This window comes from Herpailurus yagouaroundi, unplaced genomic scaffold, assembly GCF_014898765.1.
Source record: "Herpailurus yagouaroundi ecotype Mexico unplaced genomic scaffold, PumYag 28, whole genome shotgun sequence".
Classification (NCBI taxonomy): Eukaryota; Metazoa; Chordata; class Mammalia; order Carnivora; family Felidae; genus Herpailurus; species Herpailurus yagouaroundi.
In genome coordinates, this window is record NW_024412376.1 from 45,134,914 (window position 1) to 45,273,599 (window position 138,686).

General features: G+C 40.2%; 1 protein-coding gene, 2 non-coding genes and 1 pseudogene across 3 annotated transcripts; 1 reads left to right on the top strand and 3 right to left on the bottom strand.

Moving 5' to 3' along the window:
- The first annotated feature begins 34,951 nt into the window (after positions 1 to 34,951).
- Positions 34,952 to 121,562, top strand: FREM3 (FRAS1 related extracellular matrix 3). Its single transcript, XM_040473095.1, has 8 exons — positions 34,952 to 40,854; positions 42,921 to 43,010; positions 87,610 to 87,756; positions 91,182 to 91,412; positions 94,381 to 94,506; positions 106,143 to 106,394; positions 117,868 to 118,017; positions 121,186 to 121,562. Exons 1-8 carry the CDS (start codon positions 35,673 to 35,675, stop codon positions 121,425 to 121,427), a joined length of 6,420 nt encoding a protein of 2,139 aa, XP_040329029.1. The 5' UTR covers positions 34,952 to 35,672; the 3' UTR covers positions 121,428 to 121,562.
- Positions 65,824 to 66,129, bottom strand: LOC121039866 (60S ribosomal protein L37a-like; annotated as a pseudogene).
- On the bottom strand, positions 75,916 to 76,035 carry LOC121040476 (small nucleolar RNA SNORA15). The gene has a single exon (XR_005795321.1). It is a non-coding gene; the product is annotated as a small nucleolar RNA SNORA15 (small nucleolar RNA).
- On the bottom strand, positions 79,378 to 79,483 carry LOC121040302 (U6 spliceosomal RNA). Its single transcript, XR_005795230.1, has one exon. It is a non-coding gene; the product is annotated as a U6 spliceosomal RNA (small nuclear RNA).
- Positions 121,563 to 138,686: the final 17,124 nt, after the last annotated feature.

Sequence of the window (138,686 nt, forward strand, 5' to 3'; positions counted from 1 at the left end):
TACTGCTATGGAGACTGTCCACTACAACCCTCATGGTACCCCCCATGGGAAATTTCCTTTGGCTTTTCCATCCAGGAAGAGCTCTACTTCTTCTGAGGAGCTGCTGTGTATCATTCTTTATACATAAGAATCATCAATTATGTGTCACTTTTTCTTTTGGTTAACCTTGAAACTCTCAGTTAATTTTGAAGCCCAACTCAGCAATACTGTCTTATGATTAAGGTCCTTACTATTTTTGTCTTTGTTCCAATTTTCTATTTTCTGTCTGTTTCCAATTTTCTCCAGCCTCTGAGCTGTCAGCACAGAGCCCGTCGCAGGGATTGACCCCACAAACCATGGGATCATGACCTGAGCCGAAGTCAGACGCTCAACCCCCAAAAAATTTTTAATAGTCATGTTTGCTTGAATTAACTTATTTATGACATTTGTATGTGCCTTTTCATAAACTTTCTTCTCAAAATGAGCTTCCTCTTCCCTCCTCTCCAGGCAAATTTCTACTTATGCTTGAAAACCTTTCCTCAAACCCCCAGGCAGAACGAGAGGTCTTTTTATGGGTCCCTGTGGTTCAGTGGTCACCGGTCAGTCACAGAACTCATTCCTCTAGGTTAAGTTGTACCTTTTACAGGGATGCATCAATGACAGATCAATAAGATCTTAAGAGTTACAACACAAAAAATTTTTCATATAATATGTTTGATTTTTATCCATACTGTTTTTCCTTCCAATAAGAGCTAGACTCAATTATTACGTGTTCCCAAACTTACTGTTGAACTCTACCTTCCATGATGTGAGGATATGACTGTTAATTAGTATTTAAAAACAAATGACCCCAATTTTAACATTAAAAAATAATAAAACAGTGTTTACTGTAAGTATAATATGTGAGCAGGATCTATGCTTTACTTGGTACTGTTTTCACTTTCTCCTTACTCACTAATGTATCTCAAACACCTAGAACCACTGAATAAGCAGTCAATAACTATTTGTTGAATTAATAAGTGTTGATGTGGAAGTAGGTTAATATTTCTTAATTCATTGAATTGATACTATTTCCACAGATTTAAATACTTTCTAACTGATGACAAATTTAAAAACCTACTGCCCTTTATACACAAAATGCATAATTAGATTTACGCCTTGATGTTGAATAGTCTAATTGTGATTTACATACTTGGGTGTTTAGAAGTTAAATTCTTGGTCTAAATAACTTGGTTAAATGCTACTTGATTATTTTCATATGTGTTATCAGTATCAGTTTATTCAACCAACAAAAATTGATTGAGGCTTCATCTGAGTCTAGGGGTTGCACACCTACTAGTAAGCATCAGAGTTTAGACAGACTCTAGAATGAGCAGTTCTGGTTGTAATGCTGGCTCTGCCATTAACTCCCTCTCTAACTTTGGACAAGTTCATTAAGTTCTCTATACCTTAGATCTCTCATCTGAAAAGTGGAGATAGAAATAGAATTGATGTCTTAGAATTGTTAAAAGTTTAAATGAATGAGTTCATCTTTACAGAATCCTTAGAACAAAACCTGGCAAATAGTAGATCCTGTATAAGTGCTTGTTAAATACAACTTTGAAAATCAAAATCTCTGCCATGCGTCTAGCTTGTATCGTACGGGAGAACGAAACAGTGGGGGAAGATAATAAATGAATAAGCAAATAAATATACTTTTTTTTTTCAGGTAATGATAAACGTTACATAACAAGAAAGTAGAGAAAGGAGAGTAATAGAGCAGGACTGCAAACTGCTTTTTTAGGCTCAGTGGACAGCAATGGCCTCTGCTAAGATGGGGGGTGAATAAAGTGAAGGAGTGAGCCATGTCAGGGTTTAGGACTGTCACTCTTAAACACTGATAATATCCATTCTTTCAATGGCATTATTAGTCATGTTCTCGGTCTTACTTTTGCATAATAGAGTCTATCATTACAGAAGAAGTATTCATTATGGGCTTTATCCAAAATCTAAATATAAACATTAATTTGAAAACTCTAAAAATAATCACCCTCCTCTCAGATTTGTATTGTCTTAAAAGTCGGGTGTAAATACTGCCAATACTTCTGTTCCATAAATGCCAGAGATGTCACATTACCATAATTACATCCTGGCTGTCAGGGAACCAACCACATGGCTTCATTTTGAGGAAGTTATTTTCTTTTGAGCTTTTGAAAAAAATATATAGACCACTTTTTCCATCATTGTAGATATTTTTTTGTTTGTTTCAGAATAAATACTAGAAATAGACTTCTTCCTAAATGATAACACCCAGGAATAGTCTCATGTTTTCAACAAAAGCTTACAGATACAATACGTCTCTCGCTGGAAATGGGCAGGTGCTGTCACCATCACGTTGATTCAGTGAGGATGCTAGGGCTCCCTAGTGGTTGAAAGAATCATTTTTTAAAAGATTGCATTTTCCACCTAATTTCCAACCAGATGATTTAGCCTAAAGCAGAACAACTCCCATTCTCTCCCATTTTATTTTTCCATTTTGATAATTAATATTTAAGGGTTTTAGTAATAGGATTATAGAGTGTGGCAGAATTAGAAAGAAAAAACAGAGGGGCGCCTGGGTGGCTTAGTGGGTCAGTTGAGCATCTGACTTCTGCTCAGGTCATGATCTCATGGTTCGTGAGTTTGAGCCCTGCATTGGGCTCTGTGCTGATGGCTCAGAGCCTGGAGCTGCTTCTGATTCTATGTCTCCCTCTCTCTGTGCCCCTCCCCCGCTCATGCTCTCTCTCTCTCTCTCTCTCTCTCTCTCTCTCTCTCCCACTCTCTCTCAAAAATAGACATTAAAATTCTTTTTAAAAAAAGAAAAGAAAAAAGGGAATTTTGAGAAATAGAAAACTTTTTTATGTCCACTAAATGTTTATCCTCTAAACTAGGGCTTCTCACCCTTAGGACTACTGACATTTTGAGCTCAGCAACCCTCTGTTGTAGGAGCTGTCCTGTTCACTGTAGGATGTTTAGCAGCATCTGGGCCTTTCCACCAGATGACAGTAAGCATCCCTCCCTTCCCCTCTCTTCCCCACCCCTATGACAACCAAAAATGTCTCCACACATTGCCAAACGTCCCACTGGAGAAAGATTGTCTCTGCTTGAGAACCACTTCTCTAAACTCACCCTTGTAGCACTTTTAAATAAATTATAAGTAATTTTATTCTTTTTTTATTTTTTTTGAGAGAGAGAGGAGAGAAAGAGAGCGTGTGTGCACATGAGCAGGGAAGGAGCAGCAGGGGAGGTGGGAGAAAGAGAATCCCAAGCAGACTCCACACTGTCAGTGGGGCTGATCTCATGAACCATGAGATCATAACCTGAGTTGAAATCAGGAGTCTGACGCTCAACTGACTGAGCCTCATAGGGGCCCCATCAGTAATTTTAATTGTATATATGTTCACATGCACGCATGCACGTATCAGAATTTTGTCAGAGAATATTAGGCCAGCAGATCTGAATGAACTAAACCAGTACATCTCAAACTTTTTTCTCAAATCATAATTCCCATCTCTCCCTTCAGTAACTATATCCCCAAATTCCTGTATCCCATAGTAAATCATGAAAAGATGAGTCCAGTACAACCAATTAATAGCTGAACTCTCACCATGACTATTATTTTGATTGATTCCAATATGAAAATAAGAGAAATTATGCATGAAAGAAGCACACAAAATATTTTCGCTGGTTTTACTCTCATCAATAGCATTAACTTCTACCAGTGCCTTTAAAAAAAATGTTTTCTAAATTACTAGGTTGAAAGATTTTCATGTCATGTTCTAGGAAACTTTGATTGTGATTTGTTTATAGTGATAGTGAATCGAAAGCTAAACTATATGGGAGCTGGGAAGTAGGGAGACAAGGGCATGGACAGTCAGCCACTGAATTATACATACAAATGTGTCTTTCCAGGGAAAAGTAATAAACAAGAGCTAGAGAAGCACAATGATATATCCATAAATATTGTGTATGTTCTCTGTATTTTGTTCTCTTCTTTCCTGTGGATCATAAAATTTGTGTTGAGGAAGCCAGGTTGTGTGGTCATAATCACACTCTATAAACTAAGAGAAGTAAGTATAAGGATATGGAAAAGCATTTCAGCAGCTCTGGAGAAAAAGTCCAAAAATTTAGGGCTCTGTCCCCACCCCAAGAGGCTGGCAGACCTTATGCAAAAGAGAGGCAGCAAATTAGAATTCTACTTTTATAAAATTTGTTACTGAGTTGACCTTCTCCCCAAAGTCTCCCCCATAACTTTGCCCACTCTGTGTCTAGCCCCAGCTTGTGATTGGATCCTGCTGTTTATTTTAGCTTAAAACTTTCCAGCTTCAATTTCTTTGTTGACCTGCTTCTCTAGTCTTCAGCCTACAGTGTTGCTTCTCAGATAATAGTCCTTCTTTGAACAAGTGCTCTATTATCTCAAACAATGAGGATCCAATGAAAAAGGAAAGAATGGTCTATCTGGGAAGGCAAACATGGAATACTTACCATATAGGGTGATTAATATTGTGAAAAGGAACTTATGGGGGTGTGCTAGCTTGAACTCTTCCCCCAAAAAAGATATATTAATGTTCTAACCCCCTACATATAGGTATATGCCCATATGAATCACCTTATGGAGAAATAGTCTTTGCAGATGTAATCAAGTTGAGGTCATTAAGGTAGGCCCTAATCCAATATGACTGCTATCCTTTGGAAATAGAAAACATCATATGATGACAGAGACACAGAAAGAATGCCATGCCATGAGATGACAGAGACAAAGAGCTGGCTTTCCATAAAAGGGGAGAATTCCAAAGCTCAGGGTTCTTCCAAGGAGAAGAAGGGATATGATGTCTTCAGTGTGGCTACACTGAGTTTGAGGTGTCTATAGGATTTTCAGGTGAAAACATGTATCAAACATGTTACATGGTAACATGATACATGTACCAGTGAAACATGTATCACAAGGGTATAAAACTTAGCAAAAACATGATAAGAAATTTAGTTAACTGATAAAATTATAGCACAGCCACTTGAGAGAATGGAATAAAAAGCTAACTGGGACCTTAAAAATGATTTCCAAGCAGATTGACAGTCTAACCAAGACTAAATAACATAAGTGACTCAAGTTGTAAATCTGTTTTAATGTTTGATGATCCCTGTATCACCCCAGAGTCCAGAGCCTGTGAGAAGGCAGATGATCAAAACTGCCAACATTGGCAGTTTCCTGAGCAAATGTGGTAAGAAGGCAAGGGACTAAAGAAGCTAAAAGTGCTAACACAACATGAATGATGAGTGTGAAATGTCAAGGGGTCTCCGCAGGGGAAGGGACTAGTCAGGCAAAGGTTGGTGGCTTTGAAAAAAATTAAAGGAATCAAAGGTCTAAGGTGACATTGAAATCAGACCCTAGGGAAGGAGATGAGATAACGGGGAGTTATAAAACACTGTGGTTGCTATGGTCTGAGTGTGTCCCTTAAGGTTTGGATGTTGAAATCCTTGCCCCTAAGGTGATGATATTAGGAGATGAGGTCTTTCAGAGGTGATTAGGTCATGAGGAGAGATCCCTCCTGAGTGCGATTAGTGCCCTCATGAAAGAGACCCCAGAGAGTTAGCTCACTCCTCTCACCAACTGGGGGCCCCGGGAGAAGGCGGCATGCAAGAACCAGGAAGTGGGCTCTCACTAGACATAGAACTTGCTGGTTCTTTGATCTCCCACTTTTTGCCTCCAGAACTGTGAGAAATAAATGTCTGTTGTTTATAAGTCACCCAGGCTGTGGTAATTTGTTAGAGCAGCCCGAACAAATTAAACCAGTGATCAAAGAGAAGAGTATTAGATTTTCTCTGAATTCCTTTACTGAGAGAAAAAATGTGCATAAAGATTAAAATTTTTGAAACAATTATGAAATTAACCACTATATCAAAAAAAAAAAAAGTTTGCAGCATCCTAGAAGCCCTTTGATCCAATACCCCTTTCTTTCTTCAGGAGATGATCACATTTACTTTTGTGAAAATCATTTCTGGGTTTTCTGTAGTTTTGCCATAAAACTGTATTTCCGTAACAGTATTTTCTGTATTTTCCGTAAACAGTATAGTTTGGTTTGTCTATTTTAAACTATATTTAAATGGAGTCATCTTGAATGTATTATTTTTCAACTGATGTTCGTTTGCTCTTTCCTTATGTTTGTAATATACAACCATATTTTTGCAAATAGCTATAGTTCTTTAATTTTCAATGATGTCTAATGTAATATTGTATGAGCACACCACAGTTTATCCACTTGAGTGTCGATGAGCATTGGGTCATTTCCAGTTTGGGGTGTTATAACAGTACTGCAATGCACATATTTGTATAAGCATCCTGATTCATACATGCATGAATTTCTCCAGTACACATAAGTAGGAAGAGAATTAAAGGGTTTCAGGACATGTGAATTTTAGCAGGTTATCCCAAATGATTTTCCAAAGCAGTTTTGACAACTTATGCTCCACCTGCAACGTTTAAAAATTCCTATTGCTCTACACCTCATCAATATTTGATGTTGTCAGACTTTTTAATTGTTAATCCGGTAGATGTTTAATATATCAAAATACATGTGTAATTTCAATTTCCTTATTACTATTGAGACTGAACACCTTTTTATATGATTATTGCTTATTTGGAGTTAGGTTCTCATAAGAGGCTTACTCAAGTCCTTTGCCCACCTTTCTATTTGGATGTCTGTCTTTCTTGTCAACTTATGAGAGCATTCCTTATATATTCTGGATACTGGTTCTTGTTGGCTATATGTGTTGTGTGTATCTTCATCATTCCATGGCTCATCTTTTCTCTCTTGTTATGGAGATTTCTTAAATGTGAAGAAGTTCTTGATTTTACATCACTAGAATCAGTCCTTTCCTTTGTGGGTAGTGATTTTTGTATCTTGTCTGAGAAAATCTGACCTACAGCAAGGTCACCAAAATATATTTTTATAACTTTTTAAAAAGACTTATGTTTTTGCCATTTACATTTAGTACTTTAAACCACCTGGACTGTTTAAATATGGATGCTGTCTTAGGTTGAGTGCTTTGGAAGTAGTTCCTAAGATGAGGATCTTTGTGCAGGTGACTCATTAAGGACACATTTCTAGGGAAAGCTCTAAGGGATTTGGAAGCAAGGGAGAAAGCCAACCAAGAATGAATGTCAGGCAAGCCTTACAAAAAGTAGGTGCAGCCCATCCTGCAGAAACCTCTAAAGCAGTGGTTCTTAACAGGGGGTGATTTTTGACCCCAGGGGATATCTGGCAATGTCTGGAGATATTTTCTTGATGGTCACAATTATGGGTTGCTACCAGCATCTAGGGGGTAGAAGGCAGGGATGTAACTAACCATTCTTCAATATATAGGGCAGCCCCCACAACAAGGAACTATCACATCCAAAGTGTAAATAATGTCAAGCTTGAGAAACCCTGCTCTAGAGTGTGAGTTATGTCTTGGAGCTCTCAGACAAGAAAGTTGAGATTTCTTACTCTTGTGCTCATCAGTCATTCATGAAGAACTGCCAGTTAGAGGTAGGGGAGACATGTTTCTGGGCAGTTCTCGGTCTCTGAAGGATGTGGAGATAAATGGACTACATGTCTCAAGGTCAGGCTTCCAGGGCCAAAAAAAAAAAAAAAAAAAGTACACCAAAGGTGGGATGTTCACGGAAATGGTACAATGGCAATCAAATGCATCTGATTGGAGCAGAGCATCAACTCTGTCTACTACGGTCCACTCGTGAACTGCACACATGCACCCATATTTCAGTCCATACTGTTGTGTGCTCCAGAATGGTGCTTGGTTACAATGTCTAGTGAGAAAAATTACAAGACAAGCAGCACTGGTACAAACTACAATCTCCACTGCTACAACTGGTGTGGAGGCTGAAACTAATCATACCACCCACTTTATATTTTCTCACCCTTGCTTAACCCTTCTGTTGTCTACATTGCTCACCTGATGGGGTGATCTTTGTCCTGGCATTCATTCCTGGTGAGCTGCTGGTGACCATGAAGGTGGTGGTTGAATAATTGCCCATTCACAGTTAAATTTAGGCGTAAGAGTACCAAGAGATGCCCCGTGGATCCCACAAATTCCAAACACACTTCTCTCTATCCCCATTGTGTAACAGCAATTATACCTCCTCCTGACAAACTGAATCAATTGCCTACTGATCTAGTAGCAACCAAATAACCAGGCAACCTCTTTAGCTTTTATAAGATTCTTACTGAGTCCCCTCTCTAGGAAGCAGACCTCTCCACCCATAGAACCTAAAGCTATTGGAACCAGAATCAAAAAGTCCCCTAAGGGCTTACAATGAATGATGGTGAGTGGGGCCACTCACACTTTTATCATTTGGTGGTTTATTGTCTTAACTTGGCAGTTTCAGAGATCTGGGGGAAAGGGTCAGGAGCTTCCACTCAGTCTTTTCTTATAATATAGTTTTTATTTCATAAACCAATGAATCAAAATGAGAATAGAGTGTCCATCCCATGCCAGGAATGAATTTATCACCTGAACTCAGCATACCTCTACTCATGATAGGTAGATTGGGTCCCTTGCTATCAGTGTCAGCTCAAATCCTGTATCCAACTGCCCTCAAAACACCTAGTGTGCTGTCAGTGCCCAGTTAATGGATAAGTGGCCATTGATCTCTTTGGGGAAAGACAGAAAATTTCTATTATGTACATTTGTTGTGCTTTTCCAGTGTGCTTCTTCAAGAGGACGCAGCCATTTATTCCATGAACTTTGTGTCTAAGAACTGGCTCACTTATGAAAACCCACTTGCATGTCTAACATCTGACTTATGCTCATCCATTCTGATATCTTTTGATTATACAATCCCTCTTCAGAAGTCTTTATGAATATAGTAATCTGTTAGTCATGTGTTTCTATAGGCCAGAGCCCCCAGCTGCCATTCTGACAGCCCATTACTTAATGCTGGCCATTACTTAACTCCATTTTAACTCTGATTATCTGGTCTCAAATTCTATCATTTCCATTACACTAGCAAGTCACATTTCATAATAAAAAAAATCCTCTAACAGCCATTAGTGCAAGGACATTATTGGGTTTATAGATGATGCTAGTCACCTAAATAATACCAGCAGATTTCTTAATACGTTGGTGAAGGGAGTGTCCAGAGAAGACTAGAGTGTCCTAAAGGACGTAATAATCTGGAGATTCTCAGATGGGGTCTTATAGAATAAATCCATTCAGATACAGTAAAACCTTGGATTGCAAGTAACTTGTTCCATGAGTTGTTCTGCAAGATGAGAAAACATCTTTAATAAATTTTAACTTGATAAACAAGCGATGTCTTGCAATATGAGTAGTGTATGATGCCGAATGTCACATGATCACAACTGAGCTGATGGTTCTCTCTCTCTCTCTTTCTCTGTGGGATTCTGGGTGGTCAGCTCCCAAGCTCAGATGCTTGGTCTCAGGCTGCAGTGCTTGGCAGAAATTAGTGATTTTTCAGAACGTTGGAAGGTGTCCACAACTGGCACTAGTGTATTTTTTTGTTACCTCAAAACACCTATGGACAGTCCTTTGCTTTTTCCATACATGAGTAAGCTTAAGAATGCTTTGCTTCATTCTAGGTCAGGCTGCCTGAGGATATAGACCCTTTTTTCTGCTGCCTTATTGCCAATTACATTAAATACAGTATATGACAAGAGTTTATTAATACTGTACTACAGTCAACATCTGAGTGAGCATATACAATGGCCCCCATACAGAAAAAGGTTGAAAGAAAGGTGATAAGAAGGAGAAAGTTACAGTGGAATCAGTTAAGAAGGAAATCATTGAGAAGTATGAATAAGATATGCAAGTGGCCGAAATTGCAAGATTTTGTAAGAAGTCTACATCGGCATCTTGTCTGCAGAGGGGGAGGAGGAGAAGGCAGAGGAATCCCTTACTTCAAATGAGATTAGGGAGATGCGTAAACTGTGGGAAACAGTGCAAAATTTTACAGAAGAGCACCACCCAAATAAGGCTGTAGCAGTGCGAGCAATGAATCTAATGACAATGCAATGTCACATTTCCATGAAATCCTCAAAAGGAGGTAAGAGCAAGTGTCTTTAGATAGGTTCCTTGTTAAAGTTGCATGAAAAGAAAAAGATTCCATTGAGGCAATAGATAGCAGTGATTCTGTTAGTGATAGTGAAAGTCGTCCTACACAATAACCCTTCTCTCTTGTCTCCCTCACACCAATCATGAAGGTTTTCCAAGGTAAGTTAGGTTAATGTGTTTATTTTTTTTATATTTTGTATTTTCTTTATTATTATGTATTACATTACAGTATTGAAATAATTTTTATATCAATATTTTTGGGTTGTGGAACGAATCATCTGAGTTTCCATTATTTCTTAAGGGGAAATTCACTTTGGTGTACAAGTACTTTGGATTACAAGCATGTTTCCAGAACAAATTATGCCCACAAACCATTATTAAGGTTTTACTCTATCCTTATTTCTCTGCACTTTTTGAGCCCTTCCTCAACACTCTACCAAGGCAACTGTGACCTCTCCACCTCATTTAGTGTGTGTTCTTGCTTTTTCCAAACTTAAGAGCCATCCTAGCAGTATAAGAAAGGTTCCAGGAGCCCTTGCCAGAGCATTATATCCTAAATCATTGAAGAATGATGCATATCAATAAATTTAACCTTACTCAGACTTATCTTCTGCCTCCACACCCCAGTCCAGCCCCCTTGATATCCATTTCCAGATGTGTTCTCTGCACTTTTGCCTGGGGATTACTGTTCTCCAGCACATCCACCATGATGTTTTTGTCTCAAGTCTCGAAGTCCCATCTCTTGTCCATCAGGGTCTGACTTTGACTTAGGAGACTTGCTAAGGTTACAAACTCTACCTTCTCAGTTTTTCCTTTCCCAACATAGATATTCAGGTGCTAGACCAGGGTTTCTAAGAAACTTAAGATATATAGCAACCAAATGCAGGGAGTAGTTCTTGATTGGATTCTTAAGAAAACAGTTGTAAAGGATATTTTTGAAACATTAGAAAAACACAAATAAGGACTGCAGATAAATAATTTGTATTATGGTGTTGGGTGGCATTTGATGTGATGATAGCAGATTGGGTAAGAAGGAGTCCTTGTTTTTGGAAATGCAGACTGTGATATTTAGAGGTAGAGTGTGGTGATGTATATGGTTTTCTTTGAAATATTTCAGCAAAAAAGGATGATGAAGGAAATATGGCAGAACATTATAATTGTTATATCCAAGTGTGGTAGACATGGCTGTTCATTATCGTATTCTCTCTACTTTTTTACATGTTTGCAATTTTTCATAATAAAAAGTAAATAAAAGGCATTTATAGATGAAGGAAAAGTTTAGACTTAGATTTGATTGCTCAAGGTAAGGAAACAACCAGAATCTCCGAGGAGAAACCTTCAGAATGGAATGGTCCCAGAAGGATTCCAAGGAGGCTAAGTGATTCTAAAACTGTCCCTCAGGTCCTGCAGTAGTTGAAGAATGAAATCCTGGGCAGTCTACACAGAGAACCCCACCCACTTACATGCAAAGAGAGGAAAGAAAAGGAAATCAAGCAAAATAAAAAAATAATGTCTGCTCCTAAAATATGGCACTTGCCCTTTCCCCATAAAAAAAAAAATCTCACTTTAAATGACCCATTAACTCTACAAACTACCAAGATACCACACAAACTATTTCTATAATTGTTGCTCATATCTTAGAACCCCTTTAAACTTTGTGATGAAATCCAAAGGAGAATCATCTTATACTCAATTCAATTTTAGTACTGAGATTCTGCGGCACAGGAAAAAAAAAAACCAAAAAACAAAAAACTGCTATTAGGAAACAGAGTTTGTTCCAGCAATCCTGATTCTGGGTATATATCCAAATGAAATTATTATCTCCACGAGATAGCCACACTCCAATGTTCATTGTAGCATTATTTACAACAGCCAAGATATGGAAACAACTTACCTGTCTGTTGCTAAATGAGTAAGTGAAGAAAATGTGGTATGTATACACAAGGAAATATTATGCGGCTTAAAAAAAAAAAAAAAGGGAAGGAAACCCTGCCATTTGCAGCGGCATGGAAGGACATGGAGGACATGACGCTAAGTGAAATAAGCCAGACAGGAAAAGACAAATAAATGCTGCATGGTATCACTTACATGTAGAATCTAAAAAACAGAAAGAAAAAAGTTGAACTCATGGAAATAGAGAATGATGGGGTGCCTGGTGGCTCAGTCATTTGAGTGTCGGACTCTTGATTTCAGCTCATGTCATGATCTCATGGTTCGTGGGATAGAGCGCTGCATCAGACTCTGTGCTGTGTGGAGCCTGCTTGGGATTCTCTCTCTCCCTCTTTCCCTGCCCCTCCCCCCCTCCTCAAAATAAACAAGTAAACTTTAAAAACAAAATAAATAGAGAATGGTGATTGCCAGGGGCTTAGGAGGTGGGTGTGGAATAGGGAGAGGCTGGTGAAAGGGTACAAACTTTCAATTATAAGATGAAAAGATCTGAGAACCTAATGTGAAACATGGTGACTGTGGTTGATAATTCTGTATTGCAGAATTGAAATTTGCAGAGAGAACTTAAATATTCCCAATAATAATAATAAGATAAATATGTGAAGTGATGGATATGTTAATTAATTCAGTGGTGGGCAAATTTTCAAATTATATACATGTATCAAATCATCACTTTGTACCCTAAATATACTACAATTTTGTCAGTTGTATCTCAATAAAGCTGAAGAAACAAAAATGGTCGTTGATCAGATTGAATCTGTCGGCTAAGCTAACTTTCCTTCCACAAGTTACCTCTCTTTGAACTTGAGAATTTTTGAGATTCCGATTCTACTTATTACTGTACCTTAATTATCTTAAGTGGATGTCCAGGGGTTTAGACCAAGAATCACAGAGTTCCTAAAATATTGAGTGGTGTTCTGATTTGCTGTTTACGTACTATCCTCATCTTGTAATAATTGAAGCATCAATGTGACATTCTACATTCTCAATCAGTTTTCCTCTCATGGTGAATAAGCCTATTTAAAATGCATACTTGTCATATCTTTAAAAAGTGGGATTTATTCACTGGTTATATCAGTGAAGTATTAGAAACAGAGTTTTATCCACCATTTGCAGTCAGTGAATGCATTTCCGTTTCACACTCACCATGTGCTTAGACACAGTACTAGACAGCCCAAGTGCTGTGTGCACAAAGCACAGCAGGTTGCTGCCCTCAGAAAGCTTACAGTTGTAGAGAGAAAGTAAAGATTAAACAAGACCTGAAAATCATTAATTAAATCATTACCCAGTGTTGCAAAATGTTTTAAAAGAGAACAAGAAACAGGGGACCTCCTGGATTGTAAAATACAGAGATGATAATGTCTTTGTGGCATTTTCAAGGTAAGTAATACAAGAACGTCGAACATGGTTGGGAAGAAAAAGAAAATTGTGTGTTTTGGGCAAAATGTAGAGTATTAAAGCCAAGGAAAAATGCTTTAAGATATGAAACCTTTGTAGGATAATTTATTTAATAATAAAAAAAAAAGATATGAAACCTTAAAACCCCTTTCCACCAGTAGCCAAATAAAGTTGCACTAATATGCAAGCAAAGCTGCATACAATAGTGAAAGGTAGTTTTTTTTTTCTATAGTACATTTTGTTTATTGCCAAATTCACTGGTATAATCCTAGTGAAACTATTCCATTTTCTTCAATAAACATACATCGCATGAAATAATCCTTTGCAAATTCGTTGAAAATCACATTATTCTCAGGGCGCCTGAGTGGCTCAGTCGGTCAAGTCTCCGACTTCGGCTCAGGTCACGGTCTCGCAGTCGGTGAGTTCGAGCCCCGCGTCAGGCTCTGGGCTGATGGCTCAGAGCCTGGAGCCTGCTTCCGATTCTGTGTCTCCCTCTCTCTCTGCCCCTCCCCCGTTCATGCTCTGTCTCTCTCTGTCCCAAAAATAAATAAAATGTTAAAAAAAATTTTTTTTGTTAAAAAAATCACATTACCCTCAAATGTAACACATACTCAAATACCACATAAAAGATCTGCTCCCAACTACATGTATTTTAATATTACTTGATGGTCCCATGTCCTCTTGTAGAAAGATCAAAGGTGCTTTCTACATGTTCCTGAGGACTTAGATTATTTTGCCATAGGAGACTGGGGAGATAATTATGATAAAATTTCTTCTTCAGCAGACAATATATAATTTACCTTACTAGCTTCAGATTCTGGAAAATTAATTTTGTTCTTTTTAAGCAGGAAACACATGTCTCTCAACATACGATGAAAATTTTAACTAATTTCTGTTTTTTCAAACATAGAAACTGAGGCAAAGAGCATATTACCTTTTAATTACTATCCATTATTATTACCTTTGGATGAACTGAACTCCTGTAGCTCTGGACTTTGAATTGCTTTTTAAAAAAGTGTTTCTGGGGCGCCTGGGTGGCGCAGTCGGTTGAGCATCCGACTTCAGCCAGGTCACGATCTCGCGGTCCGTGAGTTCGAGCCCCGCGTCAGGCTCTGGGCTGATGGCTCAGACCCTGGAGCCTGTTTCGGATTCTGTGTCTCCCTCTCTCTCTGCTCCTCCCCCGTTCATGCTCTGTCTCTCTCTGTCCCAAAAATAAATAAACGTTGAAAAAAAAAATTTTAAAAAGTGTTTCTGAATTTAAAAATTAGAAAGGATAGAGCATTGCCAACAGACTTTCTGGAGCTGGGTAAAATTTCAGCCCCAGACATCGATGGCACAGAGATAAATAAGTTTTCCTTATATTCAACATTCACACATGAATCTGTAAACTGGAACTTTTGTTGTCTATGAAGGAGTGAGGAAGGCATATGGTGAGGGCAGCATCTAATTTAATAGCCCTTTACCAAACATCTCATTTCAGGAATATAACCCATCTCATGCCAAAAATCCACATTAAAAACATACCACAGATGTTATCCGTTAGGGGAGGGGTTGAGGTTGGAGGGAAGGCTGTAGAGAGAAGTCAGTTTAATAAGGGAAGTCAAGATCACCAAGAGTGACGGAGAAATTCCCAACAGCCAGAGGACAGAGGTCAGTGTGTGACAGGGAACAAGGGAAGGGCCTGGAGAAGCACTTCTAGGAAGGGATACAGAAAACCAGGCTCCAGCTCTGGTCATCATTTACATTACAGAGGATTTCACATATTACAAAGAGCTTTCTGTACATTACTTTCTTCAGACCTCATTGTGGGAAGGCAGGTTTTACTAGCTACATATTGCAGCCAGGGGAACAGAGACCCAGAAGGCGACCTGACTTGGGTTGTGGCACTTGCCTAAGGGAACATAACTAATAAGCAGAGTCCAGACCTTCTCCCAAACAGGCTCACTCCTCTTCCCAGTACCTCACATTTGGACTCCCCTGTTATTACCAGAAGCTCCAAACTTTACTGTTGGCAACAACTTCTCCTACCATGTAAATTTTAACATGTTTCATCAGCCTATGATCCAGTTTGTTTCTTTCTCCTGCTTTGATTGCACAGTATATAGGAAATCTTATTCAAATGGATACACAGTTGTAAATAGTAACAATTTTTTAATAGCTCCTCTTGTAATTTCAAGAAAATTTCAATTAAATAAAAATAACAGAAAAAGCATTTTTTCCAATAACTGCATAAAAATGAGTTAAGCTGCCAGCACAAATTATAGAGTTGTCTCCAATGTATAAAGGTACAGAATTCAATGTACCTGTTGTTTTTATAACATAGTTTCAACAGTGTCTGTGTGCATATAAAAGCACTATTCTATGTATATAATATGTATGTATACATATATATGATATCTATGACATACACATGTGTATATACATATACAGAGATACATATGGAGGCAGTGATATATATAAACACATACATATATATAATGACTTGAAATTAGAGTCAAGTATTTGAAAAACAAGGTATTACTCTATGTGTATGCCACCAAAGTTTGCTCTGAATCTTTGAAAAAACAATGAGGGTGATAACCAAATGACTTTATCAACAAGAATTAATTGGGTTGTATAAGAGGGCTATGAGAGAAGCTTACAGTGCTGAAGAATTGGTCTTAGATAATTATATTCCTGTGTCTGAGCTTTATGAATGAAAGAACAAACAAATGAGTTAATTCATCTTTATTTGAGGCAATCAATCCATAGATATTTACTGAGTGACTTCTGCTTGCTAAAACCACAATGTTATGAACTCTAGGGGATATAAAGACACAGTCTAAATAGAAGTTAATAATGAAGAACAAACAGGAACAGATAACCAACCTTACAGAGAAGTGAATAATGAGTACCATGAGAGTCTTACGAACAGTAAGTAGTCAAGTGGTTCAGAAGGGGAGAAATCGCTTCCATCCCGGGGATTCAGGATGTTGTAGAGGGGGTTCAGCTGGTGTCTGATAGGTGATTGAAACTGGACTCACAGAAAAATGGAGGAAGGGCATTCCAGGCAAAAGTAGATACCACAAGCTACTCTGTAGTTTAAAAAGGGGGGTGGGGGAAGCTGGTGCCTAGGTGTCTCAGTTGGTTAAGGATCTGACTCTTGATTTCGGCTCAGGTCATGATCCGAGTGTGGTGAGATTCAGCCCACATTGGGCTCTGTGCTGGGTATGGAACCTGCTCTATCTCTCTGTCCCTCTCCCCCTCTCTCTGTCTCCCTCTCTCTCTCTAAAATTGAAAAAAAAAAAAAAGGCAGGCTGTAGCCTTTTGGGGAGTCATTACCTGACAAACTATATAATTTGAACTCTGTCCAAGAAAGGCAACCACACAAAGCTTTGAGGGAAGGGAGAAGCATGATCAAGTGGTAGGGTGCAAGATGATTAGAGACTTGGGACATTGTCCAGGCATAAAGTAACAAAAGTCTGGAGGAGGGTAGTTGCAGTGGAAAAGGAAAGTGAAGATATGAAAACAATTAAGTCTTAACTAACCAAGGCTCTGACTAGACTCTACATCGCCTGGAGGACAGAGATTGCATTGTATTTACCACAGTGCCTGACCCTTAGCAGGCTGGTATTTAGAAATCTGGATTTTTGCAGAGAGAATGAATACAGAAGAGAAAAGAAGGAAGGCTTTTAATGATTACACTTTTTTAAAAAAAAAAGTTTATTTATTTATTTTGAGAGAGAGAGAGAGAGAGAGAGAGAGAGAAGAAAGAATCCCAAACAGGATCAATTCAGCACAGAGCCTGACGGCGGGGTCCAATCTCACAATCACGAGATCGTGACCTAAACTGAAATCAAGAGTCAGAGGCTTAACCAACTGAGCCACCCAGGAGCCCCACTGATTACACTTTTGAACCTAAGCAGCTAGAAGAAAGGTGGCATTGTTAACTAAAATGGGAAAATCAGTGGTGAGACCATTCTGGTATTAAAAATGACTATAAGCAAACCTCACCTTACTGTGCTTTGAAGATACTTGCGTTTTTGACAAACTGAAGGTCTGTGGCAACCCTGCGACATGCAAGTCTGTCAGCACCATTTTTCCAACAGCATTTGCTCACTTCGTGTCTCTGTCACATTTTGCTAATTCTCACAGTATTTCAAATTTTTCATTATTATTATTTTGAGTTGCTGTGATCTCATGATAAAATGTTAATGGATGAGGAGTTGGGCGAACACGAAAGTGGTTTCTTGAAACTGCTCCTGGTGAAGATGTGGTGAAGATTGTTAAAATGACAACACAGGAGTTAGAATCTTCCATAGACTTGGTTGATAAAGCAGAGGCAGGGTTTGAGAGGACTGACTCCAATTTTAAAAATTCTACCATGGGTGAAATGCTCTACAATATCATCACATGCTACAGAGAAATCATTTGTGAAAGGAAGTATCAATCGATGTGGCAGACTTCATTGTTGTCTTAATTTAAGAAACTGCCAAGGGCACACCAGCCTTCAGCAACCACCTGATCAGTCAGCAGCCATCAACACTGAGGCAACACCCTCCATCAGCACAAAGATTACAACTCACTGAAAGCTCAGCTGATAGCTAGCATTTTTTTTTTAAGCAATAAAGCATTTTTAAAATAAGGTATGTACATTTTTTAGACTTAATGCTATTGCACGCTTAATAGACTACAGTGTAGTGTAAACATAACTTTTATATGTACTGGGAAATCAGAAAATTTCATTTGACTCGCTTTATTGAGATATTTGCTTTAATGCAGTGGTTCGGAACTAAACCTGCACTATCTCCAAGGTATGTCTGTAGAATGAAATTCGATAACTGTGTTGAATTGGAATATCACCATTATCCCAGTCCCCGTTACCACACCTAATCTATTACTGACCCATAAAATTGTTTTTAGGTCAGGTCCTGCTGGCGTCTGTATAATAACATGAGTCATTCCTTTCCTCAGGATGACTGTCTTCTTTCCTAAGTTCCTAACGCCAAACTTCTGTAACTCTGGGAAGTAATTATGAGAGCAAAGAAAAAAAAAAAAAAGGACTGATTGTGCTCAGCCTGAAACCATAGCACCAAAAAGGCCCAGTCCATGGGAGCACCATCTAGCCCACACTGTATAGCCAAGGGGACAAAAGACAACCCCCTGACAATGGTTCCTCAGACCTCAGATCCCAAGAACCTGTAATGACACCAAACGTGAAATACATCTGGCATGACGTGGACTGTATCACAGGTACACAGAAGTGGGTGAACTGTTCACTAATGAGTAGTACTCACTAGCTATTTTAAGACCAGGAAAAAAAAAATTCAGTCCCAAACAGATTATTTAGTTGGACTTATTCTCTCACTTGTTCATCATTTTTTTAATCAGTGCTTCTGTGGGCCTTTTTATATAAAAGGACATTCTCTATTTCTGCCAAGTCTGAAAATATTATCCAATTCTTCCTCATAAAGACGGCAGTTTGCAAACTTAGCTCACAAATTCAAATCACTGTGTAATTACCCACCACATCTTTAATTTAGAGCATCTGACATTATAAGGCATAGAAGTAAAAGTAATGGTACTGAACACCATAAATGTCTCGATAACAAATAAACCCATAAAAATATTACTCAAGATAATGCATGCAGTAAGAAAACTCGTCGAGGATGTATATGTATGCTTAAGGCATCCATTCAAAATTTGCTTTTACAGTCACTTTAAATGAATAATAAACATGTTACATTACTAAAAATAAAATCATTCAACACAGTAACAGAAGCAAAGAGAGCAGCTGGTATGTGCACTCTCCTACTGCAGCTGTTTTGTATCATTAAAATTTTACATTTTACAACTGACACTAAAGCAATCTAGACTTTTCCAAATGCTATATGATTTGGACTACTCAAAAATGTTTCCCTCATAGCCCAAAAATACAACTTAAAAAATTTCTTTTTAATCTTTATTTATTTTTTAGAGAGACAGAGAGACAGAGCACGAGCTGGGGAGGGGCAGAGAGAGGAGGAGACACAGAATCCGAAGCAGGCTCCAGGCTCTGAGTGGTCAGCACAGAGCCCGACGCGGGGCTCGAACTCACAAACCGTGAGATCATGACCTGAGCAGAAGTTGGAACTTAACCGACTGAGCCACTTAGGCACCCCCCAAAATATAACTTTTTAAACTTAAAACCATAAATGTCAATCCCCATATTACAATGGGTCTACATGCTCAAATATATGAATGGATGGGGCCAACTCTTAATAAGCTTCATATGCTGCATATTTGCATCTGTTTATAAGATTTTTGTTTCAAGAAGACCTGTAAAGGAAAATAGACACAATCTTCAAAATACAGACTATGTATTCCCCTGAAAATTATGTAGGTATGAAGGCCAAATCTAAAGAGATCTATACATAATAGACCGTGTAATTATGTGAAATATGGCAACTGGACATAAACTTTGGAGTAATTCAATGAAAACATCTTACTGGACACCTACTATGTGTTGGGTCCTGGAGGCACAAATAAATGAAAACAATTCTTGGCCCCAAAGGGAAGGCATGAGCAAGGAAACCACAGATGCTGGGATGCCTGGATGCCTCCATGCCAGTTACTTCCTGGGTCATCTCATTTAAATCTCACTCTGAGAGGTTGTCCCATCGCCTCATTCTTTCTCTCCCTGTGAACCTTCTCTCCCCTTCTGTTGTGTCTTCCCCTACATTTATCCACCACTACTTCCCTTTCCTCTGTCTTTTCCTCCCTCTAAGACATCCTAATTACTCCCCCTCTGCCATAAATCCTCCAGAATAGAATAAGAGGCACTAGGAAGATATTGCTCCAAAAGATGGCCTGCATACGAAATTTAAGATCAGGTCAGTGTACGTCCACTATGAAACCCACTCTTGGCTTCAACCTCCCTGCTGCATCACAGCCCCCTAAGGCCAGTTGCTGTCTGCCCAGGAAGCTTTCGTGACATACAGCTTTCATCTCTACTATGGGGTCAAAGGACACAGCTCTATACCCATGGTCATTTCTTATGATCCCGATTTAAAATGAAACTAAATGTATGTGCAGGTCCTCTCTCCCTGGCCCATGCTACGCTATACACCCTGTATTGCTAAGTATTCCCATAGTGCCGAAAAGATGGACATCTTCCAAAAATTGCTAATTTCTTGGCAAACAAAAGAGACTTTGTGCAACAACATTGTGTCCTTTATAGATGACAACCATGCTTGAGTGTGAAGCATGCACTTTGTTCTCCCAGCAGAGACCAAGACATAGTCTTTCTCCTCTATTTTCTTTTTATGTCTTGATTAATTCATGTTATCTGTCTAATCGTTAAGTATTTGAGATCAGAGCTCTTTTACACTGTCCAAGCACAATATGATCACACATGTTAACATTGTCGACCCTCCAAAATAATAATGACATTTGGCATTAATGATTCAGAAGTTAGTTTTTCTCTCCTAAGCAAAATTTGTCCAGTGACACCAAGGTGCCCACCCCTATCCTATAATCAGGAGGGGAAGAATGACAGCTTGTGCTACTTGATGTGATCTCAGGAAGCCATATCTGCTGGTCTACAGGCTGCTTTCAGCAGGTCCAGTGTGTTTCTCTCATGCTAGGACACATGCAAATATAGTCTCGTTGGATCATCCTGCTACTTTCAGAATCTTCTTTTAAAATACTTTTGTATGCCAATTATAAATTAGCCTTCAGTAAATGATTAGGTCAATTTCCTTTGGCATCGCTAATAGTTTAATAAAACTTGTTCAAGTTTACTGAATATATTGAAAATGCCCTTGAAAGTCAAAATTAAATAAATTCACCACTTTAAAAATATTAAACATCATAATTAAAGCTTCCTTGCGATTATTCTGAATGATATTTCAAAATCATCAGGTCAATTAGTGAAGCAACATTTACATGACATCTTCTCTGTCTTCATTTTCGGATCACTTTAAATGGGAAAGTTGCAGGAGTTTTTAGTCCAAACTGATGGAAATACACACATTTATAGCCCGAGGATTTCTCATGTGTCAGTTGGTTTGCAAAAAATTGGCTCTAAAGAAATCATGGTAGGAATAAGTGTGGCTACATGATATATTGTTGGTATTCTTTATTGTCATTATTTCTGGGGGGAAAAAACTAGTACTAAAGTGATTTGCTCTTCTTCGTAAGAGGCTCCAGAATTGATTTCCTACCTAACCACCCACACATGAATTTACATGGAGCACTGCATTAACTCTAAGTATGAATAATCAGTCCCTTACTAATGAGGTAGAATTCAAATTAGACTTTCCCCCTTCAGTTTGCGTGGTAAATGTTTTTCTACCAAGTTAGCCATCTTTACAGGTTACAACTAGTTCATAATATTGTTACATACCCACCCTTGGCTGGGGTGGGGCTGCTACTCAGGTGGTTCTGAAGGACAGAGTGGTCAGAGCATCCAGCCAAAGAGGGTTATTCTCAAGACTTAAAATCTAATGTCATTAGCCCTGCCAGTGTCAGACTTGCTTGGGACCCATGACTCTTCCTTCTTCTTCTTCTTTTTTTTTTTTTTTTTAATTTTAGAGAGAATGAGAAAGAATGCAGGTACAGAAGAGGGACAGAGTGGGGGGAGGGGCGGGAGAGAGAGAGAGAGAGAGAGAGAGAGAGAGAGAGAGAATCTTAAGTAGGCTCCATACTGGGATTCTGAGCCGAAATCAAGAGTCAGCCACTGAACTAACTGAGCCACCCAGGTGTCCCTCTTCCTTTCTGATCTTACCCCTTTTGGAGTGGAAATGTGTATCCTACGCCTGCCCCACCAGTAACTTTGCTTTCTGGTTTCATAGGTTTGCAGATGGAGAGGACTTTTGCCCCAGGATGAATCATATCCCAAGAATTAACCATAACTGATTTAAATGGTATTTGGATATTTTGTACTTAGAGTTGATGCTGGAATTCGTTAAGACATTTGGAGATGTTGGGATGGGGTGAATGTGTTTTGTATGTGAAAATGGTAGGAATCCGGGGAAGGACAAAGCAAGAGTGCCATGGTTTAAACCATGTCTCCCCAAGATCCATACATTTCAGTCCTGACCCTATTACCTAACAGTGTGATCTTATTTGGAGATAGCGTCTTTACAAAGATAATAAAATTTAAATGAGGCCATTAGAGTGGGCCCTAATCCAATATAATTGGTTTCCTGAGAAAAGGGAAATTTGGGGGTGCCTCACTGGCTCAGTTTGTTGAGTGTCCAACTTTGGCTCAGATCATGATCTCACAGTTCGTGGGTTCAAGCCCCATGTTGGGCTCTGTGTTGACAGCTCAGAGCTTGGAGAGTGCCTCGGATTCTGTGTCTCCCTCTCTCTCTGCCCCTCCCCTGCTTGTGCTCTGTCTCTCCCTGTCTCTCAAAAATGAATAAACATAGAAAGAAAGAAAGAAAGAAAGAAAGAAAGAAAGAAAGAAAGAAAGGAAGGAAGGAAGGAAGGAAAGAAGGAAGGAAGGAAGGAAGGAAGGAAGGAAGGAAGGAAGGAAGGAAGGAAGGAAGGAAGGAAGGAAAGAAAGAAATTTGGGCACAGAGATCTGCATAAAGGGAAGATGATATGAAGACACAGAGGGAGGAGATGGCCATCTACAACCAAGGAGAGAGGCCTGGAACAGAGCTTCCCCTTAGAAGCCCTAGGAAGGAACTAAGCCTGCCGAACCTTGCTTTGAGATTTGTAGCCTTCAGAGCGGTGAGACCATAAATTTCTGTTGTTTAAGCCACACAGTGTGTGGTACTTTGTGATAGCAGCCCTAGCAAACTAACACAACACAATTTAATACTAATGAATTAACACAGAAAATATGCTGATCTTTAAATCATAAAGTTTATGTGATATTTGAACATTTATTCAATGCTATAAGTTATATTTTGCAGTAAGATATTGATAAAGCTTTAATTTCCTTATAAAACGTAATTAATAAACATAGAATTATATCTTAAAAGTCATGTATTTACTATGCATATTCTGCATTTGTGTAATTGATTTAAAGGAAAAAAGTCAAAATAGAACACTCTGACAGCATATGCCAAAGAAAAAATAGTTAAAAGTAATACTAATTATATATAATGGATAAATGTGCTACCGAGTCCTTTTCAGAATTTGGCTGAGCTTTACATTTCAGAGCTGAGACCATGATTGTACTATTCAACAAATCAATTCTGAAGAGAATGAAAAGTTGATTTATTAAAAATGCATAATTCCCCATGAGATAAAGCTTGTATACAAATAAATAGAACTATGTCTAAAAGTCAGACTTCCTCTTACTTGACTCATTCAAATTAGATTAAGGAAAAACTCAAATAACGAACAAAATAGCATCCTTTTTTTTTTAATTTTTTTTCAACGTTTATTTATTTTTGGGACAGAGAGAGACAGAGCATGAACAGGGGAGGGGCAGAGAGAGAGGGAGACACAGAATCGGAAACAGGCTCCAGGCTCTGAGCCATCAGCCCAGAGCCCGACGCGGGGCTCGAACTCACAGACCGCGAGATCGTGACCTGGCTGAAGACGGACGCTTAACCGACTGTGCCACCCAGGCGCCCCCAAAATAGCATCCTTAAGTCATTCTGACGTCAGATTCAACTGAGATTTCTCCAAAAAAACACTGCCAATTAAATAATATCACTCATGAGAGCTCTTGCTTCTAAAATTTGAAACTTCTCTAAAGCAAATCTCTGCTAAATAAACATTGTACCTATGTACACTACAAATGAATAAAGAATACCAAGTACATTAGAAAACATTCAATCTTTTAACTTTGATCCTTTTTTTATATGTGTTCTTCATGCATTCCTTTGAAATAAAAAAATAGTTACTTCTTTTATGTGTTGAATAGTTTAAAGGAACATGGTCAGGGGAGCCTGGGTGGCTCAGTCAGTTAAGCATCTGACTTCAGCTCAGGTCATGATCTCACAGTCTGTGGGTTCGAGCCCCATGTTGGTCTCTGTGCTGACAGCAGAGCCTGGAGCCTGCTTTGGATTCTGTGTCTCCCTCTCTCTCTGACCCTCCCCCACTCACCCTCTGTCTCTCTCTCTCTCTCTCTCTCTCTCTCTCTCAAAAATAAGTAAACATTAAAAATTTTTTAAAAATAAAAAGTAACATGATCACTTAACATGTCATAAATCACCCCTGAATATTGTCTTTTGTTCTTCCAGGGTCTTGTTTTCAACCAGGAATGAGGCCATTTGAACCAACTCTTTGTACTGGTGCAAAGAAGAGAGTTCTTCATCTACCTCCCACAGGCTCCCCTGCCCTTGAGTCCTTGCCACCCATCATCTTCTCTGAACAGCGACAGCCTGAACAGGAACCCTGGAAGTCAGGGGTCATGCACCCAACGGCCGGAAGGATGGCTTTTTCCGTCATGAGAGCTATAGGACCACCTGCTCTTTTCCAGACGTCAGGTGAAATCTCAGAAGAGCAGACAAACCATTCTGATTCCTCTCCTCCCTCTCCCGCCCCACACACCCTGGTTCCCAAAGGCTCCGACAATAACCGTGCACTTTACATTAATAGGATAACTAGAAGTCAGTGTTGGGAAAATTTTAGAAGGTAATGAATGCAGTGCCACATCTTTGATACAAACTGCATGGTTACATATAAGCGCATGATGATCTCTTTGCCCCATTGGGTGAAGCTTGCCTTTGACAACACCCTGTAGTGTGTGGGGGCACAGAGAACAGTGGTGCCCATCCCCGGGCACGGAGATCCCTGTCCAGATCCACGCCAAAGAAGATATGGTCCTGGATACAATCATTGAGATGCAGCGGCAACCACTGCCTTCTTCAGGATGGAGGGACCAATAAGAAATACAGACGCCCCGCTAACTCTGTGGGACAAAGCTGACTTGGCCACTGATGGGCTATGTTCTTAACTGACTTAACCTCTCTTAAAGTTGCTGTCCTGACAGATGACAAATGACCTACATGGCCAATGGATGCCATTTTCTTTTTTCTTTCTTTTGTTTTTGAGGGGGAGGCTTATTTGTTTTCTTGACCTATAGCCCTCCTAGAACATGTTCTTCGATGTCTAAGAGACCATTGCCGGCCCCAAGGCCAATTAGAGTAAAGCCTTCAGCTAGGTTTCGCTGCAGTTTATAACGTTAAACATTTGCAAGCAATCTGATTCAAGGCGTTCATCTTGTGATATTTAGAATTTAGGCCCTTTTATTCTCCAGCTGGTAGAGAAAAAAAAAAAAAAACAAACAGCTGCAGTGAAGACCAATTGAATAGCTTAGCCCTGACACAGGGAGCAGAGAGAGTGTGGTGGAACTTCTCAGTTCATGGGGCAGGAACCTGACCTACTTGTTCTCAGTCATTTCCCCTGAAAGCTAGATGTGACTTTTCTGAAAATGGACTGCCTCCCTGCCAAAGCATAGGCAGGATATTTGGATACATTGTCTCCTTTCTATGACCTATTAAATGTCATTTATGTACTCCAGAGCAGAGACCATTATTTATGGAGTGGGACTTGACAGAAAGTTCCCTGGAGTGACAGGGACATATGAGGAGTCCTTCCCTGTAGGACGCACTTTTAGTGAAAGTTGAATTAATTAGAAGGTAAAATGTGGCTCAGTTTAAACAATACATTTGGGATGATGAGAGATAAAAAGCATGCAATATGGATAAGTGAAATTGCTCTGTGTTGGGTGGGCGGGGGAGGCTTTCACAAAAAAAATATTTAGCTAGATGTCAAATTTGCATTCTCTAAGCAGAGCTGTCACCAGCCTCTAAGGAATGAACAAAGTCTGAGGATGGGAGCAAGCAAAGCTGGTAACAAAAGGGTTAATGGGACCAATAAGCACAGCTGCACCTTCTTACCCAGACCTTTTTCATTTGTCCTTAAATTTCGAGTCTCCTCCTTCTGGGAGGTGGATTGGAGGCTTGTCTTTGCATCGCCTCCATTTGGGTGCCTTTCAAATAAGCCCTTTCCTTGCTGCACCCTTGATGTCTCAGTGATCATCTTTGCTGCCTGTCAAGCACATGAATTTGGCAAGCTAGCCAGGAGCTTTTTGCCTGTGGTTCGTGGGCCCCCAGCGTGTACTGGGAGTCCAGTGAGGACTCCAAGCAGCTGCCTGGGCATTCTTTCCTAGGGACCTTCCCTAGGCAACCCCCCCACCTGGGTGCCGCTAACCTTTGGCACCCAATTTAACTCTTGCTGCAAGAAAAGGGTTTTGGGGTTTGGTTTGCACAGACAGACACAGCTCATGGTGAGTACTTCGTGGGGAACAGCACCTGAGCATATTTCTTCCTCCTCTCTGGCCGGGCTCTCCCTCTCTTAGATTTCCTCCTCCCATTCGGTTGTCTCCATATAGGCAGTGTGGGTTCTCGTCACCGTCTTTTCTAGCTTAAGAAGCTGATAAGGAAGCCATTTGGTTCAGTCAGTGATGCTCCGACCCTTAGGCAGGAAGTTGAAAGCCATCTGGTTCAGTTGGTGAAGCACTAACTTCTGGGGAGGAACCAACACTTGCAGAGGTACCCTAGGCTTCATTTGGTTTGTTTGTTGCTGCAGCTTTGGGTAGGTTTCCATAAAACTGACCATGTTCTAACTGGAAAATGGGAAGTGACAATTTGATTCCCAGATGCAGCCGTTGGGCCGTATTCTCCAAAACTGAGCAATCTTTTTTTTTCTTTTAAACATTGCTTGGCCACAATATTCAGAAAGGTGACCAAGTAATGGTTCCATGAATTATAATACTATCTTGCAATCAAACTTATTTTGTAAAAGAGAAAAACTTGTAAATTGGGCCTTTAAAATTTTGTTTGCATCTTTGCATTTGTATGTGTTCATGTATGTGGTATGTTGTGAGATCATTTTTCTACCTTCAAAGGTGTTGCTAAAATAAATTTGTAAAAGAGCCCTATTTAGTTGGTTTAAAGGCAAGCGCTTATAAGAATTTGGACATTCTAAAACTCAGAAAGATAGAAACTAACTCAAATGTATTTCAAATTCATGCAATCTTGGAAAATACTCAGTAGTAAAACTAACTTAGGGTTGTTGGTTTAATTAAAATGGACATGGTTTGGGGCGCCTGAGTGGCGCAGTCGGTTAAGCGTCCGACTTCAGCCAGGTCACGATCTCGCAGTCCGGGAGTTCGAGCCCCGCGTCAGGCTCTGGGCTGATGGCTCAGAGCCTGGAGCCTGCTTCCGATGCTGTGTCTCCCTCTCTCTCTGCCCCTCCCCCGTTCATGCTCTGTCTCTCTCTGTCCCAAAAATAAATAAACGTTGAAAAAAAATTAAAAAAAAAAAATAAAATGGACATGGTTTTAGAATTATCAGCATTAAATGTAAAACTCTTATTTCACTCATGTTTATTGAAAGTCAAATGAGTCAAATAAGTTCATAATGTCCATTCCATTTGTCAGGAAAAAAAAAAGACCTGAGAACTTTGTCAAATGCCTTAGAAAGTTTTATTTTTCAACGTTTTTTTTTTTTTTGGGGGGGGGGGGACAGAGAGAGACAGAGCATGAACGGGGGAGGGGCAGAGAGAGAGGGAGACACAGAATCAGAAACAGGCTCCAGGCTCTGAGCCATCAGCCCAGAGCCCGACGCGGGGCTCGAACTCACGGACCGTGAGATCGTGACCTGGCTCAAGTCGGACGCTTAACCGACTGCGCCACCCAGGCGCCCCAGAAAGTTTTATGGGCAATATAAGAACAAACAGATGTAAACAATTTAAATAAATGTAATTAAGACTACTTAAAATAAGGGAAACAACTCTGTATGCAAGGAAAGCAAGACTGGTTATTTAAAGAGGGAAAACTTAGGACAAAATCTGAATGAATGTAAAAGGAACGTTGGAGAAGGTTTGTGAGAAGGGAATCTTTGGAAAGGAATTTTGTGCACGGTCAGGACGAAGATTATGGAGATTAGTGTGTAAACAAGTGTGTTAGGGAGTGATCAGCACCTGGCAAGGAGAAGGGGAGGGTAAGAACAAGGTTAGGCAGGAGTTGAGTGGTAGCACACCAACAGAAACCTTAGCTGACTCTCTGGGGAGTTCCAAATGTTGGATTGCCCTTCAGAATCCTCCTACATTGGGACAAAAGGGTCGGACTTTTATACCCTCCTGTTGAACAGTCATTGGATGTCAGCACCTGGGGAGAGGGCTTGCCCTTGGCAAGGCAGCTGTCTTCAGTCAGGGCGACCCCCCAGTGGCATCAGAGAGTTGGGGACCGTCGGTGGTGTCCCTACAGCCCAGAGTCCGACATTTCTGATGGGGATTCTGGTCAGCACATCCCAGCACCTGCCACAGGAACTCGGATCCACACGGTTCCCTGGATGTCCTGGTCTCAACATTGACATGGGAAATAACAGGTAAGAAAAAAGGGAGAGATTGAATCATTTTTTAAAATTCATCTTCCTGGAAAGAATGAGTCTTAATATTATAAGTATACCAGTAAAAGATTAGAATTTGGTGTGTCTCTGTTAAAATGAGATTTTTCTTAGATTATTGGTCTAAATTATAAATAAAGGTTTTTTATCTTTAAACTGTCTAGAAAAATGAAGCTTCTATGTTTTGTCTTTATTAGGTATTTGATTACTTAATGCTGCATCTTCTCAATATTAAAAGTTACAACTATGTAACCCTCTGCATTTACCTTAGAATCTTATTGCCACCTTCACTGAATATATAATTTTGCAATGATCTCTAATTTTATTCAGGCATGTGCTTTAAAACCTTGATATTTCAGAAAAACTTCCCAAAATTAAGCTTCTAAATTAAATCTTTTTGACTAATTAGACTTGTAATGTCAAATCACATGGGAAGCATTATCAAACAAGTGATGATAAATCTCCTTAGGTTATGTTACATGGTTGAATGCTAGAACTGTTCAGAATTTGTATAAAATTCCTAAGGTGTTGATATGTCCTGGTATAATGCCATCACTTGCAATTCTAATTATTAAAGTGTTGTGTGTCACAGAATTTTCTTGCCAATTGCATTGTAATAACAAATACAGGTCTGTGATATCTTTAAGGTCATAAAACTAAATCTGGAACTAATGGGAAAACTGCAAACAGACTCTTGTTAAAAACATTGCTGGTTCTCTAATGTTTGCTATTCCAGATTTAAGGCTACCTATGATTTGTAGAAATTTCGTAAAATATTCCTTTGTAAACAAATATTTACATTTATCTTTATCTCCCTACCTGATCCCTCCAGAATTCAGACACTTCTATTTTCATGGCAATGTATTTATTTGCATAAGTTTAATAAGAATCTGTTTTACTGATGTCAGAACACAATGGAAAAAACATTGGTTATATTGCCAAGGCTTTGACTGGAATGTCCTAATTTAGGGAGATATGCATAGACTCAGCTATGACCAGACTGCTTTAAGGAGTTAAGTTGACTTCATGGAGCCAATGTAGTCTCTCTGAAAAATCAGCCTGATACCTTGCTTACAGGGTTCCAGCAGCCTTCCCAGGTGAGTAAAGAAGGTCACTTCCTGGCAGGTGCAAGAACCTCAGGATACTTGGGGGACCTTGAGAAGAGAGGAATTCAGCCAAACCTGTAGGTATTGCAGGTGAAATCTGATGGCAAGTATTTGGCTTGGCTTCTTAGCCTTGAGAGGCAATCAAAAGTTCAATCTGAAAATCAGATATGAAATTCAATATGAAAGTTTCCAGGAAAGCAGATTTAAAAAACAAGCAAACAAACAAAAACCTATATGGCCAATCACTGTTTTGCTGCACTTAGCGTAAATAATTAGGCCAAGTTTGTCATAACTGGACTTATTTTAGAAACAAATTAGCACTAATTTAATTATCTTTGGAAATGGGGGTGATTTTAGAGAAATTCTATTTCAGTAACACACCTTTGTTACTAGTTAGATTCTAGTTCTGATTAACTGTCTTTCGAGTGTTTGTTGTTTGCCTATAAAACTGAGCTGGGTTCTGAATTCTTCTGGTTTCCTCAAATATCTGGCTATGACTCTCCAAACTAATATTTCCTATTTTCTCCCATTCTCTTGACATGCAATCACTGAGAAATAAAACTATTCTTTTTACGGAAGCCCTGCAAACTGAAGCTGGACAAATTGAGGTAAATTTTGAGAAAAACTGCCGCGATGCCCCACGTTTAGACTGTCTTTATGCCTGTTGCTTCATAAACCACTCAAAGATCACCAGAGACATACAGATAATTGAGCAAGTTTATTCCAGACATCCTGATCTGATGGATTTGCTATTGGAAAATCCAGAGTTTGAGACGTTTATGGACAAGAACAGTTGTATGGATCCAAAACCATTTAGAGCTGATTGCAATGGTGACCCATCAGCTATTGTCCACTGCTGAGGACACCAGAAATTAGACTGATTGCCCAAGGGAACAACTGGGCAGATCAAGCTACCAGGCTGGCGGCCTATACTAAGGTCCAAAACCCTCTCTAATTATAGACTTTAGTGCCAGACATAGATTTAACTAAAGTATCGGCCCCAATATTCCTTGGAGGACAAAAAAAAAAAAAAAAAAAAAAAAAAAAAAAAAAAACCCTAAGGAATGGGGATTTAAACACCATGCTGACATTAAAGCCAGCTGGAAATATAATGAATCCTTATTTCAGAACTTCTTGTGGGAGAAATAATTAACTATATTCACCCAAGCACCTATTATGGGTGAGATGCTACTCTTCAGTGGATCCAGAAGTATATTGCAGATCCCAATATTTAGAGAACTATTAACAATGTGACAGCTGGACTAAAAAACAATCTTAAGACTGGGCGCGTCCCAGTGCTAAAAGGTATGCAATTTAGAAACACCAAACTTGGAGAAGATTGGCAGGTAGATTTCACCATGATACCAAAACAACAGGTAATTTTTGATATTTTCTATTTGCAGACAACTTTACAGACTGGGTTGAAGCTTTTCCATGCTGTTCAGAGAAGTCCTCAGAAATTGTCAAAACACTTTTAAGCAAAATCATTCCTAGGTTTGAATTGCTGCTAATAACTCAGAGTGACCGTAGAGCTTCATTTGTGGCAAACGTCATACAAGCAGTGTCCAAAGTCTTGGGAATTAACAGAAATTAAACTCTTTCCTGGAGACCCAAATAAACTGGAAAAACAGAATAAATGAACTTTAGCTAGGATACGCCAAGAAACCAACTTGGGAAAAAGCCTTGACAGGTGCCTTGCTTTGAGTTAGAGCAGCTCCTTAGAAGTAGGCTTGGTTTAAGCCCCTGATAAATGTCATATGGAGGACTCTACACTTTTTTCATGACTTAAGAGTTCCTGGGGCACCAGGAGTGCCTGGGTGGCTCAGGTGGTTGAGCGTCCAACTTTGGCTTAGGTCATGATCTCACGGTCGGTGGGTTTGAGCCCCACATCAGGCTCCATGCTGACAGCTCAGAGCCTGGAGCCTGCTTCGGATTCTGTGTCTCCCTCCCTCTCTACCCCTCCTCTGCTCTCTCTTTATCTCTCTCTTTATCTCTCAAAAATAAACATTAATTTTTTTAAAAAAGTTCCTGGGGCACCTGGATGGCTTAGTCGGTTAAGCATCTAGCTCTTGACTTTGGCTCAGGTCACGATCTCATGGTTCATGAGATTGAGCCCTGTGGACAGGGCAGAGCCTGATTGGGATTCTCTCTATCTCTTTCCCTCCCCTGCTCATGCTTTCTTTCTCAAAATAAATAAATAAACATTAAAAAAAAAAAAAGTATGAGTCCTGTCCTGTCAGGAACTCTATCAGGTATGTTCAGTATATATATTTGTTTCCAGCAGGTTGAAGCACTCCACAGATGTGCCCTTACAGCACCCTAATCCTGGACTTAGTGTTACTGAAGCTGGAAGACCAAACACCCAGAGCACCGACTCCAACTTCCTTGTACAAAACCTTGCAAGGTGCTGTTGACCACCCATCCCTCAGTGAAACTAAAGGGAATTAAGCCATGGATTCATGACACTCAAATTAGAAGAATCCACAGGTTCCTTACATCCTGTCAGCAAGGAGAACATCAAAAAGAACCTCGGTTGGACCAGGAAGCCTCTGAAGGACTTGTAACTGTTTAGGAAAGTTAGTTCAAAGAAATATATGGATAAGTACAATAAGCTACTTGGTTAAATTTTTTTTTTTCAACGTTTATTTATTTTTGGGACAGAGAGAGACAGAGCATGAACGGGGGAGGGGCAGAGAGAGAGGGAGACACAGAATCGGAAACAGGCTCCAGGCTCTGAGCCATCAGCCCAGAGCCCGACGCGGGGCTTAAACCCACGGACCGCGAGATCGTGACCTGGCTGAAGTCGGACGCTTAACCGACTGCGCCACCCAGGCGCCCCAACAAGCTACTTGGTTAAAACAAATCTCCCTGAAGGCTCTAGGTAAACTATAGTACAAGAACTACTATAAAAATATAAAAATCCAGGTAATGTAAAATGTTGAGTTTCAGCATAGAGCTAAAGATGGCTAAAAGAGCACAGAAAGCTCTCATTCCTCTCATCCTGATCTTTGCCCCATTTTAGCAGGAAGTGGCTAGAATGGTCATTGTCCCAATTTCCTCAAGAATGAGAAAGGATCAAAAGACTGGTAGCCTAAGGGTTAACAGGACTAATAAGCACAGCTGCAGCTTTTACCCAGACCCTTTTCATTTGCCTTTAAATCTCACGACCCTCCTCCTTCAGGGAGGTGGATTGGAGGCTTGCCCTCCTGTCTGTTCATCTCCTCCTTTGGCAGACTCCTGAATAAAGCCTTTCCTTGCTGCAAGCTCCATGTTCTAGTAATTGTCTTTGCATGTTCTAGTAATTGTCTTTGCTGTGCATCAGGCAGATGGACTTGGGTGCAGTTACAAAAAAGTTATCCTATCCTTGCACTATTTTTGTTTGTTTTGCCTGATACCTGGACTTCATAGTACATCGATTACTACTTCTTAATCTTTTATTCATTCAATCAACAAATAGCTCTTATGTACCTGCTGTGTGCCAGTCCTTGGCATAAGCACTGGCTATCAGGGTCAACATCGCATCCTCCCTACTCTCACGTTGCTTCATCAAGTTATCCACAAATGCATAATTACAAACTGATTTAAAGTGGCTTGGGGAGCATAGGAAAAAGGGTTCCTGAAGAAGATGGACATGAACTGAGAGGAAGGAGGAAAGCCAGAAGGATGTGGCCGATGGACAATATGAAAAATAGCCATGAGATTTGGCCACATGGAGTTTGCCAATGACCTCAGGTAGAATTTTGTTGATGTTTCTAACGTGGAAGCCAGACAGTAGTGTTCTAGGAGGGAGGGAGTGGGAGGATAAGTAATTTAGACAGCAGGAAAAACAAAAACCCAAACCCCACTTTCAAGAGGTTTGGTAGGAAAAAAACAGAACAGAGAGAATGTTAGCTGGAGGGTTTGAGGACAAAAATAAAAACTTGGTGGTTTAGCCTTCCGTCATCTCAGCTGCCTACACCCATCTCTGCCTATGATGAAAATAGCACGTGGACCAGATAGTTGCCCAGAGTGAGTGGTGCTTGGACAGGAACCAAAATTACACTCACACAGGAACGTTCATTTGGTAAAGTTTAATATATGCAAAAAAGTTCAATGATAGAAAAACCATCCTTTGGACAAGGCAGTAGCTGTATGAACTATAATTCCTCTTGCATTTACAATGGAATTTTACCTGTTTCAATTCAAAATATATATTTTTTTAAATTTCTGGGCACACTGGACTAGCATAATTAGGCTAAACATTTTGTTTTAAATTTGCTATCTCTTAATATTGTTATGTGAACAAATCTATACTAATGGGGTATACTAGCATTCTACCTTAGTGGATTATGTAGACCCCTGGCATTTCACTGGCTGATTAAAATATTTAGAAAATTAACTCTTTCAAGGCAACAGCAGATTATTTCTACTCTGGGAGTCAGTGCTGCTGCTGCTGCTGAAATGAATCAAACCGACATCTGCAACACAGTAAAACAAAATAATCTGAGGATAACATTCTACATGTTTAAATTCCCCTTGAAGTCATTTTTACCACTACAGTTTTGGATGCCTCTATTTTCATGGACATCAACAAGTCTCACATTTACATTAATTGCATAAGAAAGCGCATTGCCATTTTATTTACAGGAAAAGATCAGTCTTCCCTGTGCTAAAAGGACACCTCTAATATTTTTTTAAAAACAAGGATGGGAAGCTAAGTAACTAACACTACACCCACGGAAGGCAGGCATCCTTAACTAAAAGCCAGGAAGAAAGAGCCTGATGGCATTCCAAGTGTTAAATAGATTAATTCACAGAAATCGATCCAAGGGCCTGGGGTATTCTGCTACTGTTTCTCTTGACATTCTCGCCTCTGGCTACTATATATTTTTCTACAAAGAAAGTACTTTGGAAACAGCATGTCTAATAAACTCAGAGGGAGTCACTGTTGATCAGATTCAGAAACCACATTCTAAAAAAAACGAAGGCAGCCAACCTGCGCCCCCCGTTGTGGTATGTGAGACCCACTGACTAGAAACCAATTTTAAAAGCTATTCGAGTTCGTCTGCCTGGATGCGCATCTTGTTCCTCAAGAAGTGAGCAGAAGAAAAATGCCAGGGTTATTTTGGAAGCACCGAATTACAAGATCTGGAATAAGCAGCTTCATCAGACAGGCAGCTAGAAAATCCTGTTTGCAAAATAGCTCCCACTAGCTTCTTTTATGTCCGAAGTGAGACTCAATTTCGGCTAGAAAATGCACGCCTGTCAGCGGTAAGGAAGAGGTATGGTGGCGCCCCCCCCCCCCCCCATCAGAAACACGGTTGCCTGGGTGAACGGACCGCGGGAGCGCTGTGTCTTCCACGCGCAGAACTGGCCCGGTACAGTCGCTGTCACTCTCCCAGTCCTAAAGGACAATCTCTTTGAGGCGTCCGGGGAGAACATCCCGACCAGCTGGTTTGAAGCAGGCAGCCGGGGCTACGCGGTGGCCGACTACCCCTCCGGGCACGAAGGTCAGTAAGGTAGCCAGGTTAAAGGCACAAAGGAGAGGAGGGGCGAACTCCGGCACCCTCGCCTTAGGTGTCGGGGGCGTTGGGACAAATCCAGCGGTCCCGGGAACCAGCCGAGGAGAGACTTGGGACTCAAGAGGCAGAAGGTGGTCAGAGCCCCTTCTCCCCGCGGCTTTTACCTGCCACAGCCAAAACACGGCCACCGGCTCTTGCTGAGTCCGCGCCTCGGCTCCCGACTGGACAGCAGCCACTCCCTCCCCAGCCTGCACCTGCAGCTGAGCAGGCCCTCTTCGGACTGGGCAGTCTCCGGGACATTCCAGCGCCGAGGTCCCATGGCTGGGACTTCTCGGCGCCCCGCTGGGACGCCCCGGCAGCTTGTCGCGGCGCTCGCCTACGTGCTCCTGAGCTGCCCGGTGCTACATGGACAGGTGCCCTCGCCTGGGACTGAAGCCCACCCTGCGCTCTACTGGCCCACCTGGGGCGCACCGGGCCTCAGTAGCCCCGACGGCCCTAGCGTCCTGATCGCCAACCCCGGACTCCGGGTTCCTGTGGGCCGCTCGCTTTGGCTCGACCCGCTCCGGGACCTGGTGATTCGAGTGCAGCCGGGGGACTGGTGCGAGGTGACGGTGCTGGAAGCCCTGCCGCTGAGCCACGGCGCGCTCTCCCCCGGCCGCTTCCCCTGCGCCTTCGGACCCCGCCAGGTCCAGTACACCCACTTCGGCTCCCGAAGCCCCGGGCGCGCTCGGGTGCGGCTGCAGCTGCGCTACGACGCCCCGACTTACACGCTAGCACTGCCCTTCACGCTGGCTGTGGACGTGGTGTTTCCCCAGCCGGAGCTAGTGATGCGCAACAGGCCTTTGGCGGTGGAGAAGCTGCGGGGCTGGAGCCACGCCATCGACAAGAGAGTGCTGGACTTTGCGTCCCTGGCGTCCGCAGGCTCTGCCCCCAGCAGGTGCCGGCTCACCCTTCTTCCTCCCCAGGGCGGCCCACTGCCCAAGTATGGGCGTTTGGTGGACGCCATGGGGGCCCCTCTCCCCAGGGGCAAGGGCGTAGACTGTGAGGCTTTTGTCAGAGCTGGGGTGCGCTACCAGCATACCGCCACCACCCTGTCGCCCAGTCGGGACTATGTGCCCTTTATGGCGGAGCTGCTAGGGCCAGAAGACAGAGGCGCGGGGTCAGCCGAGGTGCTGCTCCGTGAGCATTTCCAGCTGCTGGTGAACATCCGCGACGGAGTAGACAACACCGCACCTCGGCCCAGTTTTGTGGCCCTGATGATGATGGAGGTCAATCAGTTCTTGCTGACAGCCCTGACCCCTGACGCACTGGCTGCGGAAGACACGGAGTCTGACCCTGATGACCTGGTCTTCAACATTCTCAATGCCCCCACAACCACACGAGGGAACGAGGGGTACGTGGTCAGCACTGACGACCCCCTGGGCCTTCCAGTCTCCTTCTTCACCCAGCGGGAGCTTCGGGAACTGAAAATTGCCTATCAGCCCCCTACAAAAAAATTGGATTCAGAGCAGCTCTTCCAGTTGGAGCTGGAGGTGGTGGATGGAGATGGTGCCACCTCAGACCCCTTTGCCTTCATGGTGATAATGAAGCCCGCGAACACTCTGGCCCCAGTGGCTAGATATAACAGGGGACTGCTGCTATTTGAAGGTCAGTCCAAGCCCCTGTCCAGCACCCACAGCCTTCAGATCAGTGATAACGATAACCTGGAAGAAGTGACAGTAACTGCAGTTAGGGGCTTAAGACATGGGCAGCTGATGGTGCTTGGGGCACCCGCTGGGTGCAAGCATTTCACACCGGTGGACCTGGCAGCAGGGCGAGTGGTTTACCAGCATGATGGCAGCAACACCTACAGTGACAACATCATCTTCCGGATGGAGGATGGACACCACCAGGTGGAATTCCTCTTCCCCGTCACCATCATACCTGTCGATGATGAACCACCAAAGGTCAAGGCCAACACCGGGCTCTCTGTTACAGAAGGACATGTGGTCCAGATTTCCCCCTTTGTCCTGAGTGCTACTGATATTGACTCTGAGGACTCAACCATCCACTTTGTGCTGGAGGACCAGCCTCTGGAAGGGAAAAAGGAAGAGGGAGGGCGGGATCTAGCCCCTGGTTCCTCCTCCTCCAGTCAGTACCAGGGGGAGATGCTGCTGCGGCAGACTGAACCACCTCAGTCTCCTGAAGATGAGGACTGGTCTTATGTGGAAAGAGAAGGACTTTATGAGAAGGTGGTGACTGAATGGCTTCAGCAAGACATAATGGGAGGGAAACTCTTCTACCGCTATCTTGGGCCCCATAGCCCTCAACCTGTAGTGGCCCGACTGACTTTCCGTGTACAGGATGACCATGAGCCACCCAATCTATCCAACCAACACTTCTTCACTGTCAGGGTCCAACCAGTGGATCTGAAGAGTCCGGAATTATTTCCAGGAACTACTCTAGAAATGACTGTGCAACAATACCAACTCACTCACTTCCAGAAGAAATTCCTCCAATATACTGATGAGGACTCAGATGACCAGAACCTGTGGTACACCCTGCTGACACCCCCAACTGACACAGATGACAACCACCAAGTCCTGGCTGGAGAAATTGTCCTCACTGATTCGCCAGACATGCCCATCATGCGCTTCACCCAGGCCCAGGTAAATCTGCACCAAGTTGCCTATCAGCCCCCACAGAAGATGCTGGGTGTCGCACGACGGGTTGTGCAGTTCACCTACCGAGTGGAGGATGCTGCAGGCAATAGTGTGCCTGGCACATTCACGTTATTCCTAAAGCCTGTGGACAATCAGCCTCCCAAAGTCACCAACAGAGGCTTTACTGTCTTAGAGGGAGAAAGTTTTATCCTCAGCAGGAATGAACTGGGTGTCATAGATCCTGACACAGATGTTGACCAGATTGTCTTCATATTAGTCTGGGGTCCCCAACATGGACACTTGGACTACTTAAACAAACATATGACCCCAGGAGAGCTTTTCATGCAAGCTGATGTAATTAATGGGAGTGTCTCTTACCAGCACAGCAGAGACCAGACTACCAATGACACCTTCCATCTGGAGGTAAGTGACGGGGTTCACCACATACCCATCACCATCCAGATTTCTGTGCATCCCACTACAGCTGACAAAACTCCCAGGATCTCTATTACAGGTGGTCCATTATTAGATGTTTCCATTGATGTACTAGAGAACAGAGCCGCTGAGATCACCATGGGCATCATACATGGCAAAAAGAAGGGCACAGATGACTTGATGTTGTCTTTCATTTTGGAAGATAGCCCAAAATTGGGTACTATTCTCGTGCATGGTTTACCTGCAGAACGATTCACCCAAGAGGACCTCATCAGTGGGGCAGTAGTCTATGCCCACACTGGGGGTGAAGTTGGTTTCCAGAAACAACATGATGCCTTCAGCCTCACCCTCTCCAAGGGTTCTTATCAGTGGTTGGTGGGGAACAGCATAGTGGAAAGAGTGCAGGTGCAAGTGGTTGTGCTGCCTGTGGACGATGTGGCACCCAAAGTCTCAGTGGCAGAGTCTTATATTGTTGATGAAGGTGGGAAGAGTCCCTTGACCTTACAACATCTCAGTATTGAAGATGTGGACACACCCCAAGATGAAATCCTATGCACAGTGACCAGTCAGCCAGCCTCTGGCTACCTGGAAAACATTGCACCAGCTCCTGGCTCAAAAGAATCACGGGCTGGTAGCCCCATCAGTGCTTTCTCCATCAGTGATATCCAAGTGAGGCATATCAATTATGTACAGAGTATTCACAAGGGGGTAGAGCCACAAAAAGATCAATTCACCTTTTATTGTTCTGATGGCATCAACTTCTCCCCAAATGTTGTCTTCCCCATAATCATTTTACCCACCAATGACGAGCAGCCTGAACTTTTTGCTGGTGAGTTTGTGGTATTAGAGGGGATGAGCCTGGTCATAGACACCCCACTGCTCAATGGAGCAGATGCTGACTTGCCACAGAATGAGCTTCACTTTCAGCTCACAGCCCTCCCTCAGCATGGACGAATCGTACAGCAGCTGGCCACAGGCAGCCAGCCCATCCACAGTTTTACCCTACAGGAGATCCAGGAGGCCTCCACCATTGTGTATGAGCATGATGACTCCGAGACCACAGAGGACAGTTTTGAGGTCTGGCTGAGTGACGGCAAGCACGTTACCCACAGGAAGGTACCCATTGTGGTGATCCTAGTGGATGATGAAACCCCTCAGCTGACCATTAATGATGGGCTGGAAGTAGAGACCAGACACACTAAGGTCATTACAAATTGGGTCCTCAAAGCCACAGATCTTGACTCCGATGAGAAGAGCCTCAGTTTTGTCCTCCGTTCAGGGCCTCATCAAGGGCTTCTACAGCGACTGAGAAAACCCAGAGGGGAGGTGAGGAACAACCTCACCCTTGGGATGAACTTTACCCAGGATGAGATTAACAGAGGCCTCATCTGTTACACTCACACAGGCCAAGAAGGAGTTCTTGACATTGTCAAATTTGATGTGACTGATGGGATTAACCCTTTGATAGACTGCTCCTTCTACATCACTGTTGGCAGTTTAGACAGAGTCTCACCTGAGGTGGTTAGCAAAGGGATTACCCTGACAGAAGGTGGCAGAGTGACCCTTACCACCAATCTGCTTAGCACCAGTGACATCAACAGCCCTAATGAACAGCTTCACTTCAGAGTCACACGGGCTCCTAGCCTCGGGCACTTGGAGAGCTCTGACCACTCTGGGAAGCCCATTGCCTCTTTCACTCAGCTACAGTTGGCTAGCAACAAAATATGCTATGTCCACACTTCAAATGATGAGATAAAGATGGACAGCTTTGAGTTTCAAGTGACTGATGGACACAACCCTGTGTTCCGAACCTTCAGGATCTACATCATAGATGTGGATGATAAGAAACCTATCTTGACCATCCACAAACTAATGCTGCAAGAAGGGGAAAGCAAACAGATCACTCCCTTTGAGTTAACAGCGGAAGATAAGGATACTCCAGATGATCTTCTCCTCTTTACTATCACCCAGCTCCCCATCCATGGCAGGATTTTGTATAATGGCCACCATCCTGTGACCACCTTCACCAAGCGAGACCTGAATGACAACCTGATTAGCTACTGGCATGATGGCAGTGAGGCGACTGAAGACTGTTTCTCTTTGACTGTGACAGATGGCACTCATGCTGACTTCTATGTCTTCCCAGACACTGTCCTAGAGACACACAAACCTCAGGTAATGCGGATCCACATAAGTTCCCTAGATAACAGACTCCCCCAGATTGCCATTAACAGAGGTGCATCAGCCTTGAAGCGCCTTCACACTGGACACATGAGCTTCTTGATTACCAGCAGGTCTCTGAGGACAGAGGATCAGAACAGTGTCCATGGGCTCCTGAAGTATAAAGTGACCAGAGGACCAGAGCATGGCTTCATTATCAACACTGGCGTTGGGAACAAGAGTACGCGAGTGTTTACACAAGGTTAGTAAACAATGTCCCCGATGCCTCTGTCCCTGTCCTTGAGCAGATTAGATCTCCCAGTTCTGTTTAAAATTGTCCCAAGCTCTGCATTTGCAGAAAAATTCTGATTCTGATGAAATACAATGGAATGCGAGATTATTCAGATAACAAAAAAAGGCAAGTAGTCTTTCTTCAGCTATTTCCTCAGGATGCCCATTTAACAGGAACCCTTGGACAGCTAGTAAGGCTTTTAGTTATGCCTTAAAATTACAGAATGCAGGTGGACAGCTTCTGAAAAATATCATCATAAGATATGATTACATTAATTTTGAAAATATCCATTGAATTTCAAATTTTAAGTAAAGAAGCATACCTAGGAATTGTTTTCATAGTTCACTAGTAAGTTTACTTTTCTGAAGATGATATTTTATATTTAGATTTTAGAGACAAATATTACACTGCACATTTTATTGTGTTCAAATAATTTTCAAGTAATTTCTGCATCTAAAAAAAAAAAGCATAGAATTAAATTTTCCTAAATGCAGAAGGATATGTTTGAAGGATTTTTTCTTTCTAAATATATTTGTTGTTACTACTAATGGTGAACTTGAGGCAGGTTCCTCTGTTTTCCCAGGCAATGTGACACCTGGTCTCTTTGGTAGCCCTTTACATTGTCTTAACACTTTATCGTGCAGCTCTGTGTGCATGAGATGTGAAGAGATTAAAGGAATTTTCTACATACAATACATTTAAACCTAAATGCGGTCTTAGAGTAAAACTTATGAAGGCTGTTTAAAAAATAATTTAATTATCAGAGTACCTGGGTGGCTCAGCCAAGCATCTGATTCTTGATACGGGCTCAGGTTGTGATCTCACAGTCGTGGGATTGAGCCCTGTGTTGGGCTCATGCTGAGGGTGAAGCCTGCCTGGGATTTTCCCTCTCTGTCCCTTAACTGCTCATTTTCTCCCTCTCTCTCTCTCTCTTTCTCTCCCTCTCCCTCTGTCCTTTCCTTCCTCTCAAATAAATAAAACTTTAAAATGAAAATAAAAAATAGTTTAGTTACATTTTCAGAATTGTCTCTAAAGCCAATGAAATCATATGTGGTTTTACAAGAGAGAGAAGAGAGAGAGAGAATCCCAAGCAGGCTCCGCACTACCAGCACGGAGCCTGATTAGGGGGCTCGAACTCAGGAACTGTGAGATCATGACCTGAGCCAAAACCAAGAGTCAGTTGCTTAACCGAGGGAGCCACCCAGGCACCCCATAAGAATTATCTTTATAAATAAATACCCCCAAAATGCAAATTGTCTTTAAAATACTAATAATTACCAATACAAAAACACGATAATAGACCCAAGGGACAAATTCTTAAAAATCCAAGAGAATAGGTAATAATAAAAAGTCATGATTTGATTCTCATTTTCTTTTTCCTTAGAATGCAGCCATTGTTCTTGTTTAAATTCATTTTGACAAATAGTTAATCAATAACTGCCATCAGGCCAAGCTCCATGCTTTTGCAGAAGACCTAAAACCACATGGACTCACCTCTCCATAGAGGGCCCAGTTGTTGTGAAACATGCACATCTAGAATGTCCTTTTTGGGGGGTATTATCCTAAAGTTCATACACATAGCCCAGTAACAAAATTTTAAACTAAGTTCTATTTTTGCTGGTATAACATTAAGAACAATTTAGATTCATGTTCACTTAATCGTTTTTTAAAAAGTTAGATTTGTGTTCGTTTCATCATTTTAAAATTTCTTTATTGTAGTATTTTCATGCCTTAAAATATTGACTTTTTTTTTTAAGTTTACTTATTCATTTTTGAGAGAGAGAGACAGACAGAGAGAAAGCAAGCAGGGGAGGAACAGAGTGAGAAAGAGAGAATCCCAGGCAGACGGTGCTCTGCCAGTGCAGAGCCCGTCACGGGGCTGGCTCTCATAAACCATGAAGTCATGACCTGAGCCCGAAATCAAGAGTCGTTCACTTAACCAACTGAGCCACTCAGGCGCCCCAAAATGTTGACGTTCTTAACATCCTCATTTTCTGTTGTGCCATTATGATGAGTGAAACTTGCTTTTTCATCAGCTGACATTGATGAGAGCAGGATCTGCTATGTGTTGAATGAAGGCAGCAAAGCAACAAAGGACCTCTTCTACTTCTCTGTTGAAGACAATGGTAAGTCAGTATTGAAACCTTAAAAGGGAGTCTTGGTTATTTAAAAGCAATATGAAATTGAAAAAAACTAAATCATTTGCATAGTAATCACAATCAGTATATGTCATAATACAAACAAATGAATTCTTTTTGCTTTATTTGTGATCCCATGTCAAATGGTCCTTGACAAATGTTTTTTGGAAGGCAAAGCAATGAGGAATTTCAATAACGAGATATGAAGTATTTTACCTGACCTAGATTACGTGTGACATCCCTTAAGCAGGTAAATCTTTTCTTCAGGAGGTTCTGAGAATCTGACTGGTGGCTTCTATCATTCTGGAACACATTAGAAAATCCACCCTTAGATTTTGTTAGGATTTTCAGCTCCAGAACTGAATCTTAGTGGTTCCTTCTCAGAATTGTAATCTTCCTGGATGCAGTGAAAAATATATTGACTGGCATAGAGGAAAACTTGCTTAAAAAATCGCCTGTGTGCTGCACCTATATTGGTTTACTCTGTCTTCAAAGTAGCGCAATGGGAAGCAACTAGCTAACAACAGGCACTCTCTTTACACAGCTAGGAATATGCTGACTATGTTGTCAGTGAAAAATTATTTTGCAGTATAACACGATAATTGCAAAAATTATGTCCGTGTGCTGCTTGCCACTCAATAACTTCTCTCAGTATAAATCATTACTCATTCCCAGTAAGTAACATGCATTTTCTTCCTCAGTCTTGTGTAACCATTCAAGACTGTTTGGAAAGCAGACCTACATGAAGGCCATATGGTATACGGAGCTTGAATCCCAACTGACCCCATGTGACCTTGAAGAAGTTACCTTGTCCTCTCTGTGGTTCATTTCACTCATCTGTAAAATGGCAGTCTTCATACAACTTCCAGAGGGCTGCCAAGAGGATTAAGTGAGATAATATATGTAAGCCTTTGGCACAGAGTAGATGCTCATTAATAATGAATTACCTTCTCCACTTCTAATGAGACTAACTATAGTGGAAACCACTAGCCCCTCCTCTCAATCTTCTCACTTAAAGTTTAAATGTTTATTTAATTTGGAGGGAGAGAGAGACAGAGTGTGTGTGTGAACAAATGGGGGGAGGCCAGAGAGGAGAAGGACAGAGGATCCAAAGCAGGCTCTGCCCTGACAGCAGGAAGCCCGATAGGGGGCTGAAACTCACAAACTGTGAGATCATAACCTGAGCAGAAGACAGATGCTCAATCAACTGAGCCACCGAGGAACCCTTCACATGAAGTTTAAAAACAGAGCTTTCCTTCATTCCCCAGGTTCCCAAGGATGAAAGTCCCTAAAAAGATGAAGATGAATTTAAGTCTTCTAAACTGATTCACTAATGTAAAGTGCATTTGAGACCCAAATGATTTATAGTGACTATTCTTCTGATTTTGAGTGGGATGATATTCTAAAAAGATATATATCTGACTTGGACACTATGCTTTCTGGGCAACATCAGAAACAGAGTCAGTCGGTGTTGATAAATGTGAATTTTATATTGCGACCATTTTGAATATGTACTTTCTATGGGCCAGACAATGCCTATATACATTACGACTTTGGGTTTTTACTATAAAATAAGAGGTAAATGTTACGATGCCCATTTGAAAATGAAGGCACCAAGGTTGACTAACTGGACTCATGCCATACAGGTAATAAGAAGGTGAACTAGAATCAAACTCAGGTGTTGCAGGTTTCAAAGCCAAGGTTCTTAACCACTATTGCTATACCACCTCTGTTCAGGAAGATAAAATCATGAACAGAAGTCAGAGAATAAGGCAAAGATAGCACTTCTTCACCTAACAAAGGAGCCTCTAGCAAATTAAAGTGATAAGAATAATCAAGACTCTAAAACATTTGCAGATACATTTACTCATAGTTGGATCTTAAAACACATATGTATGTCCATATGCTGATTAAATATTTATGCATTTATTTGGGGCACCTGGGTGGTTCAGTCAAATAAGTGTCCAACTCCTGATTTCAGTGCAGGTCACGATCTCACGGTTCATGAGATTGAGCCCCGCATAGGGCTCTGTGTGCTGAGAACGACACAGAGCCTGCTTGAGATTCTTTCTCTCTTCTCTCTTTCTGCCCCTCCTCCTCCCCTACTCCTTACCTCTTTTGCACATGCTTTCTCTCTCTCCCTCCCTCTCAAAATAAATAAGTGACCTTTTAAAAAAATTTATGCATTTATTTGTTCCCTGGATTTTTTTTTTATTGTGTTCTGAGTGCCATACACAGAGCTGAGATCCTTGTTGCCATTTTTAGAATTCTTGGAATCGTTTACAACCGCTAAAGGACGCACTTAAACATTTTTGTACCAGGTATTTTTAAATTGTATAAATTTATTTCTCTACAATAGCCAGCTTCATCTTTTCTTTTAAAATATCCCAATTTTTAAAATATTTCCCAAATAGAATGGGACAGCATATAGCTTGACAGTGTATAGCACTTCCAGTTATTTAAGCTTTTGGAATTGGACACACTTCTAGGGATACATTTTCTTACCAATGGGCTGAAATAGAATTTGTTGTTGGTGGTGGTGGTGGTGGTGGTACCGACTTTGGAGGCATTAAAAGAAGACTGTGCCCTACCTCTAGGACTGTGCATTAGGCACATCCTCAGGTGAGCTCAGGGTCTTAAAGGTGAAAGCATTGTCAGTATGACTCTAGAGCTGCAATTTATTAAAACCCCAAAGCTTGACAGCAGGAAGGCTTCCAGTTCATAGGCTCTGAAACCAGGCTCCCTGCACTCAAACCCCAGTCCCACCGTTTAGTGGTTGTGTATCTTTGAGGAACTGTGCTTTCATTTGCTCATCTGTGAATTGGAGACAATCATAATGTGTATCTCATAGGATTATTATGAGGATTTTATTGGTTTCCTATTGCTGCTATAGTGAATTACCACAAATTTAGTGGCTTAGAACAACACAGACTTGCAAGTCTGTCTGTCAGAAGTCCAAAATGGTTCTTACTGTGCTAAAATCAAGGTTTAGACAAGATTGCCTTTCTTTATGAACACCCTAGGGGAGAACCCATGTCCTTGCCTTTCCAGCTTTAGAAAATGTCCCATTCCATATTAAAAGCCATAAGTGTCCAAGTCTTTCTCATGTTGCTTTACTAAGGCACCAACTCTCCTCCCTCCCTCTTTCACTACAAGAACCCTCGTGACTACATTGGGCTTACCTGGATAATCCAGGATACTCTCCCCATCGCAGAATCTTTAATTACATCTGCAGAGTCCCTCTTGCCCTGTAATAAAACATACGTATGGGTTCTGGGAATTAAGAAGCGGACGTCTTTACAGGGTCATCATTGTAAGTACTACAAGTACTAAAGAAACAACCCACACAAGGCATTGAAGAGTGCCTGGCACAAAGCAAGCACACAGTAGATGTTATTACCTTTAGAACTTTTAGCCGAGATACCAAACTTTTATTTCCCATCTTTTAGATAAAAAGAAGTTTAACAATTTATTCCTGAAACTCTATAACTAAATCAGTTGATTATTTAAAAAGGTCAACTTTAAACTATTATGGTGAGTTATCTTATTGGGGTATTGCCTGGAACTCTTGGTTTCTCATCCTTTTCTCTGCCCACTCATAAACTGATTCCATATTTGTTAGAAGTCCGCTAAGGAGACAAAGGAAGAAGAGGTCGTAACTCAAATCCACTGTACAGGTTTTGCCCATGCTTGCTCAGCCTCTGCACAGAGGAATAGCTTGCCTATCCACATCCTGTTTCCTGTATCAATTGTGCCTTTTTCTTTTTGTTCTGCTGTAGTTAAATCCAGTCGCGCATGCCACAAACGTAATAGGATACGTTTCTTCTTTCCTCTCAAATAGTTATGAGCATACCTATACTTGTATACAGAGCTGAACTGGGAATTCACATGGAAATTTTTGTCGATGTACCTGGTTTGTGTGTTGCATCAGTTGCTGCCTCATCAATTTTCAGTAACCAAGACTAAGGCCATTGCTGTTTAAGATCTCAGTCTTTTTTATAACATTGGTGGTAAACTTCATTATGTTCAAGGTTCTCATGAAAGTCACTGGTGAAATAGAGAATACATTTTAGATTTATAAAGCTCTGAACTGTACCAGTTAAGCATACTGTCAAGTGCATTTGTATTCCTTCTTAAGTCATTATACTTCTAGATTTGTCTTGAAATTTTGCATATCTCTACTATATGTAACACTGAACAGATCTGTTCCCCTTACCATATAATAATATTAACTTAATATATATGGCACTTAACATTTCTCCAAAGTGTTTTACAGATGTTATTTCAATTGATCCTTACTATAACCTGTAAGATATAAGTTATCATCTCAAATTTTACAATGAAGAATGGATTTGAAGAATTAAAATGATGCAACCAAAGGAACCATCAGAAACATCAAGTCCATTCTTTCTAATAAGACACACTGAATGATTATATGGGTTTAGTTTGGCGATGTACTGTAGATATGTCCTTAAGACCACAAACAAATTGCTTTATTTTCTCTTAAATTATTCAGCATCTAAAACCAGTTTGACTAACACTATGCATTTTGATATTTACATTTGACCTAATACTTGCCTCATGGTCCGTATGAATACCAGTTTTCTGTTTAGGTGAACTGTCTTCTTCAAGTTATGAAAATAAAGTAGTGAACAATGATTTTTTTAGGACCAGTGATAGAACTAACCATAAGTCCAGGGAGTCTGCCCCTGTTTTTAAGGTAATATCATGCTTGTTTATTTAGAACTTTAAACTCCCTAGAACACATCTGTGAATTCAAGAGCAAGACAGAAAATGTCTCTGAGTAGTCCAATCAAAATCCATGGCCCAGTATTTTCACACTTGACTCGAAGAAGCCCTTTCCTGGAGTCTAATTACTCTTATTTCCCAAACAATTCTAATTTCATTTTTTTTTAATTTTTTTTTCAACGTTTATTTATTTTTGGGACAGAGAGAGACAGAGCATGAACGGGGGAGGGGCAGAGAGAGAGGGAGACACAGAATCGGAAACAGGCTCCAGGCTCTGAGCAATCAGCCCAGAGCCCAACGCGGGGCTCGAACTCCCGGACCGCGAGATCGTGACCTGGCTGAAGTCGGACACTCAACCGACTGCGCCACCCAGGCGCCCCTCTAATTTCATTTTAAATAAAAACAGTAATAAGAAGAGAGCGGGGGGGTAAAAAGCAAAGAGTTACAGAATGCAGAAGGGATAGATAAAAATGAGCAGCTACAGAATCCAAATTCAGGAGAAACCAAGAGACAATATAGAGAAGAGACAACACGTTCCATGTATTTCTATGACTATAATATGGCAGAGGCATAACTGCAGTAAAACTATAAAATATTTTGCCAGCCTTCAGGATGATGTCATAATAAACCTGTATTTAATATGGAAAGAGGTTCATAATGTACTCTTAAATAAAGAAAATCAAGTAGAAAACAGTATGTAAAGTTGTAAAGGATGATTACAAGGATGATTACATTTTCACGTATACATCCATATGTATATGCAGAACAAAAAGTCTAAAGTATATGTAGCAAGATGTTAAAAATGGTTTGTAATGGCTGTGATGGATTTGAAGTTGTTTTTATTTCTTTTGACTTTTCTTTACATTTTCTTGTGTAAATGCCTTACAGTGGCCACTATTATCAGGGAAAAAAAAAAAGCAATTTCCATTTAAGAAAAAAGAACACTTGAATACATCACAACCAACTTCGTTCAATAATATTGATTTAAATGGCTAACCGTGTTACTCTGGCTTATAAATAATTCAAAAATGTCTCCCTTAATAATGTAATGGATTCAAAAATCCAAACAAAGGAGAATCAGGGTGGATTCTTTTCAGGCGGGAAGGAATCAACAGTTTACACTTGTCACTGACTCTTTCCTTCATGAATCCTACCTGCTTATATCTTTTATTCCTTCCTACCGTGACCAGAAATGAACTGTTAGCTCTTGGACAAGCTATAATAAGCAAGGCAGGTCCAAAGGCTATAGAGCAGACGGCTAGAGGGACAGGAAAGGCTCACCACCAATGTCCCATGTTTAGTACCAATCTGTGGAAGAATTAGTTCAGAGCCACAAAGTGTAGGAAGTAGCTAGAGGGTTGGACGTGGTGATACTGTGCTAAGCAAAACTTTGTCATCCCCTTTCCTTTGTGAAATATGCTAGGTAACCTTCCCTTTGTGTCACTTGTGATTTGATTTGATTTTTTCACTTTTATACCGAAGCCATTGATTCTTTATAGAAAGAGAGAAGAGGTACTTCTGTTTAGGTCACCTTACATGCTGTCTAGACAGTCAACTCAGCCATATTTCCTTTCAGTTTGGAGGCCACACCTGTAGTTTAACTGTCCTGCAGCGATATTTTGCTACAAATTAATTCTTTTAGAAATGGCAACATCTTTCCACAACCCTCAGTATGGAGTCATTTTTAGGAAGAGCATTCAGTGAATGGGAGAATGGTAAGGAACAATATTGAAAACTAGCTTAAAGGCACCCTATTCAAGCCTTGTTTTTAGCATTGCTAATTATACTTCCTGCTGAAAGCTTTAAGTCTTCAATTCTGCATAAAAATACCTGACTGTATGGGTATTTTTAACATAGTCTAAAATGTTTAAATGGCCAATAATTCCTCCACCAGATAACTTGCTGTAAACATTTTTTTAAAAAATAAATGCACGTAAATGGTTAAAGAATAATAAACTGTACCTTGATACCTGATCCCTTTTCCCAAAGGAGGAATTGTTCTTTCTGTTTTCTTACAAAAAGAAAATTAATCACATAGCAGAAAATATATGTATATCCTTTTTAATTTACACAAAGGAGATTATTTATTTTTTATGCTTGGCTCTGAGCCTTGCCTTCCTGTGTTTAATGTATGTCTATATTATATCCAGACATATATTGAACTAGTAAAAACAGATCAACCTTATCTGCTTTATTCATTTTAGACAGCTATGTAATGTTTTACTTTTGACTGTATTGTAGCCTAATTAACTGGTTATGTAACCCAAAGTATTTTTTGCTCTCTCATTTTCAGTGCTACTATGAACTTACTCTTGACCTACATTTGTGAATGCATACGTTTTCTTGCCAAATGAAAGATGCTGATTTAACCCGGATATTTGCACGTCTAAAACATGTCTAAAACATTCTAGCTTTTCCCTAAATTCATAGTTGCTTCAGACATGCAAAACTTTTCCTCACAACAGTACCAAGACAGACATGTAGTTCAGACAGAAAATGTGAAAGCAGTTTATTCCAAAATTAACTATTAATCCTTAGAAGTTAAAAAGTGTCAGCAGGGGCGCCTGGGTGACTCAGTCAGTTGAACGTCCCACTTCAGGTCAGGTCATGATCTCTCGGTCTGTGAGTTTGAGCCCTGCGTCGGGCTCTGTGCTGACAGTTCAGAGCCTGGAGCCTGCTTCGGATTCTGTGTCTCTCTCTCTCTCTCTCTCTCTCTCTCTCTGCCCCTTCCCCGCTCATGCTCTGTCTCTCTCTCTCTGTCAAAAATAAATAAACATTAAAAAAATAATTTTTTTTAATTGTGAGCAAAGAAAAAAAAAAGGAAAGCCTTTGCTTCTGGGAAGTGCTCCCAGAAATCCCTGAAGTTTTATACCCAGTCAGTTATGGCTTCCTTGGCTCTGCTAGGGCTGACTTTGGAGGAGTATCTAGTTTTGGTATTTTTAAGGTCTGTCATGGCTGAACTTGCAAAGATTGAGTCTCCAATTTAGAATGAAGTCTGAAGTCTGCAGGTGCAGTGAACTGCCCAGGATGGACCGCTCTTCTGAGTAGAGGTCAAAACAAGTTTTGCTAATCTCTAGCTCACTGGTCAGTGGGGTCACGAGGACCACTATGCAGTGACAACGAGAGAGACAGGGCAACCTCATCCATTTACATGTCACACGCAGAGTGGAGTCTAAGTCACAGCATTTTATAAAATATTGTGTGCCAGTGTCGGGTGCTGGGCTACTACACCTTATTCACAGTGTGGGAATACTTTTAAACCTCATAATTCTAGATAATTCCCACATCCTATTTTGTGTGACACCAACTAGCCCATGCTTGATAAACATAGCAACTTTTTAAAATATACTTAATAACAACAAATAGAATTCTTTACTTGGTTTCCACATAGAAAATTAAGTGGGGATTTGAGATAAAAGTTCTTCAGATGTTGAGGTGAAAGGGAGATGATTTCCAGATGATTTTCTCAGTTCTCCATTTTATTCTGCTAGTGCTAATGTTTTCAGCCATATTGTTTTAAACTAAAAATAATATGTGTACAAACAAAATATATTCAAATAGTCCAAAAGAGTTAGCACACACACATACCTCTTGCTGTAATTATGTCTTCCATTAATTTTGAAGTCCTAGAGGTCTGGGAGATAGCAGGTAACTTAAATTTTATTTACTTATTGTCTGCTTTTTAATCTTTATGTAAAAAGGGAGTTGTTTAGGATTGTAGTTTGGGCTGTGTGTACCAGGTAAAGAAGAGGAGATAATCTGGCTGATTAAATTGATGTGTTCAATCGAATCATATAATCCTGATCATAATCTGTGTTAGAATTGAAATGACTTCCTGACAATACCTAGCATATAATAGGTGCTCCAATCATATTGGTTGAGCAAAAGTATAAATACAAACTCATGAAAAAGCTACCAAATCTCAAATACATTTTATGATTTGTAGAGACTGTATGCTTAGTCATAGTTGTGATTTAAAAAATAATATCGATCATAATTATGGATAATTTGGAAAGAGATTTTTGAAATTAAAAAATAAATGTATTTTAGAGTTTATGATCGACAGCAAATAATCTCAAAGAAAAATTGCTTTGGTCACTTTATCTTTGAGCATGAAAGCATTTTGTTCATCATTTTCTCCCCATAAAATAAAACACAGGCTTATTTTTTTTTTTTTACCATAATCTACTTTTTTAAACCATGCAATTCCATGTATAAAAGTTGAAAGCCAGGCTGAGCATGCAGTAACCTAGGAAAACTCTGGTATGAGAAAATAATCACTCTTCACAAGGATGATTAATGAAAGGAGAAAACATTTTTGAAAGCTAAGAAATCTTATGAATGATGCTCTTTTAGCATTCTCTACTAGTAAGTCAATACCTACTATATTCAGGGAGTGTCTCCTTTAGATCACATTATTGTGCATCGCTTGCTTTTCATTTTCCAGTTGCTAAATATCCTCATTACCACATACATCAATTTAAGAAACATTTTATTGCTTGAAAAGAGAGTTTATTGCTTAAAAAAAGGCAAAGCTGTTTTTGTCTTGTGTTTTATATAAACAGGCTCTTAAATAATCACTTCAGGGCTGAATTTAAAATAAAACTTGACAGGGGTGCCTGGGTGGCTCAGTTGGTTAAGTGTCCAGCTCTTGATTTCAGCTCTGGTCTTGATCTCCAGGGTCATGAGTTCAAGCCCTACATTAGGCTCTGTGCTGACAGCAAGGAGCCTCCTTGGGCTTCTCTCTCCCTCTCTCTCCCCGCCCCTGTCCCACTCATGTGCATGAGCGCGCTCTCTCTCTCTCTCTCTCTCTCTCTCTCTGTCTCTCTTTCTGTCTCAAAATGAATAAATAAACATTAAAAAGTAAAATAAAATAAAACTTGACAACTTCAGCATTAAATTCCATGGACATAACACATGTGCCTAGTAAATAGATAATTATAAATAAACAAATACACATATGTGTATATACACATATGTATATTAGTTTATGAGGTATATATGGACACATAGAGCTCTCTAAACTGAGAAGAACATTTTGACTTACTTGGAATGGCTAGTTAACATGTATCCATCTTCTTGATAATGAAGTAAAGTAGTTTGGTTTCAAATTCAGGTTCAACATTTATTGAACGTCTATCTTGTCCCGGGTATTGTGCTCGACATTTAAATTCCTTACCTCTCATTTAATCTCCACAGTATCATCATGAGATAGGTATTATCCCCCCATTTTATAGGAAAACTAACTCTTGGTGACATTGGGTAAAATGACTATTAGTATTAATGTTATTAGCACTTGAACATGTGGAAGGATAAGACAATCACAAAATCCTAGTTCTTATAAAATTAAGTCAGTATTAATATTATCCTTAAATGTATCAATCTGCTCTTTGTTCAGAAATTACATGTTGCTCTGGAATGCAGAAGACATTTAATTTAAAGTAGAAATTGTAGGCAAATACTCGGAAGCATATGCATAAAGGCAAGTCCTTCAGAGAGAGGAAGACGAGAAGCACAAATGAGCAAATGATGCCATTGCCACTTGCCACTTTTACAAATCAGAAGTCACTGATTCAACTTAGGGCAGATGACTCATCTGCAGTTTTGAATGACTGGAGTCAAGGAAGACAATATTTTTAATAGAAAAATTATCTACAGATTGCATTCTGACTGAGCTTCAAATAAGTTGGGCTGCTGGGCATTTTGTTCATCGTTCGCTATCAGGCCACAGACACACTGGCTTGGCTCCATGTACGATAATGATTCAGACTTTTCTAAAGTAATTTGCAAAAAGTGGGAATGAATATGCATATATCCATCTGTGCCCTTTCAGCCTAAATATATGAGAAGCTGTCAGAGAAACAAAACCTATGTAAGAGGCGCAGAATGAATATCAAACCCTGACCTCACTAGCAGGAGACCATGTAGTTAAGTATGCTAAACATCCCTCGTGTTAACCTGGTCAGGTTTCCAGAGGCTGTGTCCTAGCGGTAGCACAAAGCCAGGAAGCCAGTAGCAATGTGACGTCAGCCTCTTGAAATCTCAAGCTAACGTTAGGGTATGGGGTTAACTGATAAAATGATCAAGGATCACAGTGTTTTGTTCATTAGGTGTGTTATTAGAAATAGAGCCTGGGGGCACCTGGGTGGCTCAGTCGATTGGGCTTCCCACTTCGGCTCAGGTCATGATCTTGCGGTTTGTGGGTTCGAGCCCTGCGTTGGGCTCTGTGCCGACAACTCAGAGCCTGGAGCCTGCTTCAGATTCTGTGTCTCCCTCTCTCTCTGCCCCTCCCCTGCTTATGCTCTCTCTCTCTCTCTCAAAGGTAAATAAATAAACATAAAAAAAAAAAAAGAAATAGAGTGTGGAAGTAGAATGTTTGGCTTTTGCTACTCTTTTGTGACACGAGTTTAAGAAAGTGAACGTGGGAATGTACCCTTCTGCAGATATAAGCAGAGGGAGCCTTGGAGCTTCCAAATCATCGTTAAGTGACGCCTTCAGTATTCCGCTTTTTGGCTTTTACTTTCTTCTTCTTTCTACCTCTCCTTTCACCTTCTGTCCTCACTTTCCTTCTCGTTAGCTTTTAATTGCTTCTGCACAACTTAGAGAATTAGTTCTGGAGGCTCGTCATATTCCTCTTCTTCTCTGGTTCTTGGTTTTTTTCCAGCCCTGCAATATACTTCACCTATGACTTTATTCACATTTCTTAATCCTACTTATGCATTCTTTTCCATTCTCTAAGATAGTGTTCAGAAAACAGAACATACTTTGGTGTATGTATTAAAAAGTGTTTGACAAAGTGTTTGACAAAAATAAAATACCATTATTAAAGCAATCCCTCCATCTTATAATAAGCAACTTTCTTAATACCTGACCTTAGTTACATCGAACAAACGTGCTGAGGAAGGTATGCAAGTTGTTATTTTGGAAGTAAAAATTCTCTGAAACAGAATGAGGTGTGATGATGTTCATGCAAAAAGAGCGAAGAACATTAGAAACATCCACTAGAAAATAAAATCCTGCTGAAGGGAGAGAAATGGAATCCCTTTGAGCTCAGCCATGTAAAAGGTTTCCTTCACATGAAGAGCTTCAAGAAGCTAGACGTCCCATCTTTAATCATCAAGGCGGGCACTAAGCCATGCTCAGGACAGGCCCTTTGGTAAAGTTGGCTGTGTTACAGCTGGAAGCATCTTCGCTCTGGAGAGCCAACTGAGTTTCTCAGCTGAAATGATTATGATAGCCTGAAAATGGCTGTGGTCTCTGCTTCCTGTGATGAAAGAAAAATGGAATATGCATCAATTGGCACAGCATTGGGAGAAAAGAAAATGGGTTTCTTGAGACAATGACTTTCTGGTCTTTTTAAGCAACTGCATAGAGCTGCTGGAGTTAAATGATTATTTGGGGGAAGACCTGTAATGGATTTCCCATTTCCTTTTTTAAAAAGGCAGTTTGATCTTACATGCTCTGTTAAATTAATAAATGCTGCCTAGCTTCAGAGTCTCAGTGGCCAAAATTGTGTGCGTAGATGAATTAAAGACATTAAAGGCAAATCCACTTTTTCTCCTGCGTAGTTTATTTTCAGTAAAATAAATCTGTAGATCTTAACCCAAGAGATCTGTAGATACAATTCAGACGGTCAAGGAACTTGAATGAAAAAAAGTAAAAAGAATATCTTTATAATTACTAACCTCCACCTAAAATACAGCTTTCCCCCCAATTATACAGGTAGGTAACAAATGATAATACCACCAGCAAAACTTATGGCTTGGTGACCAACCAATAGGAATAACAGATATTTTAATATCAAATTATGGGAATTGTAGAGATGTCAAAGTATCCTTTATATTCATCACTACTTTGAAATTTTGGTAATAATTACTATTGGAAAATTTTTTAATAGTCTTAAGAGATAATTCACGTACCATAATAATTCATATTCATCCATTTAAAGTGTACAGTTCAGTGGGTTTGGATATACTACATTATTAATTTTTTTTAAATTGTAGTCATATATGTAGCATAAAATTTGCTGTTTTAGCCAGTTTACACATATAATTCAGTGGCACTAATTGCATTCACAGTGTCATACAACCATCACCACTATTTTCAAAATTTTTTATATACCCCAAACAGAAATGCTCCAAGCATTACACAGTAATTCCCCAACCCCCTCCCCCAGCCCTTGTAATTTCTAATCCACTTTCTGTCTCTATAAATTAGTCTTTCTGTATATTTCACATAAGTGGAATCATACAATATTTGTCCTTTTGTGTCTAGCTTATTTCACTGAACATGATGTCTTAAAGGTTCATTCATGTATCAGTATCAGATGTACCAGTACTTCATTTAAAAAAAAAAAAATGTTTATCTGAGAGAGAGAGAGAGGTGGGGAGGGGCAAAAAGAGAGAGAGAAACAGAGGATCTGAAGTGGGCTCTGTGCTGATAGCAGACAGCCCGATGCAGGGCTTGAACTCACAAACTGTGAGATCGTGACCTGAACTGAAATCAAGAGTCAGATGCCTAATGAACTGAGCCATCCAAGCGTCCCTCAGTACTTCATTTTTATCGCTGAATAATATTCCATTGTGTGCATATACTACATTTTGCTTATCCATTCACCTGTTGACAGATACTTGGGTCATATCCACCTTTTGGCTGTTGTGAATAATGCCATAATGGACACTAGCATAGGAGGGTCTGTTCTAGTCCCTGCTTTTCATTCCTTTGGGTATATATATCTAAGAATGGAATTGATAGGTCTCATGGGCTAATTCTATGCTTAGCTTTTTTGGTAACCACCCAACTGTTTTCCATAGCAGCTTCAGAACAAATGTTTACTATTCTGATAACTGTGTTTTAATATAATTGAGTTTTACATAATTATAACCATTTTCTTGTGTACATTCAGAAACATTGTCTGAGGAACGGTCCCCAGGCTGTCAAAGGGCTTCCATGACACACACAAAATGTCAGGAACCTCTGCACACTGGCTTCTCTTTTGTTAAGCAAACTGATTTAAATCTGTGAAATCCTGGCAAGTGTTTGATGTCTAGAACTGAAATTGTCCATCATTATAAAAATAGTGATTTTGCATTACCTTGGAAATTCAGTTCAGCTGAGCTAGACTAAGGACTGAACTTTAAAAATGCTTTCAGAATCAAATTTTCTTGGTTGATAACATAATAGGCATCTTTACTAACAAACATGTTAAGAAAACATAATATGCACTTCAATGGGTAAGTACAAGTTCCAGCTTTCAGTATTCTAGAGCATAAGGGCTGGTTGGATGAGTATACTTTGAAAAGCCAGATCATTCCTGAAATGTGGCTGATTTATCAATCAGTTACAGTGGAGTTCCGAAAAGAGAGAATAAAAAATATGAATGCTTCAACAATTTGCATCCCTCCCATAGAACTATAGTCGATTTAAAACATCACGAAATGCATTCATTCACAGTCTTGTGCAACCATCATCGCTATATATTTTCAAAACTCTTGTCACTTCAAACAGAAGCCACATAACCATTAAACAGTATCTGTTATCATTAATGTGTCATTTATGTAGAGGTTCACTTAAACTCTGTGTTTTTCAATGAGAAATATATTGTAGCCACTTACTCAGTCCAAGTGTTTAAGATTTGGAATATGATTGTCATCAACTATGAAAAGAAACACATAGGAAGAACTTGCCTCAAATTTCAGAAATGGCATAGTTCTGTTCTGACGTAAGTATCTCTTATTTAATTAGCAAATATTTTTTGGGTACCTGCTATATGCCAGGCTCATGATATATAACAGGAAAAAAGGCATAGTCCCAGCTGTGAAGCAACTTACAGTCTCATGGGGGATAAGTTAAAAGTCAGGGTAAATGCTATATTGAGAGTCAGTTTAGATTGTTATGAGAGCAAATGTGAAAGGCATCTTATCCAGAACTGAAACGAGGCTTCCCAAGATGTAGCCAGGTGAGGGAAAAAAGGAAAAGAAGAGTGGAAAGGCAAAACAGAAGAAAGAGCAGAGGAAATTTGGGGGCTGCCGTGAGCTCACTCTAACTGCATGGGTCAGAGAACAGAGGTTGTGGCAGGAGCTGAAGCAGTGAGCAGGCTCCAGACCAGGAAAGATGTTCTCAATGTGTCAGTGGACTTTATCCTGAAAGTGAAGAAGAAACAGTAAAGTTCAGACAGAGCGGTGACGTGATTACCGGGTGCTATGTGCACATAACTTTGCATTATAGAGACTAGATCACAGGCAGAGGCAAAAGTAGAAAGGGGGAGATTGCAGTAAGATAAGTGAGAAATAATGTTGGTATAAGCTTAAGTGGTAGCAATGAGTGTGGAGAGAAGTGGATAGATTTTTTTTTTAATTTGTAGGAGCTAGAATTGACAGTTCTTGAATTTGAGGGAGCAGAGAGAGGAACTCAAGAGTGATGCCTAGTGTCTTCTTTCTAACATTATTATTGTCTCCCTAATATACTGTGTTCTCCCAAAGTTTTAAATGCAAGTGAGCAGCCATTCGCCAGTCACTGATGGTCTGTGTCCTACTGGAACAACAAAAGAGAACAGAAAAATATAACCAGCTCGAAAAATACAAGCCTGATATTGCCTTTTGTACAAGGCATAGAGACTCGAAGAGGCATTGGTAACTGAGACTCATGCTAAGACTGATGTTTTGATCAAACCTCTTGATTGGGCAAGAGGATAATCAAAAAGGGGGACTGTTGAAATAAATTCCTAGGCCCAAGATGGAACTGTTTCTGCCTAGGGTGTCACATCAGGGAACTAAACTTAGATAACTTTCATGTCCCTGTAAAAGCTCCACTTGACCAGAACTGCAGTATACCCAGTCATCCAATCTCCAAATGCCAAGCCAACTCTGGGCCTTCTCACCCCAATCAAGGGTGACTGGGTGACCCCAGCCAATCAGATGTTCTCTATTTGTTTCTTCCTTGGTCTTTATTCTTTATCCTATAAAATCTTCTTGCCTTCCACCCATTTTGCAGTTCTCCAAAAGGAAACTGTTCATTTCATGAAGTGTTAAATGAAATTTGTTTATGTCACCTAAAACAAAACAAAGTGACGCCCAGGTTTTTAACGTGGGAACCTGGGGAACACGTTGGCAAGGAATAAGGAGTTCTGCTTGGAAAATGTTGAGTGTCAAGTTCTCATTCCAGAGCCAGTACTTACCAGCCCTATGGCTTTGGGCAAATCTTAGGACTTTTTGAACCTCTGTCTAAAATAGAGATGCTGATTTCTGTCTGGTTCACAGGATGTGATGAGGCTCTAATAACTTATGCTTGTGAAAGCCCTTTAGAAACTATATAACTGAAGAGTACTGTGATTGAGATGTGAGTACTTCAGTAACTGACTAAAACCTTATTCAGTGTCATCATTGCTATCCTGAATTACAATTTAGAGATAGGCTTAGTGGGAAAATATAAGCCAGGGAATCAGGAGACCTGAATGTCTGCTAGCTCCACAATGGAGGACTGGTCCTCCTCTGAAACATCAAGTTGTCGAACTCATCATCTCCAAGGGCCCTTATGGCCCTAAAATTATAAGAATGTTGTTAACTGTTGTCTTGAAATCTATTGGATATCCAGCATGATCTTAGTAGGTCTAAGGGGATTATTCTTGTGGACAGCAGTTCAAGAATTTTCAGTCACCATTAGCCTACTTTATGGAGGAAAGAAGGCTCAGGCTTTCTGAGAAAGTATTATTACACAAATAAGTACATATGTGGTTAATATGTTACTTGATCAATGTGAATGTGTTGCAGAAACAGTATAATTGAATATGACTAAGGGATGGTAAAATGTTATTCATTTGGTGCAATGAAGAGTCAAGAAGGGTATGAAGTAATTCTAGTATCTCCTATTGGATTTCGTTTTATGGATTGAATATATGAAGTTTGATTTCCCCTTGTGCCTTTAATTGCAAACAGCAGAAAATCTGTAAAGACCTAAACAATTCCCTGCTAGATTATTTTATGCTCTGCATTGCTGAACATAAGCAACCACTCCTGGGGCTTCCCCTGCCCCTTAGTTTTGTTTTGTTTTGTTGCAAAATCTATTTATTTACATGAAATTTATGTACATAAAAATACATGAAATGTAAATATAATATTTTAATACCTTTATGGAGATATAATTCGTGTATTATACAATTCACCCATTTAAAGTACACAATTTAATGGTGGGGCACCTGGATGGCTCATTCAGTTAAGCGTCTGACTCTTGATTTCAGCTCAGGTCATGATCCTGTGGTTGGTTTGTGGGTTCGAGCCCCAGGTCGGGCTCTGTGCTGACAGTGCAGAGCCTGCTAGGGATTCTCTGTCTCCCACTCTCTCTGCCCTCCCCCATTCTCTCTCTCTCTCTCTCACTCTCAAAATAAATAAAATGAACTTAAAAGAATAAAGTACACAATTCAAAGGTATTAATATATTCCCAGCATTGTGCAACCATCACCACAATCTAGTTTGCTAACATTTCGTTCCCCCAGAAAGAAACCCGTACCTGTTGGCAGTCACTCTAGTCATTTCCCCTAGCCTGCCCTAGGTCTTGCCAACCCCTAACCTACTTCCTGTCTCTATAGATTTGCCTATCGTGCACTTTTCATATAAATGGAATCATGGAATGTGTGGCCTGTTGTCTGGTTTCTCTCACTTAGCATAGTGTTTTCAAAGTTCATTCACATTGTAGCATATAGAAATACATCATTCCTTTTATGGATGAATAATATTCTATGGTGTGGATATACCATTTTTTATTTATCTGTCGTCAGCTGATGGGCATTCGGCTTGTTTCCACTTTTTGGATATTATGAATAATGTTTTCATTTCTCTCGGGTGTATACCTAGGATTGGAAGCCTTCCCCTAAGTTTTAATAACCCAGAGCTTAATATGTGTTTTCACTGATGCTATGGGGAACCCTTTATTACAGTTGGAAGACTAATAATGAATGTCAACTAATAGAAAATCGATTGAATTTCTTTTGAAAACACATTTTAGGGCTAGGCATTTTTTAAGTGTGCACAAGTCAGTTGTTTGCAAGTTTATCATCACAACAGGGTGAGAAATCTGTAGTGCAGTAAGTACGGTTCAGAGAGGCTCGGTAACCTAAGATTGTAGTCCGTTTTCTTTAGAGACTTCATGACTTCAATAATGCTTACTGCAAGTAATACCAGTCATTAATACAGGGTTTGTGTCCATGGGGAGAGGAGGGCAGTGAGAAGACTCAGTAAATTTGGCACAAATCCCTTGAGCAGAGTTTTACTTTCCTATTAACACAAGCTTTTCTATTATGAAGCTTCACGGGGAATTTTTAAGACATCTCTAAGACTTCACGGCTTATAGCCTATAGCTATATGCCCCAGGTCCCTGGTTCTTGCCCCTCCTCAGGACAAATTCACTTTTATATGTCCTTAGGATTATTTTGGTGTGAGGTTTAAGAAGCACTGATGGATGGAATTTTTTTTTCACATGGCTGTGATATGACTTGAAAATAATTTAACTGGTATTTCCTGAGTGGAGGGCCATGGAACTAGTTGTTAAAAGATGTTGCATTAAAAGAAAAAATAAAATCCTGTGTTTAAGTAAGTTTGAGAAGTAATGAGAGTAACAAATTTATAGTTCCTTTAATTTAAAACTTCTCAGAGGCCAGAGAGTTCTCTTATCTCTGCTCGAAATGAAAGATCTAGAACTACCTGCCACAACCTTCAAAATTAGACCTGTAAAGCATTTCACAGAAGTTAAACCTTTGCCTTTTATTTTAAAAGTTGAGTCGACCAAAACAATTACAGTAATTAGAAATCATCCCAAATGTTAATTTTAGAGCACTGAGGAGATATTCATGAAAAAGTACTCTCTAGATGTAAAACACTCCAATTTTATGAACCACTGAATACAGTTTTGTCTGCCTGCAATGCTTCTCTTCTCTTGTTTTCTCATGTGTGACAGTGTTGGGATTGGTAATGCCATTTCCTTAACTGTTTCACCTGGCCTGTTTTCTGATAAAATGGCTTCATGCTGGCAGACACATTTTCCATGATTAATTAAGCATGAAAGGGTGATTTTTTTCTACACAATTTCACCTTTCAAGCTTTAAATTGATTTTCCTCTGCAGCTCCAATTTTTCTCTCCTGTGAACTCACTTGTTAGGAAAAAGAGCCCTAAATAGGAACCTGCTGGTGTATGGTATAACGGATATTTGGAAGGGGTCTCTGACAGAGGTTTCTGCAGGGTCTTTTGGTCCTAGTGTCGCAGGATTTTTTTACCACAACACCCGGAAATCGTTGTCTTGCCTCTTTGGAGAATGAAGAGGTGGACACAAAATGAGCAGCAGGCAAAAGTCTATTAGAGTATAAGATCAGAGAGGAAGAATAGTATGAAAGCTCTCTTTACAGAGAGGGCACATTCAAAAGTGAATGCCCCAGGACTATAGGCAAGCGTCCTTGTTTTATAAGGTTCTGGTCGGCCGTCCCTTCCCTTCCCCCTCATGCCTTCTCAGGTTCTGCCTTCATTGGCTTGATAGCTCTAGGTGCTGCGTTGTTCATTCCTGATTGGCTCATTTCTATGGTATGAGGGATGGTTCCTTGTGGGTCACACGTTTTTATGGTCTACTGCTTATTTTTGGTTAGGTCTTTTGTCAAATTCCTGAGGGAAATTTGCGGGGGAGTAGGTGGTGTCTCTCACATTCTTAAGGGAAATCTTACGCATGAGATGGTTTGCTGTCGTCAGACACTCCCAGCCTTGTTCCAAAATATGTGTTTTTCCCACCCAGGGACCTCAGGTCCTATCCTTTCCCTGTCTGCCTATTTTATCCTATCTTTTCCTATCGTACTAGCTACAGCCTGTGCCATCAGAACTCAGTTCCCTGCTTGGACCACCTGACATAGAAATAATAGGAACAGCTCCCCTATGGCTATTCGTACCAGCCATTTCCTCTGCGCTTCTCCGATTCCTTCACTTACATATCTCTTTAACTCTGACCTGTGTCATTACTAAGCCGAGCATACTCTGCACAGCTCACTGCAAAGTAGTATAGCATAATGCAGTTTGGAAATCCTGTTTCAAGAGTTGTTGTATGGCAACAGGAAAGTTGACTCAGGAAAGTTGAGTCTTCTCTTCCTTCGGGCAGTAGTTCCAAATGCCAAGGAAAATGGGGTCACTCCAGATTAGTGGATGTCATTGCTTTACTCATAGTTGCTCTGGAAGAAGCTGGTTATAAATCATATGGCAAAACATATAAGCCGCATTTAATGGAAAACAAGTACAGCTAGAAGTTTGGAAATAATTGCATTCACTCTAATTTATCTCTTCTTTTTATTCTTACCAACAATCATGTTATTACTTATTCATTTCACTCAAAGTTACTAATGTTAATTTGTAGACAAAAGATTCTTTAATGTGTTGTTCTAAGTCTGAATTTAAATCAATATCTGGCTTGCTAGCACATACTAGAAAGATTCTCTGCTGGCCTTGAAGAAGAAAACAGCCATGTTGCAAACTACATGTTGAAAGATCCACATGGCAGTCATGGGGTATTGGAGTGTTGGTGGGGTTCATGGGGTTAAGAGCTGACAACCAAGAAAGAATTCTTGAAGATGTCTTTGGTGCAAAAAGGTGATTTTATTAAAGCATGGAGACAGGACCAGTGGGCAGAAAGAGCTGCACTGGGGTTGTGAAGAGTGGCTCCTTGTATACTATGGGACTGTGGGAGGTAAAGTCAAAAGGGAAGTTTCCAAAGTGATTTTCATATGCTAAAGATTCACAGATTACTGGAGGCCTAGCTAATGTCAAGCTAAGGTTGTTTTTCCCTCTAGCAAAGCATTAACGCTAGGACGTTAGGGAATTCCTGGCCTTTAGACTATCGATGGGATGTCTTTTTTCTTGTAAACTGGTGGTGACTCTTATTAATTTAACCTTTTTTTTTTTGTCTCTTCCTGTTTTGGGGTAGCCAGGAGTATACAAGGAACATCATACATATACCACCTGGGGGAGGGGGGGTGGTGTGCTAATTTGTACTTTGCCCTCAGCCTGTCTTATGGTCCCTCATCAGCAGGAAACTTCAAGGGACCTCTAGAAGCTGAGGGCAGCATCCAGCCAATAGCCAGTAAGAAACTGGGACTGTTAGTCACACAACAACAGGAAAATGAATTCTGTCAATAATCTGAATGAGCTTGGAAGCAGATCCTTCCTACTCAAGGCTTTGGATAAGGATGCAGTCCAGCTAACACTGTGGTTGCTGTCTTATGACCCTGAGCCAGGGACTCAGCTAAGCTATGTCTGTATTCCTGGTCCATTGAAGCTGTAGGATAATGTGTGTGTGCTTTATTCAGCTTCTAAGTTTGTGGCAATTTTTACATGACAGTAAAATACTAATACAGGAACCACTCTCTAATAATTATGTCAGAGCCACTTGTGTTTCAGTTTTACTATGTCTTATAATGTATGCCCAGAATATAAAAGAATAGAGGTAACCTTCAGATTTGCTGGATGCTAGGATCAATTATGCAGCTTTTTTCTCCAAGCTCTTCATGTCATTAAGAACAAGCAGGCAGGTAGATATTGTGATTTGTACTAAGAATACATAGGAGTGAGGCACCTGGGTGGCTCAGTCAGTTAAGTGTCCAACCTCTGCTCAGGTCATGATCTGATGGTTCATGGGTTCGAGCCCTGTGTTGGGCTCTGTGCTGACAACTTAGAGCCTGGAGTCTGCTTCATATTCTTTGTCTCCTTCTCTCTCTCTCTGCCCCTCCCCCACTTTGTGCATGTGCTCTCTCTCTCAAAAATAAATAAATAAACTTAAAAAAAAAAGGAATACATGGGACGACTGGGTGACTCAGTCAGTAAAGTGTCTGACTCTTGAATTTGGCTCAGGTCTAATCTCATGGTTCATGAGATAAAGCCCCATGCTGGGCTTTGTGCTGACAGCACAGAGCCTGCTCAGGAGTCTCTCTCTCTTTTCTCTCTCTGCCTCTCTTTCTCTCTCTTTCAAAATAAATAAACATTACACTAAGGAATCTACTCCTGAAATCATTGTTGCACTATATGCTAACTAATTTGGATGTAAATTTTAAAAAATAAAAGAGGAAATAAGTTAAATAAATAAATAAATAAATAAACGTTTAAGAAAAAAAGTATATATTTGATCTTCTCCCCATTTTGGAACCAAGCTTCTAAACCCCCTTGAATTCCTGTAAAGAGAATAGTCAAGGTATCGTTTGTTATGTTAATGAGGCGACTCTAGAAAGCACCTAAGGATAGGGGCTGATTAACTGGGGAGCCAACCTTGTGTTTAGAGGGTTAGAAATTTCAGTTCCACCCTTTCAACCCCCCACAACCTGTAAGGAGGGAAAAGGGGCTGAATCAATCATCAGTGACCAAAAACTAAATCAATCATGTCTATGTAATAAAGCCTCCATAAAAACCCAAAGGGCCTATTAATTAGGAGAGCTTCCAGGTTGGTGAACATGTAGAGGTACTGGGAGAGTGGCACCCTCAGAGAAGGCAAGGAAGCTCTGCACCCCCTACCCTGGCTGTTTGAGTCATACCCTTTTATAATAAGCCAGTAATCTAGTAAGTAAAATGTTTCTCTGAGTTCTGTGAGCCACTCTAGCAAATTAGTTGAACCCAAGAGGGAGTCATTGGAACCTCCCATCTATAGCCAGTTGGTCAGAAGCACAGGTGACAATCTAGACTTGCAATTGTCATCTAAAGTGAGGACAGTCTTGTGGGACAGGGCGCTTACCCTGTGGGATCTGATGCTCTCTTGGGATAGATAGTGTCAGAAATGACTTGAATTGTAGGATACCCAGCTGGTGTCAGAGAATTGCCTGGTAGTATTGGAAAAATTACACATTGGAACTGGTGTCAGCATCATAGCAAACATGCATGGTCTTTACCTCAATCCATCCAACTCACAACACCCAAAGGGACTGAATGTGATGTCTTTCTTTTTTCTTTCCTTTCTTTTCCTTTTCTTTCTTTTCTTCCTCCTTACTTTCTTTCCTTCTTTTTTTCTTTTTTTTTTGTCTGTTACATAAACTAACTCATTTATAGACTAGCAATGTTTCAAATGGTGGAGCTGCTCCTGGCCTCTCAAGTCCTTCAGTCTTCTGATGGCAGATGTTACTGTGATGGCAGAAGTAGTGATGTAGGTCTGGGTACTACCTGCTGCTGTTTTCATGCAGGAATCACAGTGCCAGATCCCTGAAGCTTGTCTTTTCATCTTGGTTTAGCCTAAGAAGGAGCAAGTGTACTTGGCTTGCTGACGAATTTCAATTTTCTTCACCATTTTCCTGAGGGAGGCACCATAATGAGTTCCATGTTTACTGATGATTCCAACCTTCTTGGTACATTTAGCCATGTCATCACAAACTAGGTCTGAGTCCAGAAACTGAATGGGATTGATTTCTACATCCCATTACTTTTGCTAGCTCTGTTTTCTATTGTTTGTTATGGCTTTTAAAACTCTTCATGTATTATTCTTTTCTTCTAAGGGCAGGAAAAAGTCCATTTGAATGAATAGTTTAGTTCTTTTTAAAATCACGTCTTTAGAGCACACCAGGAAAACCAAATAAACAGGGAGGAAACTGGCACTTTGCACTGGTTTAATATGAAGCACAAAATGGTGAGATGCTATACGCAGTTGGGGACTAATGCAAAAATACAAAAGATAGAAAAAATTTTAAACTGTTAGTCATTCAGAGACTAAAATAAATGTAGTGCTAACAACTGGTCCATTGAAATGAAAATATAATAATATTGACTTAAAGTCCACAATTCCATTAAGTGCTTAACTGATTCTCTTGCCCTGTAGGTCTGTCCCTTCCTCTCCTCCTTTATCTTCTTAGAGGTATAGAGAGAAATAGACTTGATTTTAGAGTGTTCTTTCTTTCTTTCTCACAGGTCAAATGACTTTCTAATGTCCTTATTGGGTTCTCACAATTCTAATTAATATAGAACCCGGGTCTTTCTAAGGTCCAATGAAGTCGTTAATAAAAGAAATAGATATATAACATTTAGTTGGCCACTTTACTAATCAGTACCCACTGAAATGAAAGCAGTTACTCTCTGTTAGTAAATGAATTCTAGAGCTCTCCAGACCCCAGCATCCTGTGCTGTGCCTCTGAATGTGCGCATCCCTATTATGGGCACCAGGGTGCTTACCAAGTGCAACTCTGAGCCATCTTATCTGAAGTATTTGGTTTTTGAGAATTGGGATGTTGATCTTTTGTAATGTGTTTTCACCCATCCTATGAGCTCCTATTGAATTCACAGGAAATCAAAAGATTCTACCTCGCTTGGTTTATGTACAGCAATCCAAATGCTTGAAGAAATTTAGTGGATGATAGAAAAACTGTCTAATGATGAACATAAGTCTTTGTTTCCAGAGTCTGTAACAATTAGAGGAAAACTAGCAACATTTTAAACAGGGGGGTGGGAGGGGGACATGTTTTAAAAACCATTTAAGAATTCTGTTGTTTTTTGTTTAACACTGTGGAGTTATATTGCTATCTGTGCTTCTGGAAACACACACACACACACACACACACAAACTAGATAGAGTTATCTCCTATTTAAATAGTGAGTAATATAGAGAATATGAATGTTTTTAAAAGAAATACTGAGACCACTGCAGTGGTCAAATAAAGGAGCACTGAGTTTAGTGACTTGCCAGGCAAGGAAATACACATCAGTGAGGAAATTCAGGGTGGTTCACTAAAGAGGAGAAGTCAGGGACCCATGTATCCCAGAAAGGGGAAGTTCACAAACTAGATAGGGTTATCTCCTATTTAAATAGTGAGTAATATAGGGAATATGAATGTTTTTAAAAGAAATACTGAGACCACTGCAGTGGTCAAATAAAGGAGCACTGAGTTTAGTGACTTGCCAGGCAAGGAAATACACATCAGTGAGGAAATCCAGGGTGGTTCACTAAAGAGGAGAAGTCAGGGTCCCATGTATCCCAGAAAGGGGAAGTTCACTGTGTTTGTGCTAATTAGGGACCAAAGCTTACATACAAGAGAGGGTGAAATGACTCCGTAGTACTGATATAACTGCTTAAAACAAGTCACATTTTTCATTGGTCACAGAAGACTCTTCATTTGGGTCTGGTGAGGATCTAACATACCAATCATTGTTCATCTTTAGCTGGTGGGTGCTTTAAATTCATAGCAGTTTCAGCTAAGGCTGTTTAGAACCAACTGTGGGAGATACAACATCCACTTTTGATACCTCCTAGGCAAGAGCTGTCGCAGGTACAAAGTTCATTTATAGTCCCTCCTATTAATTTTCATCTATCTAGACAAAACACAGTGATTACAGAAGGATAGGCAAATTATCTGATTTTCAGGTCTACACCACAATTTTGATGAGGGGGACTAATTTTATAAAATATCACTGTCTTTATCAGAGTCCCTTCAGATTCCTTTTGTTACAGAATCATCAGATGGTTGGAATAGTGATGGTGCAATGTTTATGATTCTGTTAACAATTGACATGACAAGAGCAATACTTAGGAACAAGGAGAGAAAGAGCATAACTAATGTATATAGAATACCCCCAACTAGCTTCCTGTTTTACCAAGCCCAAGCCATGAAAGTAGATGTCACAGATTGGTTTGTTCAATTTCAACAACCGGTTGTTTTCTTCTAAGTTTTATGCAAGTCCCATGAACTGGTCCTAGAACTTACACCAAGAAGCAACAAAAGATGCTAACCAGTGTGAAAACAGAATCTTGATTTGCCATTAAACAAACTGGAGCAATTCTGTTATCTATACTATCAAAGCAAGTACACGGAGGTTCATGTATTAACAATCATGTATTAACAATGTATTACATACATAGTTTCATATGCAATGACAAACAGGTGAGAGAAAGATTTGTATACAGCTTTCAATTTTTATTTTTATTTTTATTTTGAGAGAGAGAATGAGCATGTATGAGCAAGAGAGGGACGGGGGGGGGGGGGAGAGAGAGAGAGAGAGAGAGAGAGAGAGAGAGAGAGAATCTTAACTAGGTTCAAAGCCCAGCATGGAGCCCACTGTGGAGCTCAATCTCAACACCATAAGACCCATTACTGGACCCATACCTTAAACCACTTATAAAAGTTGACTCAAAATGGATCACAGGGGTTTAGTCAGTTAAGCAGTCAAGTGTGCAACTCTTGATTTGGGCTCTGGTCATGATCTCACAGTTTTGAAATGGAGCCCCATGACTGGCTCCACACTGACAGTGCAGAGCCTGCTTGGGATTCTCTCTCTCCCTCCCTCTGCCCCTTCCCTGCTTTTGTGCATACATGTGTGTGCACTCTCTCTTTCTCTCTCTCTCTCTCAAAATAAATAAATAAACTTTAAAAAAATGGATTATAGACTTAAATGTAATCCCTGAAACCATGAAACTCTAGAAGAAAACATAGGGATAAAGTTCTTAACATGAGCAGTGGTAATGATTTTTCAGATATGACATCTAAAGCGCAAGCCACAAAATCAAAAGAAACTATCAAGAAAGTGAAAAAGATAACCTATGAAATGGGGGGGGGGGGAATTTGCAAACCATAGATTTGGTAAGGAGTTAATATCCAAAATATATAAAGAACTCATACAACTCAATAGCAAGCAAGGAAGAAGGAAAGAAAGATAGAAAGAAAGAGTGGGCAAAGGACCCGTATGGACATTTTTCCAAAGAAGATATATGAAAGGTCAACAGGCACATGAAAAGATGCTCAACATCACTAGTCATTAGGGAAATGCAAATCAAAACCACAATGACATTACCTCATGCCCGTTAGAATGTCCATGATCAAAAACACCAGAGATAACAAATGCTGGCGTGGATATGGCAAAAGGGAACTCTTGTGCACTACTGGTGGGATTGTAAGACAGTCACTAAGGAAAACAGTATGGAGGTTCCTCAAAACTCCTAAAAATAACATATGATACAGCAATTCCACTTCTGGAAATATTCAAAGGAAACAAAAACATTAACAAAAAGATCTGTGCATCCCCACATTGACAGCACCATTATTTACAATAGCCAAGACATGGAGACAACCTTAGTGTCCATCAATGGACAAATGGATAAAGAAGTTGTGGTATATATACACAATGTAATATTATTTAGCCATAAAACAGGGAAATCCTACCATTTGCAAGAACATGGATGGACCTTGAAGGCATTTTGCTAACTGAAATAAGCCAGACAGAGGAAGAAAAATACTGTACGATCTCACTTAAATGTGGAATCTAAAAAAAGAAAAAAAGAGATTAGACTTACCAGAGGTGAATTGTTGGGAGAGGGAGAATTGGAAGAAGGTGGTCAAAAAGTACTAGCTTCTAGTTACAAGATAAATAAGCACTAGGGATGTAATGTACATGATGAACACAGTTAACACTGTTGTACAATAGACAGGAAAGTTCCCATGAGAATAGATTGATCCTAACAGCTCTCATCACAAGGAGAATTTTTTTTCCTTTTTTTCTTTTCTTCTTTATTTACTTTTTATTGTACCTATATAAGAAAGCAGACATTAGCTGAACCTATTGTAATCATTTCACAATCTATATAAATCAAACCATCATGGTGCATACCTTAAACTTTTCTCAAACTGGGCAGGAAGGGGGAAGTATGGGAAGTATGGATAAAGAATAGAAAAAAAGTATGTTCAGTGGGTATCTATTGATGCCTCAAGGTAATGAGAATTTAAATCTTGTGAAGGGTCTTGTTAACACTCCCAGTCAACATTTCTCTTTCCCTGGGTTGGCATTAATTTAACTTCCACAAAGGAAAAATAAACAAGAGTCTGTATACCCATGTATGGTATCAGGAGGAATCCAGAGATTTTCCAAAGGCTGCAGTGCTGATCAGAGGTTGCCTGATGAACAGGATGAGCAGGGGAAGAGCATCACATCCAGCAGGGGATATGGAACATGAGTATAACTAAAGAAAACTTAGTTACAATGAGGAGTTGCTCTGAAGCTCAGATATAGCTAATATTTTCACACCGGTGAGGCAGAATCTACAACTGCAATCAAATGCATTTAGAACGTTCAGGGAAATGTAACAGTCATAGAAACTTGTTCTGATACATTTTTTTCCATCAATGGCATTCTCTTGTTTTACTATCCTAATTAAAATGTGAAATTAACTCTATTTTGTAAAACTAAGATTTGTAAGCCACAGAATTTAGGTTTTAAAAAAAATCGTAATCCTTAGTTCCAGAAAATATATCAGGATATATCCTAACACTTTAAGTAATGAGTGCAAATGCATCCCTTCTACAACTCAAGTTTTTCCCCAGAGGATTTTTGAATAGATATTAGGTATAGTTTATATAAAAACACTTTTAAACCTTTGTGTTATATCTCTAAACTTTCCTAGCATTTCCAAGCAGTTGTACAGGTTTGGTCAGTTTTATAAACATAGATTTTTCTTTTCCATCTAATATTGTCTTTTTTGAAGGGTCTGAGTTTAAAGCTTCATAAAAGCTCTTTGGGCAAATTAGGTAGATCAAAATGGTTCGTCTCTGTCACTGGGGAAAGGGAAAAATTCTTTCCAGAGAATTCATGTTGCAATGGCTGTGTGCTAAATGCATCTGACTGAATTAAAACAAGCAAACAAAACAGGAAGACAGGGTCCCAACATCTAAATATGATTAAAAGGACATGTTGGGAGATGCTTGCATCTAGAATAGTTTCAGAAAAGCTTAATGTATCAGAGGAAAAAAGGGGGAGGGGGCAGGTATTATGGTGACTGTATTAGTCACTGTTCTCCAGAAACACAGAACAGTAGGAGTAGAAGAGGTATAGGAAGTGTGTGTGTGTGAGAGACAGACAGAAACAGAGTATTGGTTCACACAGTTGTAGAGCTGGCAAATTTGAAATCTGCAGGGTAGGCCAGCAAGTGGGCAACTGAGGCAGGTTTTTATGTTGCAGTCTGAGTTGGAATTGCTTCTTCTTGGGGAAACCTGTCATTGCTCTTAAGACCTTCAGCTGATTGGATGAAAGCCACACCCACATTCCGTTTTACTTAAATTCAACTGATTGTAAACATTGATCACAGCGAAAGAATACCTTCACAGCAATGTCTAGACTAGTGTTTGTCAAAAATACTGGACATCATCTTTTTTGTTGACACGTAAAATTAACTTACATCACAGTAACAGTTTTGCCAAAAACTTTATTTATTGATTGATTGATTTACTTACTTACTTACTTACTTATTTCAATAAGTATTCAATGGGGCACCTGGGTGGCTCAGTCAATTAAGAGTCTGACTTCAGCTCAGGTCATGATCTCACAGTTGGTGAGTTTAAGCCCACACCGGGCTCTGTGCTGACAGCCCAAAGCCTGGAGCTTGCTTCAGATTCTGTGTCTCCTTCTCTCTCTGTCCCTCCCCTTCTTGTGTTCTCTCTCTCTCAAAAATAAATAAATAAACATTTTAAAAATAAACAAATAAATTCAAGTTAATTAGCTTACAGTATACTATTGGCTTCAGGAGTAGAACCCACTGAATCATCACTTATATATGACACCCAGTACTCATCCCAACAAATGCCCTCCTCAATGCTCATCACCCATTAGCCCATCCCCCCACCTACCACCCCTCCAGCAACCTCAGTTTGTTTTCTATCTTTAAGAGTCTTTTATGGTTTGCCTCCCTCTCTGTTTTTATCTTATTTTTCCTTCCCTTCCCCTTTGTTCATCTGTTTTCTTTCTTAAATTCCAGGTATGAGTGAAATCATATGACATTTGTCTTTCTCTGACTGCCATATTTCATTTAGCATAATACACTCTAGTTGCATCCACATTGTTGCAAATGTCAAGATTTCATTCTTTTTGATGGCTGAATAATATGCCAGTGTGTGTGTGTGTGTGTGTGTGTGTGTGTGTGTGTGTAAAACCATAGATAGATATAGATATAGATATATAGATATAGATATAGACATAGATATAGACAGATATACCACATCTTCTTTATCCATTCATCAGTCAATGGACACTTGGGCTCTTTCCATACTTTGGCTATTGTTGATAGTGCTGCTGTAAACATTAAGGTACATGTTGGGTTGCTCTCCTCTTGAAGCAGACTGCAGATCCGCCTTCAGCACCACTGGAATCTCGTGCACGTGCTGCATGAGAAAAGCAGCCACATGTGTCTTAAGAAGTGTTTCTCCTCTGTTCCCTAGTGATACTTATTCCCAGTCTGTTGTGTCAGCCAGTATTAATACATAGAAAGAAATCCAGAATCTGGAAAATTATGGAAATAATTTTGGAAAGGATAATCTTGATAGAAATAGCATATTTTGATCCTTGATTCATGACTTCTGCCTGGGCCTGCCTAGGAAAACCAAAAGTCCATGTAGTGTAATGTAACTGTGGAAAATCATGCTGGGCAAAGGACCTTGGCTTAAGGGGCCATCATATTTTTGTTCTATGGTTGGTGCCATAAAATTCATATGCTCTGAGTTGGAAAATATTTCCTTTCCTTATAAACCCCAAGGAACACTTTTTAAAAGAAATTATATGCCCTAAACATTGAGCTTTCATCTTATTTTAAAAAGAGTGAAATTGTAAAAACTACTATCAGTATCATTTTTATGCCCACTTAGAATCATAGACCTGAAGACCGAAAATGACCTCAGAGGTTGTACCCATTTTTATGTTTCAGCATGTTCGGTGAAAGACATGGGGGTAAAGCATTACCTTGAAATTGTTTTGTAAACTTCAAGGGAGCTACTAGATTGGATTCCCTTTGGTATAGTCCAGGCAAAGAATAAACTGAGAAGCCTCTTTTTAGATGCTGCTTATGGAATCACCATTCCTTCCGTTTTAAATTTTTTAAATATAGTATATACAAATACTAACTAGTCTTCTAGAAGCTGGAAAGAGCTCATGTAAACACAAAGATGAAGTGGAAATCGAGGAGAGGCAGATATACAGGAAAGGCAGGATGAAGGAAACAGAGAAAGGCTTTGACAAAGCAAACACACACACACACACACACACACACACACACACACACATCTGTGTGTGTTAAACCTCACCCACAACATTTCTTTTCACAGTTGAGTATCTCCTGACCATTATATATAATAGGAGCCAAGGTCAAATTATGCAACAGCATAATTCAGAAAGCATATAATCCAAAGTCTTCAAAACAAATTTTGTCTTCATAAAGTATATCTCAAGTGATTGTTACACTGAATTTCCCTTACCATTACTACAGCAATGGGTTTAGTCTGTCACTGACCTATTAGCTATGACCTATTCTGCCATTTTTTATTCTGTGAATCTATAGTCTCATTCAACATGATGTGTAACAGAGCCACTTCCATTTTCCATAAGGGTCTATAAGATTTATGTATTTGGCATTTGATTGCTTTAGTGGAACCTACTGGGACCATTTATAGCTTGTGCTATAAAAAAAAAAGGCACTTTTATTTCTAGAAAATAAATACTTTACCCAAGAGTTTGTAAGTTGAGTGGAAGCTTTTCATTTATCTAGCAATTGTTGACTTGTGGTCTGGCAGAGAGGAATTGCTGACAAATTGAATGCTTCCCCTGGGAAAATAAAAGCTCAGCGTATATTCTTTGCCTGATAAGTACTTGCCAAGAATTAGGCTAATGACATTTGTTGGCTCTCTGGCTTGCCCATTTTTTAAGGCCTGGACTAACAATGGAGATGACACAGAGCTAGTCTGCGGTTTACTTTACCTTCCAACCTTTCCTCCCTAATTATTGTCTTGTCAGACCTTAAGAAGAACTCTACCAGATGTCATTCCCCATTCATTTAGAGCTTAGTTAGATGGTTCCAAGGTTTGGCCAAACCCACTTACAAGGATATATGAATATACTTGGCTCTACATTCTGGGCCGTGATGAGTAGAACTTTATTTTTATGTCTCTGTAGAGCTTCCTTTTGACCCTTTTTTCACGTGACTCCTCCTTTCCCAACACTTCCAAATCAAATTGCTCTTGAAACACTCTTCTATCTCCTTTGGGCTGACTGTAGACATAAGCTGAGATGGGGATGTGACATTTGTCTCTTTCTTTGTAGGAGAATAAGTGATTCTGGTTTTCAAGCCCACTATTTCAGAGCTGCTTTTAGCTGACATTAGAGTAGCCACCCTGGGGGATGTGTCCTGTGTTGAACACCTATAAAAAACTGTAGGGACTTGGTTTGGTTGGAATCACATCTTCCTAAGGTATAGAGTGTATTATGGCTTTTCAGGAAATATTACTTTCATTACACATACATAACAATTTTTATTATACTATCTCATTTCTTTTTTTTTTTTTCTGTTGGGTTGTGGAGAAGGAGAGAAATGCTAAGCTACAAAGCAAATAAAACTGTAGAATCATTCTTAAGAAAATGAAAACACGTATATAAAAGCTATCCATTTCTTGAGAATTCAGTATAACCACCACAATGTTAGTATCGCACTTGAAAGCAATGTAAGCAACATGTCAGAGAGCAAAGTGGCCCAATTTAACTAGTACTTGGAAGTCCTTGCAAGCCCCCAGCATGAGTTCATTTATTTCTGTCCACTTTTAAAAAATAATGTGCTATTAAAAAAAAAAGCTTAGCATACCATCACAGCTATTTTATTTATTTTTTGTATTTATTTATTTATTTATTTATGTTTTCATTAATTCATAAAATATTTATTTATTTATTTAAATATAATTTATCATCAAGTTAGCTAACATACAGTGTATACAGTGTGCTCTTGGCTTCAGGAGTAGATTCCCATGATACATCACTTACATACAACACCCAGTACTCATCCCAACAATTGTTCTTCTCAATGTCCATCACCCATTTTCCCCTCCTCCCCACCTTCCCTCCCATCAGCCCTCAGCTTGTTCTCTGTATTAAGAGTCTCTTATGGTTTACCTCCCTCTCTGTTTGAAACTATTTTTTTCTCCTTCCCTTCCCCCATGGTCTTCTGTTAGGTTTCTCAGATTCCACATATGAGTGAAAACATGGTATCTGTCTTTCTCTGACTTCACTTAGTATAATACCCTCCAGTTCCATCCATGTTGTTACAAATGGCAAGATTTCATTCTTTCCCATTGCCCAGTAGTATTCCATTGTGTGTGTGTGTATGTATATGTATATGTATATGTATATGTATATGTATATGTATATATCACATCTTCTTTATCCATTATCAGTTATCACAGACATTTCAAAGGGAAGACTTTACTTTTGCATGGTGTCTGGCTGCATCAATTACTGAGATAAAGAACAAAGTATTCAGCCATGCCTTATACTATCTCATTTCTAATGCCAATCAAGCACAAACCTATATGTCCAGTGTTATGTGATCAGTTTCTAGAACATGAGCAGAACACTGGACTATGGTGGGGGGGGGGGGGGAGGAGTTAAATAATATATACTATGGAAATGTAAAAGAATATATTTTTTTAATTTTTTAATGTTTTATTGTTTATTTTTGAGAGTGAGTGAAACAGCACGAGCAGGGTGGGGCAGAGAGAGAGGGAAACACAGAATCCAAAGCAGGATCCAGGCTCTAAGCTGTCAGCACAGAGCCCATTGAAGGGCTCAAACTCACCACAAGATCATGACCTGAGCCAAAATCAGATGCTCAACCAATAAGCCACCCAAGTGCCTCTGTGAAAGAGTATTTTTATTATTTTTTTAAAGATGTCTCTAGAACTAGACCCTCAAGTTTAAAGATCAGTTCACAGCCTGTGCACACAGTATTTTGCAGAAGTAGTTCTAAGCTAAGAGGATAACAACCTGGATTGCAGGTTCTGACTCCCTTTCTAACTAGAATAAAACCACAGGTCCATGCTATGATATCACTACATTTTTTAAAAACCATTATCTACATTTTTATGAAGCAAGGTAATATATTTACAAACTGCACCTAGGTCAAATTATTGGCAGTGCTCATTCTATTCTTTAAATCTATGTTTAGGTCAGTTTTTCTCCAGGAGGCAGTCAGTCATTCAACAAGTATTTATTGAGCCCTGTAATTTCTAGGATCTTTGCCAAGGGCTAGGAACTCCATAATGAAAATAAGCTACTGATATGGAAAGAGAACCAGACATAGAGACAATTCACTCAAGTACTAGCAAGGAGATATGTGCATGAGTGACAGAGATGAACCATCACCCAGGGAAGTTTTTCCAAGGAGCAATGTTCAAACTGGGCCTTGAAGGATGACTAAGAATTTTTAGCTTCACCGTTAGCTTCACAAACTGCACATAACTTAGAATAAGCTAACTCATAGGCTCCAAAGGCAGCAAGAGAGGTAGGAGATGACGGGGGTGGGGAGCCATGGTGGAAAGAATCCAGACCATGAGGGCTTTGCATACTTTTAGATTTATTGACTAGCTATGTGACCTTGAGTGAGGCACAATTACTGAACTATAGTCCCTTCACTTGTCAAATGTCATGTATGCCCGTCCCTGTATTCAAAGTGGTGGTAAGCATTGGATTTTCACATGAGATCTCAGATATTAAAGGATTCAGTTGTAATATGCCAGTGGGGTTAAGATCACACCTCTGGATGTGCCAGTGCACCTCTGTACCCAGATAGTTGGTGTGCCTTCCCAAGAACTCATCCTCCTCACATGTGGATAAGCCTCCTGAGAGCTTAAAGTTTGCATTTGATTTATCAAGTTGCACCAACTTATGCTGAGTAATACTATTTTTCCAAACTGGGACGTAATAAGTTAGTATGTTTTCTTTATTGCTGTGACAGTGCCACCTACCAAGGGGGACAGAAAGAACTAGGGAATGGTAAACCTGGAAGGAACTCAGAAAGGTTTTAATTCCATCCCTCTTTGGAGAGAAAAAATAATGAGGTTCTGAGAAAGACCCTGAGCTTTCTCTGGCTCTATCTAGATGGTATCCAAAAATGAGAATGACTGTTCTGATCTCCAAAGAGGAATTTGCTATATATATTGCATTGGTCTGCATTGCATTGCATAATATTTCATTACATTACATTACATTCTCTGGAAGGAAGAGTTTGCTTCAACATCCTCCTTGAATCCTATAGAGTCTTGAGAAGGAAGAAGGCACAATGTTTTCTCCCTTCCAGTTATGCCATGTGGAGCCCCAACTCCCAAAGAGAAATGGCCATTGCATGTGATCATGCAATTGGTGTATTTTTTCTTTCCTCCTAGTTGGAAACTTCTGCTAATAGAGTCTCATCCTTTTTTTAACATTCTAAAGTCTTGCTTTGAGAGTACTTCGGATAGTTTTGTTTTGTGTCAAGGGCAGGATGTGGTGCCCCTATTGAGGCATGCAAAACAATCGAAGAAAAGCTTCTGGTCTTTACTTTTTCCGCCTGCTTCCACTGCAGTAATATTGAAGAACTCTATTTTAAGAAGGCAAGAAGGGGCACAGATAACTTGTATTGTCATACATAGCAATAACGTGTTGGGTTTTATTCTTCAAATTGGAGAGCCAAATATATCATCAAGACAGTTTGGGGACATCTCCAAAAAGAATACCAAACACCTCTGTCACACTGCATTACACCTGCCGCCCCTGTAGCCCCTCCCACCTGGCGGTGAACACAAAGATCCCTTCCTCCATCACCTGCCCACACATTTCCAAAGACTGCATAAGTGAATATAGAAACACTGTCTGGGAAGTAACATTGCTGTAGCTTAGAAGAACACAATGAGAGAAATGACTGTAGATAGCTCATCTGTTTGCTTTTTAGTTTTCCCCTCCTTTTCTGAAAAACCTGATTTGCACAAAACAACCTGTTGTTCCTCAAGAAGAGAATGGACATGCACCTGTGTGTTGGGGACTCCAAAAGGAGGGCCACCTCTCCTCCCCTGCTTTGGGTCATGGGTGGCCACACCCTGAATCACTGAAGGAAGAATCAGGCAGGCCCATGGAGTTACTGAATAGAAGTGAATTATGCAAAAGAAAAGAGGGTGGAATAATATCCTTGCGCAGGAAGGGGATGTGGTATATCTCACCCAACAAAGAACATGGTTTTAAATTGCTGCTCACAACTCCAGGAACACTGGAGACAGCTAGGGAAAAAAATGGAAGTTGGTCTCATGCAATTTGACTTTTTCTCTTACCTAATTTTGTTAATTCTTCTATCTCAAGTTACTTTCTTTTCCCTGAAATTATACCTCTACTGGGGAAGAATACATTATATTTATCATAGTTCTATTCTGTAGACATGCAACTTAGCTGTACGCATCAAGCCTCGAACACATTTCATCACAATGAGGCACTGTGAAGCATTTTCCAAAGAAAAATGGTATTAACTGACACTACGTGAAAATTGATAGTGATAGGTATTATGATGAGGTGGTGCTTATGGAAGTCAGATACATTTTAAAGTTGGTGGCTGTAGAAGTTAAATGCTTATGACAATGAAGCTATTTGAAAATGTCATGGAGTATTAAAAAACATGAGTATGATATTAGATTTTCATTGGTAATTATTAAACATTTGAGATCAAATATCCTATTCAATTAAATCTTTTTTCAGGCTCAAGGCCATAAGCCATTAACATTTGACAATGACTGCTACCTTATCATTTAATACTTGATTTGACTCATTTGAGAGTCAGCATTTATTTGTTTTTTGTTTTTATTTTTTTCTCAACATGGAATGCTTCATGAATTCCTGTGTCATCCTCACACAGGGCCATGCTAATGTTCTCTGTATTGTCCCAATTTTAGTATATTTAGTGTATGTGCTGCCAAAGCAAGCATGAGAGTCAGCATTTATTTTAGATGTATTTTCAAAATTGTCTTTAGCAATACATAATCTATTTTTCATTTTAAGGTGTTTTCCAATCATTTCATTTGAAAAGAAGAGATTATATCAGAAACCAAAATTGGTACCTAAGTTACATCAAAATTAGATCTTCCTGAATATAGTATTTGGGTAAAACACTTAGGATATATTTCCTTTTTAAAAAAACTCAATGGGAGATTTTATGAAAATGTAAATGCATTATGCCCTTCAATTCAAGAAGCTTGAAATTCTGCAGTTGGGTATTTTTCTCCATTATTACTTCCAATTGCTTTCTAAGCCCTTGCCATTCCAAAATTCACTTTTCTACTTCTCTTCACCTCACTGTGCACTCAGATCTTTTCCTCGTCCAGACTGGTCCTGTCAGTTCCTATTCCCTGACTCCTATCTCTTCCATCTTGTTTGTCTCTTATTTTTCTTCTTTCTCATTGGCAGATTGCACACTTCCTAGCCCAGAGCTCCACATGTATCAGGCACTTGGGACATGTTGGTCCTGTTTACCCCCATCCTGCATCCCCCATTATGAGCTTATATGTTCTGTTTAGAACATTATAGCATTAATTTCGTTCTACATAGTTCTTTTCTTAATAATTCATTCTCCTGACTCATGAAGGAGAAAAAAGGAACTTAATAGTAATAGCTCAAACCATAAAAATGACGTGCCCACACTTCCCCACCTACACGGTCTCTCCTATCCAGTGCCTCCTGTGACCCTGTCTTTACCACCGTCTTACAGATGGGGGAGCAGAGATGGAGGCACCTGCCTATTGCACAGAGATCACGTGTGGGAGGGCTGCCTCTGGTCTTCCCACCTAAACTTAGCGACCTGATGCTTCCATTTCAATAGCTGCCCAGGAAAAAAGTGTGATGGTTAATCAGATCCCATGAATATCGCTCTTGTCCCCAACTTTAAACTCTGATTTGTCCACAGGAAAAATAGTTTTAATGTCCTTGATATTGTATCCTTCTAATTTTCCTCAGATTAACTTAGATTCAGGCTACCTTCTGAAGTCAACGGGGAATGTTTGATTATCAATGTCAAATTCAAATCCAAAATGTTTCATTTGTCATTCTCCCAAAATAGGAGTATGAAATATAGGAACATTTAAAAAAATTTTTTTAACATTTATTTATTTTTGAGAGACAGAGAGAAGCAGAGCATGAGCAGGGGAGGGGGAGAGAGAGAGAGATACAGAATCTGAAGCAGGCTCCAGGCTCTGAGCTGTTTGTTATCACAGAGCCTGATGCGGGGCTCGAACTCACGAACTGCAAGATCATGACCTGAGCTGAAGTCGGACACTCAACTGACTGAGCCATCCAGGCGCCCCAATAGGAACATTTTTTATCAGAGATGCAGTAAAATCCTTTAATTTCATCTGCACCAGTGGTTCTCAATGAAAGATTATTTTTCTCCCTAGGGGACATTTGGCAATGTCTAGAGACTTTTTTTTTTTTTTTATTGTTACAATTGGAGGATAGGGGTAGGTGAGAGACTGCTGTCGGTTTCTAGTAGGTAGAGGTCAAGGATACTGCTAAACATCCTACAATCCGCAGGACAGCCCCTCACAACAAAGAATTATCCAGCCTAAATGTCAATAGTATTGAGGTTGAAAAATGCTGCCCTAGAGTGTAACTAGATATGTAGCTGTTATCATTTGATATAGCAAATAACAAAGTATCATCCTTTGATAAGAAGATTATGGTTATGCTTGAAACTCTCCTTTTTTTTTTTTTTACTTCTGGATGGTAGTTTTATATCAGACTTACACAGTGGGATGAAACTAACTCAAAGGCTTCTTATTTTCCATTTTGTTACTTATTTTCCTTCACTGGCTCCCAAAGGCAACTGTCCCCAACGTTTAGTTCTTGATCTTCTTTTTTTTTTTTTTTACAGTTACTTCCTTATTGAAATACATAACATCGTCTATGCAAAGTCTTTCATAAATTGGACTTTCATGCAATCCAACGTCTGCATTCTTATTCATTATACATTAAACCACCTCTCATTATTTGGGATGTAATTGTTAATGCATCAGCTGGCTGCCTGCCTGCTTCTGGGTCCAGGGGAAGAAGCTGCACCTGTGAAGAGTGCTACCAACTGAAGCCTGGGAGGGCACAGCTAAGGCCTAGGCAACCATCCTCTCTGGCCCCCACTGGAAAGGATCATAGTCACATCCCACACCTCCTCTCCTCCTCAGAATACCCTGACTTCCAAAGCTAAGGGCCCTGTAACTGACCCTCACAGGTGGGACCTCCATCTTAGCAGGGGCTCCCTGGCCATTCCAACCACTTCCTCTTTCTTATATTCCAATCCCTTCTACCCCCCACTCCCAACCCTTTCCCCAGCAAGTGATGGTGCATAGCCAACCAATAGGAGAGACTAAGTCAGAGCCACACATGCAAGTCAAGGTGACTGGTAGAGACCAAGTCCTTTCCTCCACATTGCTCCTGGCTTGGCTCCTGTTTCAAAGTCCAGGGACCAACCGGTCTGAGAGTAGAAGAGGGCAATGCCTGAATCAGCTTCTTCAGGGCCCCAGGATGTCTGAGGTCAGGTGCTCAGCCAGGATCATACTACTCTAAAGACAGTGTCTAAGAGGCAGTGTCTGACAAAGTACAAAAATTGTATAATATAGGAGCATCTGGGTGGCTCAGTCAGTTAAGCATCTGACTCTTGATTTCGGCTTAGGTTATGATCTCACAGTTTCATGAGTTCTAGCTCCACATGGGGCTCCACCCTGACTCTTCAGAGCTTGCTTGGGATTCTCTCTCTCCTCTCTCTGTCCCTCCCCATCTTGGGCTCTCTCTGTCTCTCTCAAATAAATAAACTTTAAAAAATTATAAAAATTGGGGTGCCTGGGGGGAGCCTGGGTGGCTTAGTCAGTTAAGCATCCGATTTCGGCTCAAGCTATGATCTCTCAGTCCTTGGGTTCCAGCCTCACGTCAGGCTATGTGCTGACAGCTCGGAGCCTGGAGCCTGCTTTGGATTCTGTGTCTGTCTGTCTCTCCCCTGCTCATACTCTACACATCTCTCTCTCTCTCTCTCTCTCAAAATCTCAAAAATAAATAAACATTAAAAACTTTTTTTAAAAATTGGGGTGCCTGGGTGGCTCAGTCGGTTGACTTCGGCTCAGGTCATGATCTCACAGTTTGTGAGTTCGAGCCCTGCATCGGGCTCTGTGCTGACAGCTCGATCCTGGAGCCTGCTTCGGATTCTGTGTCTCGTCTCTCTGCCCCTCCCCAACTTGTGTTCTGTCTCTGTCTCTGTCTCTCAAAAATGTAAAAATAAATGTAAAAAAATTTTTTAATTATAAAAATTTTATAACATATATTTAGCTCTTTATTGTTATTTTGAAAAACTGGACTTTAAAACTCCCTCTCAGAGACTCCCTGTATCACAGTACACCCAAATATACATTTCTTGCCTTTGTCCATTCCTGAAACTTTTTCCCAAATCTCCAAGTATCCAAAATAACTGATGAACTTTTCCTTTGGACTTCTTATCATCCCTTCAAAGCCAAATCTGAAATTAAACTCCCAAGTTGTCTTCCCCTCCTAACTTCTCTATATCTGCTCACATTACACAATTCCTCCAGCTGCCCGATTTAAGCTCGGAGTCCCTCTCTGACAGCCTTCCTCACGTGTTCTGGCTTCTCATCCCCCAAACCTGTCAATTCTCCTTTATTCTCTCTAAACTGTCCATTTCTTCTCCACTATCACCGCCCAATGCTTAAGCCCTTACTGTCTCATGAAATCTGTCCATATCCTCTCTGAAGAAATTATACCTTGTGTCAAGTGACAAAAATAATACAATTGAGCAACCAGTTTGATATCCTTTATTCAAGAGAAAGCCATTCATGGACTGGGGGAGGCAGTGCCTCACAAGCAGTGGAACACTTCCCATAGGATTTGGGCGCGAGGGCAAGTCTCATAGAGCATTAGAAGAGGCAGTGCATGGTTGGCTGGGAGGCTGGGGATTTCTTTATAAGGCTCGCATTTCCCTTTTGAAGTTTTGAGTAGCCAAAGTTGAGTTGGAGGCTTGTATGTTGAGTTTCCTTGACAAGTGTTTCCAGTAAGCACAGGCTGACTTAGGTTTAGATTTTGTGACATGGACTGGGCCACTGGTCCATTTTGTGGGTCCTGATATACAAATTAACTTTATCACTTGCATGTCTTTTGATCCACAACACTTAGCACAAATCTTAGCACTGTGTTTGCTGATTGGTTAGAATTTAAAGTAATTATTTATAGGATGTGTGAATGAGCAAACAAATGGTCTTCTGTACCTAACTGATTTATACATTTAAAAGTACTGATTTGTACTTATTTTCTCCTGCTTCTCCATTAAATTATGTGCATCGATGTCAGTATAGCCTTAATGTGACCACTCTTTGAGTGCCTACTGTGTGCCTTTACTATCTCGGGTAATCCTTACAGCTCTGAGGAAGATATTATTCCTGTCATTGTTATTGTTATCATGCTCATTTAACAGTCAAAGAATCTACAATTCAACGGTACTTGGTAACTTTTCTGAGTCTGTATAGCTAATTAATAGCAGAGTGGTCACTTGATGCTATATCCAAAGTCTCTGCTGTTTCTGTGCCACGTAGCTGCTTCTTGGGATTATCTGTACATTTTATTTTAAGAATCTGAGTACAGAAAAACTATTGGTGACAAGAATGTAAAAGGGCCCTCTACTATTTTCACCTAGTTTTTGCATCCTGATGTTAGGACACAAATACCATTTAGATATCTAAATCTTCAAGCGCTTTTCACTAAGAACTGCCTTCCTCCTCAACCTCACGCTGCAGCGAGGCCACACCTAATAACACCACAGCTACCCACACCCAAGCTTGACCATTGAAATGCCATGAGGCTAATCTATCTCTGCTGGTCATGTGAAATAAAGATAAGCAAATCAGGATACATGGGGGACACGCAGGATACATGCATGGACAAGTGGAGAAAGCTAGCTGGTATTCAGAGAATACAGAATGAAGCAAACACCCAGAGAGAAGTCTTAACAAGAAGCCATGTGGATCTAGGGGGCAGAAACTTAGGGTAGCTGCTAGGGTCTAAAGATTTTCAGACCCCGTTTTTTGAGAAATCCATATCATATACATTTGGGATGTGAAAATATCTTTGTCTCTACTTGTTGATCCTTTTTCATCATGGATATTTTGATTCGGAGAATCTTGTTTGCAATAGATTTTGCCCATTTCAATTTTTTTAAAAATGTTTATTTATTATTTTTGATAGAGAGAGAGCAAGTGGGGAAAGGGCAGAGAGAGAGGGAGACAGAGGATCTGAAGTGGGCTCTGTGCTAACAGCAGAGAGCCCAACAGGGGGCTCAAACTCACGAACTGTGAGATTATGACCTGAGCTGAAGTTGGACGCTCAACTGACTGAGCCACCCAGGTGCTCCTTGCCCATTTCCCTTTTGAAGCATTTGAGTTGCATTGATCCAGGAGCATTAATCATAGGAGTGGCACTCAGAGTCAAAACCAGAGCACAGGACTAGAAGTCTGCAGTCCAGACAAGACCTTGCCACTACCCTGCACAGACCTGGCCCAGTTACTTTATTTTCCTGAAACTACTTGCCTAGATATACAATGAGACTAATATTTATCCTATTCTGTAGTATGGTTATCAGAACAAAATAAAGCTTATATGACAGAACTTCAAAAAAGAGTAAACTTGAAGTATTATTTTGACTCATGATTTCAAAATCAAAACAAAACAAAACAAAACTACATACTTGATGAATTTAAGTGGTTTCAAACTAGAAACAAGACCAGTATCATATCTTTAAATAACATAAAAGGGTTTCTGGTATGTTTGTCTTACACTTTTCTGTACTTATCAAAATATCCACAGTAATATCAATAATGTTCTTTAAAGAGAAGATAGATGGATCATAAACATGAAATTCAGCAGGTGCATTTACCTTGCATTTATATATCAGTGCATTCCTGGTGCACCAAATGAGCACAACTTGTGATGTAATCAAATTATGATTTTAGCTGTATGTTCTTTTAACATTTTTTTCAGTGGTGGTGCTGGGAAGAAAGGTTCTTCCCTTCCTCCTACAATGGATACTTGGCAGTCACACAACTTTTCTAATCACTCTCAGATAAAAACATCTTACAGCCATATTAAATCAAAAACACAGTGTCAGTCTGGTCATTAGAATTCACAGCCCGAAGCAGTAATTAAATATCAGAACTTGTTCTGTGTTATGCCTTCTCTGCAGCTATTAGCCAGAGCTGGGACAAGGGGGGAGGGCAGAGGCCATCTTCTGCTCTTCCCATGTTCATGGTTCTCCTGGCTTCCTAGCAAAGCTTTGATCCTTCGGCTAGCCCCAGAGAGAGGGGAGATGGGGGACAGAGCATAGTCTGGTGTGGCAAGTATTGTTGCATCCGATGTTGGGGCCCCTGGATGGCAACTATTTAACGGCGACTCTTTCTTCCATTGGTGTTTTCATGAGTTCCTTAAAGAGTCCTGACTATGGAACGTGCAGTTCCTCATCTTTCACCGTTTCTGCAGTTGACAGGGATCTGGTGGTCAGCTTCCAGCTTCCCACTGGGATCGCATTGCCTCCTCGACAGGTTCTGTTGGGCAGATGACCCACCTCTGGCCCACACGCATGCTCTCCTTGTCCCAGTCTTCATGGGTACTTAATTACTTCCCAAATGCAGGCCTCTCCACTCTCTCTACCCTGCCAAAGCCGCATGAACTTTTTTGGTAATGCATCAGTCACATGAAGGACATGTCAGCTCTCTAACAGGTTCATTGAAGCCCACTCTCCCTGGGCTGGAGGTGAAGAATGTAGCTCTACTCCTTGCCCACACCCTACTTGGGTGGTGGTAGAGATGCCCATCAGCTTTTTCTAAAGTACTCTCTTTACAAATCCTCCATTCTTGTTCTACATGTTGCCTTTTTATGATATGCTCAATCTGATTTAGGGGTTTAGTAGTTGTGGAACTGGTTAGTAAAGCTTTCTGTTGTAAACTTTGTAGGTGGTAGTCTGCCTATACTCGCTTTGTTAGCTCATATCTATTATATTGGTGCCTCAGTTTCAACTGAGGCCTAGAGAGTCCTATTTCAACATCCTTCTACAAGTGATTATTTGTAACAATGGCTCCCCAGTGGAGGGAAACCTGCTCTTTCTTCCAATCCACACACATTGCACAGGCTCAATATGGAGCCAGGTTAACCATCATCAAAGAAGCCTGTGACCCAGTGTGGACAAGAGGAAATAAGATAGACCCCCTATATCCTTGTCTCTTACAGTCCACTTGGACAGTTTTTAAACAGTGAGAATCTGAGTTCAGGTGCCTGGGTGGCTCATTCTGTTAAGCAATCCGACGTCAGCTCAGGTCATGGTCTCGCAGTTTGTGAGTTTGAGCCCCTCATTGGGCTCTGTGTTGACAGCTCAGAGCCTAGAACCTACTTCAGATTCTGTGTCTCCCTCTCTCTCTGCCCCTCCCCTGCTCATGGTCTGTCTCTCTCAGTCTCTCTCTCTCTCTTTCTCTCAAAAATAAATAAATATTTAAAAAAAATAAGAAGAAAAAAAGAATCTGAGTTCAACACATCATACCAGATCCTCACAGTAATAAAATAAGGAAATATAATGTGGACACTGTGTTCAGGGAAATTGTAGCCTGTTGTGAGAGCAAATGGATATATAAACAATACAAAAGAGTATATCAGAAGGCAGAGAAAGAAAATGAGGGGAGAAAGGAAGCAAACAAAGGAAACAGTGAGCAAAAGATGGGAGTGTTGAATATGAGTGAAATTTAAAACTACCAAGCTTTGGTTCTTTGGAACCCTAATGTGTAAGACCTTTTAGGAATAGACTCAGGTTAATAATCCTGCATTAAGCAGGGGGAACAGGGCCTCACATAGGGCTCATGACATTCTCTAGAAAAGCAAAGCACTTCTTTCTCTATAAAAAAGGAGCATGTATTTTGAAACCCTTGGCTTTAGAAGCAAAATACAAACCCTGCATTAGATGATTTTTCTATCTAATTCTCTCACTGTCATCCAACTTCTCCTTTACCCTTATCAATTGCAGGAGGAAATAAGCTGACACATCAACCTTTCCATCTGAACTGGGCTTGGATTTCTCTGGAGAAAGAATACTACATTGTGGATGAAGACTCCACGTTCTTAGAAGTGACCCTCACGCGCAGAGGGTATCTTGAAGAAACATCCTTTATCAGTGAGTAAATTTGGATTGGTTGATGGTAATAGGTAACAGAAACATGATATCTAAGCTTGGAAACAATTATGAGAGAACAGATTGGAAGAGAATCAGCAACCGGTTTGGGGAAACTTCTAAAGAAAATTTATGAAATGGTGCCATAGTTTTTACTCAGTGTGAGTTATGGGCTTAAATATACACTCCAACTTTTCATCCTCCTCCTCCTGTTGGGACTTTCCTGGAAGGTTACATTATTTCTCTTTCCAACCCAGAAGATGCCAGGAAAATTTCATAGCCACATATCACAATCCCCAAGTCACTCAGTTTCTTTTAAAGTTGTTTTTAAGCATATAATACATGATTATGCTTAGTTCCAGCTATTTCTTTTGAAAAATTATTTGTGAGTACATGGTAATTATTATGTTTTGTTGTAGCTATTCTTTTGATTATATATAATTGTTTTCACCCTGCTATTAGATTATAAATTCCTCCAAAACATGTACAGCATCAAATTTTTCTATGTTCTACAACTTGGGGTAAACAGATATATAATGACTACATAATACATGTCATTATCATCATTAATTATTAACAATAATTTTTGTAATAATGCATTAGATTTTTATAATATCTGTAGCTGCCAAAACTTTCAGAGATCATTTTGTCTTTATTTTTCGCTAACTATTGACAAGACAGATAGGAGTGTGTTATCTTCATCTTACAAATGAGCTTCCTGAGTTTCCCAGACATTCGGAATCCAGAGACCTGCCAACATATCAAAACTATTTGGAGAGAAGCCAGGAAGGAGACGGCTGAGAACAGGCAATTAAGAAAAGACAAGCTTTTCCCTAGTCTCCTCTCCAGGCCTGAGGCTCTGGGATCAGACTGTTCCCCTAGGAAAAGAGGTCAGCATAAGAACACTCTGATTTCTGGGTGGTCCTCAGCCTTAGTCTATGCTGCGGGTTACTTTCTCAACACACAGTAGAACTTACTGCAGGAACTTCAGGTGAAATATGCCTCCTTTTTCTTTTAGGGTTCTGTCTTTATAATTCTTTATCTCAGGGATTTCTCATAGGCATAAGATTGGGGTTAGTATGTCAAGAAGTATTTTCATATCCTGCCTAAGGAAAAAACTCATCTATCTGCCCAGAACCATTTGGATGGTTATAGAGTAAACTCTTCAGAGAGATGTCCCCAGCCTCCCTATCTGAACCAGCCTCTACACAGGTGCTATCCCCATGTCCTGCTTTATTCTACATGGACCATCCCTGGCATGCCTCATATGTCCATCTGTCCACTGTCTGTCTTCCTCAGTAGATTTCCAGCTCCACTAGGGCAGGTACTACATCCTGGGTAATGCCCAGTTCTGAAAACAGCATGGGGCATATGGTAGTCACCCATGTATTGTTAAGTAAACTACATACAGTCAACTCTTCTGTCCTACAAAACACTACTTAAAACCACATCAACACCAAAGTAGGGAAACTTAGTGCTGCAAGAAGTCCATCTAATCCCTTCACCCCACCCCATGCTGGGGCTGGCAGTCAAAGTGAAGGAGCTAGAAGAAAACAAGACAAAGCAAAACAAAACAAACCAACTGTGGGGTTTGAATTCCTGCTCTGATACATATTGTTTTTTGTGATGCTTTAATGACCTTCAATGTCTTTATCTGTAAAATATCCATCTCAAGATTTGTAGATTAAATATGATGTGTGTAATTCAATCTAACATAGTCCCTGGCACACATTAAATACTTAATAAATGTTAAATATCATTATTATATCATGGCACTCAAAATCAAACAGAATTGAAATCACTTGTTTATCTTCCCTTGTAAACCTCTTTTTTTTTATAATTTATTTATTTTTGAGAGGAGGGGAAGGTCAGAGAAAGGGAGAGAGAGAAAGAATCCCAAGCAGGCTCTGCACTGTCAATGCAGATCCCGATGTGGGGCTCAAACTCACAAACTGTGAGATCATGACCTGAGCCAAAATCAAGAGCAGATGCTCAACCGACTGAGCCACCCAGGCCACCCCGTCTTCTAAACCTCTTAAAGGGTAGTGGTGGCTGTACCTCAGCATTGCATTCTTAGCACGTCACACAGAGTGCTCACCAAATATTAAGTAGTCATGTGCCTATTCAATTTATACAGCAGTACCCCCTACCTCTGCTTAAGCTGTGGCTAAGGACAACAGACACTCCCTCTTCCTTATTTTCTCCAATTCCAACATGTGGCCAGAGGAGGCTCTTCCTAAATATTGAGCATTCATTCTTGGTTACCAAACTAGTATTGATGCAAGCTTTCTTCAACAGTCTTTAAAAGTCAACACAAGCTCTCTTACCTTGGAAATTATTTTCACACTCTATAGATGTGGGTGTCTTTGAAAAGATATCAGATTCTCTGAGAATGAGTCAGAGGAAAGGGCAAAAGGAGCTATTCAGCTCATTTTATGTAAAGCTTTCCACAATAGCTGGTGTCAAGTCATAATATTCAATTTCATACACTGGAACAACTACAGAGTCTTCACCTTATAATGAGAACTAAAGTGATGAGGTGTAGGTATTCTTGCTGCATTAGGCCTTCTTTGGGATGTTGGAATCAAACCAAACAATCTAGAATACTGCTTGAACATTTTGTGGTGTGGGGAGGCTCTATTCAGCCTGGATAGAGTAGCACCTTTTACCCTCGTACCTCACATTGAGTACTTTAACACTGTGTTGCTGGTGTTCAGTTTCTTCAGTGAGTCGCTGATTTCCTATTTCCTCACAGACCTCAGATCTATCCCCATCTCTCCATTTTCACCAACAGCGCCCTATGTGTCTGGAAAATTACTCACAATTCTCTTACAATCATAAATCACTAGATACATAAGGAATCAAGCCACGAGGAGTAAAGATCTGCATGAGAAAAAAAATTAATTTAATTAATGAAAATTATTAAAATTATTAGATACAAAATATCCACTCAATAAATATTCATGGAATACTTATTACATGCCAGGCACTGTTGTAATCACCAGCAGTGCATCAGTGAAGAAAACGGCCAAAGATCTCCACCTCCATATGGTGCACACACATTCTAGTGGCTTCTTTTTTAGACTCTGAGCTCTCTGGAAACTAAGACAGTTTTGTACTCATCTCTGATAAGCACCTGGTAGAGTTTGGCACATCAGATGCCCTCAATAAATATTTGTAAAATAAATAAGTTGAAGACTGTTCTCTCTTTTTCTCACTCCTCCTTCCCTGCTTTCCTCTCACTTCCCTGTACTTCTACTTACAAATACTCTTAGCCAATAAGTATAGTTTATAAATGTCTCTTGGGAGCATTAAAAGAAGTAATTTCCATGTTATCTGTTTTTCATCAACAAAAGAATCTTCTTTGAAAGAAGAATATTTCTTCAGTCACTTGGCTTTACATTCATGGTCTCCCAATTCCTATTTAGGCATTGTAACCAAAGATGAAACTGCAAAGAAAGATAAAGATTTTAAAGGAAAGTCCCAGAAACATGTCCAATTCAGTCCTGGACAGACTACAGCCAAGTGGAGAGTGAGAATTATGTCCGACAATAAATATGAGGCTTCGGAGACCTTCCAGATCATTCTGTTGAACCCTGTCATGGCTGCACTGGAGTTTCCAGAAATGGCAACTGTTGAAATTGTAGACCCTGGAGATGGTACGTGGTTTCTCTTGATATGATTTATCAACCAGTACACATTCCTGTGTCCATTGCAGGCATTATACCTCCTCCCTCGGGCTCCATAAGCCACTGAATGTGTTCATGCCATTTAGGATTTAAAGCTAAGTAGATCACTTAAAGGCAGTAATTTTTCCTTTGCCTCTTAAGGTATTTTTAAAGAAATAGAAATAGAAATTATCGAAATAGACATGACTTCACCAGCATCCCTTTAGAATATGCATAAGACCTTGTAGTTAACTTTCTACACACTCAGTAGGGCACAGCCTTGCCCCCAGATGGCTAATTCTCAGGGGTCATTCCAGGCCCACTATCTTCTCACAATTTTCTGGGAGCTCCCCACCAGATCAGAGGGGCACTTTAGATATCCCTTGTCCTAGATGTGGCTTCTGGGAGCAGTCAACTTGGTTTTAGTCTGTGTTCCAAAAAGTTCTGTTATAATTGTGTATCATATTCTTGAATTCACAGATTCATTTTATTCATTTATTTGTTCATTAATACAACAAATATCTCCCAAGAGAAAGGGGAAAAAAAGTTTTAACTAATAATTGTGCTACTTCCTGCCCCTTTTTGTAAAAGAAGAATACTCCTTAAAGGAAGGTTTTAAAATTCATCTTTGAATTTTAATTAGACACATTGATTATCACAGTAGTTGAAAGAATTCAGGTGTCACCTAGAATTGCATGATTTACTACCAGGGCATAAGTCTGAGTTAAATTCACAAGAATGCATGGAGAGTCCTCTGTATTAGTATGTCCCAAAATGCATAACAGAGAACAGTAGTATAATAGAATTTCTACAACAGGGTCAGAAAGATTTCCATGGACCAAAGAAATCTAGAAACTGTTTCAAATATCTTCCTTCCTTTGAAGCATCATAATTCATGCTAGCATATTAACATTTCTAAAACACTCGCCTATAAAGAAACCTGTTTAACTTTGTTTAACCGGTTTTCCCAAACTAGACCATGGACTTTTTAAGAAATTTATTGTCCTTACGGAAAATCCTTTAAAATCTCTTGGTTATGGTTTTCTTGAAATACAATTTGGGAAATATTATTCTATACGCTTTGCATTTTGGCAGACAAAAGTAGAAAACATTGCCCTATCACCCAGTGAACAAATAGAAAACATTGCCCCAATACCCAATCTTATCAGTTTTATTGATAACAACACTTAGACACATGAATCAACTATGAAAGCCAAATGTTGAGGTACATGGCTAAAGCAGTAAGAGTTCTGAGGTGAGAAAGTAGAGAGAACATCATAGTCCTAAGTGGTTAAACCTCCTGCAAGAGGGAGGGTTTGAGCTGAGTCTTGAAGAATAAATGAGATTTGGCATGGATGGAAAGGAGTAGCCTTTTCAAAGTGTGAAAACAGAGAACATATCTGAATAACCCAACGTTAATGTATTTTTCCAAGTTTTTTCACATGAAATCAATAACTTTAGCTTACTTTTAGCTTCTTCCATTATGCCAGGTTTTTGAATCAAGGTATGTGAAGACAGTAGACTACCATTGGAGGGTAAAATGGAAGAAAGAAAATTATCACTTGTCTTCTTCCTCTGTAACTCAGGACCAATATTTACTTGGAGGTAGTAACTTTTGAAGCTAATTTAGGCAGCAAAATAAAGAAGAAAAAAATTAACCCATAATTAACTACACAATTCAACATTGAATTCTGGGTTTTCACTTAGTAATAGTTCCAAAAGAAGAAAGTATAGTGTGCAATATTTTCCCTTCTTGCTTTCAAGAGGAAGATTCTATGCGTATATATGTTATGAAGGAAAGAACTGAAGAAGTTAAATATGGTTTGATCCAGATATTTACTTCAGTTGTCAACTTGACGCTGTGAGTAGGAACAACCCACTTTAAATTTTTATATTTTTAAAACAAACACACATAAAGCAGTGCCTGGGTGGCTCAGTCGGTTGGACAGCCAACTTTGGCTCAGGTCATGATCTCACAGCTCGTGAGTTCAAGCCCCACGTTGGGCTCTGTGCTGACAGTTCAGAGCCTGGACTCTGCTTTAGATTCTGTGTCTCCCTGTCTCTCTGCCCCTCACCCACTCACACTCTGTCTTTCTCTGTCTCTCAAAAATAAATAAGTATTTTTAAAAATTTTAAACAAACATACATATTTAATTATACAGTGTGCATGCTTAATGAAAAGCCCTGGAAAACATTGAAAAGCCCAAAGAAAAATAGTACACACAATTCCATCAACAAGAGATGACCAATATTCATATTTCAGTGAATATTCTGGTAAGGTGTATACATGCATAAATACACACACATGTGCACGCATGCAGGTGCACACACTGGACACAGCTCAGTAAATTTAAGTGAGAATATTATTTTTAAAAATAAGGATATGAGCATATTAACTATAATTAAAATAAAAAGCCTGATTAAAAAAAATTAAGGGTAGGACCAGCAACTTATTTTTCTCAAAATATTAACTGGCCAGGTTCTTCCACACAATGTCTGTCCAATAAGTGTTGAATAAAATTTTTGTTGAGTAAAGCAGGGAAAAAAATGTTTTTGCATTAATGAATTAGATTACCTGACTATTAAAAGCATTTAAAAAAAGAAGCAGTAAAAAGAAAGTAAGGGCAGAAATGTGTGATCTCTATATAAAAGACCTAAAATTTGACCTCAAAAAAAAAACACAAAAAACCAAGACACAATTTCTGCAAGATTTTCCTTTCCATTTTAGTGCTAGCTTTCCTTTTTTAACCTTTCAAAAGACTCCTAAACCCAATTGCACTGCCTCTCCAGCTCCACTTAATAATAAACATTTCCTATTCCCACTCTATTTCATGTAGTCATTTGTGTTGGAGAAATATAGGGGGCAAAGACTATGTATATTTCTACTCAGGTTAAAATATCACCAGTATCACCAATCCAACTGCAGTCTTGCTAAAGAGTCTTCTACCATCTTTTCTAGAATCAACAGTTTATATTCCAGAGGCAGAATACAAAATAGAGGAGCATGTTGGAGAATTTTTGATTCCTGTAAGGCGGTCTGGAGATTCTAGCCAAGAACTGATGGTCATTTGCTCTACACATGAAGGTATGAGGCTTTGTGGGGTACAGATACCCAGGAATAAGATTCTTAGGATTGTGGGGATGTGGGGAGTAGCTGAGTGGTGAGTCAAGTGCTTCGGGAGGACTGGGAAGCCTGGACCAGCCCCTGCTCTGTGCCCTGCTGCTTGACAACTTTGTAATCACATGCAGGTGCCCTAACTCCTCTGGAGCTGGTCTCATCAAACAAGGATAAAATTTTACTCAAAATTGGTATGAAAGCGAATGTTGTGACTACCTCATGAAGTTTTTTGAGGGTCAAATGAGATATTTTATGTGGGAATAGTTTAAATATGCTGGTGGAAAATATAAATAAGGGATTCTTAATTTTAATAGCTAGCATTGCATTGAAGAAACAACGTAAAGTAGTCCATATGTACTATTCAATCTCTTCTCTCTCCTCACCCCCAACAATTAAAAATACTCCCAAATTATGGGCCTGGGTGTCCTCACACCTCAAAATAACATCCCATTCTTTCTGACCTCTCCACTTCTATACAGTCAAAATTGAATTGTCCTCTGTCCAATCCCTCAAAGTCATATTTTCTCACTCATTAGAACTATGTAATAGGCAAAAAGGATGGACCTATAAGAAGACCACGCAAATGAGAAAAATAAGCTGTAAAAATAAACTACATTTTTCTATGTTCACACTAGTAGTTCATCTCTGACACCAGATGTGTGCAGGTTTTTCCCACACCAAACAATTCTCCAGTTTCTATGCACACCAGCTGAGTACCCTAAAATTCAATTCTGATGCCATCTACCTGGAGATAACACAGACCCCAAAGGGTAAGAGCTCCATCCCGGAAGACTGCCTCCATTTCAGACACCTATGTCAAGTTTAGGCTGTTAAGGTTGTTACCTGTGTTTCTGAATTACTGGGTATCAATTAGAAGTTCCCACCACCCCTGTTTGGGTTTGAGAATTTTCTAGAACAGCTCACAGAACTCAAGAAACCATTTACTTACTAGATTACATGTTGTAAAGGATACAACTCAGGAACAGCAGATGGAAGAAATGCACAGGCAAAGTATGTGGGAAGGGGCGCAGAGCTTCCTTGTCCTCTCTGGGTGGGTCACCTTCCCAGCACCTAGACATGTTCGGCAACCCAGAAGCTCTCTAACTCCTTTGTTTAGGGTTTTTATGGAGGCTTCATTACATAGCCATGATTGATTAAATCATTGGGCATTGGTGATTAAATTTTCTTCCAACTCCTCTCCCCTCCCTGGAGGTTAGGGAGTAAGGCTGAAAATCCCAACCCTCTAATCACTGGTTGGTTTCCCTGTCAACCAGTCTCCATCCCAAGGTTATCTAGGAGCCCTCACCTCTAGTCATCTCTTTAGCATGCAAAAAGACACATCACTTCAAAGATTCTAAAGGTTTAAGGAGCTTGCGTACCAGGAAACAAGGACAGAAACCAAATATATATTACTTATTATGTCACAGGCTAATTTATTCAGAGCTCACCATAGCAAGGGGATCAGCCACCATCACTTGCATTTGGCAGAGACTCAAAGACAGGCAGAGGATTGAAATGCTTTATTGTGGAAAAAAAGGAAGCTATTCCTTGATTAGAGGCTGTTGGCATAAGGAGGCTGGGGGTCTGCATATTAGATTAAGGAAGTATATTTGGCTTTCTCTGGTTGGTCCTAAATCGGAAGCCCGGGCAAAAATTAGAGAAGCTGGCAGTTACTAACTCCTGACCATTTGAAGCCAATTGTTACAGTGGTAGTGGTTTCACTTCCTCGCCTGGTTGCTGCAGAGAGATGGTGGGTCAGATTCCTATTTTTATATATGGTCTGACCACTCTCTGTTCATATATCCAATCTTTCCACATCTGTGCTCACACTTGCTAAACATCCAACAATGCACAGCACAGCCCCCACAATTAAGAATTATATACCCAAAATATTAGTAGTGCCAAGGTTGAGGAGAGGAATGAGAATAAGTTCTCCTCTGCCCCAAGAACAAGGAATTTGGCAGTAAGCAGATAATTCATTTTGAGATTTTCAAAGCCAACTACAAGGACAAGCCCCTGTAGTACATCTTTACGATCTTCATGTTTGTGTTCAGCTGTATGTCTAGAGATGAACTGCCCTGTCGCCTATTCTGTAACTAAGACTGCCCTCTTAAAGGGATCAGCTGCACTGCCAGCTACATGTAACTTCAGAATCTCTTAAGTTTTAACCTACTGTTCCCCCATGTGGGAAGTGAAAAGCAACAAGAAGAAATAATAAGGTGAGACAGCCTTTGAGGTCCTTGCCAGGTGATCCCTGGAAGGCTATGCTTCTCTTTCTCTCCCAAGTCCACACAGGGATCTGGTTGAAGTCTTACAATGAATGAGGACCTGGGCATACAGGGGAGTGGCTGTAGGTGGGCCAAGAAGCTGATGGAGAAAGTGCACTCATTCTCTGCTCCACGCTTCCAGATTGGCTTCTGATACCAGTGGCATATTCTCTGTCCACACCCATACTGTCTGGAAGACAATGATTCTAGAGTTTCCCAGATGTAAATAAGAGGAATGAGGTGGTAAAGAGCCCAACTTGGAAGATCAGTTGCAATTGCTAAGTTGGAAGAGACTGCCAATGTCTGCCTATCCCTCTACTTCTGGAACGAGCTACATTGTAGAAAGACAAGCAGAGCAAACTAAGAAGTTCAGAAGATTTGGCAGTGAGCCAACTAAAATAAGGGGATGCCTCCCCCCAACATGGGAGAAGCTACACCCAGATCTAGCTTCCCATAGAACTCTTCAATGGGACCCAACTTCCAATAAGGTCTCTAGGTTCAAGACTGGGAGTCCCAGAAAACTTTCTACCTAGCTGGCACACAACTCAGACTGCTCTGCACCTGAATCTTGACCCACACAAAAGACAATTCTCATGCTTTCAGTAAAAAAAAAATATTTTCTTCCATTTTGAGTTTATTTTTGTGAATGGTGTAAGAAAGTGGTCTAGTTTCATTCTTCTGCATGTTGTTGTCCAGTTCTCCCAGCACCATTTGATAAAGAGACTGTCTTTTTTCCATTGGATGTTCTTTCCTGCTTTGTCAAAGATGAGTTGGCCATACTTTTGTGGGTCCAATTCTGGAGTCTCTATTCTATTCAATTGATCTATGTGTCTGTTTTTGTGCCAATACCATGCTGTCTTGATGATTACAGCTTTGTAGTAGAGGCTAAAGTCTGTGATTATGATGCCTCCCACTTTGGTCTTCTTCTTCGATATTACTTTGGCTATTCAGGGTCTTTTGTGGCTCCATACAAATTTTAGGATTGCTTGTTCTAGCTTCAAGAAGAATACTGGTGCAATTTTGATTGGGATTGCACTGAATGTGCAGATTGCTTTGTGTAATATTGACATTTTAACAATATGTATTCTTCCAATCCATGAGCACAGAATGTTTTTCCATTTTTTTGTATCATCTTCAATTTCCTTCATAAGCTTTCTATAGTTTTCAGCATACAGATCTTTTACATCTTTTTTTTTTTTAATTTTTTTTTCAACGTTTATTCATTTTTGGGACAGAGAGAGACAGAGCATGAATGGGGGAGGGGCAGAGAGAGAGGAAGACATAGAATCGGAAACAGGCTCCAGGCTCCGAGCCATCAGCCCAGAGCCTGACGCGGGGCTCGAACTCACGGACCGCGAGATCGTGACCTGGCTGAAGTCGGACGCTTAACCGACTGCGCCACCCAGGCGCCCCAGATCTTTTACATCTTTGGTTAGGTTTATTCCTAGGTATTTCATGATTCTTGGTACAATTGTGAAACTCCACACCCGAAAAACAAATAATCCAGTGAAGAAATGGGCAGAAGACATGAATAGACACTTCTCTAAAGAAGACATCCAGATGGCCAACAGGCACTTGAAAAGATGCTTGTCACTCCTCATCAGGGAAGTGCAAATCAAAACCACACTGAGATATCACCTCACGCCAGTCAGAGTGGCTAAAATGAACAAATCAGGAGACTATAGATGCTGGAGAGGATATGGAGAAACGGGAACCTTCTTGCACTGTTAGTGGGAATGCAAACTGGTGCAACCACTCTGGAAAACAGTGTGGAGGTTCCTCAAAAAATTAAAAATAGATTCTATGACCTAGCAATAGCACTTCTAGGAATTTATCCAAGGGATACAGGAGTGCTGATGCATACGGGCACTTGTACCCCAATGTTTATAGCAGCACTCTCAAAATAGCCAAATTATGGAAAGAGCCTAAATGTCCATCAACTGATGAATGGATAAAGAAATTGTGGTTTATATGTACAATGGAATACTACTTGGCAATGAGAAAGAATGAAATATGGCCTTTTGTAGCAACGTGGATGGAACTGGACAGTGTTATGCTAAGTGAAATAAGTCATACAGAGAAAGACAGATACCATATGTCTTCACTTTTATGTGGATCCTGAGAAACTTAACAGAAGACCGTGGGGGAGGGGAAGGGGGAAAAAAAGTTACAGAGAGGGAGAGGCAAACCATAAGAGACTCTTAAAAACTGAGAATAAACAGGGTTGATGCGGGTTGGGAGGGAGGGGAAAGTGGGTGATGGGCATTGAGGAGGGCACCTCTTGAGATGAGCACTGGGTGTTGTATGGAAACCAATATGACAATAAATTTCATATTAAAATTTTTTTTTAAAGAATAAAAAGGCCAAGGTTTTCCCCTTGGAGCACAAAGCCCCGGTGTTCATGATCACATCCTGACTCTTGCACATCCTTGTGGAACAAGAACTTATAAATCTGTATGTGCATTTGAGTGGCATCATGGTATTTATCTTCATCTAATCCCCACAGATACTTAAAAGTCTCAGGGGATGAAAGTTTAGTTTGGTCTTTTAAACCTTATAGAAGTCTCATTAAAATAAATCCTTACCCATTCTTATTTTCATGAATAAAATACACATAAGCTCTATAAACAGTGGAATGGAAAGCAAACTCATGCTTTGTACATTAGTAGGAATTCACAAATATTAGAACTGTATTACACTTACAGATGTAGATGAAATGAGTAGATGAAATGAGTGGCTAGTTTTATGTTGTACTTTGATGGGGATGTCAAGTTCCCACCATTAAAGTTTCAGTCTGCCATGGCATTGCCTGAACTTGCTACCTGCCCGATTTGTGCATCATCAGTATTCTCACACAATGATATGGGGGCATCGTACTTTAAAGAAATTCTTGGGGTGCCTGGGTGGCTCAGTCGGTTGAGCATCCTACTCTTGATTTTAGCATAGGTCATGATCCCAGGGTTGTGGGATCAAGCCCCACATGAGACTCCAACCTGAGCATGAAGCCTGCTTAGTATTCTCTCTCCCTGTCCCTCTGCCCCTCTCCCCTGCTTGCACTAAATAAGTAAATATTTAAAACATTTATTTGGGAGAAGAAGAAGAGCTGAAGGAATAAACTCTCTCGATGAGTGAGAACTATTACTCCCTAGAGAAATGTCTTAAGCTCAAAGATACCTTGGGAAAGGATGTGTGCAAATTAGTTCTTGGCCCTGTTTTATTGTCAAGATAGATGATATCCATCTTTTTCTTCTCATTAGTTACATCCTTGTTAGGAAACTGCTCTTACTGGGAGAAAGAAAAAAAAAGGCGAATGAAGAGCAAACCACAGAACCTAAAACCAACATCCCAGGACTGGTACTGAACCATCCTGTGGTTTTGGTCAGCCCCAAGTCAAATATGTTGAGGTTTTTAAATGATCAACTTTCTCCAGTTGTAAGGGACTATGTGGTAAGCCACAAGCCACGGCCCAGCCCCACTTCTCTGATTGGCTTGTTTCTCTGGGTCATGTTAAAGAGGAGACAGAAAGCAAATTATTCTGAGCAGGTTCCAAGTACATCCAAACAAAAGACCTTCTCTTTTTTTCTTTAAAAAAAAAATTCTGGGGGCACCTGGGTGGCTCAGTCGGGTAAGCATCCAACTTTGGTTCAGGTCATGATCTCACAGTTCGTGAGTTCAAGCCCCTCATCGGGCTCTGTGCTGACAGCTCAGAGCCTGGAGCCTGCTTCAGATCCTGTGTCTCCCTTTCTCTCTGCCCCTGCCCTGCTCACACCCTGTCTCTGTCTCTCAAAAAGTGAATAAACGTTAAAAAAAAATTTTTTTTACTTCTGTTTCTTTGAGTATAAGTATGTTTGTAGTTTATAGAAGTTATACCTTGCATTTTGGGGGGGGGGCCCTTTGGATCATTCAGAAGTTCCTTAACGGTAGGCTTGCTGGGGGTAAACTCCTTCAGTTTTTTGTTTATCAGAACATGTTTTTATTTCAACTTCCATCTTGCAATTCTAGGTTGACAGTTATTTTCTTCCGGCATTTTGACACTTCAGCATCTTCCAGCTCCTTGTGCTGTTGTTGAAAAGCCTGCCCATGGTCTAAAGTCATCTTTGCAGTGATCTGTCTTTTCTATGCGTTCAAGATCTTCTCACATTTGTTTGGCTGAATCTGTGAAAGATCTGAGGGCTTTACTTGAGGATGCTTTCCTCCAAGGAGGATTTGTGTTGCTTCTTCCAGGATGTAAGAGCAGCGCTGACCCAGAAACACTCCTGCTCCCCTGCATCCCCAGACTTAATTGTACACTTTCAGATTCTGCTCTCTGATGGAGCCTTGGCCCGGGGCCCAGTCTCCCCTGAAGTGTGAGGCTGCACTTGCTGTCAGGATGACACCAGCTTCTGAGTGGGATTCCCTTCTCTAGCTTTATGGCATTTGGGGTTTGGGGGTTTTAAGATCTTGCTTTTGTTTTATTCTGGCCCTGGTGATTTTCCTTATTCCTATGAGCATACAAAAGTTAGAATACTATTTCCTCTAGATGATTGTAGTGGGAAAGCACCCCGGTACACCCCAGTAGTCAGCCAAACTACTGGTAACTCTTCTAGACTCTTCTAGACAGAGCTTCTGGTGCTGCTCCAGCCCCGCCTTTCCCAGCCTTCCTTTCATTCCACTTGCTCCTGTACCTCCCCCAATCATGGACCCTCCTGGGCATGAAATGAACTGTGCCTGGGGCTTCTGACAATAACCTGCTTCAACCAGGAGTTAAATGCTGCTTTTCTAGAGAAGAGTGACTTTCTGTCTTGCTGCCCTATTAAAAAAAATCTATGTTAAATGAAATTTGTATGTTTAAAAGAATTTACAATTAAATACTATAATAACTAAAGATAATGTGGGGAAGTAAAAGATGCCCCATCAGGAGATGAATATTTTACTTACAGAGAGTCAATCAGGGAGTTCTCTACCTCAATTTTCTCATTGACAAAGTACCCTAGCCACCTCAGAAAGTTATCAAATACTGTAATATAGTGATTCAATTAACCTGTAGTGTAGTTTCTTGATAGAACTTTCTCTGACTTTAAGTACCATCTATGATTTTTATAAAGCAAATGTACTATGTAGCTGTAGAAACTGAGCCATATAGTCTCTGTAAAGAAACGATTTTTTTTTAAATAACTTCATAGATTCTCCCACTCCTAGTGATGTCTGAACAAGAGACATATTATAGGAGAGCCTTCTCTAATGTTCCTTGCAAGAATGCTATAGAACAACCACTGGTCAAGTGGCCTAACAAGACTTGAGGCTCAGTTGCTAAAGCATCTTTTTGAAAACAACCTGGAACCACATTCATGCTCCTTGGACGTGCTTTATTATTAAAAAAGAGATATGTACAGACTATTGCCAAGGAACCTGATCTTATAACTCAGGTTATATTTGATGTTTTCAGAACAGGGGCGCCTGGGTGGCGCAGTCGGTTAAGCATCCGACTTCAGCCAGGTCACGATCTCGCGGTCCGTGAGTTCGAGCCCCGCGTCGGGCTCTGGGCTGATGGCTCAGAGCCTGGAGCCTGTTTCCGATTCTGTGTCTCCCTCTCTCTCTGCCCCTCCCCCGTTCATGCTCTGTCTCTCTCTGTCCCAAAAATAAATAAACGTTAAAAAAAAAATTTTTGATGTTTTCAGAACAGAATTTTCTCTCTTAATTCCTGGGGATCTTAACTTGCTATCAATAAAACAGAGCTTTAATTTTTTTTAACTAAAATAAATACCAGTATTCTCTCTTCTTGCCTGTTACACATAACTGATCATTGGTTTTCCAAAATTAAATTTCCAGAATCCTAGGAAGAATGGACCACTTAAATAAACTGAATTTTTTTTATTAAATGAGATATAAATTAGACTACCTTTCTCTATCAATGCTTGTTGTTTTAAAATTTAAAAAAAAACATGCTAAAATATATTGTTTTACTTTTGGTTTGAGTCGAGTTTCACAGCCAAATGATTTTCAATAACAATTATATTTTAATCTTTCATTGAACCCAGAAAGCTACCTAATTACACGAATGTCTATTTCACCAAGTGGATCAGCCAGCTGAAAAAATTGAACAGAAAAGGGAAAAATCCCAATCACTTTTGTTTTATGAACTATGATAAATCCTTATTTGACTATTCACTAGACAAAATATATTGAGAAAGAGATTTCATAAAGACAGCTTCTATTTAATAAAGATAGCATTAGATACTTACTATGCAAGTCCAGTGTATATCTGCTTTTGGTATTTATCCTGAGGAGCTAAATGTGCAGTTTCTGATAAGGATGTTTTCTCACTTCAGCTGTCATATCAACATTCTGCATGCCAGACGACTAGGGAAAATTTTTAAAAAGTGTATTCTCCAATGTATAATCCCTTTTAAACTTTGGGCTCTTAAAAAAGCATCTCAAAGGTTGTTTTTTAATCTGATTATTGAAAGAGTTTATTGCTTTTCCCCATTTTTTGTGTATATCCTGAAGGCTAAAAAGTCTCCCTAATCAACAGAGTGTCTCATTGTGTTCCTGTGAACTTTCTGTGTTGTAGGCACTTACCTCTCTATTTAGTTGGGGAGGGCCTCTCTCTAACACTTCTTGATAGCCCTGTCTCTGATACTCTGGGAACCAGCCTCTCCTTCCTGACTTGGCTCACAGAACTCTTCCAAGCATGGAGTTCACAGGACTGAAGTGGGAGGGAACATCATGAAGGAATAAATTTCAAACCACAGGCTGGAACTGGAGCTTGGCTGGCTTCCCCAGCAAATGACAATCCCCCAGGATAGCTATCCACACCTAGAAGTTACTGCCCTCTGCCTTTGTAAACATGTTTTATTTCCATCAATCCCTCCAGCTCTAACCTTTATTTTTAGGTTCCCAGAATAAAAAAAAACAGTCAATTTGCTACTACCTGATAATTCTAAAACTTGTGCTATTGAAAAATCATCCTGAAACATTTTGTGAGTTAGTGCCCTTCCGAGCAAAACCTATGAAGTCAATTTAGGAATCCTCTTCACTTTCTGACAAGCTGTGTGTATACATGAAACACACATTCATCGATATCAACTTATGTTTATATCAATGCACATTGGCAAGAAGGCAGTGGGCATTGGTGTTAGCCTGTATATATGCATATACCATAGCCACAAATAAGAAAGACACCTGCAAAACTAGAATGTCCAGTTCAGAAGCTCACTGTCATATCCCCATAGTGTGGTGAGAAATATTTATTCTTTTCAAAAAGTGCTTATTTAATATATTGAGTAATGTTACAGTCTTTATTCTACCTAAATCTGGTCTGCCTAAGTCATTTAAATTACTGTAACTACTTTTTACTCTTTTAGCTCTAAACCTGTTGTGTTGATATTTTTTTTAATACTGCAGAAAAATATACTGACTTGAACTCTTGGTGGGGATTATAAAATGGTACAATGGCTATGGAAGTAGAGAGGTTCCTCAAAGAATTAGAAATAGAACTGCTATATGGTCCAGCAATTCCATTTCTGGGGATATATCCAAAGAAGTTGGAAGGAATTGAAAAGATATTTGCACACCCTTGTTCATAGCAACATTATTCACAGTAGCCAAGGTGAAGCAATCCAAGTATTCATGGACAAATGGATGGATAAACAAAATGTGATTTATATGTACAATGGAGTATTACCCAGCCTTAAAAAAGAAGAAAATTGGGGCACCTGGGTGGCTCAGTCAGTTAAGCATCCGACTTCGGCTCAGGTCATGATCTTGCAATTCGTGGGTTCGAGCCCCCGTGTTGGGCTCTATGCTAACAGCTCAGAGCCTGGAGCATGCTTCGGATCCTGTGTCTCCCCTCTCTCTGCTCCTTCCCCACTTGCACTGTGTGTGTGTGTGTCTCTCAAAAATAAATAAACATTAAAAAAAAGAAGAAGAAAATCCTGTCACATGCTACACCATAGATAAAACCTCGAAGACATTGTGCTAGAGGAAATAAGAGAGTCACAAAAAAGAGATAAATACTGTGTAATTCCACTTACATGAAGTACTTAGAGTTGAAAATTCGTGGTGGTTGCTGGAGACTGAGAGGGGAGGGAAAAATGGGGAGTTGCTATTTAATGGGTATAGAGTGTCAGTTTTGTAAGATGAAAAAATTCTAAATATTTCACAATAATGTGAATAAACAACACTATTGATATGTACACTTAAAAATGGTTAAGATGGTAAATTTTAGGTTATTTTTATTTTACCACAATAAAAAATTGCACTAATTCCCAGAAATCCTACTCCTAAGTATGTCCTCAAGAGAAATAAAATTATATACCCATTCAAAGACCTGTACTAGAATATTTATAGCAACATTATTCAGAAGAGCTAAAAATGGAAAACAACCCAAATTATCAAGTGGTAAGTAGAAAAATAAATTGTGGCATAGTCATACATAGGAGAATACTATTCAGTAATAAAAAGGAAAAACAAAAACCTGATGAATATCAAAAACATTGTGCTAAATGAGAGAAATCAGACACAAAAGAGTAAGAACTGTATATTTCATTTATATGAAATTCTCATAAAGGCAAGTAAATCTGTAGTGACAGAAAACAGATTAGTGGTTTCTAGGGCTGGGAGACAGGGAAGAAGAAGGATTGCCACAGGTATATGTCATCTTTTATGGGTGGATAAAAATGTTCTGTATTATGCTTGTGGTAATGGCTACATGACTGTATACATTTTTCAAAACTCATCAAATGGTACGTTTAAATTTGTGAATGTTAATGTATGTAAATCATTACAATAAAATTTAAAACACAGTGCATCTAAACTGAAATCTTCCAATCAATCCTGTACTTCTTCTAAAATAAGTAGTAATTTTGTGGCTGCATTTTGGTGCCACGCAAGGAACTCTAGTTAGGGAGTGAAGAGTCGGATTACATAGACAGTACTCTGTAGCTCTGTGGCTATGGGAAGGGGAGAGACAGGAAGACATCTGCACCACAACCCCGGCATGGACTCTCTGATCCTAATTTCTCTGCATTTCAGTGTTCCCATCTGTAACATGAACGAATTAAGCTAAACCAAGCCTAGTATTTTGTGATCCTTCAGTTTATTTTGCCCCTAATTTAACAGAACTTATTCAGTATGTACCCTATTTAAAGACCACTAACTGTGAAATAACTGTTCTGAAAGCCTTCTAAGTACAATATCAATAACTATGACTGTCAGAGATAAGTGTGATTTATAATTCAGATAGCATTGTACTCCATGCCGTTACCTAAAAATAGTTTGAAGAACCAGTGGGGAACAGGTTTCCTACTTGGAATTCCATTTCTTCTCAACTTCTCTGTTCATCTCATATTCCTACAGGTTCTGCCTCAGGCTCCATTCCTTCAACTGCATTATCTTTCTCTGACTACGTCTCCCGTCCAGAAGATGGCGCCAGCATCCTCCACTTTGACAAGGATGAGGCTGAGAAAAGCTGCCGGGTCTTGATCATCGATGACTCCCTCTATGAAGAGGAGGAATCCTTCAGTGTTTCACTGAGCCTGCCAGTGGGAGGGCGACTGGGAGCCCAGTTCCCCACCACCAAGGTGGTTATCCTGGCTGATCCTAATGATGGTAAGTCCATTTCCTGCTTTCAACTCTTTTTTTTTCCTAGGTAACCTGCATGATTCTTTTTTTCTTTTTTAACTTTAGCTAATTAACATATAGTGCAGTATTGGGTTCGAGAGTAGAATTCAGTGGTTCATCATGTCACATACCCAATGCTTATCACAATAGTGCCCTTTTTAATACCCATCACCCAGCTAGCCCATCTTCCACCCACCCCTCTCTGTCAACCCTGTTTGTTCTCTATCATTGAGTCTCTTGTGGTTTGTTTCCCTCTCTTCTCTCCACCCCCTTTCCCATATGTTCATTTGTTTTGTCTCTTAAGTTCCACATGAGTGAAATATTTCGTATTCGTCTTTCTCTGACTTACTTATTTCACTTAGCATAAACAGATCTATGTCATTGCAAATGGCAAGATTTCATTCTTTTTGATGGCTTAGTAATATTCCATTGTGCATATATATATGTGTGTGTGTGTGTGTGTGTGTGTGTGTGTGTGTACCACATCTTCTTTATCCATTCATCAGTTGATGAACGTTTGGGCTCTCTCCATAGTTTGGCTATTGTTGATAGTGCTGCTATAAACATTGGGATGTATGTACCCCTTCAAATCTGTACTTTTGTATCCTTTGGATGAATACCCAAAGATGCAATTGCTGGATCATAGAGTATTTATATTTTTAGTTTTTTGAGGAACCTCTGTACTGTTCTCCAGAGTAGCTGCTCCAGTTTGCATTCCCACCAACAATGCAAGAGGGTTCCCCTTTCTTCTCATCCTTGCCCATACCTGTTTTTTCTTGTGATGTTAATTTTAGCCATTCTGACAGATGTGATAGCTCATCATAGTTTTGATTTGTATTTCCCTGATGATGAGTGATGTTGAGTGTCTTTACATGTATCTGTTAGCCATCTAGATGTCTTCTTTGGAAAATGTCTATTCATGTTTTCTGCCTATTTCTTAATTGGATGTTTGTTTTTCAGGTGTTGAGTTTGGTAAGTTCTTTACAGATTTTGGATACTAATCTTTTATCAGATATGTTGTTTGCAAATATCTTCTCCCATCTTGTAGGCTCCCTTTTACTTTTATTAACTCTTGGCAATAACTGCCTTATTATTACATTGTCCTTCAACAGTTGAGAGATAAATCTATTTGATGTTCATTTCTCCAAAGACTGTGACTGGCTTGTCAAATACATAGATATCACCAACCCCAAGAACAAAAAAATAATTCAGGAAGATAAAATATTTGTGTATGAATTTATTAAAAAAAAAACAGCCTAAGGATGTGACCCAAGACTTAGAAAGAAGCCAAGAAGAGGACCAAAATTAAGTATCTGATTCTCCAACCTGGATTGCCCACAGTGATTGCCCCTTAGCAGCATAAGGGGGCTTGCTCATAACAATAAGTACATGATTCTTCAAATGGTACAAGGGTACCATGGAGCTCCCATGTCTAGGCATCCAGACTTTTCTTCCTACCCTATGTGACAAAATATTTGGCTCTAGTTCCAGGGTATCCCAGCTGAAATTTGGCCAGAGAAGAAGGGGTCTCCTCACTCCTCAACACCAACTCCATGCCCCAGATGTGATACAAAGTATCAAGCCCAATATTATTTTCCTAGGTCTCAGTTGCCCTTTCTGCAAGAGGCACTTTCAAGAGAAAATGTTGATAAAGCCAGGAGCAGGATCAGACTATCTCATTACCAGTCTCAGACTGCTTCATCTCTCAAACATGTTTCTGTCAGGATTTGAGCGGCCGTGAGTTGCTGTGTTCAGATCTAGGCAAGATTAGATGGCATTCTGAGTCTGGGCATTACCACCTCTCCAGGTGACGTTGGTCAGGTCAAGCTATCTGGAGCTCAGTTTCCCAATCCATAAAGTAAGGAGGTTTAAATGTGTTATCTCTAGGGACGCTTCCAACTCTAGAATTTGATGTTTCTTTTTTTTTTCCAAAGTATGTATGTATGTATTGAGAAAGAGAGTGTGAGTGCATATGAACAGGGGAGGGGCAGAGAGAGAGGGGGAAAGAGAATCTCAAGCAGGCTCCATGCTATCAACACAGAGTCTGATGCAAGGCTTAATATCATGAACCCGTGAGAGCATGACCTGAGTCAAAATCAAGAGTTGGATGCTTAACCAACTGAGCTACCCAGGCGCCCCTAGAATTTGACAGTTCTTGAAGCCCTTCTTAAGGCTTTAGTTAATCATTACTCATACCTATAAAATGAAATACCCTATAGAATATTTGAGTATTTTTTAAATGTTGTCATGAACTTAAAAATTTGTGTTAAAATACTGCTCCTAAAAAGTCAGGTAAAACGGCTAATCACTGAATTTGAATGGCTTTCTGATTCAGGCTACCCATTTTGTTTTCTGTTTCTCCAAGGCTTCCTCCAGATAAATAAATTCCTATTGTTTGACTCATGCTATTTTTTCTACTTGGGTTCTAGGAGATCCCCAAAAATAATGTCTGTACACTATATATTTTTTCATGCTGTAACATTTTCTAAGCATATAATGAGTTACACTTTGATAAGGAAGTACATTGCAATTTTACCCACACATTTAGGAAGAAATTTTTTTAAAAAATCATCCTGAAAAACTAAAGCAAAAGTAAAGAATAAGATTGCCCAACCTTCGATGATTCTCTTTTTTTTCCCCAGTGAGAAGTATATTTCTTACAACCTCTTTCCCTAACACTTTTTAAGAGTTTATCAAAACACCAGAGTGTCCTGCAAAACTACAAATACCAGAGATGAGCATAAATGATCCAACAGACATCAGAACTAAGCAAGAAATTTCACAGGGCTCAGAATGGACTATGACTTTGTTGGTGTGCTCCAAAGTGAGTTTACTCTTGGACCCACCTTATGGAAGAGCTTGGACCGAGCTTCTTAACCCAAATCTCAGTGTTTGTGTGTACAGTAAGAAATGAATAACTGTCAAGGGGGTGGACATTCAAGTCTATTGGTCAATATGGTAGGCTGAATAATGGCCCTCAAATAAGTCCATGTCCTAATCCCTCAAAGAGAAATACTTTCTCTTTGAGTCCTGACATATCCCCACTTACTTTTTACTTTAAAACCTTAGTGGTTTCAAAATGTTGTTTTTTATTTTTGAGAGAGCGCAAGTGGAGGGGGAGCAGATAGAGGGGGTGACAGAAGATCTAAAGTAGTCTCTGTGCTGACAACAGTGAGTCCGATGTGGGGCTTGAACTCACAACTCATGAACTGCTAGATCATAACCTGAGCTGAAGTCAGACGCTCAACTGACTGAGCCATCCAGGTACCCCTAAAAACCTTAGTACTTTTAAATCTTACCATGTTTAGAATGGAGAAATGGTGTCACTCTCCAATGCTAAATATAAAAAGAAAGGGAAAAAAATAGAACAAAAAGGAAGAAAATTAACACAAAATCCAGTACATGATACAGTTGTTAACTTACAGTATTGTTTGAAATGATTTTAGTAGATTCTTAAGTAATTAAGTCATTCAAGAAACATTTATAGTGACCTACTGTGCACTTAGCACAGGACCACAAAGTCAAATAAGGTCTTTCTCTTGCCTTCCTGTCACATCTGACTTGATCTCTACTTAGACTTCTCAAAATCATGACATCTTTTGAATGCGGAAACAGTCATGTACAGAAATAATGGAAGATTTTTAGTTTGGTATAAACAATCTTAATCGCTACATACTTTTCTGAGCAAGTCACTGTTCGTAATGGTTGAATCCAGGAAACTTGCATTCAGATCCTTTAACATTTATTGACGATGGAGCACTTTGCTAAGCTTAGAAAACCCCAGTACCCACTCATTAAAGGAGACTACATGGGCAACGACCTTATAAGCAGGAAATTGTTTGATGTGCATCTTAGCAATGCCATCAAGCCACAGAACCACCTCTATCTAGCCTGGGCAAAGACTGTCGGGAGTCCTGGACTCTCAAGGTCCATGGTCAGAATACTCTTCCTTTTAACATGGCTGGAAATGGGCAGCCCATTCTTTCTTCTGGCTGCTTTCTCTTTTCTAGGTCCCACACAGAGTAAACTTCATAAAGCAATTTTGCTACAGATGTGACCATACTAATCTAGCTCCACTCTGCTAAGGCTGCACAGTCACGTTCCCTGTAGCCCCAGATGGACTGTACTGAGTAGGTGCCCTAAAACATCCCAATTCCACGGTCAGAATTAATGATATTTCAGCAAAGGTATTCTGTAAAATTCTAAGGTGTGACTTCCTCCTCTTTCAGGTCCTGGCGGTGGCGCTCAGGTAACAACTGCCCCTGAATGACTGCTATGGGTGCTTCTTCCACTTTAGTCACTAGACTAAAGGTATTCAGAGATTTTGCCATTCATGATGCTACTGGTTCCTTTGAATGGTACCATTTTACCTTCTCCTTGAGAAATAGCCATAGTGATTATTAGTGTGCCTACCACGTGATTATAATCTTTTGGAATACTGATGTTAAATGACAATTCCTCTAATTCAGTTTTTAAGCACTAAACTTTTATCAAACTCTAATGTGTAGTCTATCTCAGGCAGTAATATAGTTGTCATTTCAGTCAGGAATAACAAGTGTCTTACAAAATTGACGATTTGGGAAAATACTGAGCAAAGTGCACACTCATTTTCCAGGGTTAGGATTTTGTGTGTAATTTGCCATAGTCTGGGCACTTGTTAAGAACCAATAATGCTTTCTTTGTTCAGACATGTCGAGTCCATCATCTTGTAGCAGAAGTAGGTTTTCATTTAAGCCAACTATCCAGCAATCTAAAGACGTGGCCAAGCCATTTGAAGGCAAACTTTTTTTTTTCTAATTAGAATTGGAATGCAATGGGTTTTTTTGTTTAGTTGGTTTGAGTTGTTTTAGATAATTTTTTTAATTGAAATATAGTTGGCACATAATGTTACATTATTTTCAGGGGTAAAACATAGTGATGGTCAAGTCTATATGTTATGATGTGCCCACCACAAGGGTAGCCACCATCTGTCACCATACAATGCTATTACAATACCAATGACTGTATTCCCTGTGCTGTACCTTTTAAGGGATGAAATGTTGTTATTCTATTTAGCTAGATTCTGAGAAGTGTTTTGCCTCCTTAAACAGAGATCAAATATCCCCTTGTCAGATGGGTCACCTACAGGAATACCTTTGTAAAGACAACTACCATGGAGTGACGCTAAGAAAAGAAATCATTCAGGAGCAGAGGCAACTGAACCATCCGAGATCCTGGCCCTGCACTCCCACAGAATCCCTTATAAAAAACAGCAACTGATGAGGGCAGATACCACAGAGTATGGCCAATAAGTATTAGCTAAATGAATGCGTGGTAGGCTTCAGACCCTAACTTCCACTGGCCCTGTACCAGGGGCAGGAAGAAACTGAGGACACTTTTTTTTTTTTTTTAATGTTTATCTATTTTGAGGGAGAGAGAGACAGAGTGTGAGTGGGGGAGGGGCAGATAGAGAGGGAGACACAGAATCCGAAGCAAGTTCTAGGCTCCAAGCTGTCAGCACAGAGCCCGATGTGGGGCTTGAACCCACCAACTGTGAGATCATGACCTGAGCGGAAGTCAGACGCTTAACCGACTGAGCCACCCAGGAGCCCCCTGAGGACACTTATTAATTAGCAAATTGTGTCTGTTTTATATTTAAACACTTATAGCAGGTTCCTGTTTTCTACTTAGGATGTTTCTTTCAGTTTTTATGATGTGATTTGAAAACTTGTAATCTGCTACAAAGAAAAAATTGATGTCCAGTTTCATAGAGGGCTGTTAGTTTTGTCCTGAGGCAATAAGATTTGTATAACATGCATAAAATTTGCCTATAAAGATTGCCACATAGATTAGTATCTTTATCATTGAATGGGTATTGAACAGAATGATGACAGATTTAAGAAAACATTGTAAAGAAAAATTGTGTAAAGAAATTGCATATAAACAAAGTGTCATTTTGGTGAAATCAGCACATCCAACTTTTTTGTTATGTGGCTAATACTGTTGCAAGACCAAGATAAAGTTCAACACATAAATGGTTTTAAAGCCTGAAAGACCTTTTTCTGTGCTGTAAAACTAGGAAACCATTCAGAAGAAAGAGTATCACTGTGCTCTATAGGGTTGTTCATATTACAATACCAATGCCACAGGCTTCATAAATAGAAAAAATTATTTCAGTTCTTTTTTTTAAGTTTTTTTATTTATTTTGAGAGAAAAAGAGAGAGAGTGAGAAAGAGAGAGAATCCCAAGCAGACTCCCCACCATCAGCACAGAGCCCAATGTGGATCTTGAACCCACAAACCATGAGGACATGACCTGAGCTGAAATCAAGAGTCAGATGCTCAACCAACTGAGCCACCCAAACACCCCACTGTTTGTGTTCTTAAACTTGGGTGCCATAGTTCACTTTTTGCAGCTTAAAGTTTCGTAAGATGTATTTTTTTGTTTTGCACTGATTGCCACTGTTGTCTTGCACATATCTTTCTGGAAATGCTTACTACATTTGACGCTGTGACCACTCATTTTTCTCAAAACTCTCTGCTCTTGATATTCCTGGTTCCCCCTTTCTTGCCATCAATCCATTTTTTCATTCATCTGTCTGTCTGTCCTTTTTCTTTCTTTCTTTTCTTTTCTTTTTTTTTTTTTTTTTTTTTTTTTTTTGCTTCTCTTTTGCACTTTTTACCCTCTGCCAGTTTCCCTAAAGGTTGATTCCCCCAGTACAATTCTCTTTATTCATCCATATTGGATGATTATATCATCTATACAGGATGGACTCCTACTTGTGTGCCTAACACCCTCAAATCTTATCTCGAGCCCTGATTCTTGAACTCCAGATTCACACATTAAACCTTTCTAGACCTGTCTACTTGGATATCCCATCAGATGTCATCATCTTGCCCTCTCTTACTCCTATATTCCCAACTAAGTTATCGACAGTTCCACTCCCACACCCCCAGGGCATCCTAGAAGCTGCCTACATCCAACCACTGGGTGCTGCTCAGGACACTTACCCTATTCATCTCCCCCTTCAACCTTAATACTAGTATGTACTTCAAACCACGCTCATGTGTCACCTGGATAATTGCAGTAGCTTCCTACTTGGTAACATTAACTCTTCCTTCAATCTGTAGCTCACACTGAAGTTAGACAGATGTACAGAAAACAACAACAAAAACCAACCACCTTTCCACTGCTTAAAATCGGTTCCCATGGGCGCCTGGGTGGCGCAGTCAGTTAAGCGTCCGACTTCAGCCAGGTCACGATCTCGCGGTCCGTGAGTTTGAGCCCCACGTCGGGCTCTGGGCTGATGGCTCAGAGCCTGGAGCCTGTTTCCGATTCTGTGTCTCCCTCTCGCTCTGCCCCTCCCCCCGTTCATGCTCTATCTCTCTCTGTCCCAAAAATAAATAAACGTTGAAAAAAAAAAATTTTTTTTAATAAATAAATAAATAAATAAAAATCGGTTCCCATGTTCTATAGAGTCTAAAAAGTAAAGACTCATTTACTTCAAATTGATCCAAGTCCCTGCAGTATCTGGCTTCTACCTTCCTCTCTAATGCATTCTCAACATCCCTTTACTCTCATCTCAAATATCACTAGGAAAAAAGGCTTGTATTTCTCCCCAGACACTAGGCTTCTTCACGCTTATATGCCTTTTTCCGTATTAGCCACTCTGTTTGGAACATTCCTCCCAGCTTTCCCATTGGTCCATTCTCCTTCATCCTCAGATCCAGCACAGCTTTATTCCTCCCAGGACTCCTCCTTTGAGCCTTGAGGTTGTGCCTTCTCTTGTCCAAGCATGCAGGGGTCAGCTGATTGAAACTGGTATGGCTGCCCTCTTATACCAAAAATACCTTGAGGGCAAAAAATACCTACTCCTCTATATCCCCAGTAGCTACCACAGTGCTTAGAGCGCAGAGGGGAGTTCAGTAGGTGTTTAACTGAACAAAACAAAATTGAATTTGACTTCGTGAGGCCTGATATTAAAGAACTCATATTGACTCATAGGCATCACCTCTTTCTTTCCTAAGAATTCAGAAACCATTTTAAATGAACTGTTCGAGAATTTTTCTAGAGATTAAGCTTACCAGTTTGCTTCTGGATTTTATTTTCTCTGCTGAGGCAACTGAAAAGACATTTTCCTACCTTCCATCTTTTGACATCTATCCTGTTCTGAGTGGTTTCTCAATGTTTACCAATAGTGCTTCTGTCACTTCCTCTGAAAGTCCTTTCTGGATCTTGTCATGAAATTTCCCTGAATCTGGACATTGAATTCCACTGAATTACATGCCGGTCATATCTCTTTTAAGCGCTTCACTTCCCAACTTGTCATACTCCTTTTCTCTATTTCTGTTTAAAGGACATTCTCTTTGAAAGGAGATAAAACACATCTATGGCTGTGGAGTCAATTTAACGTAAGTGGGCTGGGGTCACAACCATCATTTTCTTTGAAAGGAGATAAAAACGCATCTACGGCTGTGGAATCAATTTAACGTTAAGTGTGATGGGGTCATGCTCTCATAATTGCCTACCCTTAAGGATTACTGCCATCACCTCAGTCCTTTAGACAGACCTAGGACAAAGATAACTGGAGACACTGCTGGGCAACACAGAGGCGGTCTTTTCTCCGTTTCAACAAATCTCCTGATGCGCCATACACAGAGCATCTCAGGAGGGTTTCATTATTTTTCTTCCAAGTGGCACTATCCTCCTCTTACATCTTACATCTTACATTCCTAGAGGCTTGGCACATTTTTTTTTCTGCATAGCAACATATGTGACCCAAGTATGTTTTCTCTTTCTTACCTCTTGCCCTTCCCTATACATAATACAGAGTAAGTTCTGTGCTAAAATATCAGATCACTTTGTCCCAACCTAAAAAAAAAAACAAAAACAGAAAACAAACAAACAAAGAAAAACCTTTGTAGTAAGTTCAAAATATAACAGAAGTGAGTTAAAATTATTTTTTTGACAAATTCTTCAGTACTTGTAATACACCAGCCTCCGTGTCACTGTGGGTACGCTTGGACTACAGTCCCTGACCCTGAGAAGTGTGTAAGGTTGTCATAAAAACACAGAATAGCGTGTTAGCTTGGTAGCTTTAACATTTTAACTTTTTACAGAGGTCATAAATCAAGAGAAGGAGTTCTTTTTTTAATTTTTTTTAGCATTTATTTCTTTTTGAGAGACAGAGAGAGAGCGCAAGCAGGGGAGGGGCGTAGAGAGAAACACCGAATCTGAAGCAGGCTCCAGGCTCTGAGCTGTCAGTACAGAGCCCGATGCGGGGCTCAAATTCACGAACTGTGAGATCGTGACCTGAGCCAAAGTTGGATGCTTAACGGATTGAGCCACCCAGGCATCTTAAGAGAAAGAGTTCTAAGGAGACCGTTTGGGAAGTAATGTGTGTCATGTACAATACGGAGGACACAGCGAATTGACGTTTGGCTCTACGTGGAAAATCACAATGTAGGAGTCAAGCTGGTCGGGTGCTCTGATGGATGAGCAAAAAAGAGGGGCTGCATCAGCTTCCTTGAGTTTGTCAAGGCAACAGTTGCAGAAAGGTTGCCATGGACCAAATGTGAGCCAGGCACACAGGGGAGAGAGCCAGAATGAACTCGTCTTAGGTCTTGTCTGCAGGCGCCATCTAGAGGGGTGAACAAGCCTAAGCAGAAGCACTGCCAATGCTAAAGGACTGAGGAATGATTAAGTGACCCACAAGAGTAGATAGAGAGGCATCATCCTCATCAAGGGAACAGCAAATGAGAAATACACAACTACGGGAGTGAGGGCTCTCTAGAGAACACACGAAAGTGCCCGTGAGAAAGAGAATCAGTTTTCTTCCATCGTCTAAGACCAGAGCATGTGATCACCATGATGATAGCCACTAAGAAAAAACTTCCCTGCTCCTTTTGCCTTTCATCCCTCTGTCCTGTCCCAAGCTTGGAAGTATCTGAAATATTCATCGGCAGCAATGGGGAGATGGCTTGAAAGGTCTAGGCAAGAAGAAAAGACAGAATGCCCCCCCCCCTTCTGTGAGCGCAGTCCTCCCATCTACGGTGAGCCCATAGCAAGGGTGCCCCACCCCTCAGGCACAGAGCTACTCAGAACATTAGGAAGCATGGGGTAAAGAATGCCGAATTACTTGAGTAAGTTATATATGGCTTCCCAGAGCAGGTAACTCTTAATCACATTCTTAAAGAATGAGTAGAAATGTGTGAAATTGGATATTTGGGAAGAGAGTTCCAGCTCAGGAAAAATCACCAGCAACAATGAAGGCCCAGACACACACAGTATGTTGGGTATGAGGTGTTTAGTGCAACAGGGCACAGGGTCAGTTGTGGTGCCCAGTGATTCCAGAAAAATGGACTCCAGTCAGATAAGGAGAGGTCTTGTATGCCATGTTAAAACTTTGAGTAAAACTTTCCCCAGCATTAAGAAATCTACTAAGATACATCCTGAGTAAATAATGCTTATTAAATTTGATTTGCACCTTCCAAAACTTTAAATTTAATCCAGATATGCTCCCGTGTTGCGTTATGCTTGCAAAGATGTCACCTCTATAATGTTAACTTTCCATTTACTCTCTCTGGGGTCATTCCTCCATGGTGAAGCTGCTTCTTGGTGTTTACATTTTTTTCTTGCCTCCAGATTTCACAGTCTACACAAACATTCATTTTAAAACCTTTCCATGACAGCTAGTATAGCTGTCTGGTATAACAGCTAGCTAAACCTGTGTAAGCTTTAAATAGCTAAGTTCATGGGCTACTTTTTAAAACACCGAGAACAAGATATAAATAGGTATACCCATAAAAGTCCTAACTTTCTCATTGTCAAACTTTTCCTCCCTTCAGGAGATACAGGCTACCCTTCTACCTGCCCCCCAAAGTCTGATTTCCACTTTGGCTTCCTCAACCTACTCTATCTAGGGACCCCCTTCTCTGCCTCCAGTGGAGCATTTCTGACATCTCAGCTCATGGGATCCTGCCACCCCCTAGGATTTCTGTCTATCCCTGTGATCAACAAGTGTTATGAAAAAAGGAACAGCAGCAGTCCTCAAATTCAGAACCCTGGCTAGACTGTCCCTCAACATAAAAAGCACTTTCTCCTGAGAAAAAGCCTTGTAAATTCCCCACCATCTTTTCCCAAACAATAACTGACTTGCCTGAGTTACAGCTAATTGGCCAATTTTCCCAAACAGAGATATTTCTTTGTATGACAGAAACCTCTTGAAACAGAAAAGTGAGTAGAATTCTAGCTGAACTTATCTCACTGCACCTCCTGGAGTCAAATTTGTGGCATGTGATTCTGACATGGGTGTGTGTGTGTGTGTGTGTGTGTGTGTGTGTGTGTGTTGTTTTTTCCTTCTCCAGTCTGTGGCATCTGTCAAGTCTGATGATTGTGACAAACATCCAGGGTCACAGGGCCAATGAGATAGTTGGCCTGGTGGGTTGAAGTATTCTTAATTTGTCCTTTGGTGCCTCTCTAGAGCCTACCCTGCACTTTGGGAATGCTGAGTATCATGTCGATGAAAGTGCTGGCTCCTTAGAGATCTGTGTCTGGAGGACAGGCCCTGACCTTTCACAAGCATCATCTGTCACTGTGCGCTCCAGGAAGACAGAGCCAGCATCAGCAGAAGGTGAGAGGGCCATTTTTAAAAAAATGTGTCATGGGGTTTCTGGGTGGTTCATTTGGTTGAGCATCTGACTCTTGATTTCGGTGCAGGTCATATCTCATGGTTCATGAGTTCTAGCCTCGCATCAGGCTCTGTGCTGATAGCACAGAGTCTGCTTGGGATTCTCTGTCTCCCTCTCTCTCTGTCCCCTCCCTCTCATGCTCTCTCTTTCAAAAATAAATAAATAAACATTTTTTTAAATAAAAAATATATCATTATCAAGATATATGTATAGGGTGGAGACTAGTCTGTTAAGTGTAGTATGCCTGGTCTTTGTTAATGGACCCTGATTTTAAGTTTCTCCTACCTGAGCACATAGATGGTCTGTGTATATAATGACTTTTGCTGTTTATAAAACAGACTTTATGATCCATTCATTACCCATTGGATTGTCATGGACCAAAATTAATTTTCCGAAGTTCAGAATATTTGTAGATACTATAAGCTGTTCGTGACAGTATTTCAGACCAAAATACCTCTTTAATGGCTGAACCAGGCCCATCTCCTGGGGAAACCCAGGTACTGTTAGACCCTAGAAGGATAGGAGGTTTGCACTCTGACTCAGGCATTTTCCTTGGCTTAAGCATCGTGTCATCATGGCCCACTCACCTTTGCCCCTCTTGATATGGACAATTAAGGCCTGGCTGACAGTGGAGCTAGACAGTTCTGGATACTACCTGCTCTGGCAAGCCTGTCGGCTGCTTTACCAAAAAATAAAACAAACAAACAAAAACCCAAAACACAGAATAATTCAACAGGAAAAGAAAGGGAAATTTCCATCTACAATGATATCCACATTTTCTCATTTGTCATCTGGGACCTTTTAGTCTCCTGGGTCATGGACAATCAGTTAGTTCAGGATATCCAAGGCACATGAGAATATTTTAAGGTAAAAGCACAAATCTTGCAAATAAAACCCAGCAATATTAAAGTCTATACTAACTAATGAGGCATCAAGAGAATAAAATCTATATTGACCTCTCAAATCGTAAACCCAGTTTCAGCATGTACCCATAAACAGGAATATAAAGAAGGAAAATAAAGACAGATTTAGAGCACGGTGCTTGCTCTTGGAAGAATTCACGTGTTATAACTCTCCAGTGATTATATCATAGCACATGATACATGAAACCAGTAATGATCCTTACAAGGTTTTTTAGTGGGTTTTTGGTTTTTTCTTCTTGCTTTTTTTTCTTTTCTCTTCTTTCTTTTTCTTAATTTACAGAGGTCATTTTTCACTCTCTATGTGTTTGTGGAAACAAAAATAAATAGACTAATTGGCTTATTGGGCTATTTTGCTTGTGGTTGGGAAAATAAAATTCGAATTCATTTAGATAAATCCCTTTGCATACAAGTAGTGACCCTTCTGCTAGCTCTCAGGTGGGGATGGACTAATAGAAATAATGCATCTGTGAAGCACCTGGGTGGCTAAGTCAGTTGAACGTCCAACTTCACCTCCGGTCATGATCTCACAGTTCATGGGTTTGAGCCCCACGTCGGGCTCTGTGCTGACAGCTTCAGATTCTGTGTCTCCCTTTCTCTCTGCTCCTCCCCTGCTGTGCTCTATCTCTCTCTCTGTCTCTCAAAAATAAGTAGATGTTAAAAAAAATTTTTTTTTAAGTAATGCTTCCGCTCAGCTTGGTTAATTAACAATAATAATTATGCATACATAGTTATACTATTTCATTATAACTTGTTACATAAATAATAATTATAATTTCTTTGTACTAGATGCCTACTATTTGCCAGACTCCATGCTAGAATCTTTGCTGTGTCATCTCTAATCTTCACAACAACCTTGTAAAAGAGCAATAATTACCCCATTTTGCAATTAAGGAAACTGAGACTCAGAGAGTTTCAGTAGTTGGTACAAGTAAGCAATAAACTCAAGACCTGAACCAAAGTGTAAAAGATACAAAAGTCTCTTTTCCTTACTCTCCTGCCCTGGTATTTTTCAGCATAATCTTGCTTTGCCTTTCTTAAATGTAATTATTTAATGGCTTTTTAAAAAAATATCTTTGCAACAATCTCAAACTTACAGAAAAGTGACAAGTACAGGAAAAGCAGGGTTTTTTTTTTTCCTGAACCATTAAGAGTAGGTTGCCAATAAACTTGGAACCATCTCTCTGAAAACTTAGATTGCCATTCCTACAAAGATATTTTCCTTTATGACCACAATGCAAGCATAAAATCAAGAAATTAACTTGATAACATTACTGCAATTTAATCCAAACACCTCATTCAAGATCCACCAGGTCTGATGTTTCCTTATAATTAGATTCAGGCTCTGCATCTTTGGCAGGAAAGTTGCAGAGATGACAGTGTTGTCACTGGAGCCAATCAAACGGCACACCATTTCCATTTATCCTATTAATGGTGGTGTTAACTTTGATCACTTGGTTAAGTGGTATCTTCCAGGTCTCCCCACTGTGAAGTTATTTTTCTTCCTTTGCAATTAATAATTATTTTATGGAGAGATACCTTGAGACAATATAAATATTCTGTTCCTCGATTTATAAATATATTTATATTACCTAGGGTTCTCTATTGTATTCTATTGGTTATAATTTACTGCTGTCTTTACATTTGATGACTTTTTTAAATAAGTAGCAAAGAAATTATATGATTAGGTGCACTAACTTACAAAATAATAATGCAGAAAGTGGCACCAACTCCATGACTTAGTAAAATTGAGCAGAATGTGATAAGGTTAACCAAATATCTAGCAAAGGTGAATGAGTGAAACCTAATGAAAATTAAATTCCTGATAGTTATCTTAACAATAAAAATTAAAAAGATAAATTCTTCACTGCAAATTGAAGTTGCCTTCAGAGAACCTTCAGTCTCTCAGTGGGATTTGTGTGGAAGTACTTAAAAAGTGAAGTGATGTGCCTGGTCTCAACATGGAGAACACTGATGAGGATGGCCCATGCTCATGGATGAGAGACTATCATGGCATTCAGTAGAATATGGAAACTTTCGCTTTCTGGGGGTTGAGCCCACAAAATATGATTCTGAAATTGCTGTGTATATAGGAGAATGTGATTATTCCCTGAAGAAAATTTTTCTGTGAAGGAAAACTTGTGAAAGTGAATCCTACAGTCTCACTCTTGACCTTTCCTTTCCCACTAGCTGGAATAGATTATGTTGGCATCAGCCGAAATCTGGGCTTTGCACCAGGAGTGCATATGCAGATATTCCAAGTGACAATCCTTGATGACCTGGGACAACCCATCTTGGAGGGTCCAGAGAGGTTTGAATTAGTTCTCCAGATGCCAGTGGGTGCAGTGCTTGGAGAACCAAATAAAACCACCATTTTCATCAATGACACCATCACTGACTGTAAGCAGAGTACTTGTAGTTCCTTTGATTGAAAGACTTTAAGGACTTAACAGCCAAAATATGTCTCCTAACAACAGAATGAAACTGTACTGTATTAACAGCTTAGCAACTCTGGAATATCAATGATATTGTACTGTTATTGATGTTATATGTATGCTGGTGATATACACAAATATAGCTTATGTGACTGTATGGATACAGAGATATGCACATATACAGAGAGAGGACTGAGCCCACAAAAGATTAGACTGTGTTCTTGTTTTCCTTTTCCTATTTTCTTTTATTTTGTTTCTAATGCTCGTGAAAAACACTGTCATCAATTAAATCAAAAGTTAAGAACAAAAGGGTCGGCTTCTCTTTGCCAATTGATGCTCAACGTGAAGCACCTTTCACCCACATACATACTGTCACCCTCTTTCAGTTTTTCAGGTTATCGTGATAAAAGTGCCCTGACTGAAATTTGCCCATACGCTGAAAGCTCCTTTTTGCGAATTGCTTAATTTTCCTCCACAAGTCCTTTTATCAGAGCCACTTAGGTAGGAAAATCCTTTCATCACCTCTCCCTTCTTTTGCAAATGCCTTTATAAAAGATGATTTTAAAAAAGCAATAAAATGATTTTTTTAATGCAAGTATCAAAAAAGAGAAGAAAGAAAAGTTGAAGAGTTGCATAATCCCCAAACTGCCCAATTAGTTCTTAAAGAAGTTTAAAGTTGGCAATATAAATTACCGACAGCATGCCGTAGCTAATACCCCATAAATCCGAGTTTCCCAACTATTTTGAAAAACACATCTTCTTTCCGGCATATCTTTTAGGTATTTCTTTGACAAACGCTTTTTAAATCTGTTTCAGACATGACTTAAACTATTTGCAAGCCAACATTGCACATAAGAACTGTTCCAAAAAACAAAACAAAACATTTCAAGAAGCCTTCCCCACAGATAGTGAAGGGGACGAGAAGGCCCTTGGCTGCCACGTGATCTACGCATTTAGGTAGAGAAGTCCCTGTCATCAACCTGGGTTTTGCTTCCTTACTAGACAACGTCAGCTTCTCCAACCAGAGAGGAGATTTTTCCAAGCTACCTTGTAACTCTTGACCTCACTTCTCCTTAAAATGAGAAATTTGTACTTGATTTCCAGTTCTAATTCCTGTCTGAGTACTTACCTATCAACAGAAAATCACTCTCCCTCATCTTATAATTTGCCCAGTTACCAGGATCAAAAATCTTTTAAACTCAATTCAATTCAACAGATATATTGGGCTTCTCCAATGTGTCAAAAAGATATGAACCCTTCATAAATGTTTTTTTAAGTAATGAAAAAACTATGTATTGGCCAGGATAACTCTTAGGTACACCCAACAGTCCCCAAGTGAAGCAGCCATCCTAAACTTCCCATTGAGCACCTCTGTGCCCATGATAAGTCCACATTGTCAGCCTTATAGAGAAAGCCACAGAGGATTCTAGTTTGAACCTGAAATTAATCCCGGTCTTCCAGTGTTTTTCAGCCATTCTCTCTGCCTCTTCCCCCCACCCTTCTCTCTCTCATTCTGTCCTTGGTGAAGGAACTCCATTGAGAAGAATGCAGTGTTTATGCATGCATCATTTTTGTTGGGTAACATTACCAACAGTGCTTTCTGTGAGGTCAGTCTGTTCGATTCCTAATTTCCTCCCAGGAAGACATGCCTGGAAGCAAAATGACTTTTTTTAGGCTTCTAGGATTTAACCTGGTGTATCCTATACAACTTTAGTTGTACTAAATGATGTACATGCTGAATGAAGGTGATCTAACAGTCTAAAAGAGTGAAAAATGCCCAATTTCCTACCAAGAATGGATTGACACACTATAGAAAATTGGACTCATTTTCATTCCTCACATATTCTTTCCTCATGCTAACATTTTTAGGGAATAAAAAGTATGTACATATTTTTCTCATTAATACTTAATGGAGATATGCCAGCCGCATCCAGGATGTTGCTGCTACTGCATAAAACTATACGTGGAAAAGTGTTGTATATTTTATTCTAGTATCCAGAGTCCAGTTTAAGGAGCCCAATTTACAGGAGCGCTGCCTGAAAAAGACAAGCAGCCAAGCGCAGTCATTTTACTGGAGCAGAGGAGACACCAGCTGTCAGTCCATACACTGCTGTACCCACCAGGTTTCAGCCCAGTTGATGATGGACCATGAGGAGCAGCCCAACACTGATGACTCCACATTTTCTACCAGGTAAGCATTCTGCAAATTTTTTGCCATGAGGCACCACAATGTTGTACCTCCTAACCTTATTATAATAATGAATAATTATAAACAACCTAAATGTTGCCTACTAGGGAAATTGTTAAATGAATTGTGGGACATCTACTTGATAGAATAATATGAATTCTAGATTACCAGTGATCATGTTGCTATTGTAATCTTTAAACATATGAAAGAGAGTAAAAAGGACATGTCTGGAAAAGATAATAACTTTGTTTTAGGGTAATGAGATTATCAGCCTTTTTTTCCCCCAAACCTACTGAATAGTTACATTGGTAAATATATGTGTTCAAGAGCACATTGTTGCTACTTACGACATTAAGAAAATTAAGCAGGTTATAATGACCTCACTCTGTTACATTATCACAATTTATGACAGAAGCAAATGGGGTCCCTTGGGAATGTTAGCCCTGACTTTAGACAAATGACCTGGACACAAAGAGGTATCCCCAGAACTAAATACGATAGAAGTGAAAATAAAAGAAAAAGGTAAACAGAGTTGCAAAACTGGGTTTCACCAAAGGTGTCTGTAAATATGATGAGACGGAGACAAGGAAACAAAACAGAATCTTACAGGTGTAATAGGCTGAAAATGGCCTCCAAGGAATTCAGGTCCTCCCTGGAGTGCATGAATTTTGCCTTACATGGAAAAAGGATCTCTGCACATAAAATTAAATTAAGGGTCTTGAGATAGGAAGACTCCTGGATGGGCCCAAACTGTGATCACAAATGCCCTTGTAAGCGGGAGATGCTGGAGATCACACATAGAAGAGAAGAGATTGGGTGATAGGGCCACAAGCCAAGGGAGGCCGGCAGCCACCAAAGCTGGGAGAGACGAGAAGTGGTTCCTCCTCTAGAGCCTCTGGGAGCAGAGCCACCTGCCCTCGCCTAGATTTTGTCCCAGTGATACTGATTTCAGACTTTTATATTTGTATACCCCTGTAAGTCAAATTCATAATGCTCAGATGAAGGGCAAGTAATGATGTGATCTTTCATATCCTTGAAAGAATATTTTCAGAGCAGGGGGCATATATGCAGCTGTCTTCCTTTCTTTTTACTCATTTACCAGCCTCTCTTGACCTGAGGTTCATGTTGTCGTTTGAAGGACCCAGTGTCTCAGACCCCTCCATTCTTAGTATTGAGGCATATTTTGACACTATGATATGTCAACTGAATTCAGGTGAGAGCAAACACAAATATGTTGGACTTTTTATGAAGCCTTGTTCTTTTGACTCTACAGTGGAACATCAATTTTGAAAACATGATAGGCAGTCAGGAATCATCCCAAATGCTTGCCTTTTCCACCCACCCCCCACATTTATAATGTTAAACAAGGAATTTGGGTTCAAAATTATAATCAAGACAGAAGTATACCATAATTTTGTGTTAAGAATATTATAATTCTTTAAAAATTGGTGATTCATGCAGTGATCTCTACTAACCAAGAATTTAATTAACCAGAACCATTCAATCCATCTTTCTAGAAATTCAGCAGTGTACTTACTGTTCTTAATATGATCTATTTGTTTGGTAAATATTAGGATGCATGAAAAAAAACAGTTTACTGCTGTAAAAGACGTGGATGTGATAGTGTTCTAGAAGGAAACAAGATTGGGATATTCTACATTAGGCCTCATAACGTGACTAGCACAAAGCACCCACATAAATGACTGAATGCAGATCATGCATTTGAAATTCCTAAAACATCTTCAGTAAAAGAAAGTTTGAGTCTGTCACATTACTCTTTTTTTGTCCAGCACCTAACACCACACTTGACACATAGGATTATTTTCAAGATTACAAATAAATGAGCAAATAAATTGATGACTCTAAATACATGATTAAAGTACTATTCTTCTGGGGTGCCTGGGTGGCTGTCGGTTAAGTGTCCAATTTTGGCTTAGGTCATGATCTCACAGTTTGTGAGTTCAAGCGCCGTGTCGGGCTCTGCCCTGCAGCTCAGAGCCTGAAGCCTGCTGTGGATTCTGGGTCTCCCTCTTGCGCTCTGCCCCTCCCCTGCTTGTGCTCATTCTCTCTCTCTCTCTCTCTCTCTCTCTCTCAAATCAATAAATAAACATTTAAAAATAATAATAAAGTGCTATTCTTCCTAAAGGAATTTTTACTGGGTCAGGGTCCCAACAGGAAAGTCATGGCACACTCAAAAGCATTTAACTGGAGAGTGTTCAATGAGGGAAATATTGCAGAGGTGTGGGCGGGATTATGGCAACGAAAAAGGGGGCAGAAGCACTGAGGGAGCAGCGACCACTGTCGCCATCATGAGGCAAGGACAGAGCAGTGTGCCAGAACCTGGAGAGAACAACACCTGGAACCCTAGAGAGAGAAGAACCACCCAGTAGGAGCCATGTGTGCAGGGAGAGCCAGGGGATCAGTATCCTAAGCTCTCTCTGCTCCCACACCCTGCTTTCCTGAGGCCACTTCCCATCAGGGAGATCCGACAGGAAGCCAGAGGGAAAGGGAGCTCATAGTCCACTGGTGTCATCTTCCAGGGTACCAGAGAACTGGGACAGTGGATCTGGAAGAAATGGACAGAGACTATCACTGGCTCACAAGTAAACTATACAACCTCTATGGGAATTATGGGCATCTGACTCACAAGAAAGCTCCGCTCATCATTACCAGGTGCGTGTTCTACATCTGAATCTGAAGGACAAAGGGACAAATTAATGCAATAAAATAAGGACTACAGTTTCTTCAGTACGGTCACTTTAGTATTGTCAGTAAACATCCCACAGCGGAATACTGAGATAATCTGATGAAAAATAAGGCAATGCCCTGGGACCACATATTACCCATTTTGCTGCTTTTGAAATGACATTTGTGTATTTCTATTTCAGATGGCCAAACCTATTGTGTGCGTTGAAGACACGCATAGTGTTGCAGACGTCACCTTTCCAGCTGTTGCCCAAGTGAAGTCTCTTCTCATTGACGTTGACGCGTCGACCACTGAAAACAAGGAAAGACCTCTGCTGGTTTCCCACTTGCATATGTGACCATAGGACACATTTTCAGTGCTCTGCTCAGCCCAGCACACATTAGCTCCCAAAATAGTCAGTTGCGCTCGTAGCTAACAAATGCCATGGGTATGCCATAAACAAAACTCTGCGAGCCTCCTATTCTAGCTTACTCTTATTTCTCTGTAATCTGAAATCCTGTAGGCCCAAATTACCTTAACACATTGATGTTAGTGTTTTTTGGTGTTTTAGTCTGTAGGTAATGATTCTTCTCCAATTGGGAGTATGGGTACTTGCCAACAGGTCTCTGACTGGATGTCAGGTTATACCAGACCAGATCGTAATGGGAAATTTGATGCCTCTCCCTCAAACATTAGTGATATGTATTCGAACTATTTTAATGAAAACAAATATGGTATGGACTAAAATAGAAAACTGTCCTTAATAAGACAAGCCACACATTTTAAAAGTGTTTTCTCATTTCTTCTTCTTGCTCAGCTCCCCAGGGTGACATGTAAATATATGGCCAAATGGCCTTTTTGCAGTCAGAGCTACTCAGTAGAAATGTTTGATCCACACAGACATAACCTAAAAGAATGCGTCTTTTTCTCCCACTTTTTGTCTCATCTTAGGCCTGTAATCCCCAAATCTTCCAATTATAAGATTTGTTCTTGACTGAAAACATTTATGACACCTTAACCCCATATGGCTGGCTGGCCAGGGCCTCCAGCAGCAGTGATGGGGACTGCAGGAAGCCGACTGCAACACTTTCTTCACTGACACAAAATCCATCACACTTGACCCCATCTCCGTCCAAGCTGGCTCAAGAGGAGAGTGGGCAGCTTGAACTGTCAGTACCAGTGGTGATGTGGCGCTTGCACTTCTGAGTCCAGTTGTCATTGTAAACAAAGAGGACGGGGAGTGGTAGTACCCCAAAAGTAAATTCCTTGGCACAAGGGCTTCATAATGAAAAGAGAAAATTATAATTGCTTGAAACCTACAGAAGTTGGTCCATGCCGTATTCATTCTTCACCACTGAAATAACGTGACTTCTGGCATATGTAAAATATCTCAGAGCACATTAAGCCAGACTTGGGGGTAGGCATTTTTTTACATCTATTTTGCATCTTTTTCTGTACTATAATGAGATGAATGGAAGATAAATGGATTTTTTTTTAACTTTCCAAAAAAGAAAGCCCATACACTTGTTAGTTTGAATATAAGTTGGTGCAGCCACTGTGGAAAATAGCATGGAAGTTCCTCAACAAGTTAAACATAGAAACACCATACAATCCAGTAGTAATCCCACTACTGAGTATTTACCCAAAGGAAATAAAAACACTGATTCAAAGATGTATGTGTCCCTATATTCATTGCAGCATTATTTATAATAGCCAAGATACGGAAGCAACCCAAGTGTCCGCCCATGGATGAAAGAAGATTCCATACACGTGGAATATTACCAGAAATCAGAAGACTTCATAAAAAAAGAATGAGATATTGCCATTTGCAACAACATGGATGGACCTACCAGGCATTATGCTAAGTGAAATAATTCAGACAGAGAATGACAAATACCATATTTGTCATATGATTTCACTTATATGTGGAATCTAAAAAACAAAACAAGGGGCGCCTGGGTGGCTCAGTCAGTTGGGCGTCCAACTTCGGCTCAGGTCATGATCTCACAGCTTGTGGGTTCAAGCCCCACATTAGGCTCTGTGCTGATGGCTCAGAGCCTGGAGCCTGCTTTGGATTCTATGTTTCCCTCCCTATCTGCCCTTCCCCCACTTGATGCTCTGTCTCTTTCTGTCTCAAAAATAAATTTAAAAAACATTAAAAAATTTTTTAATAAATAAATAAAAATTAAATTAAATTAAAAAATAAAAAGCAAAACAAGCAACATAAATAGAATCATAAATACAGAGAACAAACTGGTGGCTGTCAGAGGGGTGAGCTTTTATACCCATAAAATGAATGTTAAATCAAAGGGATAGCCATTTTCAGGTCACAGAATGCACGTCCAGTCTCAGTGTGTGAAATGGATAGCAACTTTGTCTAAGATAGAGCACCCCATTCATGAGATAGTGTGTGTAAGTGGTCCACAACAGGGCTAGTGGGTGGGACTCCCCATGAGGAGGAAGCCTCTACAAACAACCTGGACCTCATATCAATGCAAACTCCATGCAACAATTTTTAAACCTAATGTGTTTTTCCACTGGGTCCAGACTCCCCTGCTCCTCAACCCCCTAAGACACTCCCAGCCATCTAGCCATTGTAGGCAATAAGTATACTTGAGTTTCTTCCTCCTCTTTCTTTTCTCAAGTCATTCTGAATCTGATCTGTTGTGTGTTTTACATAAAAATCAACTAATAAAAAATAATTTCACTAAGCAGGTGTTTGTGCTCATGTGTACTTATAATTTTTTATGTCTACAGTCCTATCTTTCAAGGACTAGAAGAAATCCATCAGAGGGTCAGCTGAAAACCTCCACAGAGGGAAGTGTTGCATACATTTGCATCTTATTGAAACAAGAAATCAAACCTCTTTGGACAGGAATTGTTTGGGAAAAAAATACATTAAAAGAGGGGTGTCTGGCTGGCTCAGAAAAGCACACAATTCTTGATTGCGGGGTCATGAGTTTGAGCTCCACATTGAGTTTAGAGACTACTTAAAAATAAATAAACAGGGGCGCCTGGGTGGCGCAGTCGGTTAAGCGTCCGACTTCAGCCAGGTCACGATCTCGTGGTCCGTGAGTTCGAGCCCTGCGTCGGGCTCTGGGCTGATGGCTCAGAGCCTGGAGCCTGTTTCCGATTCTGTGTCTCCCTCTCTCTCTGCCCCTCCCCCGTTCATGCTCTGTCTCTCTCTCTGTCCCAAAAATAAATAAACGTTTAAAAAAAAAATTTAAAAAAATAAATAAACAAACTTTTTAAAAAATACATTAATGGGTGCCTGGGTGGTTTAGTCGGTTAAGCAATCAACTTTGGCTCAGGTCATGATTTCGCGGTCCATGAGTTGGAGCTCCACATCAGGCTCTGTGCTAACAGCTCAGAGCCTGCAGCCTGCTTCAGATTTTGTGTCTCACTCTCTCTCTACCTCTCTCTCTCTCAAAATAATAAACATTAAAAAAAATTTAAATACATTAGATTATTATTAATCAACTTATTCCAAGATTTTCTCCCTTGTAATACAGAAGTCAATATTTTCCAAAGACAATTGCCAGTGACTCCATTTCCTCATCTGCAAAATGAGAGTATCTTCTTTGTAGGATTGTTGGGAATAAATGTGATGATGTATGTACATTAGTAATTATTAGGCACTCGACAAATTGTAACTACTATTTCTTTCCTTATTAACCCTGGACTAGCCAGTCGCTTATGTTTCCATTAGAACCTGTTTCTCCAGGTCGCTGTCAGCCTCATCTGCTGGCACAGAAGAAGCTGAAACTTCCTCAGCCAAGATTTAATATATGGGCCTGATGGGGACTGATTATCCCAATCTGATCAAAATAATTGTGATGATGTTTAAGGCAAATGGTAAGCATTACTGTAAAACCAAAGCTATAATTATTGCTTTCACTGAGAGAGAAGGGGGACCCTCCGGGCCATGCCACAGGCCACTGGAAGAACTAGAGCTAGAGATGGGACCCAGGTGCCCGTCCTTGAGTCCTGACCTATGTAGGGTACCTCTCTGTGAATGCTGCCTGTTATCTCCACATGGGTTTAGGCCAACTTCAAGCTCACTCTCAGTCCTAATGGCACCTGTGTGGGCAGTCACAAGTGCTCCAATTTTCTAGACAACAGTAAGCTTCACCAAGAATGCTTCACCACAACACCTGCCAGGCATGGACAGAGCAGCCCTTGTGAGTACTGTACCTCCCTGAGAACTGTCTGCACCCTCCACTTTTACCAGAAATCAGTAGTTACTATGACACGTCTTAACTGCTGGCTAAGCGTGGTGATGACCAGGTGGTCTTTTGAGAGTCTCTGCTGAGAAGGGACAAAGCAGCACTCCAGTCCCTGTGACCGAGGACAGACAAGCCATGCAAGACTTGGAGAAAGCCTAAGTGTGGGGGATCCCGGGTTCATTAGTGAGGCTACTCCAAGACTAAAATTTCAAATGAGCTTTAGATGCCATTGTAATCCATTATCACTAGCTACTTATTTGAAGTTGACAGAAAAGTTTTTTTAAATCATTTTCTCATGTAATCCTTAGTCACATGCAAAATATTTAAAAACACCCCATAATAAAAATTTTTTAAAAACCCTAAGTTACTCAGGGTAACAGGGGCGGAATTGAGGCGTGAACCCACATCATCTCCCAATTGTACGCCTCCCCATATGCCGTATGAAGTAGAGAATGCATTCGAATGCCCGCGAGGAGTGAGGAGCATGTACACGTAGCTGGTAGGGATGGAATTGAACAAGGAATCCTGGAAGCCACGGACAATGAGGCTTGCACTGATTCAACTGAAGTGTATGGGTGAAAGTGCTTTAATACAGTGAGCTTAAAGCTGGTAACCAAAGGGTTAATGTGCCTACTAAGCCCAGCTGCAGCTTTTTACTCAGCCCTCTTTCCATCTGCCTTTAAATTTCCCTGACTCTCCTCCTTCCAGGAGGTGGGTTGGAGGCTCGCTCTCCAGTCTCCTAGTTTGACTGCCTCTCCAACAAGATTTTTCTTTGCTGAACCCTCTATGTCTCCATGGTCGGCTTTGCTGTACACCAGGCAGGAGAACTTGAGTTTGGTAACAAAGCTGAGTTGCTGCCTGGGAGTTTTTGCCAGTGTGTTGTCAGCCCCCAGCTGGTCACGGGAGTCCAGTGACGAGTCCAAGCAACCTCTAGGCTCTGCGTCTTAGGGGCTGCCTGGGGCACAGACCCCAACTGGGTGCCATAGACCTTCGGTGTTAACTCCTGCAGCAAGCAAACAGTTTGGGGGTTCGGTTTCGACAGACCTCTTTTGGTGAGTATTTCATGTGCAACAGCAACCAAGTTTACTTCTTCTTCCTGTTTGGTTTGGATTTCTTAGCCTCCTTTTTCTTGCATGATTCAGAAAGGGGTGACAGGAAGTTGTGTGGTTCCATTGGTGAAGCCCTGACTTTGGGAGAAGAACCAATGCTCACAGAGGTACCCTGGGTTTCATTTGGTTTGTTTGCTGCTGCAGCTGTGAGTAGGTTTTGATAAAACCAGCTGTGTTCTAATTAGAAAATAGGAAATGACAATTTGATTCCCAAATGCAGCCCTTTGGGCTGTACCCTCCAAAACTGGGGAGCATTGAGTTGTAAACCCATGAAAAGAAATAAGATGGTTTTTGTTGTTGTTACACTGCTTGGCAACATTTACTCGACTCTGAAGAAAAATGACTAACCTATCCAGAAATCCCAATTCTATCTTGTAATTAGATTTGTAAAAGGGAGATTTGAAAATTGGGCTCTTAACGTGTTCTCCATAAATATTAGTAAAACAAAGGCTGTAAGATTTTGTTTGCATCCTGTTTGCGTAGTTGTACATGTCTACCTCCAGGGGGGTATTGTCTACCTCCAGGTGGTATTGCTGAAGTTAATTTGTAACAGTGCTCTGCTTAGTTGGTTTAAAGGCAAGCCCTTGTGAGAATTGGGCATTCTAAAACTCAGAAAAATGGAAACTAGCCCAAATGTTTCAGGCTTTGTGATCTGGGAAAACCTCTGATATAAAGGATAATTTAAGGTTGTTTAATTAAAATGAATAGGGGGGCGCCTGGGTGGTTCAGTCGGTTAAGCGGCCGACTTCGGCTCAGGTCATGATCTCATGGTCCGTGAGTTCGAGCCCCGCGTCGGGCTCTGTGCTGACAGCTCAGAGCCTGGAGCCTGTTTCCGATTCTGTGTCTCCCTCTCTCTCTGCCCCTCCCCCATTCATGCTCTGTCTCTCTCTGTCTCAAAAATAAATAAACGTTAAAAAAAATTTTTTAAATAAAATAAAACGAATAGGACTTTACAGGTGTTAGCATTAGATGTAGAACTTCCGCCTGTGTTTGCTGAAAGTCAGGTAGTTCCATACTAAGTTCTAAAGATGACGAGAAATAATAAGGGAAGCAACTCTGTATGCAAGGAAAGCAAGACTGGTTATTTAAAGAGGGAAAACTTAGGACAAAATCTGAATGAATGTAAAAGGAACGTTGGAGAAGGTTTGTGAGAAGGGAATCTTTGGAAAGGAATTTTGTGCACGGTCAGGACGAAGATTATGGAGATTAGTGTGTAAACAAGTGTGTTAGGGAGTGATCAGCACCTGGCAAGGAGAAGGGGAGGGTAAGAACAAGGTTAGGCAGGAGCTGAGTGGTAGCACACCAACAGAAACCTTAGCTGACTCTCTGGGGAGTTCCAAATGTTGGATTGCCCTTCAGAATCCTCCTACATTGGGACAAAAGGGTCGGACTTTTATACCCTCCTGTTGAACAGTCATTGGATGTCAGCACCTGGGGAGAGGGCTTGCCCTTGGCAAGGCAGCTGTCTTCAGTCAGGGCGACCCCCCAGTGGCATCAGAGAGTTGGGGACCATCGGTGGTGTCCCTACAGCCCAGAGTCCGACATTTCTGATGGGGATTCTGGTCAGCACATCCCAGCACCTGCCACAGGAACTCGGATCCACACGGTTCCCTGGATGTCCTGGTCTCAACATCGACATGGGAAATAACAGGTAAGAAAAAAGGGAGAGATTGAATCATTTTTTAAAATTCATCTTCCTGGAAAGAATGAGTCTTAATATCATAAGTACCCCAGTATAAGATTGGAATTTGGGTTTTCTGTTAAAATGACAGTTTTCTTAGATTAGTCTAAATTATAAACAGGTTTTTTTTTTTTTAATCTTTAACCTAATCTGCCTAGAAAAAAAGTTTGTTTTGTCTTTACAGGCCTTTGACTAAAAGCTGAAACAACTGTGTAATCTTCTGCATTTGCCTTTAGAATCTGATTGCCACCTCGCCTAAATACATAAGTATTAGATTTTTGCAATGATCTGTAAGCCTATGTAGACATGTTGTTTAAAACCTTCTGATCTCTGACAGACTTCTTAAAATTCAACTCCTAAATGAAGTCTCTTGTATTAATTAGGCCTGTTTACTTAGTATGTCAAATTACATGGGAGGCATAGAACTATTCCAGAAAGTATATAAAATTCCTAAGATTTTGGCATATCCTGGTGTGTCATGACTTGTAATTCTGACTTTTGAAGTATGTGTCACAGAATTTCCTGGTCAGTTGCACTGTAATGACAAATACAGGTCTCTGATACCTTAAAGATCATAAAAATAGAGTAAGAATTTCTGGAACTAATGGGAAAACTGCATTCCAATAGAACAAGAATTAATAACATGGGACTGAATGAATTGAGGCAGGTAATTCTATGGCTTTTGTTTGAAGCTTTGCTGGTTTTCTAATGTTTACTTTTCCAGGTTTAAGGAAACCTTCCCTCTTAAGCTATTTATGACTTACTGAAATTTGATAAAATAATACTTCTGTAAACAAATGTGAAACATTTATCTTTCTTTCCCGGCCTGATCCCTCCAGAATTCAGAAACTCCAAGTGAATATTCTTCTGTTTTCACGGTGATGTATTTATTTGCAAAAGTTAAATAAGAATCTGTTCTTTATGTCAAGACACAATTATAAACGTTGGTTATATTACCAAGGCTTTGACCAGAATGTCCTATTTGAGGGAGATCTGCAGAGACTTAACTATGACCAAACAACTGGTGTGGTTCCAACTTTAAGGAAATAATGTTGACTTTATAGAGCCAATGAATCCCCTTGGAAAAATTGACCTGGTACCTTGCTTACTGAGTTCCAGCAGGCTTACCAGGTGGATAAGAACCTGCCACTTCCTGGCAGGTCCAAGAACCTCAGGATATTTGGGAGACCTTGAGAAGAGAGGAATTCACCAAAACCTATAGGTATTGCTGGGGGAGTCTGATGGCAAGTATTTGGCTTGGCTTCTTAGCCTTGACAGGCTGTTAAAGTTCAATCTGAAATTCCTTATGAAAAGTTCTAGTAAAGCAGATTTAAAAAAAAAACTATAGTGTTTTATGCTAGGGACCGGAGGGAAGATGGCGGCGTAGGAGGACGCTGGGCTCACCGCGCGTCCTGCTGATCACTTAGATTCCACCTACACCTGCCTAAATAACCCAGAAAACCACCAGAGGATTAGCAGAACGGAGTCGCCGGAGCCAAGCGCAGACGAGAGGCCCACGGAAGAGGGTAGGAAGGGCGGCGAGGCGGTACCCGCTCCACGGACTGGCGGGAGGGAGCCGGGGCAGAGGGGCGGCTCGCCGGCCAAGCAGAGCCCCCAAGTCTGGCTTGCAAAAAGCGGAGGGGCCTGACGGACTGTGTTCCGACAGCAAGCGCGACTTAGCGTCTGGGAGGTCATAAGTTAACAGCTCTGCTCAGAAAGCGGGAAGGCTGGAGGACAAAGGGAAGGAAAGCTGCTGAGCCCCCGGACGACAGAGCTCAGTTTGGTGGGGAACAAAGGCGCTCGCCAGCGCCATCTTCCCCGCCCATCCCCCAGCCAAAATCCCAAAGAGAACCAGTTCCTGCCAGGGAACTTGCTCGCTCAGCGCAAACACCCAACTCTGCGCTTCTGCGGGGCCAAACCTCTGGCAGCGGATCTGACTCCCTCCTGCTGCCACAGGGCCCCTCCTGAAGTGGATCACCTAAGGAGAAGCAAGCTAAGCCTGCCCCTCCTGCCCCTGTGCACCTTGCCTACCCACCCCAGCTAAGACGCCAGATCCCCAGCATCACAAGCCTGGCAGTGTGCAAGTAGCCCAGACAGGCCACCCCACCCCACAGTGAATCCCGCCCCTAGGAGAGGGGAAGAGAAGGCACGCACCAGTCTGACTGTGGCCCAAGCAGTGGGCTGGGGGCAGACATCAGGTCTGACTGCGGCTCCGCCCACCAACTCCACTTATACACCACAGCACAGGGGAAGTGCCCTGCAGGTCCTCACCACGCCAGGGACTATCCAAAATGACCAAGCGGAAGAATTCCCCTCAGAAGAATCTCCAGGAAATAACAACAGCTAATGAGCTGATCAAAAAGGATTTAAATAATATAACAGAAAGTGAATTTAGAATAATAGTCATAAAATTAATCGCTGGGCTTGAAAACAGTATAGCTGACAGCAGAGAATCTCTTGCTACAGAGATCAAGGGACTAAGGAACAGTCACGAGGAGCTGAAAAACGCTTTAAACGAAATGCATAACAAAATGGAAACCACCACGGCTCGGATTGAAGAGGCAGAGGAGAGAATAGGTGAACTAGAAGATAAAGTTATGGAAAAAGAGGAAGCTGAGAAAGAGAGAGATAAAAAAATCCAGGAGTATGAGGGGAAAATTAGAGAACTAAGTGATACACTAAAAAGAAATAATATACGCATCATTGGTATCCCAGAGGAGGAAGAGAGAGGGAAAGGTGCTGAAGGGGTACTTGAAGAAATAATAGCTGAGAACTTCCCTGAAGTGGGGAAGGAAAAAGGCATTGAAATCCAAGAGGCACAGAGAACTCCCTTCAGACGTAACTTGAATCGATCTTCTGCACGACATATCATAGTGAAACTGGCAAAATACAAGGATAAAGAGAAAATTCTGAAAGCAGCAAGGGGTAAACGTGCCCTCACATATAAAGGGAGACCTATAAGACTCGTGACTGATCTCTCTTTTGAAACTTGGCAGGCCAGAAAGAGTTGGCACGAGATTTTCAGTGTGCTAGACAGAAAAAATATGCAGCCGAGAATCCTTTATCCAGCAAGCCTGTCATTTAGAATAGAAGGAGAGATAAAGGTCTTCCCAAACAAACAAAAACTGAAGGAATTTGTCACCACTAAACCAGCCCTACAAGAGATCCTAAGGGGGAACCTGTGAGACAAAGTACCAGAGACGTCACTACAAGCATGAAACATACAGACATCACAATGACTCTAAACCCATATCTTTCTATAATAACACTGAATGTAAATGGATTAAATGCGCCAACCAAAAGACATAGGGTATCAGAATGGATAAAAAAACAAGACCCATCTATTTGCTGTCTACAACAGACTCATTTTAGACCAGAGGACACCTTTAGATTGAGAGTGAGGGGATGGAGAACTATTTATCATGCTACTGGAAGCCAAAAGAAAGCTGGAGTAGCCATACTTATATCAGACAAACTAGACTTTAAATTAAAGGCTGTAACAAGAGATGAAGAAGGACATTATATAATAGTGACAGGGTCTATCCATCAGGAAGAGCTAACAATTATAAATGTCTATGCGCCGAATACCGGAGCGCCCAAATATATAAAACAATTACTCATAAACACAAGCAACCTTATTGATAAGAATGTGGTGATTGCAGGGGACTTTAACACCCCACTTACAGAAATGGATAGGTCATCTAGACACATGGTCAATAAAGAAACAAGGGCCCTGAATGAGACATTGGAACAGATGGACTTGACAGATATATTTAGAACTCTGCATCCCAAAGCAACAGAATATACTTTCTTCTCGAGTGCACATGGAACATTCTCCAAGATAGATCATATACTTGGTCACAAAACAGCCCTTCATAAGTTTACAAGAATTGAAATCATACCATGCATACTTTCAGACCACAATGCTATGAAGCTTGAAATCAACCACAGAAAAAAGTCTGGAAAACCTCCAAAAGCATGGAGGTTAAAGAACACCCTACTAACGAATGAGTGGGTCAACCAGGCAATTCGAGAAGAAATTAAAAAATATATGGAAACAAACGAAAATGAAAATACAACAATCCAAACGCTTTGGGACGCAGCGAAGGCAGTCCTGAGAGGAAAATACATTGCAATCCAGGCCTATCTCAAGAAACAAGAAAAATCCCAAATACAAAATCTAACAGCACACCTAAAGGAAATAGAAGCAGAACAGCAAAGGCAGCCTAAACCCAGCCGAAGAAGAGAAATAATAAAGAGCAGAGCAGAAATAAACAATATAGAATCTAAAAAAACTGTAGAGCAGATCAACGAAACCAAGAGTTGGTTTTTTGAAAAAATAAACAAAATTGACAAACCTCTAGCCAGGCTTCTCAAAAAGAAACGGGAGATGACCCAAATAGATAAAATCATGAATGAAAATGGAATTATTACAACCAATCCCTCAGAGATACAAACAATTATCAGGGAATACTATGAAAAATTATATGGCAACAAATTGGACAACCTGGAAGAAATGGACAAATTCCTCAACACCCATACTCTTCCAAAACTCAATCAGGAGGAAATAGAAAGCTTGAACAGACCCATCACCAGCGAAGAAATTGAATCGGTTATCAAAAATCTCCCAACAAATAAAAGTCCAGGACCAGATGGCTTCCCAGGGGAGTTCTACCAGACGTTTAAAGCAGAGATAATACCTATCCTTCTCAAGCTATTCCAAGAAATAGAAAGGGAAGGAAAACTTCCAGACTCATTCTATGAAGCCAGTATTACTTTGATTCCTAAACCAGACAGAGACCCAGTAAACAAAGAGAACTACAGGCCAATATCCCTGATGAATATGGATGCCAAAATTCTCAATAAGATACTAGCAAATTGAATTCAACGGCATATAAAAAGAATTATTCACCATGATCAAGTGGGATTCATTCCTGGGATGCAGGGCTGGTTCAACATTCGCAAATCAATCAACGTGATACATCACATTAACAAAAAAAAAGAGAAAAACCATATGATCCTGTCAATCGATGCAGAAAAGGCCTTTGACAAAATCCAGCACCCTTTCTTAATAAAAACCCTTGAGAAAGTCGTGATAGAAGGAACATACTTAAAGACCATAAAAGCCATTTATGAAAAGCCCACAGCTAACATCATCCTCAATGGGGAAAAACTGAGAGCTTTTTCCCTGAGATCAGGAACACGACAGGGATGCCCACTCTCACCGCTGCTGTTTAACATAGTGCTGGAAGTTCTAGCATCAGCAATCAGACAACAAAAGGAAATCAAAGGCATCAAAATTGGCAAAGATGAAGTCAAGCTTTCGCTTTTTGCAGATGACATGATATTATACATGGAAAATCCGA

What these genes read in the sequence shown, in the direction of transcription:
- FREM3 (XM_040473095.1), top strand. Translation starts at nt 35,673, where the DNA reads ATGGCTGGGACTTCTCGGCGCCCCGCTGGGACGCCCCGGCAGCTTGTC. An exon ending in CTTCTCTGTTGAAGACAATG is followed by an intron (nt 43,011 to 87,609) that starts GTAAGTCAGTAT and finishes TATCAATTGCAG; the next exon opens with GAGGAAATAAGCTGACACAT. An exon ending in TGAAGAAACATCCTTTATCA is followed by an intron (nt 87,757 to 91,181) that starts GTGAGTAAATTT and finishes ATTCCTATTTAG; the next exon opens with GCATTGTAACCAAAGATGAA.